This window comes from Danio aesculapii, chromosome 3 (genome assembly GCF_903798145.1).
Source record: "Danio aesculapii chromosome 3, fDanAes4.1, whole genome shotgun sequence".
Taxonomy (NCBI): Eukaryota; Metazoa; Chordata; class Actinopteri; order Cypriniformes; family Danionidae; genus Danio; species Danio aesculapii.
Window position 1 is genome coordinate 21,071,667 of NC_079437.1, and position 144,179 is coordinate 21,215,845.

The window sequence follows — 144,179 nt, forward strand, 5'->3', positions numbered from 1 at the left end:
AGATCATTTTTTTTCTTGAGTATTACATTTTTGGTTCTTGATTCAAATAGTAAAAAGTACATGCACAGACAAAAAAAGTAAAATTTTTTTGATGGTCTGAGATACAGTAAGTTTACTGCAAAAGTTTGTCACAGTCTTATGTTGCACATGCAGGTATATTTTTGGAAATAGACAAAAACCAACCTGATCTCACGAGGAAATTATTTTTCGTACTATTTACGTACGTACTATTTTACGTTTTGTTAGCTACTTCATACGCACGTTCAGTCGTGTGAAAATGTACTATTTTAAAAGGAGGCACCAAACCCCACCCCTAAATCTGTCATTGTGGGATTAGCAAATCGTTCTGAAATGTATTGATGAGATTGTACAAATTTAGGTGACGTGGTGGCACAGTGGGACCGGTTTTCCCGACAAGTCCAAAGACGTGGTATAGGTGAATTGGGTAAGATAAAATTGTCCATAGTGTATGAGTGTAAATGAGAGTGTTTGGATGTTTCACACTGATGGGTTGCAGCTGGAAGGGCATCCGCTGCGTTAAACACATTGGCGGTTCATTCCACTGTGGCGAATCCCCAATTAATAAAGGGGCTAAGACGAAAAGAAAATGAATCCATGTACAAATTTATTTGAATTAGCCACCAAATCAAAAACGTGAACTGGCATGAGATTGCGTTGACATGAACATGTAGAATGGTCAAAATTATTGTTTTTCTTTTTCTTTAATGCCAAATCCATTGGAATTTTAAGTAAAGATCATGTTCCATGAAGATATTGTATAAGATAAGATAAGAGATTGTAATGTGCATTACTAAAGAATTTAATCTGGCCAACTTTAAAGGTGATTTTCTTAATATTTTTTTTCTGAACTCTCAGATTCCAGATTTTCAAATGGTATCTCTGCCAAATATTGTCCTATGTCCTACAAACCCATAAACCAATGGAAAGCTTATTTGTTTATTTACCTTGCATTATCCAGATGTATTTTATTTCAGTAATGACATGACAAAATATTTTGTGGTCCAGTGTCACATTTGTGGTCATACGTTCCCTTACACACAAAAACACTTTAAATGTAAGTCTGTTTAACTTTTGTAAATCTTTACCTTCAATCTGGTCTGCTGTAAACTCAACCTGGGAGGAAAAACAAAAGACCTTATAGTAGACATTTCAAAAAGAAACTCTTAATGTTATGTATATTATCATGATTATCCTATTTATTATTAAATAATACTGAAGTAGATCTTTCCCCTCATATATAATATTCTAATATCATGATGATACAGTTCACATTGGACAATCACAATGGAAATACAGATGTTTGTAGTTGCCTTAAGATGATTTCCATTGTCCTTCAACAAAAGTCAGCTGCTCAGTAAGACTAAGAATAACAAATGTCTGTTTCAGACCAGAGGGAATTACTGTAAAACCCCCAACCAAATGCTTAAGTGATAAACACTGTCTTTTTGACCTGAACTGAAATGTCTGTTTATACTACTTTTGTTCTTTTTTCAGACAGTTGCATGCAAAGCTGTGTTTGACAACATGAAGGCTCTTTCATGCTCGCCAGACAAGTTTCCATCTCCAAACCCCTAACTCTGACGATCAGGTTAGTTAAAGATACAGATGTGGTATCAGATCAATACGAATAAACATTTACGTCTTCACATAGGCACTTAGCGGAGATGGGACTTTTAAACCTAAAGTTTTGTGCGAAACCTTTTAACCTTATCTTATTGATTTTGAGCCATTTTGTCCAGGGCAGCTAATGTGGCATTAAATAACAATGTTAGACTAAGACTAATCAATATCCAAATGGGCTTTTTTCACTCAACGGGGTTTCTTGAAATGGCTTAATCCTCATCAATATTGGGAAGGTTTTTTGTTACAAACCAAAACAAAGTGCAATAATAACTAAGAAGTTAAAGTTTATTCATTCATTAATTTTCTTTTCGGCTTAGTCCCTTTATTAATCTGGGGTCGCCACAGCGGAATGAATCGCCGACTTTTCCAGCATATGTTTTACGCAGCAGATGCCCTTCCAGCTGCAACCCATCACTGGGAAAAATGTAAAGTTTATTAATCTAAAGTTGATTAACAAAAAAATATGACAAGTCTCATTTAAATGTGAATTTCTGTGCTGCAACAACTTTTAAAATGCTACGATTTTGCTTAATAATATATACATTTCTCTTATGTCAAATTTGACACCCTGAGGTCTTGAAAGTCTCTTTAAAAATTCTTTCTTTCTTCCTCTTTTGGTTGGAAGTAATAAAAATTACTACATTAGTCTGGATTTGCACCCCTCATATTTCTTTGCATTTGAATGAATATGCAGGAAGGTCAGATGCAAAAATAACTGTCCAAGTTTTTAGCGCAAATTTTTTATCGTGTGACTGTAGTAAATCCTAACAGAATCTTTCTTATCTGAAAATAAACCTTCATTTAAAGAGATAGTTCACCCAAAAATGTAAGTTACTCATCATTTGTTTCAGATCTGTTGTTTCTCTTTCTTCTTTGGAGCACAAATGAAGATATTCTGAAAAATGTTGGGGGAAAAACTGCCATTGACCTCCATACTTTTTATTGTTATGTTCTTTTGGTGTCAATGGCCGTTTTCCTCAACATTCTTCAGAATATCTTGTTTTGTGTTCTACAGAAGAAAGTTATTCATAATAGTTTTAAACCATTTGAGTGTCATTAAATAGAAGGGATATTTAGAAATATCAGTTCAAAGTTATTCATAATAGTTTTAAACCATTTGAGTGTCATTAAATAGAAGGGATATTTAGAAATATCAGTTCAAGTTTTGCATGCAGATAATGCAAAAATGCTCCAGCAAATCTAACATACAGTTGTTGTTTTTAGTCCATATATCTAAAAATGATTTAACCAAGAAGCATTTTCTAGACGAGTAAAAAATAGTCTTGTTTTCAGCAATAATATGTCAAAATAAAGTAACCTTTTCCTTAAAACAAGCAAAAAAAAAAAAAAAACCTAAATCTGCCAGTGGGGTAAGCAAAAAAATAAAGTATTGTTTTTGCATTGAATTAAGGTATCTTAACTGACCCCAAGTAAAATTATTAGTTCAACTTAGATTTTATGAATTAACATTTTTACAGTGCGTTGTCTGCTCTACTTGGATAGTTCAAACTGAGCGCTTAGTAAAATAGCAATGCAGAAAACAATATAAATGTACATACTTTAATGCTTTTAGGGTCAAACTGAGGCTCCTTGGGTTTCTCTGGTTCAGGAGGGGGTGCTGGCTTTGCTGCCTCCTTCTTCAGTTCAGCTTTTTTAGGAGCCATTCTTCCACCACGATGATAAGCTGGAGAGTATCAGTAATGAGAATGAAAGGTTTTTATACCCTCCTCAATGGGTCAAAAGGCTTGGTCCTTTCCATCGTCGTTATAACCTCCTCCAAACAAGGACAGGACGCTTATATATTCATTAGCCAGAATCCTGAGACAGATGCACAATGAGAAACTGCATTCACCACTGCTTTGCATTTATACTTTATAGTTCATATCATAAACAAAGGCAAAAGGCTGTCACTGGGGCTGTAGGGTACATGTTTATACCTTACAGATCCACATTTGACCCTTAAAATTAAATATTAATATTTAAAAGTACAAAAGTGTATTGAATGTACTGTATATAAGGAGAGTTTATAGATAAATGTCTACTTTTTGAAAAGTTACAACCCCTTTGACCACTTTTGTACCTTTATTTCGGAGAGTGTAATTTCTAGTAATTTTTGTGCCAGAACACGCAACTGTTATGACTGATATTTTTTACAGATATACAGTAACTGCAAATATCAGTAAACTGACTACTGCACCACAAACAGTAGTAAATGTCATTTACTGAGGCATTTAAATTCTTTTCCCCTCGTATTTCTTTGCATTTGAATGAATATGCAGGAAGGTCAGATGCAAAAATAACTGTCCAAGTTTTTAGCGCAATTTTTATCGTGTGACTGTAGTAAATCCTAACAGAAGGTTTTTTTTTGTGATGCATTTAAGGGATGTTAAAGGGATAGCTCACCCAAAAAATGAAAATTTACTCTCTATTTACTTACCCTTGTATGGTTTCAAACCTTGATGAGTTTTTTTTTTTCTGTTAAACACACCCACACACCCAGACTTTGAAATTTGTAACCATAGACTTCCATTTTTCGGTGAACTATCCCTCTAATTGACTCAGATTGTTGTGTAAATGTGTCACAACAATCTAACGTAGCACATTATTTTGAGTAAATCAGCAAGTGTAATGAAAATAATCAAGAAAGGTTTGCTTACTGATATTTTTATATCCATTATCCTGTGTTTAGATAGATTTTTCAGACTGACTCTTCTCTGTCTTTGTGAGTGTCAGGAGATCAAGGGAATTGTTAGGGATAAACACCTTGTGTATTGTTTTCCTATGAGCAGCAACTGCTTGCCATTCTTGCTTTTTTAACCTCCGAGGTCTGTCACTGAGGCGCCTGCTGGAGACACCAGTAACAATAGGAGACAGGAGAAGTGTCCACCTGTTCATTTAACCTTCTCAAACAACTGAATGATGAAGGAATAAAGTACATTATAAAAAATGTGTTGGGCATTGCAGTTTAAAAGCACACCAAGGCAGCATTTATTTATTTCACCAAAATACAGTAAATAGTATTATTGTGCAACACTAAATACAAATCACCTAATTTATTATTTATACTTTAAGTAATTTTTTAATTCAAAAATAATTTTTTAATTTAAATATATCTTAAGTTTATTTATCCTTTAAAAAGCAAAAACATGATGATTTACATATTAGGATTTTTTTTTACATATAAAAGAATATACACTACCTGACAAAAGTCTTGTCGCCTATCCACGTTTTAGGAAAAACAAATAATAGCTTGACTTCTAGTTGAACATTTAGTATCAGAAGTGGCTTATATGAAAGGCAAAGGCCTCTAGGTTACACTTATTTTACCAAAAAAAATATATTATCATGCCTTGATTTTTTAAATTATTTAATTAGGACAGTAAGGTCTGACTTTGCTGAAGAATTTGCCCTCTCCTGTGATTTGTAATGTAATGGGCGGCACAAATGTCTTAATACCTCAAGCTGTTGATGTTGCCATCTCTGCAGATCTCTCGCACGCCCCCATAATGAATGTAACCCTAAACCATAATTTTTCCTTCACCAAACTTGACTGATTTCTGTGAGAATCTTGGGTCCATGGGGGTTCCAATAGGTCTTCTGCAGCATTTGTGATGATTGGGATGCAGTACAGCAGATGATTCATCTGAAAAAAATCTACTTTCCGCCACTTTTCCAAATGATCAACTAGAAGTCAAGTTATTTATTATTTGTTGCTTCTGCAACTGGGATTGACAACAAGACTTTTGTCAGGTAGTGATGATCTGCTATTTAAGAAAATTTAAACAAATTTAATACATAGTTTTTACATCACATTTGTCTTGTTGCTTTAAATCAATTAAGGAAATTATTGCTGAATGTGTTTTTACAAAAAAAAAAAAGTTATTAAAAAGACAATTCGATGAACATCCATGCTATTTTCTCCTATGTATGACAAAAGAGACCCCTATATATATATATATATATATATATATATATATATATATATATATATATATATATATATATATATATATATATATATATATATATATATATATATACACACACATGCATGCATACATACATACATACATACATACATACATACATACATACATACATACATACATACATACATACATACATATATATATATATATATATATATATATATATATATATATATATTATATATGTATGTATATATATTTAATATGTATGTATATATATATATATATATATATATATATATATATATATATGTGTGTGTAAATATGTGTGTATATATATATATATATATATATACACACACATGCATGCATACATACATACATACATACATACATACATACATACATACATACATACATACATACATACATATATATATATATATATATATATATATATATATATATATATATATATATATATATATATATATTATATATGTATGTATATATATTTAATATGTATGTATATATATATATATATATATATATATATATATATATATATATATATATATATATATGTGTGTGTAAATATGTGTGTATATATATATATATATATATATATATATATATATATATATATATATATATATATATATATATATATACATTCATACATGCATGCATACATAAATATATATATAAATATATATATATATATATATATATATATATATATATATATATATATATATATATATATATATTTATAAATTTCTTAAATTGGTCAATATCACTGGTAAAGTATGTCTTTTGAAGGTATGCAATATGTAAAACTCCAAATGAATATTGTTTTGGCCTTATTTTGCACTAAAGGTTCTTTGATTTAGCTATATCAAGTACATCAGTATTACATTTTACAATATGTTTTTGTTATATGGAGCAGTGTGATCAAATGAGGATTAGCAAATGATGACAGAATCTTTATTTACAGCAAAAAAAAAAAGAGAGAGAAAAACTTCTATAAGAACAATATTGGAATCTGTATAAGAGGAAATCGGCAGAAAGCTCAGCATCAGCAAGAACTTATTGAAAGGTATGAAGAAGCAAACTCAAATCAAATCCAGTAATCCACTTTCTAATCTGCAACTATTCAAGTGCTCAGTCTAGGTTTAATTCCAGTTTCATGCTCCGTCTGTCATTACAGCTGTGGTGTAAATCCCAGAAACCTTTAGTGAACTACATGAGACGGCAGAGGTGGTGTGTAAACCCCTATAACTCAGCCGGTGTCTGTTTGCATCTATAGAGAGTACTGTGAATCCTATACCATGACCATCTTCTGTTTGCTGTGATTTCAATCCGCTCTTTCTAGATCTTCCTCTGTGGGATGTCCGTCTCCAGACACTAAGATGCAGGCTCTGGTTTCATGTTGTTAAGTCACATGAACTCTCACTGACAGAGTAGGAGGAGAGGAGCATTTAGAGGATGTAAGTATGTGTGTTGAGAACTTTATTTAACTCAGTATGTACTGAATCATCAGGTCACACTTTATCTTGATGGTCCGTTTGTTGATTTTAAGTTACATTGCACCTACATGCCAACTAATTCTCATTAGATTATAAGTACTGTTAGGTTGGGGTTAGTGTAAGTCGACATGTGCTTGCAAAGTTTCCTGTAGTCAGTTAAATGTCTGTTTAGCAGCAGTATCAACAGATATTAAGCAGACAGTCTACTAATATTCAAATGGACCATCAAAATAAAGTGTTACCAATCATCATTCTGTCATACTGCAGAAAATGCTTTACTATCTTATTATTCATAAATCAAGAAGCATAAGAAATGTCTTGTTTTCAAAAATAATGTCAAATTTAATGTCAAGTTTTTCATTAAAACAAGCACAATAAACTTAATTCAATGAGAAAACTTTAGGATTAAGACTTTGTTACATTCCATGGTGTTTTGAATGTATTGTTGTGTTTGGTTTATGTTCTTCCTCTCTCTCTTTCTGTTACCTGTTTCTCAACTAAGTGTATAGCATAGATATACAGCATACACTAGATATCAAATACGGACTCTGAGCATGTGTCAATAGTGCTGCCACATTTGTACAGTGCTCCCAGGACAAATGTCATTCAACCACACTAGTTAAGACTGTGCCAATCTGTAGATGCTGGACTTTTGCGCTGTTAACTGGTGTAGGAACGAGCAAATTAAGAAAACAAAACACAGAGGCCGAACATTTCATAGGTAGGATTTTTTATTTATTTTTTTTTTTTTACATTTTTATATGTTATGAATTTTTGTGCTAAACAAGTTATGTTATTGATGCTGATAAAGTCACTTGCTGCATTGACCATAAGGCAAAGCAGCACCTGGTTGCACTAAAATCAAGGCTTATGCATGGTTTTGTTGAATAAAATGAGCAATGTAAATGAAATATGACAACAAGACGCTGTGGTGCCAGAAACTTGAATTATTGTCAGCTAAGTGAACGAGTCGTTCATAACAAGGATTCATTCATAAACAATTCGCTCCCTCCGTTAGAATGAGAAGTGACAGCAGGAGGGAAGGGGGGGGGGGGGTATCAGGACATGGATTAGACCAAATTTAACAGAGAGGGAGGATGATACATTTCCATGCACACAAACACATGCTCTTTGTCGGCAATGCCCGTGCCCTCACTGATCCATCGATGTAGAAAAGTGATGTAAAATTATCATTTTTGTAATTTAAATAAATATTTGCATACTGACCACCAGGAAAACTCCCGATCATAGATATATGTGTATATATATCTGAATGGATGGCCACAGTCCTCCACTGCACATTGGTCCCACATTCATTTTAAAGGAGCGCTACCCTGTACAAAAATGGCAGCTCTATTGACTCATTCCTTCCAATAAAATCTGTTGTAAAATCATTTGAAACCTCTTAAATTCTGCTTGCGAAACTTAATTTTGTGTTTGGGAGGTGGCTGCCATTTTATTTCTAAAACCCTTTTTCTCTTGTTTATGTTTAGTTAGGGAGTTAGTGTAAATTTCTGTTGTTAGTTTTATTTTACTTTGTCAGTTTAGACCATTTTACTTTTGCTTGTTGTTTTGGCCTTTCCCCCTCCTGAAGCCTATTTTTTACTTCCCAATTTGTTTTATCATTGTACATTTTTGTTTTGGGGGGCTTGCCTAGGATTAAAACTTTAAGATTATTTAATTCACCCCATTGGCAGATTATTTTTTGCTTGTTTAAAGGAAAAAGTAACTTTATTTTGACTTATTATTTCTGAAAACAAGACATTTTTTGCTTGTCTAGAAAATGCTTCTTGATTTAAGAATATTTCGATATTTAAACTAAAAACAAGACAAAAACTCTACATTAATATCACTTTACAGGATATACTGTAAATTCACTGTGATGTGTGGTATTCAGAATTTTATTGTGAAATTAATCAAATTAGCATGATTACAGCAAATTACTGTAAAAAGGGCTATATCTTTTGCTTTTTAGTTATAGGAATTCAAACCCTTTTTATTTCATTCTACATGGACATTAATACAAATTAATATTTATGCTAGTATTGGCACTCTTTTGATATTTAGAAATAGCAATGTTATTGCAGCCCCAAAACAGTTTGGTAACATCTTCAAGAATAACTTGAAAGAAAATCATCCTGTTTTCAAACGACATGAATGTCATTGTTCATTTTCATTTTTGGATGCACTGCACCTTTATTTAACTTTATAAGGTTAACATGGAAGTATGAGATAATATTATCTTTTTGCCTAGCCAAAAACGTAATAAACTGTTGTTAACGCAATAAACATTGTTAAACACCAAAAACGATTTCCAAGTCAGGGTAAATGTCAGAGTGAGCCGAGTAAAGCCTGCTAAACAGTAAAATACAAGATAATTCTACAAGATAAGACTCTGAGAAATCACAGTAATGGACTTTACTATCTACTGTGAAGTTACACTATACGTCTGTAATTTCACAATACTGTGAACTACATCACAGTAATTTGTTGTGAATTTACATACAGTATTTTACTGTGAAAGTAGTGCAATTATTAGCCAGTAATTTACTGTGAATTTAAGGTCGAACTTTTTAGTGTAGAAACTATTGTTGTTTGATAGATTTTACGTTTACATAAATCATTTAATGATTTTCAGTTCAGTTTTGTGTTTCTGCAGCAGCAACAGTTTCTTCAAATATAATAACATTTCCTCAAATTATAACAAAACAGGCTACTGCACTGAAATAAGCAACATAATGCATAAAAACACTAATAAAACAGAAGCATCATAATCTAAGATTATTGGAGTGTCTTTTAAAAGAAAATGCTATTTCTGTCATTCAAAGTATTACTTGCTGTTTCCTTTTGATTGCTTGTGAAATCTACAAATTCTGAATGACTCATTTTTTTCTTTTACTATATTTGTGGTCTGCATTAGGGCTGCACAATGTATCCTTTCAGCATTGATATCGCAATGTGCACATCCGCAATAGTCACATCGGAAAATATGCAAAGTTGAGTCAGAATTATAGTTGACTGGGAGCTACAGAATTGTATTTAATCACTGTATTTGCACAGAATATATTCTTGTTTCAAGTCAAAATATCTACATTTCAAAGCAAAAACAAGATTATTTTACTTGCCCCACTGACAGATAGTTGTGTTTGTTTTATGGAACAACTTAAAAACAACTTGAAATTTGCATTAACAGGCAGTTGGACAGGCGTACCTAATAAAATGGCCGGTGAGTGTATATACAGTATATGATTGACATGCTCTTTGCTGGTCATATCAAGAACAATCCTATTGTTCATAAACACTGATGAATGTAAAAACAAAAGTAACTTGACAAAGAGCAACACATTTAATATTTTACCACATTTAATATTAATGTTGAAAACAAAACAATACATTTACTTGATAGAACTTTTTTTCAAACGACATGAATGTCATAGTACATTTATATTTCATAGCCAAAAACGTAATAAACTGGAACAAAAGTAATTGATTAAAAAAAACCAAACACTGTTAAACACCAAAAACGATTTCAAAGTCAGGGTAGATGTCAGAATGACACATTTAATATTTATGTTGAAAACAAAACAATACATTTACTTATTTTATATATTTGGACTAGAAATGAGACAAGCCAAAGTAAGAAAAAAGCTTTTTTTCCGCATTGTGATAATTCAAATTCTGTATCTGAATACTGTTCATAGAAAACTGAATACTTCATAGAAAACCATCAAATAGTGCTATTCAAACTATCTTATAAAACCGCATCCCATATCGCAATATTTACCGCAGAAAATTATCTTATGACAGTGTCAGATGTTTTCCAATATCGTGCAGCCCTAGTCTGCATTTATGAATTATAGCTTTTATTTACATGAACTTATATACAAACTGTATTTTTTGCTATGCTCCACATGAGGGCAGCATTAACACATCTGTTGTTGAATTATTAAATAGAGAAAATGTATTTAGGAAGTGAAAGTGAGCATTGTCATTTTTTAATCTTCTAAATATGGCTGACGGGTATTCATTATCTATTGTTACACTTTTATCTTCACGGCACAATTGTAGTACAATTACACTTCAAGTACAATTACAGTGAGCAAAATATAAAACACACGTTTCAATATTCATTTAAGATTAAAATATTAATATGCATATATATTATATATATATTGTGTGTGTGTGTGTGTGTGTGTGTGTGTGTGTGTGTATATATATATTCATTTTCAATTATTTTCCTTCGGCTTAGTCCCTTATTTATCAGGGGTCGCCACAGCGGCATTAACCAGAAACTAGTCCAGCATATGTTTTACTCAGTGGATGTCCTTCCAGCCGCAACTCAGTAATGGGAAACACCCATACACTCTCATATTCACACACACTCTCAGACACTATGGCCAATTTAGTTAATCCAATTACTTAAAATATATTTGACAAAACTCTTGATTGTTTCATAGGTGAAACCCTTGTTACTCAGTTGGCTTAGAGCTTTTTGAAGCTGCAGTGAAACTTGGAAGATCAAACCACTGAACATGTAAGTATTTTGTGAAGGAAAAAAATGTTCTTGTAAAAATGATTATATCTTATCAGTACATTTTTTAAATTCTAAATCTAATTATTTAAGGGTTAATTCGCATGAAAATAAAATGTACTCACCATCAAGTGGTTCCAAATTTTTATGAGTTTGAGGAAAGCTAAAAACCAGTAACCATTGACTTCATTAGTAGGAAAAACAAATACTATGGAAGTCAGTGTTTACCAGTTTCCATTCTTTTCCCCCAGTTTTCTCCAAATATATTCTTTTGTGTCCAACATAAGAAAGAATGAGTGAAGGGTGAAAAAAATGACAGAATTTCAGTCTTGGGTGAACCATCTGTTTGAATATATTATTCTACTGAATTACTAAAATTGACCAGTAGGTGAAGCTGTTGTGTCACCCCATGCACCCAGCATGGGGTGAAATGACAGGTGTTCAGACAGGTGGATTTACAGTTTCTGTCTGAAATAGAAGTTCAAGCTCAAGTCTGTTAGTCATATGCCAATATACTGTACACCTTTAAAGACTGTTGTAGATGCATTATCAGTCACACCATTCAATCATATACATAAAGATTCTACTGAATTTGCCATGGGAAAATTCACAGTGCAGTAAAGCTGACTTGCGTTTAACCTCTCCAGCAGTATCAAATTAATTCTGAGCAGCAATACATCATGTCATAGACGTTTTGGTGTCTCTAGTCCATTACTGAGTTTTCATTGTGAATTATAAATCTGAATGGACTATTGTTTTGCACGAAGTAGTCCATTTTCCACAAGGCGTTTTTGTGTCGGCTAAATCCTGCACCAGATTAATCCTCTTCCAGAAATTCTCTGGAAATACACACACAAGTCAAAAGAGAAGAGGGAACAGAGGGTCTGGTCTTGTGCATGAATACTGTCTATTCTTTTTAATTTCCTGTTTTCATCTTCGGATACTCAGAAAACATGACTTAATGCAGTTCCTCATAGAACATTGTGAACCATATGAAAACGTGCTTTTGTATTTTCAGGGCAGTTGGATCAGTTGCACCAAGAGCCATTGGGCGCAAGTGAACAGAATCCATCTGTTCAGGGAAATTCTATGAAGCCTGCGTATACTGTCAATAATAGACTACACATACTCATTTCACATCTGTATATAGTCAGCATTCATGAAAGCCATTTCTCCACAAATTAACTTTATTTTGATTCATCTAAGTGAGCCACATTCCATTGACTCTTTCTGCATGTTTCATTGTGTATAGTGAAAGTGAGTGGCTTTTTGTGTTATTATTAGTGAGTCACTGAATAACCAATCATTACAAAAATGTCATTTTACTCATTTGCACCCACACAAACTCTGAGTTCATAAAGTTTATTCAAAACTTTCGCTTAACTATATGAATGAACTGAGTTGGTAAGAAGTTACATTTCCCAGAAGGCATTCATGCTAAAACTGACCATTTGAACATTTGTTTAAAACAATGATTTGTTCATCAATAAAACGCTTAAGGGTCTATGATCGGTAGCTAGCTCTCTGCAACTCTCATATGGTCACACACTGAAGCTAAGCAGGGCTGCGCCTTGTTAGTACCTGGATGGGAGACCACATGGGAAAGCTAGGTTGTTGCCGGAAGTGATGTTAGTGGGGCCAGTAGGGGGCGCTCAACCTGCGGTCCGTGTGGGTCCTAACGCCCCAGTATAGTGAAGGGGAGTCTATACTGCTCAGTGAGTGCCTTCTTTCAGATGAGACGTTAAATCGAGGTCCTGACTCTCTGTGGTTGTTGAATCCCAGAATGTTCTTTGATAAAGAGTAGGGGTTTAATTTGCCCACTTGCCTCTGTCCATCATGGCTTCCTAACCATCCTCATATCATGATTGGCTTCATTACTCTGTCTCCTCTCCACCAATCAGCTGGTGTGTGGTGTGCAGTCTGCGCAATATGGCTGCCGTCACGTCATCCAGGTTGTTGCTGCATACTGGTAGTAGATGAGGAGATTCCCCCCAGAAATGTGTAAAGCACTTAGCTATATAACTGTAAGGAATTATTATTATTATTATTATTGCACTTCAAGGAGGTCATTAAAGTCAGTGTGAAATAATAATTATCAATGTTTATTTTCCTTGTGGACATTGTTAGTCTTTAAATGAACAATTAATCTGTGCCATTAATCCACTGCATACTAAATGTTTGTTTTGATAATTTTCTATCAAAAATGTTCCTTTTGCTTCTGTTTGGAGTGGCGGTGTTCTGTCAATTTGCCCTACTTTGTCAGATTGTCCTACCTCCTATTCAAAAAGTAGGTAGCACATTTTGATGACGCAATGTGCTGCCCTTAGATTTTGCTACCAGTGTAAATTTTAATGTAGTGTGATATGAAGCTGTAATATCACCCTAACCTACCTTATCCCTAACCCCAAAATCAGAACCATTCAAGTACAGTATTGGTAGCATAATCTGATGGGTAGAGTAAAATGTCAGGACACCTGTCCTATTCTGTTGATGTCTGTTTGACGGCCCCAGTTTGGAGAAAAAAATAGAAAAAAAGAATGATGCTCAAAAAGAAAGCCCCGCCCTCTACTCAATATTCTGTTTCAGGTGGCAGTAGGTTACGTCAATATAGGCTACAGAAATAAAAGTCTCAGCAACTTTTGGTTCACGCGTGTTTTAAATTATCAAGCATTACCTTTAGATAAGGGATTAAAACCGCCATCTTCAGCGTGCACATGTGCAATTTTATTCATGCTCCTCGTAATGAAAAAAAAAAAATGCAAATATGGCCACTGCAAAGAATGTAAAATGCTTTTATTTATTGGTATATAAAAAGAAAATACGATCTGCAGAAAAATTCTATAATTACCTCACTTCAGGTCATGGTGATGTTGCAATCTTTCGACATGGCACAGATGGCCTGTGAAGTAATAAACATTCAATATAGTTGTTCAGTTTTAGTACATACATAATGTAAACGTGTGTTAATTTAAATCACATTATTAAAATGATTTACGTTGCATCCAACAGTATGAAACAACCGGAAGAACTGCCTCAATTACAAATATCTTCACAGCTGTCGGTATGAAAAGGTACAGTTAATATAAACATCCATAAACATTACCATCGTGCTTGAAATGGTCCTTTAAGTTTTCATAACCCCGCTTTTATCCCCCAGGAGTGTGAGAGTTGCGAGAAGTTGGCAGAGTGTCAGAAGTTTAAGGCGAAGTGATGATCCTACCTGAGGCGTTACTCAGGTTTCATTCAAGACACCCGTGCGTAAGCGACAGCTGCCCGGAGCCTGGACTTTCTCCCAGAGCTGCTAAACTTTCGGCTTGGATTTGAACGAACACTAACCTTCGGACCTAGGATAAAAGGAAATCTTTTTTCTGGCTGAGAAAGGTAAAAAAAAAAACTGTTTTGTGGTCGTGTAAACATCGTTTAGTATGTTTGGTTGAAATTATTGTTGAATGAATTGGTGTTGAATAAGGCGGCATATTTCACTTTAGCAAAGATAAGCTTACATAAATATTATGTTGGTCCTAATACGTGAGCAATACCTGTGGTACTTATTTGTTAGCCTTTACAACTTCTGAGTTGGGTTAAGTAAGTTATATCTTATATGATCTTGTCATTTTAAAATTTCATTATTTGTCTGTTTCTGTTATTGTAAGACATATTATATTGCTATTATTGGTTTAGATGAACGTTTACACAAAAATCCACCTGCTGAGGCCATTTATGGGTTGTGTTAAGTGCTCTTTAAGACAGTCACGTGTTAATATTTTTACACCTTCAGCGTCTGAAGTAAACAGCTGCTGAATGACATGTATTATACATACATATGAAGAGTTCAGAAGCAAAAACCTTTAAGTGCCCACTGAATTTTTCTTCTAAAATGAGCATTTCCGAGAGTCCTATATTTATGTTCACTATTTTCACATTAAAGGCAATGAAACTAACATATTAATTGACATAAAATGGAAATTACTTAACTTATACATAGTAGCCTGAGAAAAATGCTAATTTTAGGAGAAAAATTCAGATGGCACTTAGAGGTTTTTGCATATGAACTCTTGATATAATACTTACTACTGAAGAGTAATTACTACTGAACTAATAATTTTAAAAAGGGAACTAATGGCCACTTTTCTCTGAACACATGGTTTGATTTCATTCAACTCTCTACAGTATATATAATTTAATGAATTGGCTTTCTCTTTAAAGAGAAATTACACCCAAAAATGTATATTTAATCATCATTTTCTTACATTGAAGTGGTTCCAAACACAAAATCAAATATGTTTAAGAATGTTGGAAACCAGTACTTATTGATGACCACAGTCAGAAACAAATATGTAAGTAAACGACAACCTGTTTCCAACTTTTCTCAAAATGCTTTCTTTTGTGTGTAGCAGGTTTGGAACAAGTTGAGGTTGAAATGATGACAGAATTTTCATTTTTGGGTGAAATATTTGTTTTTGTTTTTGTTTTCACTCTAGGAAATTAAGCATGTGTGTTTATAGTTGATACACTTATTTTTGCATTATGCTGGATTTTGTCTCAACAAAAGTCTGAAATCAATTTTATTTTGATACTTCACCACAGCTTTCCATGTAAACAAAATGCAATCAAATTTTGGACTATTCAAGATTCCTAAATTAGAAGTATAGTATACAAAGATCTGTACAAAAAAATGCATCAATAGGCAGAAGCCACTTAATGTCATAACGTGAATGCTTTAGGTGGCTCCCTCATTACAAGCTGGTGTAAAAACAAAAATAGCGTCATTTCTGACAGTGGATCTTAGTAGTCCTATCATCACAGGAGTCTGGACAACATTCTTTGGTCCCCCCTGATGACGGTCTGGCTTGTGGTGTGCCGTGCCGCTAATTTTGCGATGGATCAGTTCTTGTTTTCTCTTGGTTGGCACGAATGATACTATGAAGTACTGAGAACCGTCAGTTGAGATGAGAGGAAATAGTGACTTTGGCAGGTGTGCCAGCTGACATTCAGACAGCTCATCATTACTGGCTGTTTGATTTATGTGAGAGCCTATAGAACAGGGGTGTCCAAACATTTTCTTATGAAGGGCCAAAAACCAAACTTGATTGAGGCTAGTGGGACGAAGGTAAATATAGTTGCCATAGGTAATTTCCTAATTTATTTAATAATGTTTAAAAATAACTAGAAAACATTATTTATAATAAATAATACAGCATTAAATTTTTTACATTTTTATAATGAACGTATTACAGTAAAAACAAAAAACAATCTCATTTATAATAGAATGGAGTTACACTAGTTTTTGCCTTTATTTGCTGACCGATGTCTTCTGAATAGTCTACTATTCTGCCAGTGACATTATTTACATTTTAAAAAATCTGATTCATTTACAACATTTAATTGATTGAAATGTTTTTTTTTTGTAGGAAACAAACAATAAAAGGCTCTGTCAGATTAGAAATGACAATCTTTTTTTAAAGGCCCATTCACCCCAACCCTCTCCATCCTTCTCACTCTCTTCTCAGATGGGATGGTGGGCCAAATCACAGGTTACAATGAGCCAACTTTGGCCTGCGGTCTCTACTTTGGGCTTCTCTGCTATTCAACTTAATCTCTGCTTACGATTGGGCACAGCCATTCGAATAATTTTGGCTCGACTTCTGGTCTCATTCACTTTTATTCATTTTTAGACGTTAAAAACAACTCGTTTGGCTGCTTGATGTTACAAACTGATATTTTCTTATTATATTATTCTTCTTTGTCTGTATAGTCATGCAAACACTTGTTTGTAGAGCAAGTAGTTTGACTGTTTTCTGCCATTTATTATTCTTAGTCATTTCTCCTGTAGGCAACTGAATTGGAAGTTCATTGAAGAATAAGGTCAATAGAAGAAGGAACATTGAAGCAAAAGTCGCATTTTTTTGTGTTTGGGTAGAGTGTAAAATGGCTGGATTAATTTTTTTTGAGAAAATAAGTGAACAGGATAAAAGGGAAATGTTTATGGATTGTAACATTTTATATATAAGGATTTTTAATGAACATAAGACGATTATTATTTGACAAGAATGCTTGATAAAAAACATTAGACTTTTCTTTTTGTAATTAGTAAAAAAACTGTTCTTTTGAACTTTCCATTTCATCAATCATGGTTTACACAGAAATATTATGCAACTCAATTATAGAAAGAAGTTTTTATTTCGTTTTTTTTTTTTTTTGTAAAAATGACTCCAAACTTATGTACAGTATTTCTTCTTCTTTTACTTCATCTTCATGTTCATGTTCTTCATCGTAGTATTAGTAGCATTTTGTTATTTTACTTTTAGCTAGTATTAATGTGATATTGATTATTTTAATCATTTTTTCCATTTCAGCATTTGTTTTCATTATGTGAAGATAGATAGATAGATAGATAGATAGATAGATAGATAGATAGATAGATAGATAGATAGATAGATAGATAGATAGATAGATAGATAGATAGATAGATAGATAGATAGATAGATAGATAGATAGATAGATAGATAGACAGACAGATAGATAGATAGACAGACAGATGTGAAATTTATGAATTCAGGTTTAATGTAATAAAAAAAGATTGAATAACTGCACCAGAAAATATATAATTAACCTCCTAAACTCTGACGTCATTTACTTCCGCATTCTGTAAATTTTAAAGGTCTGTACTGGCCAAATACCCTTCCGTTCTCTCATTAGTTGGACATTTTTCCTTTTTCCTATGATTACTGACAAGTGCAGGAACCAACAAAATGAATTACAACAACCTACACCACACAGAACCTAAAAGCTACACTTTCAAATTTGAGTTTACATAAAAACAAAAAAGCGCTTCTTTCTTTTTGGAGGGGTTTATTATAACACAGACAACATATACAATTATTTGAATCCCTTGCAACAGTGTTTTATAAAAATTCAAAGGGTTTTCTTTAAAATGATACAAATATTTTGCATTTACACCTCTGCATGTGGATTTTAGAAGCTTTTTAATTTGCAAAGGCAAAATTCAGGCAGAAACCCCAAAATAGCACTTGACTTTAAGATATTTCAATAATTTTTTCTATTTCAGCATTTGTTTTTATTTATGTGAAGATAGATAGATAGATAGATAGATAGATAGATAGATAGATAGATAGATAGATAGATAGATAGATAGATAGATAGATAGATAGATAGATAGATAGATAGATAGATAGATAGATAGATAGATAGATAGAACAAAAATGTGAAAATTATGAATGAATTCAGGTTTAATGTAATAAAAAAAGATTGAATGACTGCACCAGAAAATGTAGAATTTGTGCAGATATCTATAATTATATCTATATATTATTTACAGTGGACAGTCTTAAACCTTTCAAACTCCAAGCCGCTACACACCATATGTTACAGTGATTTGACCATGTCCAGTGTTGGTTTTGGCATGACACTAAGTGTAGACTGTTTACTGTTGCCAGGCAACTTGATGTATGAATATAGAATTCATCTTTTATGGTTAAGCTTTATTTGTGGAGATATTTTAACTCTTGGCCATAAATGTTTATACGCATGCTTTCTCTCCAAGCTCTCAGTCAGATAAGATATTGAGAATCAGGTTCACATTTAAAATGTACTTCATGACTGAGACTGTTTTATGTCACTGCAGGATTTCCATGTATAACTAGTGTAGGAAGTTCACTTTGATCTGGCCATTAGAGCCGGCATTCCCGTCTCCCCTTCCGTCTCTCAGCAAAAGATATTCACCTCCAGAGACATCCGGCACTCCCGACTATGTTTACAGACATGCTGAACTCCCGTGGTGTAATGTACAGTACATGTGTGCATGTGTGTGGAAGGCAGGTTTGAGCAACATATAAAGTTGCTGTGGCAGAGTCATTGCAGTACATGTAAATTAGTGGTCACCTTAAAGAAATGTATTCCATGGTCTGTTGAAATACCTGGTTTTGATTGCTTAGAAGATGTGCAATAAAATTGTTTAATGCACAGGTAGGTTTAGTCAGTTTTGACCATAGTTCGAAATGAACGTGCTTCCCACAAACATTAGTCATAGCCATAGTAACCTCTGTGTGATCTTGAGGACATCAAGGAGGTGTACTTTATCAAGGAGCCAGTGTTGATCAACTAGCTCAACAACATGCTCAGAAATATTTTTGAAGAGGTAGCTACCATGTGTTACTATGAGCTATTACTGTAGATATGCCTGTGTCATTTACATGCGCACATTTCGTTTTTTGGTGGATGGTTCTTTATCTCTGAGTCGTGCATTTCAAATCCTTTAACACAAGGCAGACCGCTGATTATTTCTTGTGTATATCGAGGCCTTTCAATATACAGTCATGTGGTCAACTAATAGACACTAGTGTGAGTGATAACAAGAGTTTCTGAAGTAAACGTAAAAGAGGACCCATTATGCAAATATCCCCTTCATAAGGGGTTTATAAACAGTTGTGTGGCAACAGTGTGTCTCTAATGGTAAAAATAATATTTTTTTATAAACACACTTGATAATAACAGTGTGCAGAAACTATTTGATTTACATTCTGCCTTTGTACATGTTGTCGGAGGGGAAACGCCCTGTGGTAGTCACCAAAACAGCACAATTTAGATCAAAGCCAACAGTAAAAAGTGGCAGTTTCAAAGAGTTATATTATTATTTTATTTATTATAATATTTATAAATATTATTTGGAGCTGAAACTTTGCATACACACTGTAGGGACATTATACACTTATTTTACATCTTGCTTTCCCAACATTCTTTCGAATATCTTGTTTAGTGTTCAACAAAATAAAGAAATTCATAAAAATTTAAACCACACAAGTGTGTGTAAATGAGGAAATTATAGTTAGTAGGTGAAATATCCCTTTAAGAGGCGCAAACATTACAAACTGCTCCTTCTTCTAATAGTAAAGGGCTGATGAATCCCGCATTGCAGTGTCGGTTATTGTATCAAAAATCTGAACAATGACAGGAACAAACTACAGCATACAGTTGTGTATACTGTGGTATTGTTGTGAAAATGAACTTTAACCCTTTATTCCCCACAGCCGAATCTCCATCTGTCATTGATTGTCAGCTTCGCATCATGATCAGTCCCGTGATCCCCTGTGATCTGCTAGTGTCTGAAGCGAAATCGCATAGATAGTTTTAAACACGGTGCACTTTCAGATTTAACCCTCAGCTGGATGTTTTCATACACTTACTGCTATGTTACACACTGCATGGAAGCTCATTTTCAAAAACCCATAATAGGGGCTCTTTAAAAATATACTACATAATAATTAAATTAGACAAATAAATGGTAACACTTTATTTTAAATAATTCACACAGGTAACAAACCATTAACTAACACTGACTATCAGCTCAGTAGTTTATTGAGTAAACTACTGCTTATTAATAGTTATTAAGGTAGAAGTTGGGTTTTTGGTGGGATTAGGGATGTATAATAATATCATACTTTATAAGTACTAAACAGTTTATGGACCTATTATACACCTGGCGCAAGGAGTGTTTCCACAAAGTGTTGCTATTTTCTGACCAACGCAACCTTCATTTTCCTGTTTTCCGCCACGTTGTTTAAATAGCAAATCCATTTGCTTCACTTTGTGGACTCATGGGTGTTCTGGTCTAGAAAAGAGGTGTGTTAAGGCGCATTGTTGGTGTGTTGCTATTTTGAGGAACTAAAATAGACTGTTCAATAGACCGGCTGAATAAGGTCTAAGTCCAGCGCAGAGCGTGTTAGTTGTGCGCCTCGCTTACACATTGCACACAAATATCTTACAAATGAAAAAGAATGAAAGGAATAAAATATTACAAAAATTATTATTTTCTACATAAATATAAAAACCACTGCCTCTATGCCTTCTTCATCTTGGGGGGCTTTTTTCAGTTTTGTATAATGTTATTATTATTTATTATATGCATATTTATATTTGTTTAATTAAAAACAAGCTTAGATTTGTCCACCTGTCAGGAACCATATGGGGCATAGGACGTGTGTTTGGAGATAACTAATGTGTGTGGATTTTTGACCACACTTCGTTTTTTGTTTATTTATTAGTTTGCTGGAGATTAGAAGTGAATTTAGAAATAGTTTTGAAACAAATCTTTGCGCTTAACAATCTAAATTAATTATGTAGGCTTATGGATGTCTTCAGTGGAGTGCATACAACACCGTTTCGTTATCCACGAAAGAGTAAAAGTGAAAGTAAAGACAGATTGGAGGAGGCTCATTCTTTATTCTTGCACTGCAGATGGTCTGTTTAACTGTGTTCTCACTAGTGAAGCATTCAGTTTTTACACTTACAAAGTCATGTAAATAGCAAATGCGCCATGGTGAGACGCAGCAGACTCTTAAAGGGAAAGGGAGATGAGACTCTGATTGGTTTATTCTCAAAACACACCCATAATGAGAATAAGAGAATAAGCACAACCCTGTTAGACCATGCACCGTGGTGCAGAGCATATTTTTATGTCCTTAAAATAGCAAAAGTGGATTGGGACACGCCCTTAATGCTTTTGCGCCATGTGCTTTAGACTTTGCACCTAGACCGTTAAAATAGAGCCCAATGTCTTAATAATAGACAGGTAATGAGCCAGCAGTTAATTAGTTAATATTGTGAATTGTGATCAACTAAACTGTTACCAAATAAATAAAACAAGATGCTTAATGGGACAATGCTCATTTGCAACCAAACAACATGGTAAGAAGTTGCGCGGTAGCTAGTTGATAAACAAAGTTTAACAACAACATATGGCCAAACTTTTTTAACAGCAAGCGTACTTAATGTCATTTGAGATTTCCCAATGCTACTGAAACTGGAATAAAGAATCTGTGAATTCCATTGGCATTGGCAGGCCATTGACTACTAAAAGTCTGCTATCGGAAGAACCCTATTAAACAAGCATCTGCTAAATGATCACCTGCTATCCTGCAAGTGAGATGGACGGCTGTCTTTAGGGAGCCGATGGCTTCATCCACTGCTTTTTGGAAGCGAGAGGATCAAATGCGTGCTCTTGAACATCTAGACCCTTCATTCCCAGATCAACTCTTCGCCAGGCCCCACCTAAGCTTGCGACATCTTTGCCAGCCGTATGCCATAAGTAAGAGAGCAAGACATCTCGGGGGGCCAGGTCACCCCCGTCCCGCGGGCCTTCATTAGACGCACAGATCAGGTTGGAGTCTCTGTCTCGTATTAATACCTGTCAGCAACCCAAACTCCATTTAAGTCCAGACTCTGGCTTCTAGAAGAGACGCCTGGGTTGTGCTCAAGACTGCAGGCTCATGGAGCTCAGCATTAAGTCTCAAAAAGTTCATCAGGCTTGTTTGTGCATGAGAATGGAAGGTCTGACAACAAAGTCATTGTATAGTGATGCTGTACAGAAAAAAAACAAGGCCATCGGGTTTCTGTGGCAATTTAATGATGTCCAATTTTTCAGTTTTCTCAGACTGGGAGCACTTAAACTTGGGTCATCAGGGGATGATGCTGGCTGATACAGTGGCATCTTGAATCTGAGGCACAGGGGCGATGAAGTTTCTCACCTCTGGCTTGAAATAGTTTGCTTGTTCTACTCATGCACAAGGCAGATCATCACTTCCTATGGTGTCCCTCAGCACTGGAAATGTATATCCTGATTACTTAATAAACATTCATCAATGGTATATATTTCCCACTTGTAAGACTCAGGTCTTGTGCATGCAGATTTTTGCTTGTGGTGACATTTAAGATGCATTCATTTAGTTTGGTTGACAATGCTGGAAAATGGTGTTCATGATGTTTTTATAAATGTAGAGTCGTGTTGCAAAGACTGAGGCCACATGTGACAGTGATACTCTCTTATATTTTTCCTAATTTAACAAATTTATTTCTTGTCCTATTTATTATTTTAACCTAATTCTTTTTTATTTTCAAGCTAATTAATACTCAAGTTCAGATTTTTTAGCAAGTTCAGATTAAAAAAAGAGATTTGTGATGTTGTAAATTTAGACGTAAAAAAAAAAAAAAAAAAAAAAAAAAAAAAAATATATATATATATGTAAGGAGTGTAGTGGTTCACAAAAATCATGGTTCGGTTCGATGCGACACAGTAGTGTCTCGGTTCATTATGTTTTTTTTTTTTATTTATTTAAAATAAAATCATAGAAGTATGATCTTGTTTTTTTTTTTTCTTTGAACAGTGAAAGGGCTGTACTTCACCTGTCTTCTGGGGGTTTTTCTCCTTTATACCCAAAACCAAAACGCTCCTTATAAAAAAATTAATGTAATAATGTAGTAGTTAAACAAGAAAAGAACAATTTTGTTGTAAATGAAACTTAGTTTCAATAAATTTTTATCTAATTTTCAATCAATTTATAAGTAATCAGAAAGAAATGTGTCCACATTTCCTTCAGACAGCACAGATCTGCTTGATGTGACTATGTCATCTGCCATTTTAGTGGATCAGAAAGCAGGAATTATTGTCTGACTGAAATAGGCTCGTGAAGGATTAATGTAACAGTGCTCAAATACATTTAACAATTTCTTAAAACAAGAATTTTCCACTACTGAGTAAGGTCTTATATTCACAGCTATAAATGTACCGATCGCCTCGATGATTTGTTTTGCGCTGTTCGAATTTGTATGAAGTGCCTGTCTGAATGCCGCAGGGATAGTTGTTCGAAGTGTCCGTCGTTCTAGTTTTTGTCTAGTTCTAGTTATTGACCCTGGTGTGTAAGGTTGGTCGATGTCATCCAATTAGACATCCTATGATGTCTTATGTGAAACATTGCGATGGACGATGGCATCGACGGTGGCAGTGGTGAATTAATTCTTTATGAATAATTAATGAATTCATAACAAATTAATTATTTATAGCCAACCGTTTCAACTACCTGACCCGCATGGTCTTTGTTTTATCCATAACCAAATCATAAATAAATAAATTTACACACTAATTACCACTTGTCAATCAGCATTTCCGCTGGACTCTGGCATGAATAGGCAGAGTGATCTGTGTCGTTATAATGGCGTCAACAAACTTGGTTGGTTAAAAAAAGGTGCAAAACCAACAGCCACCAACCAACTGTATCTGAAGTTTTCGCTAAAATTACTAATTACAAGCATGAAAGCGAAAGATTGAAGCAGTGTACTGACGCTGTGACACATTATCTGATAGATTCAAAAGATCGGAGAGTCATTAGATAGAGACTAGATTAATTAACTATCAAATTTAACAACTATAGTGAGACGCGATCCAGCGGTACATCCTTGATTAACTGTCCGGCATGCACTGCTCTCTGGGGTGACTGCTGGAGCTCAGAGCCAGACGCACACATAGCCTACACTGCAGCGCATGACAGAGTTTGTGTGTGTGCTCATGTGATGTGCGTTTTCAGCAGTATAGTGTGGAAGGAGGGCTTTTCAGAAATGCTAGATGAAACGTCAGTGTGGACGTGGATTGTTTTCGTTCTAAATTGCCATTTTAAAACTAAGACGTATTAGTGTAATTGGGGGCTGTGTGTATTTTTCACGAGCGGGTTGCTGCTGGGACAGGGGCAGGGAGGAGGATCACGATGCCGGCTCAGCATCGTGTTGTCTATTGGCGATGGGCGATAGCATAGTCTGTCAACCCAACCCTACTTGTGTGATGTCGATGTAAATGAGTTGAGATTGCCACATGTCTGACTGAAGTAGTGTTTGGAGGTGGCTGGGGCAGTCAGCACGTTACCTGCCACATCATTTGTAATGTCTTGTTGAGCATAGTTACACATAGTTTACACACATTATTCTCTTTTATCTTTTCAGAAATTAGTCTGAATCATTCGGTTTGTAATGCATGCCCAACTAAAAGCCTCATTCCGAATGGTTCAATACGAATACGAGTATCGTTACACCCTTTATATATATATATATATGTTATATTACATATATATACACATACACGTACAGTTGAAGTCAAAATTGTTAGCCCCAGAATTGTTTTCATTATTATTATTTATATATATATATATATATATATATATATATATATATATATATATATATATATATATATATATATATGAACAGTTCAGATGCAAAAACCTCTAACTGCCATTTAAAATTGTCTTGTAAAATGTGCTTTTTCTCAGTCTCCTATGTCTTGATTCAGAAATTTCACTTTTATGGCAAATAATAAGCTATTTCCATCACTTTTACATGAAAGAACTAACCATAAACATGAGAGGCTGAAAAAATGCTTACTGTAGAAGAAAATTGCAGTTGGCTCTTAGAGGTTTTTGCATCTGAACTCTTCATATATTCCACAAACTTATTAAGCTGCATTCATGTTATTAATGTTTTCAGAAATCATTATGAAATTAAATGTTGTTGGGTTTTTACCACTAAATCAGCAAATCAGAAGGTGTACAACACAGTTCTCAACTAAACACCTTAAACATTTCGTGTGCTTTAGCCTGCCTAATCGATTGAGGAAATCGAACTATTTTGCATATCATCCGAAAAGTGTCTTATTCATGTAAAAAATTTACAAATTTTAAAACGAGGCAGGCCCTCAAGCCTCACCCCTAAACTCGAAAATGCACAAATGAGATGCGACAAATGCAAACGAATTAAACACTAAATCAGAAACTGGTTTTAGCTGTTCATGTGCACAACTACCATGTTGCAAAGTCTTTGTCAAGCAGAGATGGTCCAAAGACATCAGTTAAGCAATACTATGGCGAAGGCAATAGTATTACTAAGGCAATTTCTATGGTCTTGCATTGTTCATCATGGTTCCAGTGTTCTGCATCGACTCTTCATTAGGAATTATTTCCATCGCTTTTCAATGACCCGTATTCCACTGAGCATTTAGAAACCACCTCACAAAATGTTTGCATTGCAGGCAAAACATGTTCTTTTTGTATTTCCACAAAGCAGATTAACTGTGAATTACTTGCCGTTAATATCCGTATAGTTATTAGTTGTTGGGATATAAACGTAACTTGATTTGTCAGCAATCATTTAACACTGACGACTGGAGTAATGATGGCTAGAAATGCAGCATAGTCATCACATTACATTTTTTAAAAGTTTAATAGAAAGCTATTTTTAATTGTAGTAATATTTCTAATATTATTGTTTTGCAATTTTGATTAATTCAGCTTAATTCAAATTAATTCAGCTTTTATGAGCACATGACAAATCTCACAAACCTCAAACATTTGGTGAAATAAAAGCACTTGTTATTCAGATGTGTGTTTCTGTGCACTATTGTCTGTGACTGTGGGATGACTGAAATGTTTTATGCATTTTGTCATTGGAAAATAAAACACTAGACAGCATCATCGGATGTAAAGTGAGCTCTGCTTGTCATAGCACTAGACTTTAGGCGTAGAGTTTAGTGTGTTCTTGGCTGCTCTGAAAAGGTCTTGATTCTCATGCTAGCTTGGCTGCTAGCACTGAAATTGGAGAAATACAGTCCCGGCAGGTCTATGAGAATGATAAGCCATTGAGACATTTGAGTGCCTAGCAAATTTCTGATAAGACGAGGAGAAATGCTGGGGAACCTTGTGTGTGTGTGTGTGGCACTGATCAAGCTGTGAGATATTTTCTTTTCTTTTCTTTTATTTCATTTCATTTCATTTCATTTTATTTGAACATTTTTTATTTTATTTCATTTTATTAATTTAAATTTATTTAATTTTGTTATTTTTAATTTTATTTCATTTTATTATTTTTATTTTATTATTTTTATTTTATTTTATTATTTTTATTTTATTTTTTATTTTTATTGTTATTTTTATTATGTTATTTTTCATTTTATTATTTTAATTAGATTTTTTAAATTTTATTATTTTTAATTTTATTTTATTTAATTTTTATTTCATTTTTTATTTTATTTCATTTTGCTATTTTTTATTTTATTTTACTATTTTATTTTATTTAGTTTTTTATTTTATTTTATTTCATTTTATTATTTATTATTTTATTTGTTTCATTTCATTATTTTTCATTTTACTTCATTTTATAATTTTTTATTTTATTTTATTTGTTTAATAAAATATTTATTTATTTAATTGTATTTAATTTCATTATTTTATTTTTATTAATTTTTTTATAATTTTATTTTCTTATTATTTTTATTTTTATTTTTTTATTATTTTATTTTATTATTTTTTGTTTTACTTTATTTCATTTTGTTATTTTTTATTTTATTTCATTTCATTATTTTTTATTATTTAATTTCATTTAATTTGATTGTTTTATTTTATTATTTTTGTTTTATTTTAATTTTATATTTATATATATTATATATATATATATATATATATATATATATATATATATATATATATATATATATATATTATAATATATATATATATTATTTTTATTTTTATTTAATTTAATTTCATGATTTATTTATTTTTATTTATTCCAAAACTTTTTGAATTTCAAATCGTTTTATTCAAACTTTATTTTTGGTTGAATGTACAGAATGTAATAAATAATAAGTATTACAGCTTTTTCAATACCTATAATTGTTGCTCACTTATTTAACTTATCATTATCATTAAAATACATCATGTTTTTTTAATAACTTTATAAATGAACTGAATGCAAAATGTGCAATAAAGTATAAATGGGATTAGATCCATTCAAATGTAATAGAACAATTTATTTTACATAATTTTTAATTATTAATAATAATTAGGAATTTATTATTATTATTATTATTATTATTATTATTATTATTATTCAAACTATATTTTACACAATTTTGTTTAGGTAAGTATTTCTATAAAAAAAAAATAATACAGTTAATAATACAATTTTGCAACTTCACACAGTTCTCTTCAGTTCACACAACTCTTTGACTTTATGTAAGAATTGTCTAATATTATTATTATTTTAAATTGTGTTCCTGACATCACTAATTTAGATTATTTTATTTTAATGATGATAAAAGGTCAACCCAGCAGTTACAATGACTGTTAAAATATTATTAAACTATTAGTTTATTATGACAGTCTAAATTAATAGGCATTAAATTGATCAAAAATAGGGCAATGTACAGTATATCAGTGGCTGATACAAAATTCTGTCATTTAGAAAATATGTGAAGCTACTGTCACAAAACACATAACTATAATGTGCACATTTTGGTCTGTGATTGATGTTTAATCAGTGTTGCATTGCCACAGAGAGTTATGGGAAATTTAGTACTGCTGCATACACGTTACATCATGAAACAGATAAATTGTCATCGACAGAAAGAGTAGAAAAGCTGTTGTTAAGGCTGGTTAGTGATATCAGAGGTGCCAGGCGAGGACAGCGGGGACGCCATGTCCATAACATTGCTGGAGTCCTTTCTTAGTATCACTGCAGTGTTCGCAGAATTGGCCTGACGCTGTTGATCTTGAAATGGTTTTGCTCTCCTCATTAAATGCTCAAGTATAGGATCAGAGGACAGCGGCTGTATAGCTCAGCATTTCGCTCCGATCACACAGGGTGAGGACGCTGGACAAGAGGCCGTCATCTGCAAGCGTCAGGGTGTTGAAGTGAGGTTCGACTCCAGAAGAGAGAAAAAACTAAAGGAGAACATGTGAAAGAGACGCAGAAGATAGAGAGAGACTTTAATAAAAGCTGTCTGTGTCCGAAGGCCTTTAAAACCATGTTATGGCGTCCCTTTATCAGAAGCCCCGAGTGGTTTTGTGACTGGCCACTGTGCACTTTATTTGATATCTAAAAGAAAGGTCGGGGCTGTGCGACCCAGCGGCGGCGGGTGCGATGGGCTTTTGTAGTGCCCACTTGTAGCTGTGACAAAGTGTTGTCATGAACACTGTTGTAATGTTTGCTCAAAAAAGATGCTGTCGTCATGACTTGTACTGTACACATTATTTATTGTTAAATAAATAGTCAAAAGTTTCAAGTGTTTTAAAATAAAAGAATTTTTAGTGTCTGCAGTGGTGTAAAGTAACAAATTACAAATACTCAAATTACTGTAATTGAGTAGTTTTTCTCAGGAATTGTAATTTACTAAGCAGTTGTGTACTTTTACTTTCCCTTGAGTACATTTTTAGTGCTGTATCGGTACGTTTACTCCACTACTTTCCTTCAACCTGCAGTCACTACTTTATTTTTCTTGTCTATGTTGATTAGAAGAATCAGTTCTGTGATTCCTGTCCAGTCAAATCGCACATAGGAGTAAGGAGGTAAATTACATCATCAAAAACTATCTCAAGTCATGGGTGATTTATAATTCCAGAAAATTGCTTGGAAGCATTAAAAGTATCTAAGAAGATGTCCAGAATCTTTACACGCATTGACCCAGAGACTGTTTAGAATAGATGCATGTCACTGATGAGAAGATGACGGATGATAACCGAAATGGCCTTTAACACCAAGACGTAAACATGACGTCAGATTGAAGTTGTACCTCAACGTCGAAATGAAAATCGAGGTGACGTCAGAATTAATGTCAGGCCGACGTCTGTGTCCCACCTAAAATCAACCAAATATCAACGTCTAATGATGTTACAGCTTGACGTTGTTTGAACGTTACCACTATGACGTCTATCAGACATTGGATTTTGGTTGCCATACCTGGCAAATAAATGTCTGTATTTGATATCAATATGACGTTGGTTTAAGATGTTGGCTCAACCTTGGATTTTGGTCACTTTCTAACCTAAAATCAACCAAATATCAACGTCATTTGATGTCGTTATTGGACATTTGTCCTTATACGCTGGCTAGACGTTGAATTTTGGTCACCTGACATCAAACTAAAACGAACCTAATATTAATCTCTTATGATGTTGTGTGCATGCTGGGCAATAATTAATGCACTACAGAATGTTACGTTTACACACATCCACAAATTACATGTAAATGCATCAGCTTTTTACAGCGTAATACTCACTACTCTTGAGTACATTTGAAAGGTCATTTTATATTAATATTTACAACAGATACTTTTTTTAAAACTTTTTTTAACAGATACTTTCACTACATTGTTAGGCAAGTTATGGTACTTTTACTTCTTTCCACTACTGAGTGTCTGTGTATGTGTGTTTGCACTTAGAGAACAGCAGTAAAGAGTGGCGAATCAATGACCTTCATAGCCAGTTACAGTTGAGCACGTGAACACAATGGCCAATCAGCAGTATTTAAGAACAAGATCAACAATGCTGAAATGTTAGCAGGGAATGGACATTTTTTGAAGTTTCTGTACAGATTGGTATCAAACTTGATGCTTTTGACAACCCTATTGTTACAGCAGATTCAGACGTTGTACCCCAACGTTGTGCAGACATTGCATTTTGTTCAGGTTGATGTCAGAACTCAACGCCAGGCCGATGTCAATGTTCAACCTAAAATAAACCAAATATCAATGTCTAATGATGTTACAGCTTGACATTGTGTGGACGTTACCACTATGGCGTCTATCAAACAATGGATTTTGGTTGCCATGTCTGATGAATAATTGTCAGAATATGACATTAGTTTAAGATGCTGGCTCGATGTTGGATTTTGGTCCCTTTCCAACACAACCTAAAGTCAACATCGTGCAGACATTGCATTTTGTTCGGGTTGACATCAGAACTCAATTTCAGGCCGACGTCTATGTCCAACCTAAAATCAACCAAATAGCAATGTCTAATGATGTTACAGTTTGACATTGTGTGGACGTTACCACTATGACATCTATCAGACATTGGATTTTGGTTTAGGTTGCCTTATTTAATGAATAAATGTCAGTATTTGACATTGGCCTAAATGTCAGAATATGACATTGGTTTAAGATGTTGGCTCGGTGTTGGAATTTGGTCCCTTACCAACACAACCTAAAATCAACCAAATATCAAAGTTGTCCTTAGACACTGGCTAGACATTGAATTTTCATCACCTAACATTTGGTCACGGAAAATTTTTTGGAAATGTTTCCCAAATTATGTTTAACAGCAAGAAAAATTTCACAGTATGTCTGATAATATTTGTTTCCTCAGGAGAAAGTCTTTAGTTTAGCAGTTTTTTTTTTTTTTTTTTTTTTTTTTTTTACATTTTAAGGTCAAAATTATTAGCCCCTTCAAGCTATATTCTTTTTCAGTAGTCTACAGAACAAACCATCGTTATACAATAACTTGCCTAATTACCCTAACCTGCCTAGTTAACCTAATTAACCTAGTTAAGCCTTTAAATGTCACTAAGTTGTACAGAAGTGTCTTGAAAAATATCTAGTCAAATATTATTTACTGTCATCATGGCAAAGATAAAATAAATCAGTTATTAGAAATGAGTTATTAAAACTATTATGTTTAGAAATGTGTTGAAAAAATCTTCTCTCCGTTCAACAGAAATTAGGGGAAAAAACTATTATTTGGATGTCCAATAACAACATCAAATGACGTTGATATTTGGTTAATTTTAGGTTGTGTTAGAAAGTGACCAAAATCCAAGTTTGAGCCAACATCTTAAACCAACGTCATATTGATATCAAATACAGACATTTATTCGCCAGGTATGGAAACCAAAATCCAATGTCTGATAGACGTCATATTGGTAACGTTCAAACAACGTCAAGCTGTAACATCATTAGACGTTGATATTCTGTTGATTTTAGGTTGGACGTTGGACATTGACGTCGGCCTGATATTGAGTTCTGACTTCAACTGTATATAATGTCAAAACAAACTTTTAATTTGGATGCGATTAATCACAATTAATCTTTTCTCAGCACTAATATTTTTTTAAATATTTTTTTGTAACGTTATAAGTATCTTTACTCTCATTTTGACCAATCTAATTAACCTAATTTCATGTTTTAAAATGCTATAAATGTCAGCATGAAAGAGAAAACTCTGCTCGCCTGTTTCTCTTTAAACATTTGACTGTGCTTACAGAGCTCTGTAATACTGTTAGTAGCCTGCTGCGTCCCTTTGTTGAAGTTTTATCTCTTATTTATGTGAAATCGCATGAGAGGCAGGAACATAAGCAGCCACAAACATCCTGTTTCTAAATCTCTCCCTTTGCCCCCACCTCCACCTCCATTTGAAATGGTACATGCCTGTGGCTTCAGTGTGTCTCAAATGATATTTGCACTGATGCCAAAGGCCTGAAGCCATGCAACTTTGTTTCCGGAACAGAATAGCCTGATGCTTGAGTGACACATGTTTCCGTGAGATAGTCTTTTAATGCTAGTGTATTCAGAAGTGTCCCATGGACTAGTACAAACTGTAAACAAGCCCTTGACAAAATGTAAAAGTCAAACAATAAAAATTTAGAAGAGGGAAAAAAATTTAAGCAAAGCTAAAAAGATGAGAATAAGACTAAGCATGTTGTTTATCTGGATGGAAAGATATTCACATGTTCATTAGTTCAGTTATGCTGCTAGCCACAAAATGTAATGTCTTTCAATTGGGCAGAGGTTAATTCATTGATTATAGTTTGCTTAATTAAGCTTGGGGTGGCACAGTAGCTCCGTGGTTAGCACTGTCACCTCACAGCTAGAAGGTTGCTGGTTTTAGTCCCAGGTGGGCCAGTTGGTATTTCTGTGTGGAAGTTTGCATGTTCTCCCCAGGTGTTCTGGTTTCCCCCACAGTCCAAAGACATGCCCTGTAAGTAAATTGTATGAACTAAATTGGCCGCAGTGTAAGAGTGTGTATGAATGAGACTGTATGGGGGTTTCCCAGTACTAGGTTGCAGCTGGAAGGGCATCCACTGCGTAAAACATATTCCGGAATAGTTGGCAGTTCACTGTGCCGACTCCTGATAAATAAGGGACTAAGCTGAAGGAAAATGTATGAATGAACATCAAGCTTGCACAGATCAATCTTAACAGTTACAGTGGTTCTCAGTTCCACTCCTCTCACCACAGAGCTTTAAATATTTAGCTTATTTCTTTAATTGCAATGCAGCTCATTAGATGAGAGCTTCACTCATGAACTGTGTTCCGATTGTCAGGTTCCGATTGTCAGATTTAGGTTTGTTGCTCTCTTAAAATTGCTCTATGCAACAGATCACAGCTTTTTCAGACAAAACTCAATAGAGATTGGTGAAATTATATAAATCTAGAGTACAAATAATTGCAATTTAAATTCATTCATTCATTCATTCATTTTCTTTTCGGCTTAGTCTCTTTATTAATCTGGGGTTGCCACAGAGGAATGAACCGCCAACTTATCCAGCATATGTTTTATACAGTGGATGCCCTTCCAGCTGTAACCCATCACTGGGAAACATTCATACACACTCATTCACACACGAAACACTACGAACAATTTAGCTTACCCAATTCAACTATACTGCATGTCTTTGGACTTTATGGGAGAAACCGGAGCACCAGGGGGAAACCCACACGCGCCACTGTGACGCCCTAAATCCACATTTTGCACTCTAAAAATGCAGTTTGATTGAAATGTACGCTCCCTCCCGAGTCCACTTCACAAGACGTTTCATTTCGAATTAGGCATTGAACCAGCATCCTTCTTGCTGTGAGGCAACAGTGCCAACCACTGAGCCACCGTGTCGCCCCTTGTTTTTGTTTACTAAAACAAACTTAATCGTAGCAATAAAATCTATAATTGTTTCGTCTAGTTTTTCATGTAGTGTGAATTTTTTAATTTTAACGAATGTTTTTTGATCAAGTTTGTCTTTGTTTTAGTTTTCGTTTACTAAAACAAATTTGATCTCTATTTTATGTTCTTTCCCAGCCATGAAACCATAATATTTTCTCGATCTGTGATCGAAGCAACAAAATCTGTAATTTTTTTTGTTTCATTTTAGTTTTTCATTTAATGTGAATTTTTATTTTTAACAAATGTTTTTTTACCATAAGTTTGTCTTAAATTTAGTTTTTATTTTCTAAAATAAACTTTATCTTTACCCTACGTTCTTTTCCAGCCATGAAACCATGATATTTCTCGAACTGTAATCATAGCAACAAAATCTAGAATTGCTACATCTCTATAGTCTCAGCATCCTGACATGCATTTAATTATTTTATTTTTATTTTATTATTAATTTTAATTATTTTATAAAAAAAGCATCTTCCTAAGATTGATTAGTTGTGGTCTAAAATATTTTATACTTTTGAAAAAAAACTTTAACATATCAGCCACTCCAAACCCTTTAACAGCACTGTTTGGAACTCCATTTAAGCCAAATTTGCGTTCAACAACACATGATGTTGTTGCTTTCACCACATTATTGGCTAGGAGGCTTAGTTTCTTTAAGTGGAAACAATCTCCACCTTCATATGACAGATAAAATAATTATTTTGTGGGTTTAAAGCTGGAAAAATGTAGGTTTTCATTAAGAGGGTCTTTAAAATCTTTTTTACAAAACACAGAAACCTTTGACATAAGGCTGGGCAATATTGCAAAAAAATTATCATAATATCATGTTTCAAATAATTCGATATCAATAATTATTTAATATTTTTAACAATACATTTAGGAATATTAGGATTTGTTTTATTTAACCACCTTATTTTAATTGACCAACGTTACTAAGGCATTACTAACAATACTAAGGTTTTATTAGTCAAAAACTAAAATATTTAAACAAAACATCTCATCTCTTTATGATAAAATAAACATAAGTGTTAAAGAGACTTTTAAACGTGATTAATAAAAAGCTACAAAGTGTGTGCAATGGTAAAAGTAGACCAACTTCTGTAAGGTTTCAATAATAATGATACAGTAAACCTCAAACTTTTTAAACAAAACAAATTATGATGATCAAATCTGAACTTTAAGTAAAAGCACCAGCCATCAATATTAAATACATATTGCCTCATTTCAAATTGTGAAGTTGAATGACTACATTACCCCATGCTAAACAAAACTTTCAGATGGGGAGCTAGTGGCAGGGATGCACAAGAAAAGAAACCAAAAAGCCACTCTGGTGACATCCTTTTTTATTTACAATTTCCTCACCGCTGCTATACGACACTCGTTGTTATTCTGACCTGAAAGTGACGAGCGCAAGCGCCTGCTTTGTGTTTGTCTGAGGTAATTAGTATGCTGTCATTACTGAATGTGCTCAGGGCATTTAGAAAAGTTCAGATGTTTTTCAACTAGGTATACCTGGAAAATGCGTGATCGTTATGTGCGTGCGACTTGCACACCATGTGCACGTCGCTCCCATGTGTGCGTCGTGCACATGCCTCTATTGGAAATAACAAACTGACACCCTAAGCTTATTGGCATTGCTTCCAAGGCTTCCATTTATAGGCGCTTCATACCGAAATTACATACCAAATCTTTTTTTATTATCGATATTGACAATGGTGTTCGATCAATAAATACTGATATCGATTTTATCGTCCAGCCCTACTTTGTTAAACTATATTGACACTTTATTATTATGATTTTTACATTTACTGTGTTATTTAGTAACTACACTGTTGTTATGGTCATTAGTTCTTGGTTGTAAAAAAGTGTGTTACTTATTTTGTATGCACAGTTGAAGTCAGAATTATTAGCCTCCCTTTGAATTTTTTTTTCTTTTTTTAAATATTTCCCAAAATATGTTAAACAGAGCAAGAAAATTTTCACAGTATGTCTGATAATATTTTTTCTTCTGGGTAAAGTCTATTCTATTCTAGAATAAAAGCAGTTATTCATTTTTTAAACACAATTTTACGGTCAAAATTATTAGCCCCTTTAAGCTACATTTTTTTCAACAGTCTACACAACAAACCATCATTATAACAATAATTTTCCTAATTACCCTAACCTGCCTAGTTAACCTACTTAGCCTAGTTAAGCCTTAAATGTCACTGTAAGCTGTATAGAAGTGTCCTGAAAAATATCTAGTCAAATATTATTTACTGTCATCATGACAAAGATCAAATAAATCTGTTATTAGAAATGAGTTATTAAAACTATTATGTTTAGAAATGTGTTGAAAAAATCTCTCTGTTAAACAGAAACTACATGGGGGAAAAATAAACAGGGGGGCTAATAATTTAGGGGGGCAATAGTTCTGTATTCAACTGTATATGATATTGTATCTGCACAAAATAATAATAAATATATTTGGCAAAAAAAAGCATCTCCAAAATGACAAAATATAAACGCAATCCTGAACTGCATCTCATTTATTTTTTTTCACTATGCTCATTCTCAGTCCTCCATCTAAACAGAGACGATTTTTCTTCTGAAAATTTTACTGGCATATTGAATCTTTAATTGAAATCAAATGTGGTATTTTTGAAATTGCAAGATTGTTATACTGTATGGCACATCTGCATCCAGTTAAGACCGTATGCCCCTGCGACTGCTGGTATTGTCAACACACGACTAGTGTAAATCCTCCTTGACCCTACATAACCGATGCCTTGTTCTGCCTGGTGAAAACACTTGCTGAACATGTTGCCATCTGGAAGTTCGTTCTCCTGTGTGTTTATTGTCAGGCTGGATGTATCAGATTTTCTGACTTTAATGGCCTGTTTGGATTGCGTCTGTGTCAGGGAGACGCTGGTTCTCAGGTCTCAGCTCGGGCCTCTGGCTTCGCACTATATGGTGCATAGCGATTCTGCACAAGCAGAAACCGTGGCTCTGATCTGCTGACCGTGGGCTCTTATGGCCCCGCTGGCTGTCAGCAAGTCAAGCACAATCCATTAAAAACCATTGATGGGGCTTTCTGTTTATGCTCTTCCTTAAGGAGAGAGAAGAGAAGACATTGCTGGTATTATTAATGCCGGCAGAAACATAGAGTATAATGTGACATAAGAGTCAGAATATTTTAATGTAATATGTATTAAACTTTTTATTTAAAAGTCCCAATTCTTAAAAAAAAAAAAGCTGTTCTTGTGAACTTTTTAAATTTTAAAACAGTAAATAAAAATAAATGGATTATAAATATTTTGTAGCCTTTTGTGTTATATATTTAATATATTTATTAATACAGTATTTATAAAAAAATAAAAAAAATTATATATATATATATATATATATATATATATATATATATATATATATATATATATATAAATTATATAAATTTATATATTTATTAAAGTTTAAGATATTATTATTAGTTTAAATGTATTTTGCTTTTATATTTACATTTTTTAATACAGTTCTTTATGCTCAAGTCAAAGTCAGAAAATTCTTGTGAATATTTTAATATATTATTTATTTTTAGATAAAAGTCTAAATTCTTAAAAAAAAAAAACCTGTTCTTGTGATCTTTTTATTCTTTACAATAGAACAAAAGATATATTCCTGGATTATAAATATTTTTTGTAGCCTTCAGTTCTTTATGCTCAAAAGTCAAAGTCAGAAAGTTCTTGTGAATTTTTATTCTTCAGATTAGTAAATAAAAATATACATAAATTATTAAATCATTAAAGATTATAAATATTTATTGTAACCTTTTGTGCGTTGTGTAATATTTATTTAATTAATATATTTATTAATACAGTGATTATTTAAAATATATAAATAATGTTCATTAAACATGTTTATTAAAATTTAAGATATTAATATTTTATTATTGTTAGTTTTAAATGTATTTAGTTTTTATGTTTACATTTTAATACAGTACTTAATGCTCAAAGTCAGAATATTTTAATGTGATATTTATTCTACTTTTTATATAAAAGTCCAAATTCTTAAAAAAAGCTGTTCTTGTGAACTTTTTATTCCTTAAAATAGTAAATAAAAATATATTCCTGGATTATAAATATTTTTGTAGCCTTTTGTGTTATGTTATATTTCTTTAATAAATATATTTTAATACAGTATTATTTAAAATTATATATAAATTATATTAATTAAATATATGTATTTATGTTTAAGATATTAATATTGTATTATTATTATTAGTTTGAAATGTAATTTGTTTATTAAATCATTATTAAATCATTAAAGATTATAAATATTTTTGTAGCCTTTTGAGTTTTATGTAATACTCGTTTAATAAATATATGTATTAATACAGTATGTATTTAAAAAAATATATAAATTATATAAAGTTTAAGATATTAATATTTTATTATTATTCAATTAAAATATATTTTGTGGTTAAATTGACCTTTTAATACATTTCCTTGTGCTTGTATTGCATTTTAATAAATTCGATTGTAGAATAAGAATCAATTTAAAGAAAATACAAATGGGATTTTTAATTAGGAAAATTTGATGAATATACCGCGAAAATTTATACACAAACATAATTTGTTCAAGATGTTGTTTTAAGCTTTATATTCTTAATACTTAGTAATAATTTAATAATTAAGCTTAATATTATTTTTATTAGTTTTAACAAATAATGAATCTAATGATTAATTGTAGCCTGTTGTGTTGCTAGTAATAAAATAAAAAATAAGTCAAATAAATAAATAAATAAATAAACAAAACAAAAAACATATGTCTTGGCGGTTCATTTCGCTGTGGCGACCCCTGATTAATAAATTGACTAAGCCGAAACAAACATGAATGAATGAATAAACAAATACAGGCAATAAATATGCAAATACATAAAGTATAATGATAAAATATATAAAATATTTTTCTTAGAATATAACATTATCCATTGAAAGAATATTAATACATAATATGTAATATATATATATATATATATATATATATATATATATATATATATATATATATATTTATTTATTTATTTATTTATTTATTTATTTATTATTATTATTATTATTATTATTATTATTATTATTATTATTATTATTATTATTATTATTATTATTATTATTATTATTATTAAATAGATTAAATATATAGCTAACATATGCTTCTAGTGAATTTAATATGTATACATGTTATGCATAATACTTTAGATTTTATTCAAATTAAATGTATATTTATTTAAGTCACAATATTGTAAGATAATAACACCTAAAAGATTTAATAAAATAAAATTATAATTTTATTAGTGTGACAATAATTAGAAAAACATCAAACTGTGGCAGACAGACATTGAATGACAAATAAATATGAGGGTATTTATATTTGTAGAAATTAATGTGTAGTATTTAAAGAAATAGTAGTATTTATTGAAACGTATAGAAATAAATATAATAAAAAACATAAACAAATAATTTATGGCATAAATATGCTACGACATACTCGGAAGTGGCTAAATTTTCTCTTACGATCCGAACCACAGCAGATTAGTGTAGTGAAGCTCAATAGTTGTGGGAAAACATCAGTCATCATCCATCTCTGGCAGGCGAGATGAAAAATAGCCTGACAGGAGCGTGTTTGGAGAAGGGAACAGTTGAGGTGGCTGGAAGTCCAGTACATGTAACCCAATCTAACGGGTTTACAGACTCCTCAAGGCCCTGTCTCAAATGGAGCACTTGATGTGCATTTGCAGTCTGAGAAGTCCACTCTAGACTGCAAAGTGTCCCACTTGACATTTCAGCTTTCAGAAGGGCATTGTGTGTCCTTGATGTGGCTTTTACCAAACCCACACTGATGCTGTGTGCGTGCGTGCGTGCGTGCGTGCGTGCGTGCTTGTGTGTGTGTATGCATGTGTGCAGAAGGGGTCAGGGTGGCCAAAAATCTTTCAGCTTGTTTAGTCAGTCTGTTGTTTACAGTGTGAGGTCAGATATACATTGTCAGATGCAGTTTTGGAAGTCTTTAGAATTAAAGGACTAAATGTCTTTAGTTTATAGTATTTGAATTTTATTATTGTATTTGTATTTTTATTTGTTACACTAAATTGATCAAATTTAAACCAAACATTTATACTGTTATGATGACTAAAGTTAAAGTTTTAGCAGTTTTGTGTTTGTCATTTTAGTAAATTTCTTTAAATTTGACTGTTTAGTCGTAATATTGAATATTTATTCATTTTATTTTAGTTTTTTCAATATTTCATGGAATATTTTGTGCCTTGAAAACTAACCTTTTTATTAGTTAACATTTATTTCAGTAAATGAGTATTACAAATATTTTATGCTTGTATAGCTATAATAATAATAGTAATAATAATAATAATAATAATAACAATAATAATAATTGTAATTATTATTATTATTGTTATTTAATAAATGAATAAAGGCTTAAATCAATAAAAATCACTGTAGTGGTAATAAACTAAATGTTTATTATTATTATTATTATTATTATTATTTATTTTGCAATATTATTATTATTATTATTATTATTATTATTATTATTATTATTATTACCATTATTATTATTATTTATTTTTTAATTATTATTATTGTTGTTGTTGTTGTTTATTTTTATTATCATTATTATTATTGTTTTATTTTTATATGATTATTTTTATTATTATTATTATTTTTTTTTATTATTAATGATAATTTTATTGTTGTTGTTTATTTTTTAAATATTATTATTATTATTTTTATAATTATTATTAAAATAGTATTATTATTAATATTATTATTATTATTTATTTCTTTAAATTATTGTTATTAATATTACTATTATTTATTTTGTTATTATTATTATTATTATTATTTTATAATTTTTTAAATTATTATTGATATTATTATTATTATTGTTGTTATTATTATTATTATTATTATTATTATTATTATTATTATTATTAATATTATTATTAATACGATTATTATTATTATTATTATTATTATTATTATTATTATTATTATTATTATTATTATTATTTATTATTATTATTATTATTATTATTATTATTATTATTATTATTATTGCTGGGCAGTGAATACATTTTTTAAAATATTTTTTTTAAATATACATTTTTTTATTTCTAAAAAAAATTAAGGGAACAAAGGCATATTATTATTATTATTATTTATTCTTTTTTTAATTATTATTATTATTATTCATTTATTTTTATATTATTATTATTATTGTTGTTGTTGTTGTTATTGCTTGGTAGCTATTAAATAAAAATAAGTTTAAAATAGGTTTTTACTTTTTTTTTTTTTTTTTTTTTTTTTTACAATTCCCTTAATTTTTTAATAAATTAATTAGGCTTAATTAAAAATCCAATAGTGTTATTTAATTACATATTATTATTCATTTTTTTATATGATTATTATTAATTATAATTATTTTATTTTATTATTGCTGGGCACTGAGGACATTTTTTATTTTGTTTTCTTTATTTTTTAAATGAATAAAGGCTTAAATCTCATATTAAAAAGGCTGCAGTATAAACAAAAGTGCTAAAATAATACAAAGCGCATCATATGATCAGTAATTGAAAGGGAAAAAAGAAAATGTTATGTATATATATATATATATATATATATATATATATATATATATATATATATATATATATATATATATATTTATACATATTTATACATATATTTATACATATATACATAAACATTTATTATTGGACCAGGGGTAGGACCAAGTCGGAGCACTCACTCTGGTCCCCCGGGCTCTGCGCTGGTTGGGGAAATTCCAAATTAAACCAAAACAATCCATTACAATTGGCTTAAGATTGGCAACCAAAATTCTAGACATTGCAACCTGTAGAACCTGGGTAGTTAAATAAATAAATAAATAAATAAATAAATAAATAAATAAATAAATAAATAAACAAACATATATTATTAATTTATATTTATGTTAGACCCACATCTGATGCTTGCAGCTTGTATTTGCACCAACTGCCCGTCCACAAGTTTACGCATTGGGTTAAATTAAGCTTTGCAGTCCACTTGTTCAGTCCTTTACTTTCACTGTATCTGTTCAGCTGAGGGAACTGAACCAACCCGGTGACATCAGACACAGCAATATTCCAAGATGGTGGCGCCCTAGGTCTAAAATCTATAGTAAAACATGTCGTTTTCTGCTAAATGGTTACAATAATTGAGCTTGTTATATATTTATTTCCATTAAAGTGGAAACCAAATTACAAAATAATGTAAACTTGACTGGGAGCTTCATTTCCTCTTTAAGTGGAATGTTTATATGTTCCTTATGTGCCCTTTGTTACAAAATTACTGGATTAATTATTTTACAAGTATGTCTAAGGTGTTGCAGGTAATAGACCCATCCCCTGATGTTGCCATTTTTGGGGTTCCAAAGATTTGGCCCCTGTTTAATTCTAAACAACTTCATATTTTGGCCTTTACCTTATTATTAGCGAGGCGACGTATTATACTTCATTGGAAATCAAATAAGCCTCCAACTACATCCAAATGGCTTGTGGATACCATGCATTTTGTTAGATGCAGGTTAGAAAAAGTAAGATGCTCTGGGAAAACTAATTTCTTTTAAAAATGGCAATGTTTTATAACTCTCTGAACATCTTGCCCTCCATTTAATAGATGCACTCTTCTTCCTTTTTAATTCATTTATTTCATAGTAATTTAATTTTTGCTTGATTATTTCATACTGTTTATTTGTAAACATTTACTTTCAACATTGACAATATATCTGAACATTGGATAGTGATTGAATGTCTGTTCAGTTGGTTGTATTTTTCTATACACTTTTATTACGCTTATTTCCATTTTCCCCTTTATTATTATTATTAATCATCATCATCATTATTTTTTTAAATAATTTTTTTCTTCTTTTTTGGCAAAAAAACAACAACAATAGTGTTTTTTAATTACACACTAATTTTAACAACAACAGAGATAATGATATGTAACTATTTGTTCTGAAATAGTGTTTGTTTTTTCAGTTTTTTTTTTTTTTTTGAACAGAAATTGGGGGAAAAAGCATACAGGATGGCTTATAATTCTGACTTCAACTATCGAAAAGAGAGAAAACGATACAGACAATTTGTTTTGGGTTGTTTGTGTTTGGAGGAAGTTTTTTAAAATTTCTTTTATGGAGGCTAAACGCACGCCACAGAAAGCTAGTGCAGGGGGCGTGGAGGAATTCGGCTGGAGGCGGGGCTTGTTTATCACCACAAAGTAAGAGAGCAGGAATGAGTGGAGTCACCAGTAACCCGACACTGTATGGCTGATGGCCTGCAGCAGCTGCTGAGGAGCCACATGAGTCTACCCGACTTCAGCCACCACCGCTCTGAATCACGGCAAAATTCATTAAATTCACTTAGCGCAATCCCAAGAACCCAGACACCTGTTTGTTGGAGGGTGACAGTTATATGAATCACCATCCGGCATTCCCTACATAATAGGTCTCATTAGAGCCCTGTAGGTTTGTAGTGCATGCCTGTCAGAACAGGTGAGTCTGTGTTATGTAAGTGGTGACTGACCCAAGCTCGCCTTTGGCTCCTGATCAGCGATTTAAGGAGTGACATAAACACAGGACTCAACACCCGGCACATGGATCAGTGAGCAGAAAGCAAAGTGTGTCAGAAGAGATCCATTTAGTTTCATTTATAGTTTCATATTAAATGGGATAGCGGCAATGCAGTGGCGCAGTAGGTAGTGCCAAACATTTAGAAAAGAAGAAGGTCGCTGGTTTGAGTCTCGGCTGGGCCAGTTGGCGTTTCTGTGTGGAGTTTGCATGTTCTCCCTGCGTTCGCATGGGTTTTCTCCGGGTGTTTCCGGTTTCCCCCACAGTCCAAAGACATGCGGTACAGGTGAATTTTGTAGGCTAAATTGTCCGTAGTGTATGAGTGTGAATGAGTGTGTGTGTGGATGTTTCCCAGAGATGGGCTGCGGCTGGAAGGGTATCCGCTGCATAAAAACGTGCTGGATAAGTTGGCAGTTCATTCCACTGTGGCGACCCCGAATTAATAAAGGGACTAAGCCGAAAAGAAAATAAATAAATGGTAAAGCAGGCGGTGCGGTGACATACTGGGTAGTGCTATCGCCTCACAGCAAGGAGGTCGCTGGTTCGAGCCTCGGCTGGGTCAATTGGCATTTCTGTGTGGAGTTTGTATGTTTTCCCTGTGTTTCCTCCACAAGTCCAAAGATATGCGCTATAGGTGAATTGGGTAAGCTAAAATTGTCCATAGTGTATGAGCGTGAAGGAGAGTGTGTGGGCCTTGGCGATGTTAAATTGCGAAGATCTAGAGTTTTCGTCGAAGGGCGTGTCCGTGGTGGTCTCACAAACTTTGATGTTTCGCCACGAAACAGGAAGTTGTTATAACTCAGACATGCATTGTCTGATCTGCATCAAAATCCACACGTTTGATAAAAGTCCTGACCTGAACACATTCTTGGTGTTTACTTGCCAATATCTAGATAGTTATAGCGCCACCTGCTGGAAACAGGAAATGTCATGTTTTGCAGTGTAACAAACTCCTACAAATTTTATCAGATTGAATCCAACTTTTGTCAGTTTAATCCAAAGGGCTTTGTGAGGTTAAATTGCGAAGATCTAGAGTTTTCGTTAAAGGCCATGTCCGTGAAGGACTGACAAAGTTCAGTGTTTCAACATGGAAGAGGAAGTACTAATAACTCAGCAAAACAATGTACGACCTGCCTGAAAACTCACATGGTCGATGAGATTCCTCTCCTGAAAACATCTACATGCGGATATTGAGTGACAGTTATAACGCCACCTGCTGACAGAAGGACGTTTAGCATGAATCTGTGATTTTTCTCAGGTCTTTTATAGTATATCAGCTTAAATTATTCTCTGTCATCCTAAGGCCACTGGGAGACAGCGAGCCTGGGTGCAAGGTCCCTTTCATAGCTGTTTACAGCTTTAATATTTATTTGCTTTTTTAACTATTGGTCTGAAACTGACTTTTTGTAACCTGACATTAACAAAGCCAACCAGTCAGATTGTGCCTTGTTGTTTTCAGAATTACTTGGAGGCATTTAATTTAATTGTTTAATAGACGTCTAAATGTAGACAGCTTGGCTAAAACAAGGCTTAACTTGGGCTGTCAGTAAAAATCTAATAGACATCTAAGATTATCCCAAAACTAGACTAGTCATCAAATAGACAGATTAGACAGACTGTATATGTGTAGTCATTCATTTCTGTTTATTTGATGACTAGTCTAGTTTTGGCCTGTTCTTAGACGTCTATTAGATTTTTACAGATTTAGCCTTTGTTTTAGTCAAGACAACTATGTTTAGACATCTATTAGACATCTTTTAAAAACAAAAAATGCTTGCTATGGCATGTCAGTATCAGTGTGTCAGATGGTCAATAAGCAATAATTTGCAGTAATCTTCAGAATGTAAATGGGAATGTGTTATCTATGGTAGCAAGCGCCTCCCTGATAATGCAGCTTCTGGGAAGTTAACAGTGTTTTTCTCCTGACCTACGTTCATGTGCAGTGAGTCACTGAGGATTTACCCAGTGCGTGGAGTTTACAAGAAACACTTGAATGGTGCTACTTGACCAGCGCTCACGCAATAACAAGAACAAATTAAAACAGGAGCGTACTACTGTGCATCTCTTAGAAATAAGTGCTTGATGCCGATTATATGCTCAGGCTCATCAGAAACTGCTTTCAGGAATCAAACTTGACCAGATATTCTTATTTAGTTTTATCAATTTCCGTGACTTCTATTTATATATTTATACTGTTGAAGGAACCTGAAGTTGTAAATGTATGTTGCTATAATCACACTCTCAACTACAGTTTTTAATCAGTCGAATGGTTGGAATGTACCAGTTACAAGAATATTATGCTGTTTTAGATTTGTGCCAGTATGTTTTATGTAGCATAATTTAACAAAGTCAGATTTTTCCCCCCCTTCATATTTAGAAATTATACAATCTGCTTTAAATCACCAACTCTCACCAATATAATGTGTGGTGCTCCTTTGTGTGGATCGTGGTTAAAGAGCAGGTGTTGCCTCTAATATGAAGTCACTGCAGCCTGTAATAAACCATAACAACAATCTCAGCCATTTATATATCAAACCTGAAATTATTATAAAATTATTATTGTTCAATTATTATTATTATTTATTTATTTTTAATTTTTTTATAAATATTTTTATTATTCATCTTTGTTTTTTTAAATCAGAAATCTGTATCAAAACAGCCAATTTACTAGTAAATAAATCGAAATCGGCCATGGAAAATCCTAATCGGTGCATCATATAGCCTCATCTTTAGTCTTTAGTTTAATAAAATATTATCTCAGTATTCATATTTGGGCATTCAGGCCTAAAACAACTAATAACATGTAACTATCCAAAAGAGTTTTGTAGGGCAGGTAAGTTAGCGTCAAAGAATATATTAAATCAAGATATTAGATATAACAATATACAGCTAGGTCCATAAATATTTGGACGTTGACAAAACTCTATACACCAATATTTTTTGCTCTATACACCAACACAATCGATTTGAAAATGAAATAAACAAGATGCGTTTTAACTGCAGAATGTTAGCTTTAATTTGAACTGTTTTACAACAGTTTGCATATGTGCTTCCCACTTGTTAAGGGTCCAAAAGTAATTGGACAGAATAATAATCATAAATCAAACTTTCACTTTTTAATACTTAGTTGCAAATCCTTTGCAGATAATTACAGCCTGACACCTGAAACCTGGAAAACATAGACATCACCAGACGCTGAGTTTCATTCCTGGCAGTGCTCTGCCTGGCCTCTACTGCAACTGTCTTCAGTTCCTGCTTGTTCTTGGGGCATTTTCCCTTCAGTTTTGTCTTTAGCAAGTGAAATGCAAGTTCAGTTGGATTCAGGTCAGGTGATTCTTTCCCCTCAAAAACTCTTTGGTTGCGTTTGCAGTATGCTTTGGGTCATTCTCCGTCTGCACTGTAAAGCGCTGTCTAATGATTTTTGAAGCATTTGGCTTAATATGAGGAGAAAATTTTGCCTGAAACACTTCGGAATTCCTCCTGGTGCTTTTGTCAGCAGTCACATCATCAATAAATACAAGAGAACCAGTTCCATTGACAGCCATGCATGCTTACGCCATGTCAGTACTACCACCATGTTTCCCCGCTTAGGATCATGAGCAGTTCCTTACCTTCTCCATACTCATCTCTTCCCATCACTGTGGTACAAGTTGACCTTGATCTCATCTGTCCATAGGATGTTGTTCAAGCACTGTGAAGGTCTGGCCTTCCTGTTTTTGAGGCTCACCTTAGATCTTACATCTTGTGGTGAACCCTCTGTGTTGATTCTGGTGTAGTTTTCTCTTGATTCTTAACTTTTCACACATACAGCTACCTCCTGGAGAATGTTCTTGATCTGGCCAACTGTTGTGAAGGGTGTTTTCTTCACCAGAGAAAGAATTCTTTGGTCATCCACCACAGTTGTTTCAGTGGTCTTCCAGGTCTTTTGGTGTTGCTGAGCTCAATGGTGCATTCTTTCTTTTTAAGAATGTTTGTGTATAGAGCCAAACGTGTTAGAATTGTGCATTGTACATTTCTGGAAAGTACAGGTGTTAGATGCTATCTTAAGCATTTCCTCCCTGCAGCCAGTAGCATGATGACGTACTGAATCAGGTCCAATATGTAGTGGACGTGTATGGTGTAGACAACCCAGTGAACATGCCCTCAATAGATATGTAGTGGACGTGTATGCGCTGGCGGTTGCTTCTAGAAGCAAGAATGATTTTTATTAATTAGTAAATTACCCATTATATTGTGTGTTATTAATGTCTACACCTACCCCAACCCTCATAGTAGCATGGGTGTTACCATAGCAGGTGTTACACTACGTATTGCACCTGATCCAGTACATTTTGGTTATCTTGAGCAATTTCAGTATTGAGTTTTGGATGGCACTTTAAAAATACCTGTTAATTTGCAGTTACCCATAGTTTGTGAGTCATAGGTGTGATTCAAAATCAGTTAAAATGTCAAAGTTAAAATAAATCTTCGTTAAAAAAATCACTTTGTTAACCTCTAGAATAAAATTTCAAGAGTTCACACTTAGCTGATGATTGATTATAAAGCATGTTTGTCATGCTGTTCCGTGAAAGAGCCCTGGGATCCTCAAGCCTGGGGCTCCCTCCCGTTTGCAGGGTGAGAGGGGAGTTTGAGCTCAGGTAGGTCTGGAGAACTCCCCTGCTATTTATGGCTAATGACAAATTAGGGATTGCTACAGAGAGATATACTGCTTATTAAGAGCTCATCTATTGTGCTAATTTGGTTTGGTTCCACCTATGTTGCAAGTTTTTGGAATGTGGGAGGAAACCGGAGAAAACAGGGGAAACCCACATGAGCACGGGGAGAAGGTGTAAACTCCGCACAGAAACATTGACTGGCCTGTTAGGGACTTGGACTAGTGACGTTATTGCTGTGAGGCAACAGTGCTAATCCCTGGGCTGCCGTGCTATCCTATCAAGGAAAAGAAAAGAGGAGTAGGGGTGGAAGGGAGATTCTTCAAGCCAAAGATGACTGATGTAAGGAATTCTGGCTATTTATAATGCATTAGGAGTCATCCGATTGGTGAATCATGCGTTAGCTAATGCAGGACCAGCAGTGGCTAATCATGAGCTTGTGATCCTTGCAAAGTTAGTATATAGATAAACTTCACTTATTATCAGGGCAGAGATCAAGCTCCTGTAATGGAATTTGAAAGTGAAAATAAAGAGAAGTGAACTGTCTCTTAGTGGAAAACTGTGTTTTTGTGGAACTGTTTGATGTATTGAACATATTTTACATTGATAAATTTATACTCGACTACTTTTTCACGGTTGTTTTGACACAGCCTGCATTGTATAAAGCTCTTTGAAAAATTAAGGGTACATATTCAATTGCTACATATTCAAATATTATCTGGGTGGCACCGTGGCTCAGTTAGCACTGTCTCATCACAGCAAGATGGTGGTCGCTGGTTCGAGTCCTGGCTTGGCCAGGTGGCATTTCTGTGTGGAATTCTTGTCGTGTTGGTGTGGGTTTCCTCCGGGTGCTCCGGTTTCCCCCACAATCCAAAGACATGCGCTATATACTGTGAATTGGGTGAAAAATAAATTGGCCTTAGTGTATGAGCGTGTGTGTAAATGTGAGTGTATGGTTGCTATGTACTGCGTTTTGGCTGAAAGGGCATCTGCTGTGGAAGACATATGGCGGAATAGTTGGCGGTTCATTCTGCTGTGGTTACCCCTGATAAATAAGAGACTAAGCTGAAGGAAAATGAATGAGTTAATGAGCAGATATTTATTTCTGCTTCACAACCCTGTTTTTGCTGAAACTGTAGTGATCACATTAGATAGTCTGGGCTAAAGTCTGCAGTGGAAACTTGCTCAATTGTAGACAACCCAATGAACATGCCCTCAATAGATTCTTTGTCTCCCGAATTGTGTTGTTACTCTGAAGGGGCAGGGTCTTTAAAAAGTATCCCACAAACTTCTGAGCATGCAGAAACATTCTTCAGTTTGTGGAAAGCTTTTACAGTAACTGTCTGGAGAAACCGAGGAGCGCAGCCATGAAGCCAAAAATGAACCTGATGGATGTTTGGAGAAAGAACCGTTCTGCTCACCCAAGCAGAGCTAAGAAAACCAAACAAAAACTATCGCCTCATCAACTGTAAGTTTGAAAACTAATAAAGGTTGCTGGATCTATAATTGTGATCATATTTTATTTGTGCTACTACTGGACTAGACTTTGGTTTGTTGCTGATGATGCTGCGATAGTTGTACTGTATGCTCAGGATGTTTTATGGTTTTTATTGCTTTCTGTGACTTTTAGAAAAAGATCCTATACAAGTGTGTCAGAACTTATTACTCATAACGTGTAATTTGTATCTCACAATTGCATGAAACAGTCACATCACATTTAAAATATATGATAATGAAATGTCTCTTTAGCAAACATTATTTATCTCTTAACCCTTGTGCGATAGAACAAATCATAGAATGTAAAGGCTCTTTAAATAGTTGTTGGTGTGATTTTTATATATATATATATATACATACACACACACTACATATAGTTGTACTTAAAAGTTTGCATACCCCTTGCAGAATCTGTTAAAATGTAAAGTATTTAAACTAGATAAGAGACATCATACAAAATGCATGCCATTTATTTTATTTAGTACTGTCTTGAGTAAGATATTCTAGATAAAATTGACGTGCATATAGTTGACATGACAAAAACATATTTGAATATATTCAAATAACCCCCTGCAGAAGTTTGCATACCCTTGGTTTTTAATGCTGTGTGTGGTGAACTGATGGTCTATAAATGTTTTTCTGCTTTCTGGTGGTTAACTTGTTTGTTCTGAACAGTTAATTGGAGAAATAAAATCTCCATGTCCTGCAGATTTTTCATTTTTTTCAGCATCTTCTGCAGATTTGAAGCCTTTTCAGGAGTGAATATATGATTGTGAGATCTGTATTTTTACTCTGAAGATGACTGAGGGAACATACTGATGCTCCAGAAGGAAACGCGAGGCATTAAGAGCTGAGGGGGTGAAAACATTAAAACAGGTTGAAGATGTCAAAAAAAAAAAAATTAAATCATTGTTTTACATTTAGTACTTCCTTTTTCAGAAAAAAATACTTGCATGTTTTCCTGTAGACAAATTAAGTGCAATTTACCTTTGTCTTCAGATTCACCCATCAGCTCTTGATGCCTCGTGTTTTCTTCTGGAGCATCAGTGAGGGTTAGAAACTTTTTTATACAGTGGTTGTGTTTGAGTTACTTATTACATGCTCACCATGAAAATATGGATCTCACAATCATGCAGTCATTGATGTATTTTATTAAAGGGTGTGCAAACGTTTGCAAGCAGAAATTTTGATCATTTCAGCTAGGTTTTTGTCTTGTGAACTATATGTAAACCTCTTTTAAACTTATTTTATCTAAATATTTTACTGAGCACAGTACTAAATACATTTTTAATTAACATTTCAATTACATTTTAACAGATTCTGCATGAGTTATCCAAACTTTCAAGAACAACTGTATATATAAATTATTATGATTTAATGTATTAAGCATTTTTGATATTTATTAATTGTATTTATATATTAAATTACGGCAGTGCGGTAGCGCAGTGAATAGCGCTGTTCCCTCACAGCAAAAAAGTCACTGGTTCGAGCCTCGACTGGGTCAGTTGGCAATTCTTTGTGGAGTTTGCATGTTCTCCCTGTGTTGGAGTGGGTTTCCTCCGGGTGCTTCGGTTTCCTCCACAGTCCATAGACATGCGCTATAGGTGAATTGGGTAGGCTAAATTGTCCGTATGTGTGTGAATGAGAGTGTCCCATACACTTTCATTCACACACATACACTACGGACAATTTGGCTTACCCAATTTTGTTTCCCAGTGATGGGTTGTTGCTGGAAGGGCATCCGCTGCATAAAACATATGCTTGATAAGTTGGCGGTTCATTCCGCTGTGGCGACCCCTGATTAATAAAGGGACTAAGCCGAAAAGAATATGAATGAATGAATAAATATTATATTACTTTAATGTACTGTATTAATCATGTGCATTTATTTAATCATCTGTACATATGAATTATTTTATTTAATTCTTTCCTACTAATGTGATTATTTATTTATGTTTATTTGTTTGTTAAATTAGTTTCGCTCAACTCCCCTCCCCAGCACTCTTTTTTGGCATCCTCGGGGTCCCTAGATCCCAGTTTAAAAAGCATGGGTATTTCTGAACATAAAAAAATACTGCAAAATGTTATAAACAGTTATACATTCATAAAATTCCTCAAAATTTCATATGCTGTATATTCACTTGGTGAATATAGAACAAAATATTGGCTATTTTAATATAAATTATATACAGTTGTAGTCAGAAATATTAGCCCCTCTTAGAATTTTTTCTTTTTTAAATATTTCCCAAATGACGTTTTACAGAGCAAGGAAATTTTCACAGTATGTCTGATAATATTTTTTACTTCTGGAGAAAGTCTTATTTGTTTGATTTCGGCTAGAATAAAAGCAGCTTTTAATTTTTTATGAACCATTTTAAGGTCAAAATTGATTAGCACCTTTAATCTACATTGTTTTTTGATAGTCTACAGAACAAACCATTGTTATACAATAACTTGCCTAATTACCCTAACCTGCCTGGTTAACCTAATTAACCTAGTTAAGCCTTTAAATGTCACTGTAAGCTGTATAGAAGTGTCTTGAAAAATATCTAGTAAAATATTATGTACTGTCATCATGACAAAGATAAAATAAATCAGTTATTAGAAATGAGTTATTAAAACTATTATGTTTAGGAATGTGTTGAAAATACTGCTCTCTGTTAAACAGAAATTGGGGGAAAAATTAACAGGGGGGCTAATAATTCAGGGGGACTATTAATTCTGACGTCAACTGTATTTCTACCAATGAGGTTATTTGTTAAATATTTGCTTCATTGTAAATAATGTTTAATAAAGTGAAACATTTGATCACTATGCAGTGTTAATTTTGTCAACTAAAACGGCTTGAAAAAAAAAACAGAAGCTTGACAGCACGTGCTCTGATCTACTCATCTATTGAATGAACAGCAGAATTCAGCGGATTGAATGTATTTTTTATATATATGTGACTACATTGTAGTCATATCTTATCAATGATGTTGTGCTGTTAATTCATTAGATTGACAGATCAGAGTTCACACATCCATAGTTTTCAGTTACATTGCTAGTGCAGAGGACCTGTCAAGATTCTGTCAAGCCAAAGGCAACAAACATTTTTCACCCTTTTTTTTATTGGCGAAATGAACACTGCAACCACACTAAAGACATGATGACTCGGAAGAGTCTTTATTACCATTATTATACTCTTGTCCTCTTCTCTCTTTGTCTGCAGGGCGCAGCTGAGAGACCCCGAAGTGGTGGCAGCCCTCGTCCAGCAGAATGTCAAGATGGCGCGTCTGCTCCCTCCCACAGGCACCGATGTGTTTCGGCCCCTCACTCTGGAGTCGCTCGCTGAGATTGATCGGCGGATGGCAGAGGAAGCCGCCGAGCAGGAGCGCATGAAGGAGCAGAATGTCAAGGTGGCCGAGGAGGATCTGCCCAAACCCACCAGTGATCTGGAAGCTGGAAAAGTCCTGCCGTTCATCTATGGAGACCCTCCACCAAATCTCCTTAATGTTCCTATTGAAGAGTTGGATCCGTACTACAAAGCACAAAAAGTCAGTGGCAAAAGTAGCACACACTTATACACAGTCTATAAATATGTACAAATATAAGTTATCAGAATAATGGTTACCCCCTCACGAGGTATATTTTGTCCCTTTTTCCTGTTTTGCAGACGTTCATCGTGATAGACAAAAAGAACACGATATACAGATTCAACACTGAACCTGCCTGTTACTGTCTGAGTCCCTTCAACCCTGTTCGACGAGCCGCCATAAGAATACTCATACATTCATATCCTATTCAGTGTAACCCTATGTGTGTGTGTGAATAGATGTAGCAATGCATCTTTTCTTTAATTTCCACTTAGCAGTTCAGGTTTTTTTTTTGTAATGCTCTTGCTTTTTGCTTTTATTAAGAGCCATGAAACATTCTTTGTTTTCCTTTACTTCAAAACAAATTGTTTAGCTTAGTCATCATGCTAACCATCCTGACAAACTGTGTGTTCATGGCAATGAGCGACCCTCCAGGCTGGAGCAAAATACTAGAGTAAGAGCTGCACCATCTCACCTAAATATACCATCCATACATTCATCCATCTATCCATACACAAATGCATACATACAGACATTCATACATACATATATACATACATACAGTGCTCAGCATATATAAGTACACCCCTCACAAATCTATCTTTTAAAATCGTATTTTTAATAGGAAGCTGTACAATATTGTATTTGTGCATATACATTAGATTAGTCAGTACTGTTACTGAAGCCAAATCTGGAGCTTATCTTGCAAAATAACTTACGATAACAGTACAAAAACTAGTTTACCCAAATTTATCTGTAAGAGAAAAATATTAAATACAAATTTTAAAAAGAGGAAAAATCAAGAGTAGCAAACATTTTTTTAAAATGTAGTTGAAATTTTGTAGTTTGTAATATATATATATTTTTTCTGTATATATATATATTTTTTTATATATATATATTTTATATTTTACTTGAATTTAATTGTATTATCTTTCAATTTCTAAATATGTTTGGTGACTAAAATATTATTTTAATAAATGTATCTGTTTAATAAATCTGTTTTGCTTAAATGCACCAAAATACATCGCCTATATTCACTGAGAAATGGAGAAAACTTTTATTTTTCTAAATGGGGTGTACTCAATTATGCTGAGCACTGTAACTACATACATAACTACTTGTCCTTACTCTTTTCTGATTCAGAAATATAATTAAACTTCCATGTGCTTTTATTATAGAATTGTTATTAAAAATGTATAAGGGAACATTAAAGGTGGGGATCACGATGAAGTATTATCATTATACTTGCATAAGGATACAATATTATTGTGATTTTAAATAAATTTGATATTTCATGATATATTGCTATTTATTACTGCTTTTCCAACAGGCAACATCTGTTCTAACTAAACAGAAATATGTTTCAGTTTGTTTAAATCACTTCAATTTTATTGCTGCAGTGTAAAATGGTAGACAACTGTGGATAAACTGACCAACACTTTAATGAAAAATTGCCATAAATGTTTTATGCACCTTTCTGCGTTATTTATTTTGCTAATTTTCTGCATGCTGAAGGTGACCAAGTTCAACACCACCATCTAGACTGTAAAGAAATTGATTTGAATATTCAACCAAATAGTATAATGAAACATTGGTAATATGCATTGTTGTATCAATATAGTATTGTAGTATAAAATATTGCAATACTATGCTGTATTTCCTTCCACCAAAAATTGGTTGTATGTTCATAAAGTGGAGTTTTAAAAGCGATTGTGTTTGAATTAAAAACAAAGTCATGTCATTCGAAAGATAGAGTTGTTTAAATTGGTTCTTTGGTTGGAGGGGTGGGGGGCGGGTATATATGATATTTTGTAAAGTTTTTGAAATAACTGCTAATTAACATTCTGAAGTTAATGAGACATGTTTACAGACTTTTATCATGTTTTTTGAATCCCTATAGGTACGTTTTCACTGCCATCTACACCTTTGAGGCACTGGTAAAGGTTCTGTCCAGAGGTTTCTGCATTGGCGATTTCACATTCCTACGAGACCCGTGGAACTGGCTGGATTTCATGGTCATCAGCATGGCGTAAGTGTGACACTGAATAAATATCACTAGAAAGATCAACCGATTCTAAAGATGCGTGTTAAATACGGAGTGTTGCATTATTAAAGGGTTACTTCAACCAAAAAATGAACATTTGCTATTAATTACTCACTTGCATGTCATTTAAATCCTCTGAGATATTTGTTCATCTTCAGAGCACAAATTAAGATATTTTAGATGAAATATGATGCAATATGACGCACTTCCAATCATAAGATGGTATGAGTATGATGGTATTACTATTATTATAATGCTACCATAGTAAACGTGCACCCTAATGACCTGACAAGGAAGAGAACACATTGGCAAACAAAGTCAGTTTTATTTATTTATATATATATATATATATATATATATATATATATATATATATATATATATATATATATATATATATATATATATATATATATTTATTTATTTATTTATTTATTTATTTATTTATTTATTTTTTTTTTTTTTTTTTTGTATGAACAGAAGTGTTTTTGGAGCTTAATATGATTACAGTTGAAGTTTTTAAGAAAGTTTTTGGTTCTTTTTCTGGACTTTGAAGGTCTCATTACCACTGCTGTCTATGAAGGGTCAGAAAGCTCTCAGATTTCATCTAAAATACTTTAAATACTTGTGTTTTGAAGATGAGCAGAAGTGTATTAGAGCGACATGCGGGTGAATAATTCAAAACAGAATTTTAATTTTTTAATGAGCATAACCCTTTAACTTCAATGCAATTGGGTTATTCAGAAGAGAACTGAAAGTGTTTACAGCTTTATTTTTAACTGCAGATTCCATAATCAGATGCCTTTTCCAGATAGTCAGCATAGTGTGTGTCTAATCGGTTTTTGCTCTGTCAGGGTAATGTGGCACATGAGATGGCAAACATATTAGACTCAGAAGCATTGTGAAAATACCCACTCTGATGTGAGAGGTCAAGGGTCAGTGTGTTTACACCATCGCCACTGAACAATGAGGCTGGCCTTAGCTCCTGGTCCACCTCAGCTTCTCCATATGCCCCCTCAAAAGTCCACCCTCACCTCCCTTTACTATTAGAGCCTGGCTGAATGAAAATGTTTATCCACTTGTAAAGCAGGATCACTTATCATGCCTATTTTTAGCAGCAAATCTCAGCTTCGCACTTTAGTGTGATTGTAGTATTGAAGGACTTTAAAGGTCCTGGTTGACCTTTACTGCTGCATTCTCTCTGCTGTTTTCCTCTATACCAATACTTTAATGTGTTGTATATGCATATGGGTAAGTACACATCAGAGGTGCCCAAACCTGCACCTTGAGGGCCACTGTCCTGCAAAGATCAGCTCCAACCTTAAGAAAACACATTATCCAGCTGATCAAGGTCCTCAAGATCACTAAAAACAACCGGTTGAGGGACAATTTGCAGAACAAAATCTGCCCTCATTGAAAAGTGAATCCTAAATATACAGTTTAAAGTCTATGAACACCAATTTTCAGTAGCATCTAATTTATGCATTTGGAGGACACTTTTATGCAAAGGGATTTAGATTGCATTAGAGTTTTGTTAGTTTAAACTTTTACCAGGAATCAAAACAATGATCTTTTTTTTCCATTCTTGCTGGTGTTTTTTTTAATGAATTTTTAATAAGAAATAGTTTTGTTTTATGATAAAATCTTTAGTAAGTGGAATGATTTACATGTAGAACTTTAAAAGAAAAAAAAAAATACTGCTTGAAAAATATAATTGCTTAACATTCCTGTCGTGTTCGGGTCAATCTGACGGATTTACAACTTAACATACTTAACACTCAAAAATATTGTGTTTAACACCTGATTGCTTCAATGTCTTATGATATCCGCCACACTATGCACTTGATCATACTGTTTCATTACACCTGTGGTGTTCCCGGTCATAAGTGACCGCCATAAGAAATTAATGCATATCCATTTATTCCAATGTGCTCATTCTGCAAACGTAGCCCTATATACATTTCTGGAGATCCCAAGTTATGTAGCCAGACGTACGTATGGCTGCATTCCATTTTTAAAATGAACGCTATGGGGCAGTACTGGGCGCCTACCAGCTGACCGATTACCCACGTATGAACGACTCTCCCGCTGTGACCAGTTTGTCCAGTAAGCTCACCATGTACATTGGTGAACTGGAGATGCAGAGTGGAGTTGACTACAAAGAAAGAGTTCGGGCCCGTTGAAGAAACAGTTCCAGAAAGCCAGTAAGACACAAAACAGAATTTATAAAATAAAATAAACAAGTGAATATAACAGGGTGAGAATTTGGTAAAAATTAGGTGAGGACTTTTCTGGATTGCTTTTTAAAACTGTCAGTTGGGTTAAGGGAAGTGGGTGGGTGGGTCAATTGGTGCTTTCGAAAACACTATTGGTTGGGTTTAAGGAAGGGTGAGGGTAGGTCAGTCGATTGGTCAGTCAGTCAAACAGTTAGTCGACAGCAGCCTCTGGTGGATTTACGAGAGAACAGCAGGTGCGAATGGCACACTTCAGAGAACTTTGAGATCTCAAAAAGCGTACACAGCAGCCTCTCGTGGATTCGCGAAAACAAGTCTGCAAAAAAAAACGTAGCTCCTGAGATGTATATAGAAGTATGTTTTCAGAATGAGCCTGGTTTGCTATATTCATTCATCAGACTGAAAACATCCCCATACACATCAACTCATTTCACACACATTTCAGACTGAACAATATTTTTCGCATCTACACATCTCTTTCCCACGCTTATGTGTTGATGCTCCCATGTGATTACCTCCATGACATTACATGTTCATTTTGTAATACATTTTCAGTGCCTATTTGTATTTTGACTGTGGTTATTTTATGTCTAATTCTATAAATTCATGTTAAACACTACTTTGAGACATTATTCACAGCTAGAGAATTTTGAATAGAAATTAGGTGGTAAAAAAATTATTTTTGTGCTAATTTAAGACAGAACAGTCAATTTTGACCAGGGACACTAAAGTAAGCGGTTGGAGGTAAACACGACAGGAGGGTTAAAGAGCATTCATTCAAAGCAACACTCATTAAATTTTTGTAAGTCAAGCCCTTGACCTTGCATTGTTGATTGAACTCAAGAATCAAAATTTTGCATTTCACGATTTACATTTTTTTTCTCAATACTCAATCCCTAAATCGGCTTCTTACAGTGTCTCTGTTAGTTTTACATTTGGTTGCCTAAAGTTAACAGACAGTGAAATCACTTGTGATCCAATTGCCCAACAGGCATCTCACTTGCATTTGGTTCATAGTATAATATAATGATGCCATTTGGCTTCTGTGATCGACTGTTGCGCTCAAGCTAAATATAGTCTTCACTGAACATATCTGTTACCCCAGCAATTTCTACACGCCTCAGAAGACTTTACAAAACATGCTTTAAGAAAGTTCACATCAATAAAAGACACTCTTGGTTTTAGCCATATGCTTCCATGCTTATACACATCTTTTGAAATATTTACAACCTGATCTCAGGAAAATGTGGCTTTTTACTGTATACTTTGTATTACTTTGGAGTAATATCTAATTTGTACAATAACACTTGTGTGAGCAGATTCCACAAATAAGATCAAAACAATTCCCATGAAGTAACCACTAATTCATTTCTGTTTACTAATATTAGGAACTTCCATAAAATTGTGATTGGTATGAAATCAACCAACAAAAAAAAGAAAGTTATTCATGAATTATTATGTAACTTCTTTACTGCTTACACTTGTTACATATTACATGAACACTTATCATTTCTATCAGAAAGAAATCATTCCAATTAGTGAATCTATATATATATATATATTGTGTTTAGTACATGAATGCTAAAAGTGATCTGGTTGGTGCGAATTTATATGCCACATGCTTCAAATCACATTGAATCTTTTTTGTTGAACATTGTTTGTCATACAACTTGACATAAACAAACAAAAACATCACAAACTGTTTTTGTCTTTGCCCTGACAACTTGACATTACCAAAACTTACTTACTCCCAGTGCCGTTTATATCGAAGTTGATATTAAGTCGCACCATGCTGGTGTTTCGTAACATCTAATTTTTACGAGGTGGATCGTTAGCCCAACGCCCAACCTGGATAACCAGAACATACACACATACACTATGGACAATTTAGTTTACCCAATTCACCTATAGCGCATGTCTTTGGACTTGTCAAGAATAGCACCCAGAGGAAATCCCACGCAAACATGGGGAGAGTATGCAAACTCCACACAGAAATGCCAACTGACCCAGCCAAGCCTCGAACCAGCAACCTTCTTGCTATAAGGCGACAGCACTACCCACTGCGCCACCATGTCGCCCTTCACAAAGACAACAAAACTTGTCATAAATCTGTCATTAACATGACTGTCATGAAGCAATTATAAATATGTCACAAATTTTGTGTCATTAATACCTTTTTCTACCTCAACTAACAAAAAAAAAAAAAAAAGAATTGCATGGGAGGGCTAATAATTTTGCCTGCAACTTTACATGTGACTAAAAATAATCTTGAATCTTAAAATAATCGTCATCACTCTACAATACAACATGTAAACACACCTAAACACACATCAGCAGTAGAGGTTTTACAATAAGAAGAATTTGCCAGTGCTGGGTTCATCCGCTTCATAAACCATATGATAAATAACCTCTGATAAATTGTCAGTGAGTCAGTGTTTATATTGAGAAATGAGCATTTTCCCTTCATCCCATAGGTACCTCACAGAGTTTGTGGACTTGGGGAATATATCCGCTTTGAGGACTTTCCGTGTTCTCCGTGCCCTGAAAACAATCACTGTAATTCCAGGTAAACAAAGCATGGCTACTATATACTGTATATTGTATAATTCTGACAATGTGTCAGCTGAGATTTTGTTTAATTGTGAATTCCAGGTCTAAAAACCATTGTTGGAGCCCTGATTCAGTCGGTGAAGAAACTGGCGGATGTGATGATCCTTACCGTCTTCTGTCTCAGTGTGTTTGCTCTCATTGGCCTGCAACTGTTCATGGGAAATTTGCGGCAAAAGTGTGTCTTGTGGCCTCCGGTTGGCTGGAACACTGACAACCTGACCATGCTCTCCAATTACACAGACATCAATGGCAATAGAACTGCCAACAGCACTTTTGACTACCAGAAATATATTGAGAGTGAAGGTGACTTGTGTCTTATTAACATTAGTAAACTGATGTAAATTAATTAATGTATCAGCAAGAGCCATAAGCGTTTTAATTTGTTAGGATTTTATTAGTTAATGTAATTTCTGACATGATCTAATAATGACCAATACTCATACAGCATTTATTAATCCTAGTTCAACATCCACTAATGCATTATGATAATCTAAATGCATGCTTGTTAACATTAGTTAATGCACTTTGAGTTAACAAAAACTAACAATTAAATTTATTTCAATTAACTACCGTTAAGAAAGATGAATAAATACAGTAACTATTCATTGTTTGTTCATATTAAATAATACATTAGCTAATACAACCTTATTGTAAAGTGTGACCAAAGTTTCTTTAATGTTCATCCAAAGAATACAGTTAAAAAAAAAACTCTAAATGAAAGAGAACTTGTTGTTTACTGCATTCGCATTCATTTAAGTCTTCTCGATTCCCTTTCCGTAGAAAATTACTACTATGTGCCAGGCCACGTGGATCCTTTAGTTTGTGGGAACAGTTCTGACGCAGGGTATGTTCTGCTGATATTTATTTTAATTTGCTTCATGCTTTTAAATAATGATGGACAATGCTAATTGTCTGAATATGTATATTTAAATGAGTTGTTGCTTTTTGCAGGTTGTGTCCTGAGGGTTACATATGCCTGAAAGCTGGCCGAAATCCTAATTATGGCTACACTAGTTATGACAACTTTGGATGGGCTTTCTTAGCTCTTTTCCGGCTCATGACTCAAGATTTCTGGGAGAACTTGTTCCAATTGGTGGGTATATGCATCCTGTTCAATTCATCTTATTCCTTGCCACATATGGGCTGCATCTTAAAGCTTAGGGTAACAAGTTTTTCTAACATCCATCAAAACATGTTAAATTGTGCCCCAGAACTAAATACAAGATTGAAATCGGTCTTTAAAAACAACACAAAAAGCAGAACTTTTCTAATGTTTCAGACTCTCCGTGCAGCAGGGAAGACGTACATGATCTTCTTTGTGGTCATCATCTTCTTGGGTTCGTTTTACCTCATCAATCTGATTCTTGCTGTGGTGGCCATGGCCTATGCTGAACAAAATGAAGCTACCGCTGCAGAAGCTAAAGAGAAGGAGGAAGAGTATGCAAAAATCATGGAGCAGCTCAGGAAACAAGCTGAGGTTTGTTATAGTCATCAATTGAAACCTTTTCGATGTTCAGCCTGAAAAACACCAATTGATCATTCTGATTCTGCCTGTTTTCTTGTCGAGCAGCAGAAGAATGGAATGGTAAATGGCAGCAAGACATCCCTATCCAGCAAAAAGAAAGGCGATGATGACCAAATGCAAAGCGACTATGATGGAATTGCATTGAAACCTCTCTCAAAATCGAATGGATCCAAAGGCAACATGAATTACTTGGAAGTTCCTGACTCGCAGATAAGAAAACCAAGTGCGGTGAGCGCTGTGGAGAGTACTTTAGATGGTATGTTCATATTTCGGTTTAATTAGAATAAAGTGTTTTGGGTGGGGTGAACATTTGACAAAAACTTTTTATCATTTCATCATACTGCATTTCATTTCATCAAATGATGATTTAGATAGTTTTTTTTTACATGTAAACATAATCTAACATTAACTAATACAACCTTATTGTAAAGTGTTACCAAAAATAGAATAATAATATTAAAGAAGTTCAGACCTATTTTGAATGAGCTACAGAACCATTAAAGAAGTCAAATCCTACATTAAAACACTTTCATCTACAGCACTGGAGGATGCTGAAAGGCCGTGTCCTCCCGGCTGGTACAAGTTTGCTAATATATTCCTGAAATGGGATTGCTGTGTACCATGGGTGAAGTTCAAAAGGATCGTCTACTTATTTGTAATGGACCCTTTTGTTGATCTGGGCATCACCATCTGCATTGTACTCAACACTGTGTTCATGGCTATGGAGCACTATCCTATGTCTGTACAGTTTGAAGAAATGTTGGCAATAGGAAACCTGGTAAGTGAATCTACCTATTGATGTTTACTTACTATGAAACTATCTAAAAAAAATTGTAGTTTGGTCAGTGTGCGGAATCATTGTGTTTTTTTTCCTGAAGGTTTTCACGGGTATCTTCGCAGCAGAGATGGTGCTAAAACTCATTGCGCTGGACCCGTATTATTACTTCCAGGTTGGCTGGAACATTTTTGACAGTATAATTGTGACCATGAGTCTGGTGGAGTTGGTGTTAGCTGATGTTGAGGGCTTGTCTGTGCTGAGGTCCTTCCGTCTGGTAGGTCAAACTTCATTCGCTTTAAAAAAACAAAACAAATCATGCTTCGAAATTTATTATATATTAAAATAAATTCCTTCCATTATATAAAAACACTTTTGTGAAATGGAAATATCTGGTATTCCTTTTAAAAGTTAAGTCAGATCTGCTTACAATGAATGGAGACTTTTGAGTTCATTTAAAGAAACAAACTAGTTTTTAACACTAGAACTACCAAGACAGTTTTTCTGTCATATGTTAATTAAAACCTATGTAACGATAGTACCCTGACTTTTTCTAAAAGTGTGTATATTTCATTCTAACAATGGTATTTTATTACAAAACACAAAAGAGTTCTGCATATTTCTACCTTGAATCAGAAAGCTCAGAATTTCTTTCTATTTAAATTCCTACTGTTGGTTTGTAGATGCGTGTGTTCAAGCTGGCAAAGTCCTGGCCAACCCTAAGCATGCTGATAAAGATTATCGGCAATTCTGTGGGCGCCCTTGGGAATCTGACCCTCGTCCTGGCCATTATCGTCTTCATCTTTGCCGTGGTGGGGATGCAGCTTTTCGGAAAAAGCTACACGGATGCTGTGTGTAAGATCTCGGAGAGTTGCGAGCTCCCTCGCTGGCACATGGCAGATTTCTTTCATGCCTTCCTCATCATCTTTCGTGTTTTGTGCGGCGAGTGGATCGAAACTATGTGGGACTGCATGGAGGTGGCTGGTCAAGGAATGTGCATCATCGTCTTCATGATGGTCATGGTTATAGGAAACCTAGTGGTGAGTGCATTGACTTGTGAATCTTTGACATACAGACCGATGCATAGATGAAGATTATACAGTGGAAGTCAAATTAAGAGGAATAACTAGCAATGGCTTTTTTGTCTGTTTAGAATTTTAATAAATCTGCATTGCAGTAGTTTTTAATTACAGGACTATTAAAATGAGCCTGGCCTAGATGGTGTTGATTTTGGCATTTAAATTATCTTTAAATCATCCATTCAAATATGTTTTTTTGTCTCATGGGCCTATATTTTTTTTAATAAGCAACATACTGTAAATGCAATAATATAAGACATTTTAGAAGCCAGAGACAGACTACAAAGTTGTGTAAATTGATACAAAATGCTTATAAATTAGCTTTGAAATCAACTGAAAAAATATCATGTATAAATTCTCTTCGAATTCTCTTTTTTTGTTTGTTTCTTTGAAATAGAAATTTCTAACTAATTACAATCTAACTTTTACCAGAAAATAATCCTAGACTTCCATAATATTTCATCATGATATATATATATATATATATATATATATATATATATATATATATATATATATAATATTTCATCATGTTATATATAAATAAATATATATATATATATATATATATATATATATATATATATATATATATATATATATATAATACGATAACGTGAAATATATTAATAATCATTAATCTAATGAAAATATATTGTAAGTGGTAAATATACTGTATAGTTTTAATAAACTAACATATAAACATTATTATAAATAATATAAATATAAATATTTCATCGTTGTTATTTGCATTTCAATCAGGTATGAGGTTATATACGGTTGAAGTCAAAATTTATTAAATTATTTCAAAATATATATTATTATTTACATTTGAAATTGTACCAGAGAAGACCATTCATGAAATGAAAAATGAATTCCATAATATTTCCATCTTTTTATTTTAGAGTGGAATTTAATCATATTATTAATAATACATAATATAAAATATTGTATATACACTGTAAAAAAATATCTGTGAATTGACAGTTTTTGCATATTTTGTGATTCATGTTTTTTCCCACTTATTTAGGCTTTTGAGTTGCATTATGAGACCTTGATCTTCCAACAACTTTTAACTTTTAAAAGTGACTTTTATGAACATTTTTAATAGTTTGAGGTGATCAGTTGTTGTATATTATGGTTAAGCTGCCAGTACATTTTCTGTTATTTTACAAACTTAGTTCTGTATATATTATTTCTTAAACAATATCTTGACTCAGACAACTAAAATGTCAATAAAAGTCACTTTGTTAAACTGCAGAGTTGAATTTTCAACATCAAAAGTTGGCAGAACAGAGATCAGCATCCCATAATGCAATTCACAACTGTAAATAAACAGAAAACACACAATTATTTAATATAATATAAAGGCTTAAGTAGGTTAATAAGGTTAACTAAGCAGGTTAGGGTAATTAGGCAAAAATAAAATTTGCTTAAAGGGGCTAATAATATTGACCTTAAAATGGGTCATAAAAAAATTCAACTGCTTGTATTCTAGCTGAAATAAAACAAATAAGAGTTTCACCAGAAGAAAAAATATTATCAGGAAAATAGAAAAAGTATTTACTTGCTCTGTTAAACATAATTTGGGAAATATTTAAAAAAGAAAACAAAATTCAAAGGGGGCTATTAATTCTGACTTCAACTGTGTGTGTATATATATATATATATATATATATTTGTATCTAATAATAATAGAATGCATTTAGTCATTTAGCAGACACTTTACCATAAAGATGTAAACAAAAGTTACCTATGCGAGACATTTAAGACGTAAATTGTTATATTTGTATTTTTCAGAAAATGAATATAATGAAAACAAACTTTATAGTATAAATGTATTTAATCTTTTCTAATTCTCGTCCAATAGGTGTTGAATCTGTTCCTGGCTTTGCTGCTCAGCTCCTTCAGTGGGGACAACCTGTCAGCATCTGATGATGACGGGGAGAACAACCTGCAGATTGCCATTTCCAGAATCACCAGAGGCATCGACTGGATAAAAGCCTTCACTATGAGACACGTGAGACGATGTCTGAATCTGAAGCCAAAGGAAGAGGGTGCAAAAGTAAATGGAGAGGGCGAAGCTAAAATGAATGCCATCATGAATTCCAGTTCCTCCATGATCAAAGTGCCTATAGCCAATGGGGAATCAGATGATGATGATGGAAACGGCTCTTCTGAGGAAGAAGACAATGAGGGCGGTGATGTAAATACGAAAGTGAGTTTTATTCAGTGAAAAATGTGGTAACACTTTAGTTTAAGCACTTTAGTTTCCAGTTTTAACGACTGACTTATTACCTGCCTATTATTAAGATATTGTCTGTTTTTTAGTACTTATAAAGTTTGATCTCATTCTGCATCCCAAATCCTACCCAATACCTAACTATCTTACTATTAATAAGCAGGAAATTAGTAGTTTATTGAGCTGAATATCTTAATTAATAGCATGGATCGTACATTAAAATAAAGTGTGATAAAATATTCGAATGTGAAAGATCACACAAAAGCAGAACAAGCTAGTGCCAAACGTATTGATATTTTGAATTGCATAAATAGTTTCTAAAACTATGCAATATCACTTTTAGACAATATTGATATCTGCTTATCTCTTTCCAAAAGTGAGTGTATATGCATTGCAGTAACAAGTCACTCCTGTAATTCAGGCCATGTAAAGCATTTATAACGGTGTTAGAACACTGCAGTCTAGTGTGTCCCACAGTTTCACTTGGTCCATTTATCCAGAGTGTTCAGTAGCTTATTTTTGATGCTACTGTACAACCTTCATGGACATTTGGGTTTATCAGTTGAACCATCAAACGCAAGAAGCAGTAGCTATCTGATCAGAAAAAATGCATGAAGTGACCCGGTTTAAATAGCACCATTTTGTCATTTCTGTAATCAACAGTAAATCTCAGATGGAGCAGCATTTACTACACAGAGCTGTAGTTCACTGACAAGCTGCACAAAATCATGTAATCAATGCAGTCGATTAGATCCTAAAAAATGTTATCGATGATAATCGTTCTGTGATAAAGACTGCTGTTTGCGTAGCTTCCCAGTGAACATTAGTGCTGTGTTGCTACTACATCTGAAAAAACGTAAAAATACCACATTTAATAGCATGTTTTTACTTCAAACTCACTGTCTAGTGTTAAAAATAAATCTTTCTGTAGTCGTGTGATTAATGAATCACTCTGAATCAATAAAAGCAGTTAAATCTTCTGTTTATTCAACAACTGCTATTTGGAATTCCTGAGTTTCTTCTTCATAGGGGTTTCCGCATGAAGCCGCAGTCACACTGCACCTTTCATCCCATAGGCTTTCATTCATACACATGCATATGCAACAGACCGGAAACACAAGTTCGTGCGACAAGTTCGCTACTTCGCAAATTTCAAGCTTACTGAATTCCGACCTGTGAAATTGCATCACATGAGACCAGTCAAGGATCTAAACATGACCTTTCTGGACAGAAATTTCAAATATGGGCCAATCGCTCATTTTTTTAAAATTTCTAACCATCTAGTTTATTCCCGGCGGTTATTTTCACAGCGCCGTACGACAGAATTTCGCATGCTCAAACTCTAGTGTGACCATGGCATAAGAGCGCCCTCTAGGCTTCCGAGGAGATTTACTACTGATGACAGAACTGTACTACCCTGACAATATGTGCATAAAAATTGCAGCATTTAATTGTGATTTCCAATTTCATTTTGATTTATCGTGCATCTCTAATGTTTGAAAACAAACAAAAGCAACAAATGTTTGTATGTTACTCCACTAAAGGCCCGTATCCAGCCTCATGAAAGAGGTGGTTCTTTTTTATTCTCAAAAAGTGGACCTTTTTGCCTCAATTAGGCTACTATTTAATCATGAGATTTAAATGCTGCATTTTAGTGACATTTTAAGCACTATTTTAGCTAAAATAGTTTGTTGGATGGTCATCATAACCAAAAAAAAGTTCATTTAAAAATTCATGGATAACAACAATAGCAAAAACAGTATTCAAATTCATTTTAATATTGTTCGCTTTTGGTGCTTCACACCTTTTTATTGGTCATTTTTTTGTTTCAAGAATAAGGTCCAAGATTTAGAATAAAATCTTCTCTATTTAAAAACAATACAGCAGTGAAAGATGACTTCACTTACATCAGATTGTATGTTTTCTTGCACATCTGGATGTTAAACCTATGAAAAAGTAATTGTGTGCACTGGCCAAAACTGAATAGCTGAAGTCATACCGAAGCAACAGACAACAGAGGATTCCTCTTGGTCTTAAAAACCTTTTTCGATTGGGTTACTTTTAGCTCATGTATGGGACAAATTCTGGACCTTTGTCAGTGAGGGGTGAGTCTTTCCAACCACCCTAAGCTACGGGCCTGCACTATGTATTATTTTTCCTCTGAGTTAACTCTTTTAACTTTAATGAAGACGTGCATTAAATTGTAATTTATAAGTATGTATTATTTTGTATTATTATTATTAGAAGTAGTAACAATTTAATATTTCCCCATGGTGTAAAAAATGATATAAAATGTCAACACTTTAAATGTAGCATATCTTATCAAAGTTAAAAATTCCAGTATTGTGACAGCACAACATCAGAGTATCACTGACATGCGTCCATCAACACCTCTTGACACGTATACATGTGTCCCAAATACTGTGACACCTGCAAAGTCCATCTGGAGCCCCGCGGGTCGTCTTGTTTAGCGAGTATGTCTAAGGAATGGCAGAGACCGTGTGACCTGGTGACAGGGCGTGAGAAAGAGCACCGGCACAGCATGATTAGTTACTTTGCTGACCAGCGTCGTGACCCTACCAGTGCCCACTTCAGAAAAAACCTGTATAAATCACATCCAAGCCTAAAAAAACAACACTTTAAATAATCCTGCACAACATCCAAATGCAGTTTTCTTTCTTTTTACAGTTTAGCTCGTACGTTTCATTTCATGTTCACTTCATTGAAGCACGTTGGCTTTAACTCATTAGGCAACTGCTGGCATGCCTTTGGATCAGGTGACAGTTCACATGTCATGCCCGCATGTGTTGCACAGCCCTGCGTTTCACATCCAGCTGTGTGAGGGAAAGCTGTACTTATATCTTGTGTAGACAATCAGATTGGATTGAAGTGGAGTTAGAGGTTTCTGAGAGATCATTTAAAGCATGAGTCTACTAATACTCAAATGAGAAGTAATTGGCATGAAGTTGCAATGCAACTTTTAGTCAACCAAATGTGCAACATATTTTAAAAACCATTTAAAAAAACTGCTACAGTCACATTATTAGCCGTCTAAATAATTTTTTCTCAATTGGCTACAGATCAAACCACTGTTGTCAAATGACTGTTGTCCTAATTCAACAAACGTACCTACTTAACCTAATTAATCCAGTTGAGCCTTTAAATGACACTTCAATTGCAATTGCAAAACAGCTAGTAAAATATTGTACGAAACACGAAAGATACAAGTTATTAGAATTAGCAATTTTTAAAATAGTCTCTCCGGTAAGCAGCACATGAGAAAACTTAGATGAATAATTTCAATTTCACAGGAGAACTAATAATTTTGTTTTTAACTAGTCTCTGACCTTTGAATTTGTCTTATATGAAGATGTGTGACCAACAGAAGGTTGACGCATCATCACATCATGGCCTTCCAGTGGCAATAAACTGGAGTAGATTATACATTTTGCATGTGCAATAAACTGGAGTAGATTATACATTTTGCATGTGTTATGTTTTTAAAACATTCCTGTAACTTAATACATTAGCAGATGATGCTAAATATGTACACATTCATTTCAATCAAGCAGCTGCCAAACACATTAACAAAAAACACACTGTTGAGTGTAACACATCATATTACAACCATTCCATTCCAGCACACTCAAATTCTAGGTTAAAGGTAGCCTTACATGCCATATTTTATAATCTATTTTCCCAAATAAGCAATTCAATTTAACTGATGGTTATTTCTATAGCACTTTTACAATGTAGATTGTGTCAAAGCAGCTTAAGATAGAAGATTAAAGTAAATTGAAACTGTGTCAGTCCAGTTTTCAGAGTAGAAATTCAGTTTAGTTCAGTTCAGTGTGGTTTAATTTTCCAAACACCAAATTGAAGCAGAGGATATTGATTTATTAGATTCATTTTGAAAACAGCATCAACACAGAGACAGAGCCTAATTTGCAGCGTTTTGATCCATACAGAAGAAAAATGGAGATGAATCGTCCACCTGCAGTACAGTGGACAAACCTCCTGAGGTAGAGGAGGTGGTGGAAGAGGAAGAGGAGGATCTCACTAGCCCTGAGGACTGCTACACTGAGAGTCAGACATCCACCATGACTTGACACTGTTAATGTTCTTAAATTATCTTCTGGTTATCAGCATGTTTATTTGTCTTCATTCTCCAGACTGCATCAGGCGATGTCCTTGCTTGGATCTTGACGTTAGCCAAGGTAAAGGGAAAGCATGGTGGAACTTCCGAAAAACCTGCTTCGCCATTGTGGAGCACAGCTATTTCGAGACCTTCATCATCTTCATGATTCTCCTTAGCAGCGGAGCTTTGGTAAGTCGTTTGTAAAACCAGGTCAACCTACTGAATCCTCCTTTTTTTAAATAAGTATATGTTTTTTTTTTTTTTTATTTAGGCTTTTGAGGACATTTACATTGAACAGCGGAGAATGATTAAAATCATCCTTGAATATGCAGACCAGGTCTTCACCTATGTGTTTGTGGTTGAGATGCTTCTGAAGTGGGTGGCCTATGGTTTCAAGGTCTACTTCACAAACGCTTGGTGTTGGCTTGACTTTCTCATCGTTGACGTAAGTACAATTTCAGCTGTCGTGAAAAAGTCCTGGAGACTATAGCTATGTTTCCATCCACCTGTTTTTATGCGCATTTTGGATTATCGCTTAAAAAATGCTTGATGGAAACACCAAGCTGTGCATAAATTTGGAAAATTTGCATTAAAAACTGTTAAGCGACTGTAAAGCGATTCGGACTGTAGTTTTGCTAAACGACTAAAAAGTTATCGGTATGATGGTGAAAAGCTATGCATTTCTAGTCAAACCAGCCTTCTGCAATCTTATACCAAAACGGAAATAAGGGCAGTTATGATAGCTACAAATGTGGGAGAGCGTTGCTATTATATGATTGGATTGTATTGCATGATGGAGCAATTAAGTGTTGATGTTAAATCAAAAGTAATTCACGAATACTTGAAAATGAAATTATTTAATGACAAAAAATCTCTATGGTTACAATGGAATTAGTTATAAAACGATAATACATGAACTGATAAAACATATGATACTAATTGTACCCAGCTTTAATGTAAAATAAAGGTACCTGAGAGAGTGAGGGTGGGAGAGAGAGCCTGATACACTGAAAAAAGTGTTGCATGCAAAACTGTTGCAAACAATTTATTTGTGTTGAATTTAAACAAACAAATTAAATTGAGCAATGTTCAACTTAATTTCTTTGTTTAAATTCAGCCCAAATAAATTGTTTACAACCACTTAACGTAAAAAAAATTTTGTAAATCCAAGGAATCATCTTTGAATAATTTTTTTCAGTGCAGTAGAGTCAGAGAAGATTCCAGAGGAGGAAAAGAGGCCAAGCAAAGCTTACCAACTATTTTGTCTCTTTCTTGACCATGTGACCAAAACTCAAGTACTGAGACATACAAACTGACCAGTCAATATGTGACCACATCGTAAAACCCCCAAAGTCGATACAGTATATTAACCAGGCCCTGATCTAATCAAAATCTGCCTTTGGAATCTGTATGGACCTCCTTGATGAAAAAGCCATGTTTGCCATATAAACAAATACATATGATAATTTTCATTCCTACAGTGTGCACAACTAAGTAGGATAAACTTTTATTTGATTAGAAAACATGTGCATAAATTACAATGGAAACCCTTTTGCCAAATAAATTCCAGTATGTATGTTAAAAAATATGATGTAATTTCATTGTATAAGATCATGCGATGCAAAATAATCAGTGCAATAGACAGCATTAATGGGCAAACTAGCGGGCAGACACTCTATTATTATTATTATTATTATTATTGTATTAATGATACCTCCAGAGCTGTCTTGAGCAAATGTGATCCCTAAGAGCATCTCACACCTCCAAAATTCTCTGCATGCTCAATGTGTTTTGTCTTCTGAGGTGCAAGTAACTTATTATATAAGATAAAGGCTCACACAGCTTCTCTCCGCAGCGAAATCCATTTTTATTTTTGATATTTGCCGTCAGTTTATCAGTAAGTGACAATTTTGTTCTCTTTGACTCGTTGAATGGTAAAGCAGCATTATTCGGAAAACTTTGATGCGATATTCCAGGTTTGCACATAAATTAAAGTGACAAATGCCATATTTCTCGTTTTACCATTATAAAAAATGACAAGCATATGTCTCAAACATAATAACTCAACTTTAGAATTATGAATAATTATATTCTGATCATCATCACTTTACTGTGAATTAACAAACAGGACATATTTAAAGTCTGTTCAAGTCCACCATTGCAAGTCTATACAAAATTTAGCATTTTAACCAACACAGGCCTAATATTATTATTATTATTGTTGTTTTACCAAATGTTCAAGAAATAAAAATAATAATAGCCTACACATATTAACCTTTATTTTACATCTACAGAATTGTGAGAAAATGGTGATCTTGATTTTAAGCAAACAAAATCGGGATTCTCATTTTAGCCAGAATCGTGCAGCCCTAGTGGGAAGTGGTGTGCGTACTTTTTTGCCTGTTTTGTTCATATGGCACATTTATAAATGAGACCCCTAAGTCATTTTAAACCCATTTTTGGTCATTTTCACACTTTCTGGACAGTTTTGCTCCAACCTTAATCAAGATTTGAGACCTATGCACTTGCACTAGTTAATCCTGGGTTATTCTTAACTAACTTTTCTAACCCTAAAATTCAAAGTGTAAAACATTCCTTTTGCCCAGGGTTCAAATCGAGAATGACAATAACGTGTTTAAGCACAGTATGAAAAGCCCTAATATGTATTTACAGTAAATGCAATGGTTTGAATCAGTTGTGCAATGACTGCAATATGTATAGTTGATAAAAAAGAACAAACAAACAGTAAAATGATATACAAGCATTTTATTCATTATTTCTACAGGTATCCTTGATTAGTCTGACTGCGAACATCTTGGGCTACTCTGAATTGGGGGCCATAAAGTCTCTGAGGACTTTGAGGGCACTGAGGCCTCTTCGAGCTCTTTCCAGGTTTGAAGGAATGAGGGTGAGTTTTACTGCTTGCAACACCTACCTTTGCATTATTCATTAATTATCAACCTGTAATTTAAGTAATTCTCCTTATCCACACATTTCATTGTCATTCTATTTCTTTTATGCCAAAACTCATTAGAAGTTTAAGTAAAGATCATGTTCCATGAAGATATTTTGTAAAAAAAAATTTACTGAAAATTTGTCCAAACTATAATTTTATTAGTAATGGTCATTGCTAAGAACTTAATTTTGGCAACTTTAAAGGCGATTTTGATTTTGAACCCTCAGCTCCAGATATTTAACATGGCAAATATCTAACGAGTGTCGGCCAGTCATCTGCGATTGTCTCAGACTTTGATAGTTCACAGGTGATTTCAGGCATTTGGTGACGATTTCCCAAAACCTGTCGGCGAGTCAATACCGTGGCTATGATCATGCAGTCTGAACTCAGCATAAATTGACACTCATGAGTGGTTTTGTGGTCCAGTATCACATATGTATAGCATAATTTTATTAATGCAGAATTGTTTTTTTTTTTTTAATTAGCTTGATTTTTTTTTTCAAGTGACTGAAATATCCAATCTTTCCATATTGTCCATTTGATTATATCCTTATATAATTAAATTTTTGATTAATTTATTTGAGAATATTTTTATTTTACTGTAAAACTTTTGTTTTATTAAATTATATTTCAATACATGTATTTTATTTATTTAAACAAAACCGGCAATTTATTTAAAACTACTATAATAATAATAATAATAATAATAATAATAATAATAATAATAATAATAATAATAATAATAATAATAATATACTATAATAATATAAACCAATAAAAACAAGCAATTTTAAGTTATTAATTTCTTTTCCCTTAATCATACTAAAGTTTGAGCAACTATGACTTAAAATATGACATACTCAACCAAACCATGAATTTTGTGTACCATTAGACCTCTTATTCCAGGCTCTTACTGTCGATATGCACAGGTGGTGGTGAACGCCCTGGTGGGTGCAATTCCTTCCATCTTTAACGTTCTCCTGGTGTGCCTGATCTTTTGGCTCATCTTCAGCATCATGGGAGTCAACCTTTTTGCTGGAAAGTTCTACTACTGCTTCAATGAAACATCTGAAGAGTACTTCGATTACAATGTGGTCAACAACAAGACTCAATGCTTGGAGCTTGCAGAGGTTTATCCCGATGTGCGATGGAAGAACGCAATGATCAATTTTGATAATGTGGGCATGGGCTACCTCTCCTTACTGCAAGTGGTGAGCACTGATATTAATCATCAGCATGTGTACACTGCAAAATCAAATATACAAAACTGGATGTATTAAAAATGTGGTTTTGTTTGGTTTCTAGGCAACATTTAAAGGATGGATGGACATCATGTATAGTGCCGTGGATTCCCGTTCTGTACGTTGATTTTAACCATAAAACAAATGTGCGGTCACATTTACCATTCCAGTACCAATTTGTTTGGATCAGGAGTTCACCATGCAGTTTTCTCTCCTGTTAAAGTTGGGCATGTAAATTTTCAGCGCTTACCAACACAAAAGCTGCTTAGTTTGATAGTAGGGCTGGGCGAAATCGCAAAAATGAAATCTCGATAATTATTTTCCATATTGAACGATAACGATATTTATTTCGATATAAGTTGATAATGCTTCCAGATTCAAAAGAGTACCCCAACAATGACTGAAGCCACAAAAAAATTAAAGGGTCCATTAAATGGCATAACATTTTCGGCCGATACATTTTCGGTGGCCAAAAATTCGGTACATCTCTAATATAAACACAATGTTATATTCCCATTGTTGCACATTTCTTCTGTGTGATTGGCTCTTAGATCAATATAGAGTAAAAAAAGAGCTGAGCTTATCATTGTTATTGACATAATTTTTATCAAAATTCGATATAATATCGTTTATCGGCCCTGCCATATTTGATAGTGACTTCTGTATGATTTGGTTAGGCTGTTAACAACAAACAGGCTAAATTTAGGTTATGGGACTGCACCTAAAGAGATTCAGTGGCACAATCATGACTGGTTGTGTGTTTTCTGGGAATGCACCCAAATATTGGTAATAGGGATGCACAATATATTGGCAGCCATATTGATATCGGCCGATAAATGCTATTTTTAATGTTATCATTATCGGTCCGATATCTAAATTAGGCAGATATCTTTAAACAACCAGATTATGTAATTGTACAGAACTTATCGATATTTTTTTCCACAATTGACAGCAATAATAAACATAGAAGCATTGTCTGATTGATAGGCACACCTACATGTGTTCAAATGAATCTAAGACGCCAGATGGGACAAATTAATGCTGCATTTTCAGCCTGATCTCACGAGAAAACGTAAGTATTTTACGTTTTGACAGTTTAGTGGCTAATTCGTACGAATTCGTACAAGTTCAGTCGTACGAAATTGTACGATTTTAAAAAGGAGGCGTGGCACCTAACCCCACCCCTAAACCCAACGGTCATTGGCGGATGAGCAAATCGTACTAAATTGTACGAATTAGATCATACGAATTTGCATTTTCTAAAGTAAAACACACTATCTGTATTTAGCTTTTCACTTGTACGGTGGCTCTAAACTGTCAAAACACCTCTGCTTTTTCGGACATTACATATTTGTTGTCTTAAAAGGCTTTTAAACTGCTTTTATTCTAGCCAGAAAAAAATAAGACTTTCTCCAGAAGAAAAAATATTATCAGACATACTGTGAAAATTTCCCTGCTCTGTTAAACATCATTTGGGAATTATTTTTTAAAAAAAATTCAAAGGGGTACTAATAATTCTGACTTCAACTGTATGTAGTTATTAAATTAAAAAGTATGCTGAAGGAAATGCAGAGACTTACTGGAATGTACAGTATGTCTAATGTAATCAGCCAACGTTTCAAACATGAAAAGATATCAGTAAAAGTTGTAAACCGTAACATTAAAGTTCCATAATGCATCATCAAAGAATTATCAAACAACAAAGATCCTTTAACACATGGCAAGCTGATTATCCCGCTTATTCTTGGTCATTTGTCAAGTTATAGACAAGTTACAACTAATATTGCTCTATGCAACACAGTTTGATCCATTTTTTGTCAGTTAAGACACTAATTGTTTTAGTCAGTCACATACTGACTAAAGAGAGAAAGAGAGAGAATGTATGCTAGAGAGATTGTGTATGTACAGTATATGACAATGGCATATCTAATTGCTCATAGTAACATACATTAGCTTCCTCTTTACAAATATTTATGAGCATATTGGCGTGTCGGTTATCAACATCAGCTCCCTGGTAAAGCACACATTGGTGTCCTTGAGAATAAACAGATGAATGAAGGCTCAGCTGTCATGAGTTACCATGGTTACCACTAATGATTCAGGGAAGAGCATTTATTTCTAACTGTGATCAAAACAGACTGGAACTCCCTGTGCATTAAATTATATTATTGCACACCTTCCAGGCAATCGGGATTTTGACAGACCATGTAATAATAATACAATGTTTATTTGCATATATCATATAAACAAATATAATGTACCTGTTTATTTATTTATTGCATTTTGACCTAGTGCATCTAATATTTTAATTTTCAGTTCGGTGCATTCCTATGTGTCACCTCACATTTAATAGACAGAAGGATAAATCTTGCAATGCTGTTTTTCTGCTGACACCTTGTTTTTGTTGTGTGTAGATTGAAATGCAGCCAGCCTATGAGACAAACCTCTACATGTACCTTTACTTTGTCATCTTCATCATTTTTGGCTCTTTCTTCACCCTCAATCTGTTCATCGGCGTAATCATTGACAATTTCAACCAACAAAAGGCAAAGATAAGTGTCAGCATTTGGTCTTCTGGATCTAGAGAAACACTAAAATGTTTTCGATTTTGGAATAATTGTTTCTGTGTCTATACTTAGGAGGAACTGATATCTTCATGACAGAAGAGCAGAAGAAATACTACAATGCCATGAAGAAACTTGGATCTAAAAAACCCCAAAAACCAATTCCAAGGCCCACGGTAATGTATACTATCTATTTTTTTTTTTTAAAGATTATTCCAAAAATGAATATTCTTGAAGTTGATATGCTACTTTTTTCATATACTAACTGCTCTTTTCCTCCATGGGATATATTTGATGTTTGAAGAACTGCTGCCAAGGTTTGGTATTCGACTTTGTCACGCAGCAGTTCTTCGATATTTTCATTATGGTGATGATCTGCCTGAACATGGTGACCATGATGGTGGAAACTGATGACCAAAGTCCTGAGATGGAGGAGATACTGTTCTTTATCAACTTCGCCTTCATCGTACTCTTCACCGGGGAGTGTGTTCTCAAGATCACCGCACTGCGCTATCACTACTTCTCCATTGGGTGGAACATTTTTGATTTTGTGGTGGTCATTCTTTCGATATTAGGTAAATCTGTTTGATCAATAGTACTTATGAAGTTGAACATTATATATGTTACTATTTAACTATTTTGTTGCTTATTAATATTTGATCTATTAATTAATTTAAAATAACAAATTAATATTGTGGCATCACGGTGACTCAGTGGGTAGCACTGTCGCCTCACAGCAAGAAGGTCGCTGGTTCGAGCCCCGGCTGGGTCAGTTGGCATTTCTGTGCAGAGTTTACATGTTCTTCCCATGTTGGCGTGGGTTTCCTCTGGTGCGCCGATTTGCCCTCACAGTCCAAAGACATGCAGTTTAGGTGAATTGAATAAACTAAATTGGCCGTAGTGTATGTGTGTGAATCGCAGAGTGTATTGGTGTTTCTCAGTGCTGGGTTGCGGCTGGAAGGACATCCGCTGTGTAAAACATATGCTGGATAAGTTGGCGGTTCATTCCGCTATGGGGAACCCTGATTAATGAAGGGACTAAGCTGAAAAGAAATTGAATGAATGAATGAATAATTATTATTGTTCTGCCAAGCCTTATAATTGAAATCAACAAAAAACTAAAAAATTACTTTATATAACATCATCATGACAGTCCTGGTTAAAAAGGTTTGAAAATAACTGATAATTTGATAATTTTTAGAGCTGTGGTGAAAAATCGATTCTAGAAAGAATAGTGATGCATTTTTAAAATCACAGAATTCACTTCTTGTATGATCTTTCACCATAGCTCCCATATTTTTTATGGAAATGTTCATTTTATAGAAATGTAACAGTATCAGTAAGTTTAGGGAAATACACTCAATTGCTGTTATTTAAAATGTATGTAAGCAATAAGTAACAACAAAAAAATGATGCAGTTTAAGGCAACATAGGCTTATTCTGAAATTGTAGCCCTATATACATTTCTGGAGGTCAATCAGTGCTTTTGAAAACCCTATTAGTTGAGTTTAGGGAAGGAGGAAGGTTGGTCAGTCGATCGGTCAGTCAGTCAGTTGACAGCGGCCTCTGGTGGATTTGCGCAAGAACAGCAGGTGCGAATTACACTCGAGAGAAATTTGAGATGTCAAAAAGCGTACACATCGGCTTCTGGTGGATTCGCGAAAACAAAAACGGCAAAAAAACATACCTCCTGGGTCGTATTTGGCGCTCTCCAGAAATGTATATAGCGGTACGTTTTGAGAATGAGTCTGGGTTGGTTTAAGGGGATCGCACACCAGACGTGCAGTGCTGCTCTGTGACACTCATCATTTTTACATTATTTTCTATACATTGCTAAGCAATGAGAACAGATGCCAAATGCTGGATCGGGTGTGTTGTACCCTTATAGAAATCAATGTTAAGAATTCTAAACGTTATGTCACTTTGTGACTGGTGTGCGATGAGATTTATACTACTACATGTAATGGTATAGAACTGTTATCCAGTCAATGTTCTGTCTGTAACTACTTTATCTGTGCGGTTTCCTGAATAATTACACACCTTAGAATGATCAAAAGCCCCGCAGGATAATAAAAAGTCATTATATATTAATCTTTCACTTTCCGTATATGACATTTAATGTAGACTTTATTTACATGTTTTTTAAAATCATATTAAACTAACATTAATTATATTATTTTAGATTATGAATATTTCCATAGCCATTTTTAAATTACATTTTCTGTTAATTTGACAGAGTAATAATATTTCCTTGTAAACTGTTTGCTGTCTCACAGGTATTGTGCTGGCAGACCTCATCGAGAAGTACTTTGTGTCCCCTACCCTGTTTCGTGTTATCCGATTGGCCAGAATCGGCCGCGTCCTGAGGCTTATTCGGGGTGCGAAGGGAATCAGAACCTTATTGTTTGCGCTGATGATGTCACTTCCTGCCCTCTTCAACATCGGCCTCCTTCTGTTCCTAATCATGTTCATTTTCTCCATATTCGGCATGTCCAACTTTGCGTACGTGAAAAAAGAAGCCGGCATTGACGACATGATGAATTTCGAGACCTTCGGGAACAGTATCATATGCATGTTCATGATCACTACATCCGCCGGCTGGGATGGACTGCTGTTGCCTATTCTCAACTCCCCACCAGACTGCGATCCGGATGCGGATAACCCAGGATCGACTACCCGAGGAAACTGTGGGAACGCAGCGGTGGGCATCGTGTTCTTCTGCAGCTACATCGTCATGTCCTTTCTTGTCGTGGTCAACATGTACATAGCCATTATCCTGGAAAACTTCAACGTAGCGACGGAAGAAAGCAGCGACCCCTTGTGCGAGGATGACTTTGAGATGTTTTATGAAACTTGGGAGAAATTCGACCCCACCGCCTCTCAGTTCATTGATTACAATAGACTGTCAGAATTCTGCGATACCCTAAAAGACCCTTTGAGAATTCCCAAACCGAACACCCTCAAGCTGATTACAATGGATCTTCCCATGGTTACGGGTGATAAGATCCACTGTCTTGACCTCCTGCTGGCACTCACAGCAGAAGTGCTGGGCGGTTCTGACCAGATGGATGGCATGAAAGCAACTATGGAGGAAAAGTTCATGGCGAACAACCCTTCCAAGGCCTCCTACGAGCCCATTACCAGCACTCTCAAACGAAAACAAGAAGAAGTGGCTGCTACTACCATTCAAAGAGCCTATCGCTCGCACATCCTCAAACGCTGCGTCAAACAGGCCTCATATATGTACAGAGACAAGACGGGCTCAAAGAAACCAGCAGGAGACGCTCCAGAGAAAGTGGGCATGATTGCTGAGAACATGAGGAATCTTTATGGAGATCAGGCCATTGAGGACGACCAATCTGTGGGTTTCTCATTCTCTCAACATGGGAAAACACAGTTTGGAGCTAAACGTCCTCCAGTGAAGGTTCAGAGCGATGTGGTCTTGCATTCTGCCCCTTTTCCTGTTCCCGAATCCTCAGCCGCTGCAGACAACTTGAGGGAGTCCATTGTGTAGTAGGTTCAAGATGTTACGTAACTCAATCTAGAGGAAGCCCAATTATCATGAGAGTTCATTGGCACAGAACAGTCAGTAATGAACGAAATTCACAGCGGTGATCGTTTGAATTTTATTCTAAAATATTGGTACAATCGATGGCTCCTCTCAGTGTTGCTCTTGAGAAGACAATCTGATTGTTTGTGGAATGGCAATGCAAATGATTGGGCTCCTGGTGCATCAAGATGCACAGAACCTGACATGACAAAAGATTAATTGGTAGTACAGTTTGTACAATTGTTAGTTACTATTAGTACACAGTAATGATTACTAATCATTCACAACTAACTAAGAGGTATAACATGAGGTAAAAGCGTATGACTTGTCATGACACCTGGCATAGGCTTAGCCTAAAATAAGCCCTGTTTTCAGAGTATATTTCATGTTTTGTAGGAGCTTACTTTATTGAATTTAATATGACTTTAAAAATTCAGTATAGTGTTCATAATAATAGTATTGCTCAGATTTTGCACTAACCTTTTTTTTAACACTGGCTAAATCAGCTACTGATGAAAATGGAATTATTAGTCTTAAGAGTGCACTGTAAAACATGTAATATTATCTATGTTTCTATACATACTTTACTAAAAGGCTTTCAGATTCACTCTGATAATATTTTAAATTTCATTTACAAAAAATTCTAGTAGGCCCAAAGACAAAACCATTGAAATGATAGATTTTTATCTATTCTAAAATAAAGGAATAGTCAAGTTTAACCCATAATATAAAATATGAAATGTTAGCTTGCTTAAAATGCTGTAAATGTGGATTCTGTCATTTCTTAATAGTCTAATGAGCCATTTATGTGTAAAGAAGGGAGTGTACTTGTCAGTTATTAATTGCAAGTATATGTAGTCTGTGAAATCCTTGCGTTATTAGATTTATTTTCTTTACTTTTAGTTGTCATTTATTATGAGCCAGATGTGCAACTGGGTCCTGAATGTCAGTTTCTTCAGCCTAGTTATGTAGTGATAATGGATAAGGTCTATAGATGGTCATCTATGCAAAGGAGTCTATATGAATGGCTGTATTAGGGACAGAAGTAAAAAAGAAAACAAATAAATGAGCTGTCTTGGGATACTGTATTCAACTTTTATAAGCATACTGTGTATGATATTGACATAAATGTGCCTAGACCGCAAGCATCCCTGACATGTTTTTACAGTATTTGTACTCATCCAGCATTTACAGTCACTCATACATTTAATAAACTTTTAACAGCCTTTATACAGCATTTTATTTATTTACTTTGTTTCTTGGTATTTTTTATTAGCTTGTCTTTTCATATTATTTTTTAATTAACTTGGTGAGACATTTTGTATGTTTGAGGATAACTTTTAATTAAACAAGCACTACTAGTATTGTAGCCAGTCTAATTAAGCCCAGTTTGATAAAGTAAATCGGTTGCTTTCAGAATTCTTTCACTATTTTATATTTCTTTGTGAAATGCAAACCAACTCAAACCAAGGGTGATGAGCAGGGAGAAGGACAATTAGAAGCACTGAGGACAAATGCAACAGCCCGTAATTCAGTTATTGTAATAATAATGTGACAGCAATTAAAATAAACATGCATGTCAAATAACTTTCATAGTTTTTTGCAGAATAGCTGAATGCAAGGTATTTAGGAAAGTCAAATGTTTTTCATTTATCACTTCTTTACTAAACAAAGATAGTAAGATAAGATGATGATGATAATGATGATAGCATATTAATGCGGTTCTTGGGATTTGCAATGATAAAAATCTTGCTAATTACATTTTTTTTAATTCTAATAAATAAAACTAAGTTATTATCATTTTTAGATGGTACTACCATCACTAACACTATTTAGTTTTGAATGTATGAACACGTCATTATCTGTCACTTGGTAAATGCATGTTATGGACAACAACATTTTTCAAATACTGAAGCATTTGTACATTTTATTGTGTAACTTTTCTCTGTTTACATGACTGAATAAACTTGTTTTTTGAAAAACTTAGTTTTTATTGTATATATCGAAGGGGATTACCATGGTTAAGTGAAGTTTTTCAAACTAATTTCGAGATGATCATGTGATATAATTAATCATGGCTGGCCTCTAATCCATAATAAGCAATAATCCAGATTGATTCAAGCTTACAATAAAAAGACCGATTTCACCCTACTACCTTATCTTCATTTTGGAAGAATCCCCCCTTCCACCCCATCTCCTCCTTTTCCTCCCTTTACTAGGGGGAGCTCTCAAGACCTTCCTGATCTCAGACCCCTTTATATGCTTATTGACCAGGCGATAGCCCTGGGCTCAATTATCTACGAGCTCAGGGTTTTCTCCAGAGTCTACTCTTGAAACTATGGTTAGTGTTGTAAAACCATGGTTGATGTGTGGTAGTTCAGTTGTCTTTGATTGTGAAAAAACAGTGCTTGATTTGTGTATTACGAGGTCCCGGAACAGATTGGGGTAGGGAGGGTGGCGGAAAAAGGATGAAAGTGAAGAGCGGGGGGTTGTCGCAGAAAAAAGTGAAGAGGGTTGGGAAGTCACGGAAGAAAGTGAACAGCGGACAGGGGAAGAAAGGCGTTTGAGGAGGGGGATCTGTAAAATCAGGATTCAGATCCGGCATGTTCTGGCACAAATTAAGCCATGTGCAAAACATTTTATATGTAGGACTTCACAGATGAAGGCCTTTACCCTCTATACTGGGACGAGCGAACACAGAAACATATTTTCTGCAATGAAAATGTAAGTTGTGTTTTGTTACATTTTTATTTATTTAGATTTCTTGTAACTTGTGTGCTTTTCATCATTTACATGCCTTCATTTAGACCCAGATAGCAAATTGTATGTGGCTCAAATCTTTCCCACTCCAAACACTTACATCCGGCCCACATACTGCATGGAATAATGGAACTTAGGCGGTACGCTCCTGCTTGCCAGATCTGGGTCGCAATTAAGCCAAAGGAATACTACAAATCAGCCAGAATTCAACCAAATGAACCGAAATTTACCATATTCTGGGCCACAGTGTGCTTTTTTTTTTTTGGCACAGATACGGCCCCCACCAGAAACTTACATGCGACCCACATAGCCAGAGTTTACTGTGCCAAATATTTGCTAAAATGGCCCACATATGTTTTAAGATAACTGAGCCACATTTGCCATATTTTCTCAGGGCCACTTTAGGCTTACAGCCACATTAGCCGGAGCTTACTGTGACGAATATTTGCCAAAAGTGGGCAACATATGTCTTAAGATAACTGGGCCACATTTGTCATATCACATCTGGGCCACTTTAGGCTCACAGCCACATTAGCCAGAGCTTACTGGGCCGAATATTTGCTAAAAGTGCAAATGTTATTATATCACATTTGTTTTATGATAACTGGGCCACATTTGCATCTACACATTACCACAGATTACCCAGATTACCCTTAAATGACTACGCCACATTTTTGCCAACCGTGGCCTACATTTGTCCTCTATCATTTGGTCCAAATTTACCATTTTTCACATGGGTCACATTAGGTTCACTTTTCAAATTACATTTTGCCTTAAATGGCCCATATATGAATTGCTTTGATATTAAATCTTTGGCCCCCTTTTGTCATTGTACAGGTAGGCCACTTCAGGTTCACATTCATTTTGTCAGGGCCGAAAGAAGACCACCAGATTCACATAATTGCCTAAAGTGGCCCACATTTGTATGCTATGTGGAGTGCTGCAAATGAAGTAACAAATTAAAAACATCATCAGTTTCAAATTCTCACAACACATGCAAATACAGAAATGCATTGCAAATAGTGCAGAAACCAGACATCCCAAGTTCTCCCGGAAGTTCTTGGAGTCTTCTGCATATCCATAGTGGCTCCTGCAGATGGGACATGGAAAATGGAGTCGTTTTCCCCAATTGGTTGTGTTTTTCTTTGTTTTTTCTTGCAGTGCATTTGCATGCTCTCAGCCACCGTATATAAGTTATTCTTTTTGGACCACTAAAGAGAATTATAGATAAATCCAGATAATGGCAGACTCTTTTAAAAATACTCAAAAGTATAATAGGATTGTCCCATACATGTACAGAGCATTTCCACTGTGATTTATATGTTATAAAATAATGTTTAGTGATAAATAAACCAAGACTTGATTTATTATTGAACAAAGTCTGGCTTCGACTGTTCATGAGACTTTTAGCCTAGCATTATCACTTTTAAGTGAATAGTCTCATTAAAATGTAAGCTATTTTAGACTACCTCCAAGTATAGATTTGTTAATACTTGCGGCTATTTGATTTACACAGTAATTCTAAACTTAAATTTAGTTAAGTAAATTTACACAGTCTTTCTAAACTGCTGTTGGTCACTTTTATATCCTGTCCATATGGCAAACACACGCCCCCCTGTGGTCAAAATAGATTATATTTAAAGCGACGTTATGGCTCTAGACAGCACTGCTTTACTGTAACATTATACACACAGTAATACGCTGTTGGAGACTAGGGAGAAGCCTTATAGCTCAATTTGTATACTTGCATTGACTACTTCTATTTATAAATATTTATTATCTGTTTTTGTCCTGTATATGTAATTCTGTTGCACAGCAGAAGCTCTGTCACGAAAATAAATTTCTCGTATGTGTGGACATGCTGTACGTGGCAATAAAGATCTTTCTGATTCTGATTTCTGAAAATATTTTAAGGTAAAACATGGCTTCTGTACGTCATAGTGACTCTTTCTCAGGTTCTCTCTCTCTCTTTCTCTCAGGCATACACACACAAGGACACATTGCCGTCACAGGACGTAGCCTAGAAGTGCTCCGGCATCCTCTGGATCACAGCCGCCCAAGTTCCATGCATACAAATGAGGTCAGGGGTCAGCAGCGAAGCGTGACCTGCAGGACAGACAGACGGTCAGTGTGTTCAGCGCTTCTCCTTTACCCTGATGAGTGCAAGCCGACTGGTGTTAATGTGCTCATTCATTCTCACTGCCTGACCCGGTTAGGACTGCTATAAATAAATAAACTCATTATTTGTAGAATCGAGTATTCGGGCACTCATTTTTACAATTTGGAAACAAATTTCAGCAGGTATTAGTTTGTAAGCATTAGTTTAACATTTGTTGAATACTTTAAAAGCATTTATTGATGTTGCTTAGTGTCAATGTAAACTTTTACTCTGAAATCAGAGGTCATACAGCTGTTCAAATTATTTAATGGACATATTTTTTGTCAATAAAAATGCTTGGTAGTACATAAAATGTAATTTAAATGAGGCCTACCTTACGGTCTTCTTTGTAATCATATTAGCTATTGACAAAATCTTAATGTTTATTTTTAGTTAGTTAGTAGACCAGAATAAGTAGGGCCAATACAATAAGTTGACATGTATTTGCTAATAATTAATGTATGCTGAGGGAAGATGATATTAAACAATCTACTAATACTCTAAAGACTGAGTTACTTGGCATCAAATTAAATTATACCCATGTTTAATATTTCTGATTTTGGCTTTGTCTTTAGAACTGTTCGTCTATACATGATTTTAAAGAAATGACTGCCACACAACATCAATATATCAGGTATATGCACCCGTCACAGATTCGGCGTCCATTAGGTAACTTCTCCGAACAAATGTGTAGGAGGTGTTTCATTAACTGTAATGACCAGTACTGTACACTATGCTTAGCACTGTCAGGATGGCACACTTGACCGGCACAACATTTTGTTTGCTTCCTTTGCAGGCTGGAAGGGAATGTGAACGGCCTCTCTGGGGATTCGGCCTTCATGCAAGCTAAGGAAGTAAAGGAGAAGCTCGTCCCATCAACGACTGGAGCCTCCAAAGCAAAGAAGCCGCAGCTGCCCAGAGAGATGCAACATGAGACCAGTGGAGGCCTGTGATGAGCAGCCTGTGGAATTGGAGAGCGGGTGCGATGGAGTCAGTGCGTTCCAGGGAAGATGTGTAACATTGCCCGCTTTGAAACTGGAGTTGACGAGAAGTGGGAACAAGGTGGAGTTTGCATTAAAGGAAGAGGGTTCCTTGTGCAGCTCATAAAGATCCCGGAACCATTTAAGGGCAACTTTATGGCTGAGAGTGCAATCAATGGGCCTGTTTCCACTTTGTGTTTATATTTGTGTTTTCAGACTTCATTAAGACCCTTCAAAGAATTAATCTCCATGGATCACCTCAAAATATAAATTATATCATCATTTATTCACCCTTTACTTGTTTCAGATCTTTAATTGTGAGTATTTTTCTTGTGTAAGATATGAAATAAGATATTTTGAAGAAATCTGGAAACCTGTAATCACTGACTTGCAAAATATTATCCCAGGTAGCTAAGAATTTTGGCCCAGATTTGGCATTAAGCTGGCCCAGCAGGCATTCATCTGGCACTGGCATACAGCATGAGCATGTGGGCAGAGATGGCACCATCTTTAAAGTATCAGACAAGATTTGGGCCAGATGTAAGATGTCTTGGCCCATATTTAAAATACTTGAAAATAATTTTTTAGGAAAGAAAATAATGCTACCAATTAGGTCGCTTTGAGAAAAAGCATGCACATAGTGTGCTTAAAGTGCAATGCTTCATGGGTTTATCAATTTCATTGCAATCGTGACGCACCAACCTATCTGGCCCAGTTCAGGCCCAGTTATGAGTTAATAACTTGGCTGTGACTTGACCCATATATGGTGCATGTTTGGCCCATGTCTGGAAGTCATGTACAGTAATTCATTGCGGCATGTGGGCAAAGCAAAACCTGATTGTGTGGGCCAGAGATATTTTGTTATGTGGGATGAAAGTCAATGGTTACACGTTTTCAGCTTTCAAAATATTCTTTTGTGTTCAACCGAAGAAAGAAACCAATAAAGGTTTGGAACCACTTGAGGGTGAGTAGTGAGTAAATTTTAATCTTTGGGTGCATTTGGGATTTTTCCGTTTAATGCAGTTTAAAAATGAGCAAAAAAAAAGTATGTAGATTATACATTTTATTATTATTTTTTAAAAGAAGCAAAGAATGAATAGCTACCAATTTTTGGTGTTTTCCCACAAAACGTTTCTCAACAATCATGCGTTTGTGTCCCACATCATGCAATGTTTAAATTGTATTCCACTAAAGTTACCTGGTTGTTTTGCTATTTCCTTTGAATTCACTTTGTCTTCCCCGGAAAAAGTACATACATCTAGGGCATAGTATAAGTAGGCGAACTTCTTTCTAGCACATCAGCATGTCCACTTCTGATTGTATTGATATTTAATGTTAAAAGTTTAAGAACTGTTTACCAGTAGTGTAAAGTAACAAATTACAAATACTCACATTACTGTAATTGAGTAGTTTTTTTCTCAGAAATTGTAATTTACTAAGTCGTTTTAAAAATGTGTACTTTAACTTTCCCTTAGATGCATTTTAGTGCTGTATCAGTACTTTTACTTCACTACTTTCCTTCAACCTGCAGTGACTACTTTATTTTTTCTTGTCTATGGGGATTAGAAAAATTTGTCCTGTGATTCCAGTCCAATCAGATCGCACATAGAAGCTAAATCACATCATACTGAACTACTTCAAGACATGATGTCCAAAGATGTCCAAAATCAGAGACTGTTTAGATGCATGTCACTGATGAGAAGATGACAGATGTTTACTGTATGATGATCAAAATGGCCTTAAACACCCCGCAGGCACAAGACGTCAACATGACGTCAGATTTACGTTGTACCCCAATGTTGTGGGGACATTGCATTTTGTTTGGAAATGAAAATCGGGTTGATGTCAGAACTCAACGTCAGGCCGACGTCAATGTCCAACCTAAAAATCAACCAAATATTATCGTCTAAGGATGTTACAGCTTGACATTGTGTGGATGTTGCCACTATGACGTTGATGTTGTATTTTGGTTGTCAGTATTTGACGCCAATATGATGTTAGTTTAAGATGTTGGCTCGACGTTGGACTTTGGTCACTTTTTAACACAACCTAAAATCAACCAAATATCAACATCTTTTAACATTATTATCAAATTAACGTTGTCTTTAGATGCTGGCTAGACAATTAATTTTGGTCACCTGACATCACAACCTAAATCTAACCTAATATTAACGTCTTATGACGTTGTGTGCCTGCTGGGCAATAACTAAATCCACTACAGAATGTTACGTTTACACACACACACCCACAAATTACATGTAAATGCATCAGCTTTTTACCGTGTAAAAAGTGTACTCATACTTTAAGTAATATTTACAACAGATACTTTTACTCTACTTGAACTACATTTTTAGGCAATTTATGGTACTTGTACTTAAGTATGATTTTTTTAGTACTCTTTCCACCACTGCTGTTTACAGCATAAGGGTCATTGTAAATTGTGTACATAAAACAGGTGGAATCAGGTGCGGCTTCTTTAAGAATGCTTTGTATTCTTAATTTATTTTAAGCTTGTAAGATACTGACTTACTAACGAAGCCAAGTGTAAAAATAAAATGAGAACCAGGCGGAAGCGGTAGACGGTGTTCTGTATATAGAACGAATCTGAATGTTTCCGGTATGTAAAGCCGCCTGAACAGATATGGGATCAGAGCAGATTTGCACCAAACCACCTTGACATTGGATGAAAACATCTCCAGTAGAGTCAATGGTGTGATCAAGCTAGGTGTAAGCATAGACTACAAAACTTCACAACTTATATTAACATTTCAAGAGACAAATCCCGTAGTTTTAAATACAACATGAGCTACTTTCAGTAAATGTGCGAGACAATATATTTTAGTCGCAAACTGAATGTTTTTGCACTGCTAAAATAACCAAAAGCGGCTTTAAAATGTGAAACTCTGCTTAAGGTTAGATGATATAGTGACTGAACTGAAGACATTTTAGAGATGATCTTGAATTTATTGGTGCCCTCTAGTGTTTAGAAATATAATGGCAGATAAAATCATTATACTAGGAGCTTGTTCTCATAAAAAAACACCATATTTGTGAATTATAAATAACACATAGTCTTTCTGTTCGTATCTGACGAAAGAGTCCATCTGACAGGGCTTCTTCGGGGAGTTTTGACTGACGGTACAGTCATCAAAAATGACCGGGATGAGCAGCTGAGGCATCTTGATGGCTTTTCTCTTGTACCTGCTTCATTATGACTGTATCCACAGGGTGGAAGTATAACTCACGATTTCTCAACTCTCTCTCTCTCTGATCTGAGACCAGATTCCACAAAAAAAGAGGCTGTTTGATTTTTGGTAAGATTAGCTGTGGCTAAAAGAATAATGCAGTACAGATTTTTACATGAGATTTTTTACAACCGATCTGCGGTTTGTTGGGATTGGGCAATTATTTTGGTGAGACTACTGTTTGAAAATCTATATGAGTGTTCAAAAAATTCTGAATGTTATATCAAGTGCTAAGCAATGCAGTTCTGATATATTAACAGTAGGGTTTTTACAAAATATTGTAGGGATAGTTTACCGTTTTAACCCAAAGAATGACCAGTCTGTCAGATAAAGAGCAGTTTCATCAGCAGAAACCAGCTTCAACTCTCAATAAGTTAGGCCGCTCTGCTTACAATCACAAATCAACAGTGGCGGAAAGAGTACTGAAATATCATACTCAAGTTAAAGTCCATACTTTCCTAAAAATGTAGTGCAAGTAGAGTAAAAAGTATCGGTTGTAAATATAACTCAAAGTATGAGTAAAAAGTAGCCCTTTCAAAAGTACTCCTGAGTAGTGAGTATTCCACTGCAAAAAGCTGATGCATTTATTTGTAATTTGTGGATGTGTGTAAACGTAACATTTTGTATACGCGTTAGTCTTTGCTATACGCACGCATACTCAGTATGCCTACTTTTTTCCACGAACTGTTTGGGTATTACGACTTCTGAGGATACCCAGATAGCATACAGTTCTGGGCCACATCTGGGCCAACTAAGGCACATATGGCTCACTTCTGGCAATGGCAGGAGACATATGGGCCAGATCTGGCCCACACACAGCATGCCAATATTATTGTGAGTTGTGGCTCGTGGTATGTGGGCCAGATGTGGCCCGTGTGTGTCACACCGGGTGTAGTGTGAGTTGTGGCCTGCTGTATGTGGGCCAGATGTGGCCCGTGTGTGTCACACCGGGTGTAGTGTGAGTTGTGGCCTGCTGTATGTGGGCCAGATGTGGCCCGTGTGTGTCACACCGGGTGTAGTGTGAGTTGTGGCCTGCTGTATGTGGGCCAGATGTGGCCCGTGTGTGTCACACCGGCTGTAGTGTGAGTTGTGGCCTGCTGTATGTGGGCCAGATGTGGCCCGTGTGTGTCACACCGGGTGTAGTGTGAGTTGTGGCCTGCTGTATGTGGGCCAGATGTGGCCCGTGTGTGTCACACCGAGTGTAGTGTGAGTTGAGTGTGAGAACTGAGCAGTAGAATGTGAATAACAGAATAACATGAATGTGTTCATGAATCAGCTGTTCACTGTAAACAACAACAGTTTTATTTATTACTTATTCTTCAGAACACAAAAAAATATTAAAAATAAATCTGACAAATTTTTATGCGCACACCTAACCCCGCTCCTAACTCTACCCCTCACATTAATGTCACTGGCTTTATTTGAGTGCATTGTGTCTGAGATTGCATGTCTGAGACAGCTTCCATATGCAAGTCTGCAGTCAGATACTAATGCTTCCTTCTGCAACACAGCCCTGAGGGTACAATCCTCAATGCTGGGAAACACCACACATTATCTTATTTACACACTACAGCCAATTTAGTTTATCCAAAATTCACCTATACTGCATATTTTTGGACTATGGAAGAAACTGGAGGAAACCAACACAAACAACATACAAACTCCACATAGAAAGGCCTAAAAGTCTCTCCAGGTTCTGTGTGTGTGTGCACCTGTAACAGGGTCATCAAAAAATGTATAGACAATATGCTATTAATAAGCATGTTAATTAGCAATTAGTTAATTGTTAAAATATCTTAATTTAAAGTGTTATAATATTTATATAATACTGAATATTAAAAATGGCAGTAAATATTGTAGAATTACAGCATGTTACATTGACCTCAGTATCACATAAAAAATAATATATATATATATATATATATATATATATATATATATATATATATATATATATATATATATATATATATATATATATATATATATATACTGAGGTCAATGTAACATTACAGTTTTATTTCATGTTTTTTCATGTTATTCTGAAATCTTAACATAACTGGAAAATACTATAAATTTACATATTCAGTGTAAAATCACACGAAAAACATGTCAAAGATTTTTTTTACACAACACCAATATACTACCAGTACACACAGGGTGTTTTTGTGAATTATGGGGACTTTCATATGTTTTCCATAGGTTGCCATTGTTTTTATATTTTATATATTGCACATAAAATAATTTTTTTTGACAAGTTGTGAATAAATAAACTAACCAGTTTTCTTCAGAATGTTCAAAAACATATTCTTAAACTGCCCCCTGGTGGCGAATATGTGTTTCGCTTCATCCTTGCATTCCTATTGGTGGACTGGGCGGAGCCTCGTGAGTGACGGTTATTTTTTTCAAACGATGAAGTGAAGTCAAGTCCGCCATTTCAGCTTCTTCTTTACATCAGGTAAGTTATTATTTTTGAAAGCATATTTCTGAGATATTTGTCGTCAGGTGATGTTTTTTCTTTATTAGAAAAGTCCCTGTTTTAAATAGCGATAAAACTTTAACTTATATTTGGATAATATGGATAAAACGGCTGAGTATGATGGCCTTGTCAGCCGTTAGTTCAGTAACCTCTGTTAAGTTGATTGAGCTCGGGGTTAATATGAATTCATTTACAATTGCCCTTTTATTCGCTTGTCAGTCTTAATTAAATGATCAATAACAATAAGACAGCTGTGTTATATAAAGAACATGGTTGAAACGGGAGCGTGAATGAATGAATCATACGCTGTCCGTTTTATAGATGTGATAGGTGCCGATTTCCGCTTTTGTGCTGTTTTTAGATCAAACATTGAATGAATTCGGTCTCTTTTCGGTAACGTTACTCCTAATAATCTTGATTTGCTTATTAATGTGTGTTTTAGTTTCAGCTAAAGTTTGCAGAGTAACATTAGTGGTTATTGCTGGCCACTGTTGAGACTGGTCTGCATTAAAACTGCAAAATGTTTTAAAGCCAAAACGTTTGAAAAAATCCACAGTTGAAACATGATGTGACTTATGAAGGACATTAATTAGCTAAAAAATGTAGTCTAAATGTGTTATGAAATATTAAACCTTGTTAAAAAATGTAAACAATTGTTTTAAATAAGCTTAAAATCCATATCTTATGTTTTATAATTCTTATATCTTGTACTCTGTATGTATCAAGTCCAAACAAATGATATTGTGGCAAGTAAAAATAATATCTTTATAAATTGATTGTATTGTATTCATTTGTTACAGAAAATAAAGGAATCATGCAAGGATGCAAGCTGAAGGAAAGGACAACTCTCACATTAGTGCATTACTAATTGTTTGACTTCATCATTAAGCACACCAGGTACTATATTGTACATATTTTGTAACTTGCATATGTCAGACTGGTTGTTGGTTACTGAAATAATATATTTTGTTTTATTTATTTTTAAAAGTACTACAAGATTTATTGCTGCTATTTTATCACTGTGTGAAGTCATAGCTTATTTAAAATATCTTTTATATAAAAAAAAATCTATTTTGAAAGAAAGTCTAAACTTTCAGTTTAGACAGGGTACCTTATTGGATTGTCTGGAGTCTGATGGACTTAACTTAAGGCAAGTTTGGTTCAATATATGTTATTTTATGTCAAAAGTAGATTAAATTAGTTTTTTTTTACCTTGGATCGCATGTTTAAGTTTTAATTTTAGAGTGAAAAATGTAAAAGAGAACCATTGAATACAATGGCATAATGATTCTGCTTGTTCACAAGAGGTACTGGATTTAGTTTTTCTCTAGTGATACATAAGTTTTTAAGACTAATGCTTGACACTTGAATTTTAAAGAGATAGTTCACTCCAAAATAATGGCATCTTTTATCCTCCACTTGTTTCAAAATATTTTTTTGTTTGGTTGAACATAAACTAGCGCTATTGCCTCCCAGCAAAAAGATTTCTGGTTCGAGCCTCGGCTGGGTCAGTTGGCATTTCTGTGTGAAGTTTGCATGTTCTCCTCGTGTTGGCTTGGGTTTCCTCCGGGTGCTCCGGTTTCCCCCACAAGACATGCGGTACAGGTGAAATGGGTAAGCTAAATTGTCCGTAGTGTATGTGTGTAAATGAGAGTGTATGTGTTTTTTTCCCAGTGATGGGTTGCAGCTGTAAGGGTATCTGCTGCGTAAAACATATGCTGGATAAGTTGGCGGTTCATTCCACTGTGGTGACCCCAGATTAATAAAGGGACAAAGTTGAAAAGAAAATGAATGAACACAAACCCAGATTTTCCTACTATGTATATCAATAGTTAAAGGTTTCTAACATTCTTTAAAATATCTGATTTAGTGTTTAACAGATTCAAACTGCTTTGAAACAAGTAGAGGATGAGTAAATGGTGGCAGAATAGTAAACTATATCTTTAAATGTTTTATTCTGAGATGTGTATTCATATTTGTCTTGTCTTTTGTCATATTGTCTTTCTACCTCAGATTGTGATGGACCTGGAATGTTACACCAGTTACTCTTAAGTCAAGAACCAAATGAAGCACACTTTTCCAGAGTACAGATTATGGAAGTATCTGCAGCTAACTGGAAGCAGGGAACCATACTAATAAAGTTCATTTAGGTAAAAGCCCCTGCTTTATTTAGATAGGAAGTATTTTATTTGATATAGAGTTCTATTGTTTTATTCTTATTCTAATTTTATTTTATGCATATACTGAATGCAGAACATTCAAATTTCACAACAAATGATTTGCATATTAAATATAAAATTTAATCACATTTTAATACATTATTTATTTTGGTTATTCTTTACTTCGATATATGGGCAAGTATTTAATCAATGAAAATTATTTTAAACAACTTGACTAAACCAAATGACTCTGTTAGGCCCTAATATTTAAAATAGCAAAAAACTGTTTTTATTTAGCTTGTTCTTAAACACTTCTCTACTTCAGTGAAATATTGGACCAGATGTTCCATAAAGCGGATGGGAAAACCTTGTCCTCTGAAGTGGACGTCAAAGTAGACCCTGCATCATTTGTGTGGTACGTTTGCATCATACATGCATCCTCACATACACACACACATATACACATACACGCGTCCTCACATTCTCAAATACCATCACAAACAAATCTTCACACACACACATGTTTGTTTTTGTGAAAAGTGGGTACATTACATAGGTTTCCAGTCATTTTATACAGCACAAACCGTATATTGTATTGCCCTCACCCTACCCTACTCCTAAACCCAACCATCACAGGAGACAGTGTGCAGCTTTACTCTCTGATTAAACCCATCCTGTGGGATTTATAAGCTTTTTGAGAAATGAGGACGTCACCAATGTCCTCATATTTCACCTCGTTTTTGTAATACCTTTGTGATACCTATGTCATTATACAGATTTGTGTCCTGATATGTCACAAAAACATGTACACACACACACACACACACACCCTGACAAATTTACTCAGACATACACTCTCACACACACCATAACAAGAAAATGTTCACACACTCACATTCAAACACATGCATCCTCACACTTGCATACACACACACTTATACACGCTTCCTCACATTCTCACACGCCCTCACACACAAATCCTTACAGTCACAAAAACACACTCTCTCCCAGCCCCACAAACAAATCCTCACACTCACATCCACACACTCTCACAGGCATTTCCACGTATACACATTGCACAAAAAAATCCTCAAACTAACACACTCTTGTGAATGCATTCTCATATACATACACTCACAAACACACATTCATACAACAATCTGTCTCAGTTTGTCTCACACACAACATCCTCTCACAGGTTTTTTTAGCAAACCTCCACCACAAGCTTGTCCTGTTACTCTGCTTTTATTTCAAACATTTTAGAGCATGATATAGTCCATGTTTTATCACCAAGGATTTTTTCCATTCAGCAGGTTCCTTGTAAAGATGAACCCAGAGAAGGATCGAAAGTGAAGACCAGATCAAGAAAGACCACATCAAGATCTGCGGTCAGTTCAAAGGTACTTTCACTAGTTACGAAGATTTCAGACTATGAATGGATGGAGAAAACTTTGAGTGTCAGATCTTCCTACATTGCCTAGCAGAAATTCTTGCCAGTGTCTTAAAGTGGAAGTGATGCAGTTAATCAAGTTTACATTATTTCGTAAATTGCTTTACGCATAAATGAAAATATATTAAACAAACTTGATTAATGTAACAATTTTGATGAAAAGGGCATGTTTTACAAGATCTTTTAGCACAAGAGCGCCGCCATCTTGGAATATTGCTGTGTCTGACGTCACAGGGTTTGTTCCCCTTTATACCCCTTGGGTTGGTTTTTGTACCCCTACCCCTTCCCCTTGTCCCTTAAAAACGAGTGTTAAGAGGAAGGGCTTCAAAATTTAACCCTAAGAATTGGGACAGCACCTGCACACCATCATATGTCATCGCGATCTCATGTTTCATATGAGATTAGACAATTGCGACTGCTGTAGTTATTCCAGTTGCATTATTTTTTTAGTATTTATCTTCAGGAAATCACTTATGGCATATATTATGTTATCATAATGATCTAATGTGGCAATTCGATCGTAACTGTACTGCACATTTAACACCGTGGCCATATTCATCAATGTAAACACACCAAAAACAACACTAACATTATAGCAGACACTGTGAACAGCTCATTCCTAGCCACTAGACTTTTCTGGCAGTGTATTCGAGTGTCATCGAGTATAGTAAAGTGAAACTTAGCCTAGCAGAGTTTTTTTTTTTTGCCTAGCAGAACTTTTAGCAAAGGTGGAACTTTAATTTCTTTACGGCAAAAAATATGCTGGAAATGTTTCTGAATGAGGTATATGTATGATTTATACAGGCATTACAGGTCAAAGCAATCTGTTGTTACATTTATCAAAATAAACAATAAGGCTCTTAAAACACTATTTTGAAAATGTAGTCATTTGTTTTATTATTTTTAAAATATATATTTTTGTAAAGTCATTTGTTTAACATCATGTAAAATAAAATGTCCATGTGCTGTAAAGTTATTTAAGCAACAAATATGCCAGATTGTAAAGGCAGACACAGAATGAGGAAATAAGAACAACAGTGTAAAATGTGTAAATAAAAGGCAAAATTTTTTAATTTCTTTTCATCATATACTTGAAACCTTTCCAAGTTTAAAAATATAGTTCCTTAAAATAAACTTGCTTTGTTAATGCAAATTCCTATAAATGTAGTCTTGTAATTAAACAATTAAACCATTTAAACAAGTTTACACTTAAAAAAGGTCCGTAATGAAAATCTGATTTTTTTTAAATGTAACTAAATAAAAGAATACCATGTACTTTTACTCCCTATTAGTATTATTTACTGAAATTTGTTTTATTTTAGCAATGAAATAGTATTTTTAGTTCTTTAATTTAATGTAATTTAATTTTCAGTCCTCTTTCCCAAAACATCAACAAATTAAAAACAAAAACATTTTTCACAAGCACATTTAAAATAGGTTTAATACTATGAATTATTATATTATTATCAATGTTTTTTTTTTATAAATTGATAGGTAGTTCCTATGGAATGTTTTTATGTATTGCTGAGAATACATTTCAGGTGTTCAATACCTTGCGTGTCAGTCTTGAAAATAAAAATAGGTGCTTGAAAAAGTGCTTAAAAGTCCTTGATTTTAATCGAGTTGTGCCTGTATGAACTCTGCATACAGCACCTTATAATTGTTGTCTTCTCCTATTTTCAGGATGTTTTGCATTGGACTGTTTTTTATGGCTTTGACCCTTGCTCGCCCCTGACCTCACTCTTGGATTGTCCTGTTGGATTTTCAGTTTTTTTTTTATTGATTCTGGTAGATACTTATAAATATTTAATTGTAATTATTTAAATAATATGTTTTTTTTGTTAAATATGTGATTTCTGTGTTTGTTCTGTCTACTCATACTTGTTTATCTTGTTTCTATAATTATAATTTGATTATTTGACCCTTCCCTTGCCTCTGACCTTGTTTTTGGATTGCCCTCTACATATCTTTTTAATTATTGGTTCTGGTTAAATGGTTATAAAATATTAGTTAATTTAATTAATATGCATTTTATAAAAAAAATGTTCTGTGTTTATTCTGTATTTATTTATCTAATTTCTATATACATTTGTGTTTGTATTTTCTTCTTATTCTGTATATATCCACTTAATCTAATTTTAACTTTTTAATATGTTTATTTGCATTTAATTTGTCATAATTCTGTATGCATCTATTTATCTAATTTATATATTTATTTGTATTGCATTGATCAATCTGTTTTTTTTGTATGTATCTATTTATATAAATTATATATTTGTATGTATCAATTTATATGCTTCCTTTAAAGCCTTTTTTAAAAATAAATCAATTTAAATTAAGCATTCCTTTTAATGTGATTTATATAGCTACCAATTGTAGATGTGAGCCACATCTAATCCAAAAGTCAGCCACAACTGAACCAGATCTGGGCCAGACCTATGAAATTGCATGGCCCGCATCTGGGCCAGATCTGAGAAAGTCCATGGGTTGCATCTGGGCCAGATTTGAGAAAGTGCATGGGTTGCATCTGGGCCAGATTTGAGAAAGTGCATGGGTTGCATCTGGGCCAGATTTGAGAAAGTGCATGGGCCGCATCTGGGCCAGATTGGAGAAAGTGCATGGGCCGCATCTGGGCCAGATTGGAGAAAATGTATGGGCCGCATCTGGCCCAGATATGGACCATGCTTTTTCTGAGATGTGGCCCAGATCTGGTTCAGGTGTGGCTGACTTTGGATTCTTATGTCAGCCACAATCAGGTTGAGTCATCGCCGTCATTCCGCGCGGTATGTGGGCCAGAAGAAAGTGGGGGATGTGGGCCATATCTGGGCCAGATGTAATTTGCTATCTGGGTATACTCACTTGTTTTGGTGATTAGACTGATTAGACCCTAATTTTTGTGTATTGAGTTTGAGTTTTTTAAAGATCACAACAAATCAGCTGAATGATGTCTCGCTGAAACGTTCAAGTAAATTTATAAAACAGCATGGACGTCGCTTTAACCCTCCTATATTTCCATTCAGCCCACCTAAAACGCCTCAGTCCCCTTTAAATTTGATATAAAAACGGCGGCAAAATCTCGCTCCTGAACTTATTTTTCAGTTAGTCAGCAAACCACAGCTGTGCAGACTGTGATCACAAGGTGTGTTTATCAATAGATTGTTAGAATATCTGCATATTTGCAGTTCTTTGCTATAGAAACACTTGTTTCCTTGGCGGTCGCCTCATCAGCACAGCTGTTTTCTCCAGTGAAAATGTAACGCTTAACAGACATGTTATTTTACAATTACCAATGAAAATGAAACACAGTGCATGTGGCATTATCTATATCATACATTTATGAACAGGATTAAACACATTGACAGAACCACCTAATGAATAGTCATTTTAACTGCATATCTGAGTGACGTCAGAGTCAAACATCATGTGTTGTATCGTATTAAAAATGATTTCCCATTATGACTTATAGTACGATAGTAAAATATGTAAATTAGCCTGTAAGTTTTTAATATGTTTATATCTATGACATTATGAATTTAAAAGTGGCAGTTTTATTTAATTCATGGAAAATGTTGAAGAAGTGTGTTTTGCTTTTGTTTGATAGATTTCTAGGAAAAAAGATATACATTATATAAACAGGCTCATATACACTTAAAGAGCCCATATTATGGGTTTTTGAAAATGCCCTTCCATGTAGTGTGTAACACAGCTCTAAGTGAAGTGAAATATCCAGCTAAGGCTTAAATCTGTAAGTGTACAGTGTTTAAAAGTATTGATTCATCTATAAAAGAGTCGACTCATAGTGCTTCAAACGAGTCGTCTTGATAATGAGTCATTAGGTGTTTCGCGATGACGCAGCCACGAAACACAAGCCTCGCCAGTAGCAGCCACGAAACACAAGCCTCGCCAGTAGTTATGCGCGCAAACCAGGGAGATTTGAAACCTGCGGCCCCGCCCACTAACACAGAAAAAACACTAGACACACACACACAGACGCCGCCGGTCGAATGAAGTCACGCTGTGCTCAGATGGATAATATTGACAGTCTCTACCCAAAGATGAGTTGTTAACCTGGTACAGTACACGCGGTTACTCTTTATATTCTCTTATCACATGTAAGCCACGTTAAAAACGCGACGCGTGCCGCTTTGTTTACGGATTTAACGTTAAAGGCTTTTGTGAGCTCGCGTTCCACTGCCGTTTGTCGTTGCTATGGCGATCGATCGTAAGCTAGGAGACAGGAGACTCGTGTCACTTTCCCTAGTTCTTCTGAGGAGCGTTGTGTGTGTGTGTGTGTGTGTGTGTGTGTGTGTGTGAGTGAGAGAGAGAGAGAGAGAGAGAGAGAGAGACTTGCGTCGCTTTCCCTAGTTTTTCTGAGGAGCGTTGTGTGTGTGTGTGTGTGTGAGAGAGAGAGAGAGAGAGAGAGACTCGCGTCGCTTTCCCTAGTTTTTCTGAGGAGCGTTGTGTGTGTGAGAGAGAGAGAGAGAGAGAGAGAGAGAGAGACTCGCGTCGCTTTCCCTAGTTTTTCTGAGGAGCGTTGTGTGTGTGTGTGTGAGAGAGAGAGAGAGAGAGACTCGCGTCGCTTTCCCTAGTTTTTCTGAGGAGCGTTGTGTGTGTGTGTGTGAGAGAGAGAGAGAGAGAGAGAGACTCGCGTCGCTTTCCCTAGTTCTTCTGAGGAGAGTTGTGTGTGTGTGTGTGAGAGAGAGAGGGAGAGGGAGAGAGAGAGACTCGCGTCGATCTCCCCAGTTCTTCTGAGGAGGGTTGTGTGTGTGTGTGAAAAAAGCCTTACACTATGAAGCGCGTGTGCACTGTGACTACTTTTATATAGTTGATTACCAGCTGGGCATTTCACTCTGTCTCGTGCTGAAGCCTGTGTCACTGTCGACCAATCGCAGCAGGCTGTCATCGGTCCAATCAGCGCAGATTAGCTTCGCGCTGAGGAGGGGGTTGGGAACAAATGAATCGCTGAACGATTCATATGGGAGTCGCTGGGATAATTAGGTAAAAATAAATGCAGATTATAAGACCATCAAAGTGTTTTATGACCTTGCATGCATATTAGACTGTTGTTGGAGACCCTTACAACCTAAATATGACCCTATTTCATGTATAATATGGGCTCTTTAAATACAGCTCAGTATACTCAGCCAATCTCCGGGTCTGCTGGGCTTACTATTGGCTAAGCATAAATCATTGAATTGGGGTTAAAATGAAAAAATATATATATTTTTAATATTATTCTTTTTTAAATGGATAGTTCACTCAAAAAAAAAATTTTTATTTGTCATTATTTACTTAACCTTTACTTGTTCCCAACCGGTTTGTCTTTTTTTATTCTGTTGAACACAAAAAATATATATTTTTTGAAGAAAGCTGGACACCTGTAACCACTGAGTTCCATAGTATTTGTTTTTTCTTCTGTGGAAGTCAATAGCTACAGGTAACTGATGATTAGTGTATGTATATGTATATATATATATATATATATATATATATATATATATATATATATATATATATATATATATATATATATATATATATAAAATGAATCAAAGAAACATTGACTTTCGTCGTATCTTTGCTTTTAAAATTTAGATTTGGTGGGTAATAGTACACCACCTTTTTTTAGGACTACACCACTGATTCTATAGTGCATTAATTATTGCCCAGCAGGCACACAACATCATAAGACGTTAATATTAGGTTGGATTTAGGTTGTGACGTCAGGTGACCAAAATTGAACATCTAGCCAGCGTCTAAGGACAATGTTATTTTGATGTCCAATAATGACGTCAAGTGACGTTGATATTTGGTCGAATTTAGGTTGTTAGAAAGTAACCAAAATCCAACTTCGACCCAACATTTAAAACCAACATCATATTGATGTCAAATACTGACATTTATTCATCAGGAATGGCAACCAAAATCCAACGTCTGATAAATGTCAAAAGTGTTAACGTCCACACAATGTCAAGCTGTTACATCATTAGACGTTGATATTTGGTTGGTTTTAGGTTGGACATTGACACTGAGTTCTGACGTCAACTCGATTTTCATTTCCAAACAAAATGCAATGTCCCTATGATGTTGGGGTATAACGTCAATCTGACGTTATGTTGACATTTTGTGCCTGCTGGGTGTTCATCATAGGGTAAACATCATCTTGTCATCAGTGTAAAGACTTTTCGTGCATGTAAAGACTTTGGACATCTTCTTGGACACTTTGAATACTTCCAAACAGTTTGCTGCAATTATAAATTGCCCGTGTCTTCAGGTAGTTCATTTTGATGCGATTTACCTTCTATGTGTGATTTGATTGGACTCGCAGGACTGATTTTTCAAATCCCTATAGACAAGAAAAAATAAAGTAGTGACTGCAGGTTGAAGGAAAGTAGTGGAGTAAAAGTACAGATGCTGCCCTAAAAAATGCACTCAAGTGAAAGTAAAAGTACACATTTTTAAACCTACTTAGTAAATTACAATTCCTGAGAAAAACTACTCAACTACAGTAATCTGAGTATTTGTAATTAGTTACTTTACACCACTGCAGATCAACATCAGTTATACTCTCACAAAACGTTATTAACTGCGTCATACATATAGGTGTTTTACATTTAACTTGATTGGTTAAAACACAGATAGACTAGGAAAATTTCCACGTGAGTGCGTGCGTACAATTCTGAACAATATCTCAAGCATATAAACGTCAGACATCCACTAGACCATTTAGAGCTGACTCCAGACCTGTGAAACGGATCCATAATCAAATAGAGCACACACACTTAAAATTCAATCTGTTTCTTACCCAATGCTGAGTGTACTCTCAGCCATCTTTATCAAAACCAGTATAATCTACATTCAGGCAGTTTCATCCTTACTACACAAAGTCTATCTTGAATACAAAGTAGAATCACTTTAAACAGAATAAACACATAATAATAATAATATCAAAATCACTTTAGACAGTATTAATACATAGCAATGCAAATAGGAAAACAGTTGAACAGTTGTTTTCAATCATCCAGCCCTTCAGTTCCACTCGAGGTCTCCATAACCTCTGACCTAATGTGGTTTCTCCTGAAAACAGAGTTGCAAAGAGACAGGAAAAGCACTGAACATTATTATATTAAGCAATGAGTTAACTTTATTCAAATAATCATATTAATAAAGTAATGAGAAAAAGGATAACATTGATCCATGCTGGGTCGGATTAAAAGGCAGAACTCCGAATCCATCAATACCTTCACAAAACATCAATCCAGTGATTTTTAACAATAAATATTTGAATAAAAAAATGATCCACACTATGTATTTTGGTTATAGCAAAAAACATCTAATATTTCATCCCAAAGGAAACTTATACATAAATGTGACACTTATTATGACTTCTTAAAAAAACTAATGTAGTGAATATGGTACCATTCACCACGTTCTGTACAGGTAGTATTGGTGTAATGTTTTATCTAATTCATTATTTAGCTTTAACTGTTGCAGAACACAGCGCTACTCTTATAATGCCACAACCTGAGGTGACAGCAGCTCTGAGTGTCAGGTAAACAGACTGTGCTCTGTTTTTCCGTGAAAGGGATTAAACTATTCATGTCACACTGACATTTTACAACCCCAAGACTGCTGAATATTAGAATAGGAATAGGAAAATCCTGAATAGGAAAATCCTCCCACATCCCACAGTGACAACAGACACGTATGACCTGATGTCCTCTCATAATTATTGAAAATGTGTCCTTTCGGGAGAAGATGACACCAGTTACATTACACACATCCTCTCATTACACAGACATTACTTGAAACATTTGTGCCAGCACTAACTTGTTTACCGTAATAATTTCTGTTGATTAACTTGATTCGTAATGTCACTGATAGATAATTACAACAACAAAAAATCTAAAATGAGTGGTTAAACATTTTCAGAATAGAGAGATCTCAACATAATTTAACGTGTAATATTATTTATTTATAGCAAAATGAGCAGTTACTCTAAAATAAATAAATATTAGACATGAAATAAGATTTTTGCTGCTTGTTGAATCTACTTAAACCCTATGGTGATAGGACAGTGCCAACCACTGAGCCACTGTGTAACTATACAGTAAATTTAATCCATTATTAATGTGAAATAATGCAAAATGCTTAAATGCAAAATAAACCATTTGATTCTGTTACTAATTGTTGTTTAAATGGTTTTTGAACTTTTTAAACCACAAGAAAAGTTGACAATAACAGAGTTGACACTGCCCACCATTTTATGCTTTAGCCCGAGATGCTAACCTCTAACCAGATACCGCATGGCAAGTCTGAAGCAGATATTTAATGCATTTTCCTCATATTGTTTTTAAAACCACATGTGAAAATTGCTCAAATTTCACAATAACAGAGTAGACATATAATTAATATATTATTGTTTTATTCTAAACATTCTTACAAATTAATGATAGAAGAACAAATGAAATGTCTCAGTGCCTTCCAAAGTTTCTCGTCTCATCTATCAGTGTTTTGATTCTGCTGAAAATAATATGTTGAATAAATTGAATGCAAAAAAAATTATTTGTTATTTAGAAAATTTGGATGAAAGGGATCTGATCATGATGCTTCAACACTGTTAAAAAATAAATCGATTTGTGTTGAATCAGGGAACTGGAGAGGAAGATCCAGCCGATGGTTAACCCTAGGATCCAGGAGGAACAATGCGGTTTTTGTCCAGGCCGTAATACACTGGTCCAGCTCTATTACCCTCACCAGGGTGTTTGAGGTTTCAAGGGAGTATGCCCAACCAGTTCACATATGTTTTGTGGACTTGAAGAAGACATTCGACCATGTCCCTCGTGGTATTCTGTGGAGATTGGTATTCTATTAAGGGCTGTCTCATCCTTGTATGAACAGAGTAGGAGTTTGGTTCGCATTGCTGGCAATAAGTCAGACTTGTTTTCAGTGCATGTTGGACTCCAGCAGGGCTGCCCTTTGTCACTAATTCTGTTCATAATTTTTATGGACAGAATTTCAAAGTGCAGCATTGGGACTGGAGGGGGTCTGGTTCGGGGACCACAATATTTCATCTCTGTTATTCGCAGATGATGTTGTTCTGTCTGCTTCATTGAACATGGACCTTCAGCATGTGCTGGGGCGATTTGCTGCTGAGTGTGACGCAGCTGGGATGAGAATCAGCACCTCCAAGTCCTGGTGTTGCACTGGAAAAAAGGTTGTTTGCCACCTCTATGTTGGAGGAAAGTCCTTACCCCAGGTGGAGGATTTCAAGTATCTTGGGGTTAGGTTCATTAGTGAGGGAGGAATGGAGGAATGTGAGATTGACAGGCAGATCAGTGCAGTGTCGGCAGTAATGCAGTCGATGTACCGGTCTGTTGTGGTAAAGTAGCTGAGCTGAAGGGCAAAGCTCTCAATTTACTGGTCAATCTACATTCCTACTCTCACCTATGGTCATGAGCTTTGGGCTTGAGCTTGACCGAAACGACAAGATCTCGGATACAAGAGGCCGAAATGAGCTTCCTTCGCAGGGTGGCAGGGGGCACTTTTATAGACATATAGATAGAATGAGGAGCTGTGTCACCCTGGAGGAGCTCGGAGTAGAGCCGCTGCTCCTCCACATCGAGAGAAGTCAGCCGAGGTCCCTCCAGGAGGAGGCCTCGGGGAAGACCCAGGACACACTGGAGGGACTATGTCTCTCGGTTGGCCTGATATCGCCTCGGGTTCCCTCCAGAGGAGCTGAAGTAAGTGTCTAGGGAAAGGGAAGTCTGGGGTTCTCTCCTAAGACTGCTGCCCCCACAACCCGGCCCAGGAAAACCACGAGAAAATGAATGAATGAATGAATGAATAAACATAAAACAATTATGCTGTCCCAACTAAATCTCAGGAATTGTGTTGTTTCAGCTCATTTTAAATAAGGAGCTTGAACAAGCAACAAAATATATTTTGAGTGAAAATGAATGGTGCTCTTATGTTCCATATGACTTAAAGTTGATATAACATAATTTAGAAATAAATGTGTGTCATAATACAGTATATAAAGTTTCACCAATGACTTATTTTTTTAGAGGGTTTCATATTTAAAAATGTATATAATAAGGATTTTAGAAAAAGAAAGGAATCTTGCCTGCACTGAAAAAAAGAAATTTTGCTGCTTGTTTAAATGGTTAATTACCACAAAAAATAATTTTTGTTTTAATCAGCAAGTTGAAGACAAGTGAGATGCTGTGATCCACTGCCTGCTTTCCTGGGAGAATAATCTCAGGAGTTCATTGAAGACTACCAGGTACATTAAATATATCTAAATTAGTTTAATTTGAATACGGTTCTTTAAGTGTTAAAGACATATATATTTATCCCCCAAAATGTTCATATTTGGCTAACATTTAAAACCTTGAATCACTTTATGCAACAGAGCACACATGTCTTAACATCAATACAGTCATAGCTTAAAGCAAGAGATAACATTGATAATGTTGCAACTAACTGTACAGTATTTTAATCACTTTGCACTTATGTGTATTTGACAGAATGTTGAAAGACCTGCTTAAAGCTTCACCAATCATTATGAAGATCATTGTACTGGGCAGTACAGGGGAGGAAGATGCCAACAGAGATGACCCCATCATTCTGTCTGAGGAGACTTTTTAAACTTGTTTAATGTAAAGTTTAACTCAAATTGAAATGGAATGGCAGTGTTTTTAATTCAGAAACAATTGCAATGCATCACAATTATATGAAATAATATTTTATTTAACATTTTGAATTTGAGTTTACTCAGAATAACTACATAAAATGACTAGGATTTATTAAGGATTAGGATTATTGAATAAAAATAAATTTATAAATTGTAATATATTTAAAGGTACGACTTAAATTTTACAAACAAGAAGTCAATAAAATTTACTTGGAATTCCCAAGTAAACTTAACATTTCTAATTAAATGTACTAATAATTATGGCTAATCTTTTACTTGTCAACACTTTGAAGATTTACTAGCCTTTTTTGAGTAAAAAAGTTTCCAGGCTTTGTTCAAGTAAACCCTACTTATTTTGTTACAGTCTACCTGTTTAAAATGAGTTGAAACAACACAATTCTTATTTTTTTTTGGGTGGACAACTTAATCGTTTTATGTTCAGTCCACTTAAATTTGTAAAAACCATTAAATTAACCTAATTATTAATCATTGCTGAATCTTTTTCAAATGATACAAACATTTTCAATCATATTCAGTGAATAAAACAATGCTCTTTCTACTTTTCTGTAAAAAATATACGACTAAAGGTCATGACAACAAATATTTTTATGTTTTTATAACTTGTTTTAATCAGGTTAATCAGGTTTCAACTATTTATTTTAAGTTATATAAAGTTTAACTTAATATTTTTAGTCAGTTTGACTGATGTTCACTGGGATGACATGAAAGTTAGTTTGATCCAACTTAAAATTCATGCAAAAAAAATAATAATAATTGTAAGGCAGCAAATGTAGTGCCAACATCATCCTGGAGTCATGGAAATAGCCATACACATAAATGACCGGAACTACAACACTATCCTATGGTGTCTAAATACACAATGCATATTAATGTAAAGCTCACATGAAAAAATCTCATGTTTCTGGATACGATGAATCTAAAACACGTTCATGTCACATATAAATATCGGTACACCTGAGCCAGAAAAACAAACATTTACCAACCAAGAACAAGTTTGTCTAACCTGAACGAAATGGCTGGAGGTATGTCTGTAATGTTGCAACTTATTTGTAATATACCATTGACAATTATATGTGATTTCATGCTTTTTATTTTACAGTTAAACTAATTTACTGTAAATTGTGAAATAATTTATTGAATCGTGTTTTGATGAATGAATTTATTATGGTTTGATCTTGATTGCATTGTTTAATCTCTGTGTTGTCCTCTAGCATTGGTGCTGTTACAGTTAGTGGCGGTTAGTTTGCTGGTGAATCAAGGGAAAGCCTCCGAAAACCAGCGGCTCTTCAACAACGCCGTCATCCGTGTGCAACACCTGCACCAGCTGGCAGCAAAAATGATAAACGACTTTGTAAGGGTTTCATTCGCATCTCTTCACAATAGTTGATACACCCTGTCACATTAAACAAATATGAGCAGTCACTTTAAATACGAGTCTATGATTTCTAGCATATTTGAAATTTGTTAAACATACTATTATGTACAATTTGCCATTTGTTATACAGGAGGAAGGTCTTATGCCCGAGGAGCGCAGACAGTTGAGTAAAATCTTCCCTCTGTCGTTCTGCAACTCTGACTCCATTGAGACGCCGACTGGAAAAGATGAAACGCAGAAGAGCTCTGTGAGTTGACAATATGCTTTATCAAACAAAATATATAGTAGATATTTAATATGTAAGAAAAATGGTAACACTTTGATTTAAGTATCAATTCTAACTATGGCTTATTACCTGCATTATTATTATGTTGCTGTTTATTAGCACTTTTAAAGTACATATTCTGCATGATCTTATTCTACAAATCCAACCCAATACCTCAACCCAAGTGCTACAATAATAAATATTAATAATCAGCTAATTATTTACTTAGTTAAATTAACAATTTTTGTAAATTACACAGTATTTACCTGAAATATAAACTGTATTTTACTGTAGGTAAGTTATGCAGTATGTTACTGTATTTTAAAGTTGCATTGTGAGAATGACTATATGTTTTACAATAAAGATATACATACAAATTTGTAAATACATATAAAGCAACAATGTTATCTAAATACAGTATTTTTACTTTAATTGATTTACAGTAAGTTACTGGCGAACTGCTGCCAGTAAGTTACTTTAGATTCTACTGGAAATTATTAACAGTGTAATTAGCTAGTTACTTTACTATATTTATCCTTTATTATTTAGATATTTAATTTGCAGTATACACCAACAGGGAGGTTTATATAAATAAATGAGTTTTAAAACCAAGGTACCGCTAATCTAAATAAATATCCAGTCTACTGAGCATCAACTACCATCTAAGAGAGGAGGAATTTAAAAACTTAATTGGTTAAGGGATAAATTATTGCTTTGACCTATTCCTTACACATTCAGGGACACAATATCATCCTGATGGTACCAAAATTAGAAGTTGTTGAGTCAGTCACAATTTGTTGATTGTACCTTAAAATAATGTGACCAAACAAACAAACATGCAAACAAAATGCTTGCCTATAATTAATGTTTTTGCCATTTTTACACAATTAAATTTAAATTTTGCACTTAAATTGCTCATAAATCATATACATTTTTCCCCATTTTATTTTACTAATAACATGATCAAAATGCAAAATGTCTAAAAATATATATATGTCAAAACAATCAATTCATAATTAATCATGTAATGGATTTATAAAGTATTTTTAAATGGATTTCCTTTCATTTGTAAATACACGATCAACACTCTCACATATTGCCCTAGTTTGGGAAGACCAGTTATGGGCAGCATCATAAAAAACTGTATCATATTATATAATAATAAAATTATAAATAAATAAATAAATATCATAAAATACCCAATAACATGAAAGCCTTGAACGTTATCTTCTCTTTCTTCAGATGTTGAAGCTGCTTCGTATCTCTTTCCGCCTCATTGAATCCTGGGAGTTTCCCAGCCAGACCTTGAGCTCCACCATCTCAAACAGCCTGACCATCGGAAACCCCAACCAGATCACTGAAAAACTGGCGGACCTGAAAATGGGCATCAGCGTGCTCATCAAGGTGAGGCATACAAGCTCGCTTCTTGCTCAAAAGCTGATTTGTTTTGATTCGTTCAAACTGTCATGTCACCAATAGGAGATGGATGATTTCTAATAACCCATGCACATTTGCTAATGCTTTGTACATTGCAAAACAATTCATCATTTTGGGAATGATTTATTTGAAAAACTCAAAAAAATAATAATTCTCTCCAAATGCTAGCATTAAAGTTGCTTTGAAGGAGAGTCTAGTCTGTCATATCTGCATCACCTCAGGACAGCTGTTTTGGGCTCACAAGAGCAAGTCCTTTCTGTTTCAGTGGGGAATCCAAACTAAGAACTCACAATTAAATAATGTATGGAATAATGTAAATCTGACTTAAATTACCTAAATGTGTGTTAAAAATCATGTATTTCAGGCCAATGCACATATGTAATCCTCAATGCAGTTTTTTTTAATGGGTACTGAATTGACTTTACCAATTGGTGATTGGCTCTTTTCAGTGTTGAAACTGCTGAAACTGTAGGTTGATAAGCTAAAACTTGTCACGAAAAGTAGTTAAGCTACTATTCAACTACACTTCTAAATAAATAAATAAAAAGTAGCTACATTACAAGGTACTTCCTAAAAGTAGCTAGTTACACCAAATCTTTTTATTTCACACAATTACAAAAGCATACATAATCGTTTGTTTTAGGTTAAATATTTGGTACTTAAAACTGAAACACAATTATAATGTCAAAGCTTAAGGGAACGCAAGGCACAACACGAGGTAAAATGTAACACAGAGTTTTAAGGTATTTGCTCAGTGTTAACCATGGTATGCTTTCGAGGTTTTCACCACAGTGTCAGCAGTCGTCTTCCTGCCAGTTATTGAAAAAGTTCTGCAAAATTTGGCTGAGAAACACAGGAGAAACCATATTTGAAGCATAATAGTATTTTTTAAGTATTTTAAAAAATATGTAAAAGTATGTTAGTGAAATTATATTGTGATTACCGTCTTCTAGGCTACAAGATGGAACCATTTTGAAAAATGTAAAAAAAACACAGTGACTGCTAGCCAGTTTTGAGGAAAACTCGACACAGCGGGATTAAGTGTAACAGGGTGTTACAAATAAGCCACACACTGTTGGACACCAATTAAACTAACAAAATAATTGTTGAATTTGAGTGTAATTTTGAGAACTTTTTATATTACAAATGTTTTTTAATAGAAAATATTTTTAAATAGAAAAAAATTATTGTATTGCTAATAATGCAAATAAATGCATTGTATAATAATAATGCAAATAAATACAAAATAATGCTTATCCGAAAGATAAATAAATAAACATGCTGTGCTATGTAGAATAAAAAAAAATGAGTTAAGTACTGAGGAAATATACTACTTAAAGTAAACTGAATTTAAATTAATTGTGTGAAATCTGACTTTTTAAGCATGTGTTACAACCCTCTGTCTGTTACAACTTGCCCCACGGGTGGGGTAAATAGTACATTTTTACTCCTGGCACTTTTGGCAATACTGCACAGAAACCATAGGTCTGGCGATCATACTTTCAGTGCTCATTTGTAAGAAAGGCTTGTGTGGGTTTGTTAAATTCAATTCAATTCAATTTACCTTTATTTGTATAGCGCTTATACAATGTAGATTGTGTCAAAGCAGCTTCACATAAATAGGAACAGTGTAGTTCAGTTTGTAGTGTTTAAGTTCAGTTCAGTTGAGCTCAGTTCAGTGTGGTTTAAAAAGATATGGTTTGTCTAAACCCATTACGTTGTTCATTATTTGGCCAAAACCAAAAAGTGTCACTTTGTTCCCTGCTCTCCCCTATCGTTCTATTACACAGCTTTTAAGATTCACAGTTTGTCAAAAGGCAAAGTGCAACAAATGTAGCAATAAAAAAGTGGCTAGCTACTGGAACAGCTACATTGTATCATAAGTAGCTGAGCTACTGTCAAGCTACTGAAAAAAATGTAGCTAATAGTTGAGCTCTATTTATATAAGGCTTTTCTCCATCCACATTCTTTTTCTACATAGGGGAAATATATTTTTAACAATACCTTGATTGTTAAACCTTTCTGTTTGCATCAATTCAACTCGTTATGAATGTGTTTATAACAAATTCCATGAGGAAAAACTTAATTAATTATAATGTTGTGTAGATAACTATAGTTAAAGAGCTACCATAAGCTCCCAACCGCATAACTTTTTGCTTTGGTTCTTAACTTATAAAGCATTAACACAAATTTTTATTTAAACCCCTAATGCAAATAAATAAATAAATAAATAAATAAATAAATATATATATATATATATAATTTTTTTTACACTTCTGAGTATTTCCAATAAGATTACATCCTGTTATATCTCTCTGACATCGGCATTTGATTTGCACAGGGATGTCTTGATGGACAGCCAAATATGGATGACAACGACTCCCTGCCGCTGCCTTTTGAAGATTTCTACCTGACCATAGGGGAGAGCACTCTCAGAGAGAGCTTTCGCCTGCTGGCTTGCTTCAAGAAGGACATGCACAAGGTGGAAACTTACCTGAGGGTTGCAAATTGCAGGAGATCCCTGGATTCCAACTGTACCCTGTAGAGGGCGTCAATGTATTGCTAAAGCCTGTAAAACGTTTTTTTTTTTCTCTTCTGCTAATCTAAGACCAGTTTACATTCCTAAAACCTAAAGTAACTATGATCTGGTCCTTTATATGCAGGAACGCCAAGCAGGCATGGCTGGATCTGTGCTTTATTTCCCTCCCATATTTAAATCTTATATCTACCACTATTGTATTTATTCTTCTTATTGGAGAGTATACTTATCGTTTAAAGATGTTCCTAAAACACAAATATTGATTCTTATTTAATGTTTGAATCTTATTCACAGTGGTGCTAAGCAATTCCTGGCAATATTTACTTAAATGTGCCAAAATTGACTTTAGTCAAAGTGCTAATATTGTGCTTTGGTATATATTATATCTAAAATGGTTAAAGATCAGTGTTCAAAGGGTTCACTCCCAAATGTGTGAATGAAAACATTTGTCTGATTATTCCCTCATTATTAGCTCATCCTGTTCTTTTCAAACTGTATCTATTAAAGTTTTCAAATGCATCTAATGTGTCTTCTGTTCTGTATAACCTGTTTGGTGTCATTTGTAGGCATAAGTCTTAAAATCCATATCCTGGGTATGTGGAAATTAATACTTAAAAAAAAAAAAATAAAAATAATATATATATATATTATATATATATATATATATATATATATATATATATATATATATATATATATATATATATATATATATATATATATATATATATATATATATATATATATATATATATATATATATATATATATATTGTTTAAACAAAACAACAGTGGCATAATGTAAACAAACGGTAAATTTCCACCAAATCAATAAAACATTGGTAGTTTTCATCAGGATCGTTGGTGGAAAGGTACCAAAAAAAAAAAAAAAAAAAAAAAAACTAATAGCAAACAAAACTGAAACATTGCCATATAAAAACACGACTGTGGTGTAGTGTTAAATGTATTGACGATGTAACTGCATAAAAAGCACTATAACGATCTAGATTAAATCACTTAAATTTATAATTGATGATAAATTTTATAAAAAATTTAATGATTACATTACTATAATATAATGTATCTTTCATAGCACCTACCTGACCCTTCAAGCATTATTGTTTTACAACGTAAAGTTGCAAGTCATTATATTCCAAAATGAACAAGATTACATTTCTAAAAGCGTATTATTGTACCTATTTTAGAAATAAGAACGTTCGCATGTTCTAAACAATTTCGAAAATTCTAATTTATAGTACTCTTGTTTTTTGACCTACTGATCCAATCACAGCGTGATACGTGGCATGACGTTTAAAGTGCGCGAAATGCGATTCTGTTTACGGAAGTTGTAAGGTGAGCCGTGAAGACGAGTAGACTGGTGGTTAGCATACGTTAAACAGCTTTTAAAATCCTACCAAACGTTTAAATAGTTAACCACACAGTGGTCAGGCGGTAGTTTCATTTAAAGTCCATATCTCGATGGATATTGAGGTCGATATAATTGAGTTCAAAGTCCCACTCGAAAACAACAAAACAATTTTTATCTGGGACATCCAGCCTACATTTACAGAGGCCTATATTTATGTAAGTTATATATTATATTATATTATATTATATTATATTATATTATATTATATTATATTATTATTACCTGTTGAATGACTATTGTTCAGTCACCTGCTCTGCTCATCATAACTGGTTCTAATCATTTTATTGCAAACAATAACAATGGTCCTAACGTATTTCCTGTTTCACATTTTTAATTTCCATAGCTCCCGAGAATCCAAAAAGGTACACATATTGATAAAAAACGTCATATCAGCTGTTTTAATGTTGAGATATGATTGAATTGCCTCTTGTTACAGCTATTAAAATAGTTTAGCAAAAAGCAAAAAATGTTCATGGGCCAATGGCCTCACCACATTAAAATGCTCAATAATTGTTGCAAAAAGTTTACAATCATCATTGCAATCATTTACAAATTATTTTTAAAAAGTAACAATTCCCCAAAATATCTCAGCTTTGAATATTAAGGTATTTAATTGTCCAGTTATGGCATAAAAGTGTCCAATTGTTTCCCTGTACCACTTTCAGGAGTCCCTGTGGAGCGTGTATTCGGCATTTGGAGATCTTTACCTGCTGAAAGTGTGTCCCAATGCCACGGTGGCTGAACCTGGGTTTTACGCCTTGGTGAAGTTTTACTCATCAGCTCAGGCATCTAAAGCACAGCGGGCCACTGATAAACAGTGTCTCTTCCAGAGCTCTCCTTTAAAGGTAGCTAAACCCTTATGTTCTGTTGGGGATGTTTTCATCCACTGTGGGGTGATTTTGGGACTTCATTTGGCCATAGCTTTTTCTGTGTTTCAGCTAGTAGAATGATTTTTGGTGACAAATCTTATTTTGAAGCATATTTTGAGAAAATACTTTGAATTTTTTTGAATTTTTGAAATTTACTACGCTTTTGTTATGTTAAAACATCCACTAAATTAAACCACTGTAAAATGCAGATAAATATTTTTTTCCAAATTTTCTGTTAATCAACCTCAGTCCTGATCAAAACTACTAAATTCTTTAGAAAATTACAGGATTGTAACTCTTTAATTGCCAAATTCATAAATGATGTCATTAATTTGGTGAAAAAACACTCACAAAAAATTACGTATTTTCAATGTAAAAAGTAATTGTGGACTGGATTTTTTTACTTTTATCAAAGTCTTGGACATGTAAAACAATATTGCCTTTGGTGCATTGTTTTTGATTGATTTTCATTTTTTTTCTCCCTAATTTACTGTTGGTGGCTGTTTTTGCCCCATTGACTTCCATTATAACCACATATTTTATTGCAAAACCATGACACCATATAATCATGCATTTTTGATTGTTGGTGGTTTTGCCTGTTGGAAAGAGGTCAAATTTGTAATTTTTTACTGTTGATCATCTGTTGGCACCATTAACCATTAGGTAGGCCTGTGCAAAAAAAAAAAGTTAGTTTCTGGATTTTATATGGAGTATAACAGCAAATTAAAGTATGTGTATGTGTGTGAGAGTGCGAAAGTGACCTTTGCACATTTACATTGATGTGTCTGAGAAAATCAAAATATGCATCTCAGCTCTCAGAACTACATGGAGTAAACAAAAACAAAGACTGTGTACAGTATTTATGCACCATCAAATGTGGTTTTAATGGAAGTCAATGGGGCAAAAATTAGGGAGAAAAAATGACCTAACAATGCATCAAAGCCAATGTTGTTAGTAATTGTTAACATGTCCAAGACTGTGATAAAAGGTTAAAAAAAATCCAGTCCACAATTACTTTTTATATTAAAAATACGTCATTTTGTGTGTGTTTTTTCACCAAATCAGTGACATTATTTGTAAATTTGGCAATTGGAGTTAAAATCCTGTAATTTTTTTAACAATTTAGTAGTTTTGATCAGGACTGAGGTTAATTAACAGATTTATGCAAAAAAAATTGAAAACAATATTTATCTGATGCATTATTACAGCAGTTTTATTTAGTGGATGTTTTTATCCAGAACATAACAAAAGGTAGTAAATTTGAACAGTTCCCAAGGGTTAACTCATTACAGCGACTAATATTATCTTTTTTGTAATTACCTTTCAACCAACTCCTCAGGTCCGACTGAGCACAAAGCAGAATCTGTCCTTCTATAACAGTAAACCTCTCAGCTTATCCAAATGTCACAACCTTGCCAATCACTATCTGGGCTTCGGCGGCTGGACTACTCGCATTGTCACTGTAAGCGTTGAATAGACTCTTTGCTTTAGGCTAAGTGTGCATATATTCAGGACAGTTCACAAACCTAATTTTTTTTTAAAATATTTCAACAGTTGAAGGATCTCTCAAACTGCACAGACGCTGGATGCCAAGAAGAAACAGGCCACCAGGATGTGCTTTTGAAATATGGCTGCATAATGGAGTTGAGCTTCCCACATCATGGTGTGAACTGTCAGGGGGTCGGTGTGGCAGAGGAGGTTCTTGACAGTGATCAGGGTGAGTTCGATTATTTGCCTATTTCTTATTTTAAGGGGAGTGTTTAAAAAGGTGTCTTCTGAAGGAATTAGAATATTTAACCCTAATTTAAGTAAAATATTGTATATGACTCATTTCAGTGTTTTGTATTGTTATGCCTCGTCTAGGGGTAAGGATGCATCATGAAAGGGAAGACTGCACACACAATGTCACTTTATTAAAAATGTAGAGATTTTATTTTTACAATGATTTTTTCAAACAATTTTTTTTTTCAACTTCAGGAGCTGACCTGGGCCAAAATAATAAACAAAATTTTTTTAATTCATATTCCCTCTAACTTTCCTATTTTTTTAGCTAAAGAAAAGAAAATACACTTTATTACCTAACTCCCTTGTCCACAAAAAAATCAATAAAAAGAAGGTACAAAAGAAAGTGTGTCAAGCTCCCTACTTACTATGTACAAATATTTACACTCAGCAAACAAATCCAAAAAGGGCTAAACCGCAGAGTAGCCAGTTAACAGGCAAGCACTAAGGCACTAAATAGTGTGACAGATTTTCCTCGGAAACATACACAAACTTCAATTCAATAAATCTCACTAACACACATGCACAATTTCTTTCTATGAAAGTCAACACACCACATTTTTGTATAATGAATGATTATTAAGAAACCAATATGATTGCATTTTACATATTGTATATTTAGTATAGGTTTTGCGATGAATATAGCCAATGCTGCTGATATGGCATTAAAACATAGATAGAATCCTTTATTAATCTCTTATTGTTCCATTTAGGAGAGTAATATTTAACACATTCATTATATAATTGATAAATGATTTGTCTTGAATTTTTTTTTAGCTATTAATAGTTACAGCTCACTTTAGCCATTTTTGTAACTGAATCCACTTTTTACAGTAAACCAGAGGTTATTCCCACACTTCATGCAAAGCATCATGAGGTGTCGAACAAAGGTGGATATATGTAGCTTGAGGCTCAAAATGTTCTTTATTAATTATTTCTAGAAGTTTATTGTTATATGTATAATACATGTCTTATATTTCATATCTTTTGGTTTTGTTTTATATATATATATATATATATATATATATATATATATATATATATATATATATATATATATATATATATATATATATAATATATATATATATATAAATATAAATAATTTATTTTTTAAAAATTCAATTTCAAATATATGACTGATGACAATGGAATGCTATTTCTTCCTTATTTTGATGGTTTATTTTCCTATACATATATTTATAAATGCCTGCTATATTTATCCATAAAATAAGCGCTTGAATTTGATATGCTTTCTACATATAAACTCACCGGCCACTTTATTAGGTACAACTTACTAGTACCGGGTTGGCCTGTCTTTTGCCTTCAGAACTGCCTTAATCCTTTATGGCATAGATTCAACAAGGTACTGGAAATATTCCTCAGATATTTTGGTCCATATTGACATGATAGCTTCATGCAGTTGCTGCCGATTTGTCGGCTGCACATCCATAATGCGAATCTCCCATTCCACCACATCACAAAGGTGGATTAAGTTCTGGCGACTGTGGATGCCATTTAAGTACAGAGAACTCATTGTAATGTTCAAGAAACCAGTCTGAGATGATTCACAATTTATGACATGGCACGTTATCATACTGGAAGTATCCATCAGAAGATGGGTACACTATGGTCATAAAGGGATGGACATGGTCAGAAACAATACTCAGGTAGGGCTTACTAATGGGCTTAAAGTGTGCCAAGAAAATATCCCCCACACCATTACACCACCACCACAAGCCTGAACCGTTGATACAACATTCTTCCCCATATGATGCTTGGTTTGAACTGCAGCAGATCGTCTAGACCATGTCTACATGCCTAAATGTGTTGAGTTGCTACTATGTGATTGTTAAATTTGCATTAACAAGCAGTTGGACAGCTGTACCTAATAAAGTGGCCGGTGAGTGTATAAAAACATGTATTTATTTCAATGGGAAGCATGTTGGGAATTTTCTTTAAAATGTTTAATTTATGAATTTTATGGCAAATTACAGTAAAAAAAAAAAAGCAAAAACAATTATGTTTTTCAAAAGTGTAGGTAGTATCAACTGAAGCACATACAATGAATAATAATAATAAAAAAACACCAACAAATAAAAAGGTAAATAATAATGTGGCTTAACAAAAACTACAGCATATGACGTAATAACATCTGCTAAAATCTTGTAGATCCAGAGGAAAAGCTGAGAAAAAGGGGGGCACTAATGAAACGAGCCAAAGATAAAGCTGTGGGGGTTGCGTTTGAAAAAGTGCTGCTCATAATCCTGGGTAGGTATCACCATAATTCTTTACAAGTGTTGAACAACACAACTCTGATAACATTCATGTCATGTAATTATTGTCCCTGTAGGAAATGGGAAAGTAGCAATTGAAATCAAGTGTGATCCAGATGAGATCCTTCCCGAAGAAAACTCAGGAGTCATAAAAGTATGTGTGTTCCTTGAAGCTCTTTAAACATTCAAGTCAAGGATCTGTTATATTTATTATACAGAGCCCTTTAACAATACTGCCACTAAATATGAGTAAACAAAGGCTGCAAAATCTTTATTGTTTACCTTTCAATCTTTGGCTCAAAAAAGATGCTTAAGTTTGTTTTTGTAGGAAAGTTTCAAACTATTTGTGATGATGTCAGATTGGACTTTCTGACCTCAAGACTCAACTAACTTCTGCAATTTTCCATATGTGATTTTTCTTTTGGCCATTCGAACCATCAATTCGCTCTTCCAGGCTGATTCATAACACTTTTTTTCTAGAATAAAATTTTGAACAAAAGATCAAAAAGTGAAGCAAAGACATTTGTTTCACAGCCTTCTTTGCTTATATTAACCAACAGTGGGGATAAACAGAGGAGTAAACTATACAGTTCAATCGTCATTTACCCTATTATTGGAAAGGCTCATAAACCCATACCCAGCTAATTATAATCTAATTTAGTTATTTTCCAGGGTCAAGATTAGTATTAACCATGGTTATAAGGTACTGATGACAGACCAAAGCTTCAAAACGAAACATCCAATAGCTTCGCAAAATGATTAAACAGACAAAACGCAGACAAAACATGGATTAAAATAATCTTTTTCAAACACACTACAAATGTAAATTGAATCAGATGCACTTAGGTGATCATCTAATGTAATTAAATATTAAGCATTTTAATATGCGTTCTTTATTCAAGGGATAATCAACGGTTTGCTTGGCGTCAAAGAATTTTAAATGCACGACATGTAGGCAAACAGTAGTGTGCATAATGGCTTTAACATTAAAATCAAAGTTGTGCATCACAAAAACGCTCCGCAACCCACTCAAAACTGTGTTGACACCCACTTTCGCATAGAGAATTACCAGTTGAGAAATGCTGCTCTTCAAATTCAATTCCTCGAGAGCCGCAGCTCTGCACAGTTTAGTTCCAACCCTAATTAAACACAGCTGATCAAACTAATTAAGTCTTTCAGTCTTGTTTGAAACCTACAGGTAAGTGTGTTAGGGCTGGAACTAAACTGTGCAGGGCTGCGGCCCTCCAGGAATTGAGTTTGACATCCCTGTCCTACCGGAAGGCGCTGGTCGATATGGTGCCCTCCATGCAGCAACACAGAAAAAGGTCCATATTGTTAGTTTCTTTGTGTGCTTTGGTAAAAAGGACAAGAGACCATTAACTAATAACATTCCGTGGGGTAAAAAATGTCTCCATAAATGTCTAAAAACTAGTTAAACTGTTTCGAGATCAGGTAAAAACTATGAAATTTGTTCAGTGATTCACCAGTATGGGGAGTTCTTAGTACACCTGCATGATAAAAGTGATCATCGTGCAGCATCATGAAGCAGTCACGACTTGGTCAGTGGTTTAGCAACAGCCAATCTGCACTTTATCAACTGCTTTATTTGGCAGGTAAATGACATCTCCTGGACTGAGATTGAAGGTGCTGACAGTAATGCAGAGGAGGATTTCCTATGGGACTTCACAGAGGACCTTCCTCATTGACACCCACTCAACACACCAATGTTTTCCAGATAAGTGACCACTGAAAACGGGACATGGATTCTTTTTAATGTTTAGTATTGACCACAATGCCATGGGTGTGCAGGATTATGGTCAGATTTTATGATAATCCTCTCAATTTTAGTTCATCTGACCTCAGGTTCCTCTTCTCTGTTTCTAAAGTGATTCTCTGTTTTTTATGTGGCTGATACACCAAGGCCACAGGCTGGGGTTTTAAAGGTCAGCTCACATTTCAAGTCATTTCAGAAGGATTTTAGGGAAGTTCAAACTTAATTATTGTTGTCCATCTCTATGTGTTTGGTGTAATTTGGAAATACGCACTACATTAGAATACCTAAAGTATGTTTTAGTATGTACTAAATAAATACTCTTTGTGTGTTGTGATATTTGATTTTGAATATTATTTGGCTGAATATATATTTTTAATCAATGTCAATATAGTATTACATCCTCATCATATACGTCTCTCTTTTTTCGCTTTTATTGCTTTTGTTTGCTGCTGTTATCTAAATAGTTTAAATTACAATTTATTTTTTATAATTTTAGTTTTTTGTGTTTTTTCTAGTTTAATTAGTTTTATTATTGTTTAATTTATTTGAAAAATACACATCAGTTTAAACTAAATGAAAGTGAGAAATATTTCCTTAAAATCTAGACTGAAATAAAATAATTTTAAGATTTTTCTTCAATTGTGTGACTTAATTCTTATTTTAATAAAATAAAATTAATACAATTTATTAAAATCTGTAAATTTGTACTAATTGTTGACTATTTGCTTTTTTTATACATGCATAGTTTTTTTGGTTTATTTTTGGAGTTCTTAATACATCAAGTTGAACTGGATAGAAGCAAATACTTTCCTTAAAACTAACTGAAATAAAACGTCCCTAAGATTTAATACATTTTATATTATTTCACTTAATGTTGGAATTAGTTTTGTTAATACTCATTCATCTGTTGTCTTTATTTTGTCATTATGATCATTGATGGCATCGTTGTGAAGTTTTATGTAAACGTAACCTTTTTAGTTTTGATAGTTTTATTAAATTTTATTATCCTAAATTGATTTTAAATGTTTAAATAATCATGTTCCAATCCTGTTTTCTGATCTAATCAGTAGGCATCAAACCTCTCACAGAGTCACATGGGCAGCTGCTAATGGTGACTGTCTAGTGCCAAAGTGTAAGACCTCATTTGGTCAATCTGTCTTATCTGTAAAGGGAGCCAAACTGTGGAATGATTTACCTGTTAGCTTAAAATCAGAAAGTAATCTAAATATTTTTAGTAGTGTTCTTAAAAAGTGGTTTAAAGCAAAACAGCAGTGTTTGCACAAATACTCTACTGTTAATTTGTTGGATCATGTCGCCTTTGCTTTTGCTCCAGTAATTTTAGGTAAAGACTTATAATGCTGTGTATATGTTTGTTTTTTTATTATAGTTCCATTTTGTCAATTTTGTCAAGCCTCCTGGACAGGTGTTGAAAATTAGCAAGTTTGCTAAAACACTTAAACAAATGCATTTGGTTGTCCAGTGTAATTGTGATGTCCATGTCAAATAAATAAATAAATTATTTTGATGTCAATAAAGTTTTATTGTGAATATTAAAATAGTTAATTACACCAGAAAGTGCACCAGATTATTATTATAATTTTTTTTGAAACTTGCAGAAATCAGCAAATTTCAGTTAACTATAATAACCCTACTTAGAAATTGTATAATGCTCTTTCAATTTGCTGGAGTGATTTTTTTTTTTTTATTATTATTAATATGATATTATTTAATAATGTTTTTTTATTAATTATTATTTTTCATTTTTAGATTGGAACAAAACTTATATGCTGGCTTCTTAACTTAATTGCCCCTAGGTGGCAGTACTTACAAAAGTCATCTCATTAAGCCATAGGCAACAGAGGCAAGAAAAAAAAATATTTAGTATGGAGAACCAAATCTCAAGTAGAAACAAACTATAAAAGCACTACAGATAAAAAGATGCTCTCATTCAATTTATTCTGCATTTTAGATGCTTAATTTAACATAAACCAAACATCATTTAAAAATCATTAATCTGAACTTATCTGAGTTTATGCACCCGTTACCTGTGGAGGACCTCAGGTTTGTTATTTTACCTAATCTGTTTTATCTGTCTTGTCTTTGTCATATCTCACCATTGGGTGACAAATTTACCTCCCTCTGAGTTTATAGAGAATTGTGGTTTTAAGTCACTTTTGGCACATCAAGGTTAAAAGCTGGATGCTTTACAGCCTGATTCAATTAAACAAGGATGAAGCTGAGATAATGATCAGAAAATGTGCAAATACTGCTGCTTATTTAGGTCCATTTTCAGCCTATGAGCTGAGTTTGATGGAATTGTGATTCAATTACCAGTTTATTTATTTATTTATTTATTTTTAAATCTTGGTTTGATCTCTCCTCATATCACTCCCACCTTTTTTGAGATGCAAATTTGTGATGTGGTTAAATCTAGTTTTTCATTTGCGGATCCTAGCAAAAAACAGCCATTCCTCTCTGATTTTGAACAAATTATTCCCAATCAGTCTATCATGCATCGACACTTACAGTTCATTATGCTATAAAATATGTATTTTTCAATGTGATTCCAGATGGTTTGTCCAAATGTGGTGGTGGTATAGGTAAAATCACCTATCCTGTTCTTGCTTTATTGACTGCCAATAGAATGTTTTTCAAAATGTTTTATTTATTTATTAAAAAAATCTCTACATAATCAAGCACCCTCGTATTATTCAGAAATGATCTTCATCCAAATCCCAGAATTTGGCTCATATGGCAGGGGTGGTCAATACTGGACCAATAGCCTAATCTTTCAATCTCTGTGAGATACTCACTAGTTATTTTTAAACATCTACATAGACTATTTTTATTTTCAGCCGCTTTCCAGTATTTTTCACATGATGTTTCACCTAAATTTTACTATCTTTTAGTTTGTGTGTAATTTAACTTTGTACTACACTTTGGGTCAACCTTGAGTTGTGTTAAAGGTGCTAAAGAAAGAAAACTTCAGTTTTGATGATTTACAATGAGGTCGTTCTCATGTCACACTCGATGTGTTCCAATATGTAGTGAGCCAAAGTCATTACTGTCCCTACAAGTGCCCAAATTCATGCACACGACCTGCTGATGAACAACCTCAGGAGCTAGGGTGCTGATTTTGAGACGCAGCCCTACAGAATGTCATTAATGCTTTTAATTTTTCTCTTTTGGGCTATTGTAATGTTCTTTGATGTATGGTCTTCTCAGACTGTTTCTTCAGGCTTGCAGTCAGTTCAGAATTTAAAGGTTATATTTTTTAAAACATTTTTAAATCTGAATGATCCCACCCATTAAGTTATCAAATGAAAGCAGTAATTTGCTCTGAAAATAAGATGTTTATATTAAAAGTATACCTGTTGAAATTTGTTTGACTTTTAAACCTAATAACCTATTAATTGGTCTGAGTCATCAACACATGTGGATGAGTGTGTTGAGAAGGTTACTCAGATGTCGGAATGTCTGATTGTGTCTTCATCTCCTGCTGTTTATCTCCCTAAGGCGCTTGGCAGACACCAGTTCAGTGCTTGATTTCTCTTCCCTCCTCCCTTCAGTTCTATTTTTAATTCTTTAGGAATGACGATCACTGAGCTTGCATGGCTCACACACTTTCACTTCCCTGTGCTCATTTTCACTTTCCAGGGCATCTCCATATACCCACGAGGTTGAAATAACAGTATTTCACTAGAAACATGCATTTTCTTACACATTAAACCACAACCACAAGTGCCATACGCACAAAGATTTAAACACACACACAGACAATCTTGGGCAAATCCCAGTTGTGGGCACTCATTTCTCTTTCTATCATTGTTTTTTTTTTTTTCTAAAGAAAATATTGAATACAAAGAGATATTATTAAGACTTGTTGTTTGAAACTTTATTAGCATTTAAACTATGAATTCTTACTAAAACATCAAGTAATTGTTTTATATTTTAATACAAATATTCATTTAAAATACTTATGCTAATACTTCTGACAATAAACATTGGTCTAAAAGGATGCCTAAGATCAACACAGATGTTATTTTGTTAAAAAAAAAAGTTAAATATTGAACTGAATAAGCTTGAGATAAGTATCTGTGAATGCGGTCTGGTTAAAAACCACAGACCAGGACCAAAATCAGAGGCATGAATCTTAAGCCCAGCAATGCCAGAAAAAGTATGTGGTCGTTATGCATTCTGACCATTTATAATGGCCATATATTATGTCAGTTATGTAGTGTTGTGAACATACTCTGTGCTTAAGCTTCCAGATTCAATGTAACTTATTTCAAATCTCACCCCCTTTTTGTTTACTGTAATTAAAATAAATGTGTGATTCATATTATCCTAAGGCACTGCAAAATATGCCACAATTAGGCTAATTGCAGTGTCAGGACTTTTAAAGTTTAGTGAATTAATTGTAAAGTTGGATTTGTCTGAATTGTGTTTGAACAGCTCATCTGTGAATAAGCCTACCACTTAATAAAGCAAAAATAATAACTATAAAAGTACAACTAGTTCACCCACAAAAGCATGCATCGGCATGCCACGACGTTAGTCATGCACGGTGTTTTTTGCTCAAAATACTACTCATCTGCCATCGTTTATTCATATTCAGTGGAATGTATTTATTTTATTGGGATTTGTTTGCACCCTGGGCACTTAGATACCACACATTAATTAAAACACGAAACTTGTTACTCTAGCAAAACGTATTCTGTTAGCTTGCGTTCAGGGGAAATCGGTTTGTATCTGAGATTCTCTTGAATGAAAAATAAACGAATTCGAAAACTCCGCGCAAGACGTTCAAGACCTCGAGAATAAAAATCCCCTCTTTCTTTTTAAGATGAAAGAATAATCACGCCTTTTCGATTTGTTCACAAAATGTAGTATATAAACTTCAGATACATTGAATCCGTCACATAACGACAATCAGGTTTTGGACAATACTCAACATTTCAAAGAGGTGAGCAGTCAGATTATTGGCTTATTATAATTAAACTGGTTATGTATAGTTTGCATATTACTAATGTCTGATTCTGTATAGGTATCTGTCAGAATGGACCTTCATTGTGTGGCCTGGCTGTGCACCTTTTTCTGCTTTGTGCAGGTTTGGTCATTGCCAACAAACTGCAATCTTCAGAAAAACTTAATGAAGAAGACTTATACACTTCTGGAGACTGCGGTGAGAATTATTGCAGATAATTATCAGTTTTATTATTTTATGTAACGAATATTTATTTGCATATTCAGTATATGTTAGGTCGTATAACGAATATAATCTTGTTTTAGGGAGGGCTTTTCCCTATGCAATGCCTGGACGACCGCGTTTCCATACCATTCCCGCAAAATGTGTTCGAGTATAACGAGGATCAGGTAAAATCTTTTACACAGCTGTTGATCTGTATACGTCAAAAATTACCAGAGCACCCTTTTAACACACACACACACACACACACACACACACACACACACACACACACACACACACACACATATATATATATATATATATATATATATATATATATATATATATATATATATATATATATATATTAGTGCTCAGCATATATGAGTATATATATATATATATATATATATATATGAGTAAATGATTTTTTTTTTCTATAGGATGCTTTACAAAATTATATTTGTGCATTAGTTTAGACAGTACTGGAGCTAAATCTGGAGCTAATTAAACAAAAGAACTTATATGATAATGTAAAAAAAAAAATGAGTAGCCCAAATTTATATGTTATTTATATGTTATATGTTTTTTTTTCAATATTTGGCATAAATTTAATTGCATTAACTTTCCATTTCTAAAGCTGTTCTGTGACTAGCATATTATTTAATAAATAAATAAAATTATTTATATATAATTTGTATGTATGTATGTATGTATGTATGTATATATGTATATATATATAAAATAGGCATGCAAAAGAATAAACCTAATGTGGTAATACATGGATTCTGTGATGATAGATAATTTGCAGAGAGGGCAATGAGTCCTGGTGATCATTTAGACACAGATCTTACAGTATATATACAGAGAGAGAGAGAGCAGTCAACATTTGAAGTGGATTGAAATTTTTTTCAAAGTTGTCCTAAAGCTACTGAACAATAACCATTCTTTCTTTTTTGGCAATTTAGATTTTTTTTATTTACTTCAAATGAAGACTATAATTTATATTTGCTTTAAGTTTGATGACTTTTTTTTAATGACCCCAAAATTAGAGAAAAACTTCATATTATGAAGGTGGGTCATTTTTACTCCTTAGGACAAACTGAATAGCCTTTACAGAATTATAAGACCACACAATTAAGTTTACATTTGCCTCACTTTTGTTGTTTTGTTAACACATTTACTCTTTAATTAAATTATATTTGAAGGTTATTGGTGTCGAAAAGGCTGTTTATCAGACGCTCCAGAACATTGATGCAGTGTTTGAGAACTTCGGTGATCCGGACCAGTGGAATGCAGAGAAACTGGATGACTTCAGAGGCATCATATATAGGCAGATTAAATACAGCGCATGTGTAAGAATCTTACATTTTACCTACATTCTCCTTCAGGTCAAATAACACTTTTAAAAAATTGACACACACTGCTACAGTATGCTAAAATGGGATGGACAGGCCTACAAGTAGGCTACCTTGCTCTGCTTTCTCGAGCTATATTTCATTTGCCCGTTTATAGTCAAACAGTATAGAATACTATAGTACATTCTAGAACTCCTGTGTGATGTTTTATTCTACCTGAGATTACTAATCTTGTAATGCATTATGTCCCTGTTCCAAAAATCAATCATTATTTACTCCTTAGAATCCAGTATTCACAGTTTATGTATAGATACGTTTATGACTTTTAATTCCCTACTGCATTAATTTATATTTTCTATTTCTTTACAAATACAGATCATGAACAAGACTGAAGTGGCTCAGGATTTTCCCAGCAGAGAGGCTTCGCTCAAGATTTACTTTGAGACCATATCCTCGACTCTGAAAGAAAAGGTATGTTTTGTGTCCAGTGACACAGTGTCCATTTCACATGTGTTACATTTTAAATTCATGTAATAAACATTCTAATGCTAAATCAAATTTTTTCCATGCAGAATTCCAGTTACTGTGCTTGGGAAATCGTGAGAAGTGAGATTCTCCGCACCCTTGAGTTCATATTAAAAAACAACTCTGACATCATGCTATGAGTTAAATGTTATTTATTTATTTATTTATTTATTTATTTATTTATTGGATGACTGACTGATCGATTCAGTGACTGATTGTTGAGAAGTGTATTCACTTTTTAAACCTGAGTTAGAAACAACTGTGTTAGAAACAATTTTACTTTTGACTTTTGACATTTCCATTCAGCACTGGACAGTTCACAGCTTAAAAAAAAAAGTCTGCACCACCACAGTATTCATTCATTTGGATGTTTTGTAAGTTTTGTTACATTTCACAATGTTTTTGTATCTATTGATTCAATAAAAATGTTTTTCATACAGTCAGTTGTCAAAGTCTTGTGTTATCATGAAATATGCTACAGTGAATTAGATTAAAGAATTTTTAATTCTTAAAAACCGGGAAAATATGAATGTAAATCTGAAAATATTCAGTAAACGATGAGCTGTTTTTGTAATCACAGACGTTCTCTTTCTGTCTCTGAACCTTGGTCTTACACATTGATGTGACCTTTTCTACTTTTGTGCATCTATGCAACTTTTTTGTTCCAGCAAAGGCTATTTCTAATTTTAGCAGACATAATGCTACATGAGATGTGAATATTAGCGATCATTCTTTAACCACATATCCTGTGTTTGAACCTTGCAAAATAACATCCTGTTGTTGTGTAGAGCAAATGCAAATTTGTTGTACTGTATAGTTACCACATGGCATGCACTGTGGTCACGTTTATAAGACTTTTTAATCCCTAATGTTTCATACATGCAAGTTTTTTTATTTGCCATTTTTCTTCTTTGCTAATATCTCAATATAACTGTAGCCTCTTATTATTTTTTTTAATTGTTGTTACCAGTTGCCATTGTTTACCTGTAACTTGTTTTAGAGAGAAAAATTGACAATTGTGAACTGGTAGCAAAGGAAGAGCTTAAGATGAAATGTACACACACACACATAAATTTAAACTCATTAATAAAATATTTTATTAATATTTAATTAATAAAAATTTAATTGGAAATTTAATAAATAATATAAATAGTTATCATGGTTAATCAGCTATACTAATAGAGAAGACTCCAGATTCAGATCTGTTTTTACATTACTGTGACAGTTGGGTTTAGGGTTGGGGAAGGGGTAGACGTTAGTAAAATGCAATTAATGGGACATTTTATAAATAATATAAATAATTATTGTGGTTAATCAGCTATACTAATAGAGAAGACTCCAGGTTCAGATCTGTTTTACATTACTGTGACGGTTGGGGTAGTGGTAGACATTTATAAAAATACAATTAATGAGAAATTTAATAAATATAAATAATTATCATGGTTAATCAGCTATACTAATAGAGAAGACTCCAGATCTGTTCTAACATTACTGTGACAGTTGGGTTTAGGATAGGGGTAGACGTTGATAAAATACAATTACTGGGAAATTTTATAAATATTATAAATAACTTGTCTTAACTTGTATGTATGTATGTGATCTATAGCTGATTTACCCTGTGTATATATGATAACAGCCTTCTGAGCCTACCAGTAGGTACAGGAGGCCCCGACTGACCCATATCTATCAGCTGATAACCACTGATAATACCTATTCATTCGAGTGATAACTTTTGAATCGGCTGACAAAGTTATATGTACACCACAGTTGTAGTTAAAGGTTTTACAGTCTATAAATTTAGAAAGCTACATAACATGAATTTAAAAGTCAAATCCCCAAGGGGTCTATGTGAGCTTCTCTGTTTTGTTTAAACAAAACAATGTTTAGTTTAGCTCAAAGAATCATCGATAGTGACACTAATAACATTTACAATAAAAAGAAAAATGTACATTTGTTTTCTAAACTCTTTTGCAGTCAACAAGATAATGCCATGAACTAGCCTATAGCTGGTCTCTTCAGTAGATCTGGCTGAATCTAAGCACAGAAACTATTAGGTTAGTCTATGTTCTGTGGTTTGGCTAAGTACTGTACATTTTATGATGTGAAAACCCTTAATCATGGTTTATTAAAAGAAGCGTAATACTGTGTGTTTTGGTTCATGTAGCATGGTTCATTTGTGGCTTGTGGTTGAACTTTTTTGTACGCTTTTAAGTTTACCTGTTACACTCCTTGTTACAAGTTAGGATGGCTTAAAACATTTATGGGGTAGGAGTTGCTGCCAAGTCAGTGTGCAAGGAAAAACAGACTAGCCAGGCCTACAAGACCTGAGGAATTATCATCAAAGTGACCGACATTGCACCTGTACACCTTGGTTACTGTTGGAGAATAATATATTATCGTCTAAATCATATCTTTATCATTTGATTTGTATTGTTTTGAGTGCAACTAGCTATAATTTGTAATTTGTTTGTTTATTTACTGTTGTGAATTGCATTTTGGGAGCGTGGTCTCTGCTCTGTCGAGTTTTGATGTTGAAAATTCAACTCTACAGTTTAACAAAGTGACTTTTATTGACATTTTAGTTTTTTAAATAATAATATATAGTGTAAAAAAACAGAAAATGTACTGCCAGTTTATTACAAGGTTTTCGTGTTGTATTATACAACACCAACCTTTACAATATATCACTTTAAATTATTAAAAATGTTAATAAAAGTCACTTTTTTTTACTTTTCAAGGTTGAACATTGTTGGAGGAAAGATAAAGGTTCAATAATGCAATTCAAATAAAATTGAAAAAAGAAAAATGAATCACAAAATATGTAAAACTGCTAATTTACAGATATTTTTTACAGTATACCTGTAATGTTGACAAAACCTTGCTCGACATATGTACCATGTAGATTTTTTTTTAGGCTTTTCATAAGTGCAGCACTGGCAGATTTCAAATTTTTTGGGTAAATTTTGTTACTGATCTAGTTCACTTTGGTTGGATTTTAAACCAAAAAACCATGTCATAATTCCCCCCCAATGTGAGCCGAGTATTACAAACTGAGGTATGTGATCTGTGACATGTTCACTAAATAAGTATATGTGGCACATAGGCCGAAAGCACATTTACACAACTATTCTAACATACACACTGCACAAAAAAATCAAACACAACCATAGATCCATAGTTTTGTTAATATCACATAGTGTTTTAGTGGTATTGTTAAAAATGTCAAATAGATCAGTCCTACGGTCTGTCAGTCATGAACATTTGACCCACATGTGCACTGTGATATGAAGGTTAGATGTGAGTGGTAATTTCCCATGGTTAGGGTGAGGACTTTTTGTTGTTTGTCTAAAGTGGCCTTTAGTGGTGCATTTTTTCCAGTTTCAGTTATTGACAAGTGATTCTGGGTTCTGGCTTCGTGTTCCAATTCCTCAACTTGTTGTCTTGGCCACTTAGAGAACTCATAATTTCTATTACTTTAATGTGTGTATATAGTTTTTGAACATTGTGCAGTGCCTGCTTTATTTACAACAGCTGTGAAGTGAAAATGAAAGATGGTTTTAGGCATATAGAATAAGATGCATGGGGGACAAGGGTTCATGCAGGCCTAAACTGGGCTCAGGGGGCAAAACAAAGAGGTCCGAAGGTGCCTATCCATGACCTAGAAGGTCATCGTGACCCTAAATATGAGGGTTTGAGCTTTAGAAGTATGATGTAGTAAAATGTGTTTCTGACTTTATCATTGAGTGTAGAAAAAAGCATCTGCTTGGAGGTCTAACCTTGAAGGCGAGGGAAAAAATATAGGTTTGGTGGACACATTCTCTTCTATGTCCATCCTGTAGGCTGCAACAACTCGTGTTTGACTGTCTGACCTTATGTTTTTCCAAGAATACAATTCATAAAAGTGACAATAAAAAGAGAATCTCATTGGAAATATACCTAGTGTTTACTTTAAATTACAGTATATTATGCAGCTCACATTGTTTTTCATTTACATGAAAATTCAGCCACAAAATAATATTAGTACAACTTCAAAGCGTATTTGAATTTGCATGTATGCCGCTTATAATGCATGTGTGCCGCTTATAATGCATGTATGCCACTTATAATGTTTATTAAGTCATGTTTTTTTTTTTATTGTACACTAACTGACAAAAGTCTTGTTGTCAATCTCAGTTGTAGTTTAATAAATAATATAAATAATAATTCTTATTAACTTGTCCGTATGTGATCTATAGCAGATTAACTATGTGGATGCATGATTACAGTGAGCCTACTAGTAGGTGCTAAAGGCCCCTACTGGCCCCTATCTATCAGCTGATAACCACTGATAACACCCATTCTATCGAGTGATAACATTTGAATCGGCTGACATAGTTATATTTACACCACGTCAATCTCAGTTGTAAGAGCAACAAATAATAACTTGACTTATAGTTAATCATTTGGATAAGTCACAGAAGGTAGATTTTTCTGATGAATCATCTGTAGATGAAGGAAAAATCATGGTTTGGGGTTACATTTAGTATGGGGATCTGCAAGAGATCTGCAGAGTGGATGGCAACATCAACAGCCTGAGGTATCAGGATATATATGCTGCCCATTACATTACAAACTACAGGAGAGGGCAAATTCTTCAGCAGGATAGCGCTCCTCCTTATACTTCAGCCTCCACATCAAAGTTCCTGAAAGCAAAGAAGGACAAGGTGCTCCAGCATTGGGCAGCCCAGTCACCAGACATGAACATTATTGAGCATGTCTGGGGTAAAATAAAGGAGGCATTGAAGAATAATCCAAAGAATCTTAATGATCTTTGGGAGTCCTGCAAGAACGCTTTCTTTGCCATTCCAGATGACTTTGTTAATAAGTTATTTGAGTCATTGCAGAGATGTATGGATGCAGTCATCCAAGCTAATGGGAGTCATACACAATATTATTTTTTCCACTGCACCATGACATTAAATTCTATACTGTACATTATTTCTGTGAAGTGACAAGACTTTTGTCCAAGCAAAGTCAGACCTTAATCAAGGCATGATCATATTTTATTTTGGTCTTTGCCTTTCATGTAAGACACCTCTGATATCAAATGATCAACTAGAATCAAGTTATTATTTGTTGTTCCTAAAACATGGATAGGCAACAAGAATTTGGTCAGGTATTGTAGTGTTGAACAATTTAATAATACTGCGATTAGTATGATTACAGCTAAAACATTTTGTAAAAATTTGTATTGCAATTAGAAACTTCACGAGTAAGTTTTATCATTGGAATATTGAATATAGATGTAGAAGTGTGTTTTTTAAACAAGTGTACAAAATGTGTAAATAAAGCTTTATTAAAACTTGCAAACAGAGTTTGCAATTTCAAACTGCAGGTGTTGGGAAAGGCCTTGTGCGCAATTTAATCGTTCACTTAAATAGTTCCTTTAATTCATTCAGGAACAAATTCATTCATAAGCAAGCTATTTTAATCATAAATTTCCATTTAAGAATGAAACGCCATTACTTTTGCTTGATGATACCAAAGTTTTCATCTGGTTGGAACGATTTGTATAAACAGTATGGTGTATAAAGTGTGCTTTATTCACCATCACCTGTTTAAACTGTTTTATAAGCCAATTTCACACTCGCAATATGCAGTCTGGATGTCAAGGCTTTAATTTTAGACATATATTTGATACAGCAGTATTTTTGTGATACCGTTCAATTAGTTGTTTGTAAAGTGTACTCAGAGATAAACACTTCAGTTTCTTCGTTTTTATTGAGTTCATTGTACATATTTTCTGTTTACAAAGGCAGCAAATAAATAGTCATAAATAAATAAATAAATAAATAAATAAATCTGGTAAAACTACTCTATACTTATAATTTAGGCTGGATGATGTCGCTAAGAACACTAAGGAGCTCCTTTCGGACCACTTCCCATGCGCAAAAACTGTTGTCCTGATGGAGAGAAAACAACATTTTTTATATACTTTTGAATGAACGCTTGTTGTTAGACATGTTTACATACTGATTACCTACCTTATTTCTGAGAAGAGTGCCCAGTTTATCAAAGTAGGATTTCAGTGCGTCGTCTCTTGCTGGAAAATCATCCACGGGTCCTTGAACTCTCATCCTCATAATCTACCCACGAATGAGAAATATGACATAATTACACGCATGCTCACAAATATTATTATAAAATAAATAAAAATATATAATTCTCTTACACATTTGTTCTCTTTTGTTAAACGGTAAACGATGTTTTGGAAATTATCCACTTTCCTCTGATTCCAGGACTCCGGATAACTGTCGTTGACAAAGAGGAGGTCAATGTGATCCATAATTTTATACATTGCTTTTGCTACACCGGTTTTCTGGAAAATTAAACATATAAAAGTTAATTTATTATTACACGTGCACAGTCTTTATCAATCCAGGTTCTGTCAAGTAGATTTCAGAAATGTGTGATGGAGGTAATATGCCTGATAAAGTCTAATATTGATACACTGTAAAAAATGATCAATTAGTCCTGACAGCATATGTTCATTGTATCTTATTGTATCTTAAGTCAATAATGTTCCAACATAATTTTATAAGTTACGCGTGCTGTTTTAAGTCAGCTTAACATAATACAAGTTCGATGGACTCTTAAGGTTAACTTGATTCAGATTATAAAATTAAGGCAACCAGGATTTTTACAGTGTAGTAATAATGTGTTGCTAGTTCACCTGATTAGAGTTATTTGATTGCAGTGCATATTTCGGAAACGTTATTTTGACGTTTTCTTCCAAGCATTCGCGAGGGAAAAGACCACCCTAAAATGAAAGAGAGAACATTATAAGAACAGCCAGTACAAGGCAGGTAAAGAAAAGAAAGGGAAGAGACAATAAAGCTCAACTTACCATATTCTCAAGTAGACTGTAAGCTGTTTTCACGTGTTTCCTTCGCATGATGCAGTTTGTTGGCTTTGAACAAATTTGTGCAAAAAAGAAAGCTGAACATAAGAACGCAACGAAATGCCAAAATCCCATTTTGTAGAGCTGTCTAAAATGAAGAGAGCTGTAAAAATAGCAGTTGATCCCAAGCGGTGTTGAAACGTTTTAAAAATCTGTCGATTTTGCTGAAGACATGGATCCCCAAGATCCATTTTGTACTAACTTGGTGACGAATGGAAATAAAGAGTATGGAGTTTTTTTTTTCATACCGCAACGAGTGAACTCTTTAGCTCTCCACTTCTTTCCTCTCCTGTGGTAAAGAGGATGTGGTATTCTATCTATCTATCTATCTATCTATCTATCTATCTATCTATCTATCTATCTATCTATCTATCTATCTATCTATCTATCTATCTATCTATCTGTCTGTCTGTCTGTCTGTCTGTCTGTCTGTCTGTCTGTCTGTCTGTCTGTCTGTCTGTCTGTCTGTCTGTCTGTCTGTCTCTCTCTCTCTATACCTATCTATCTATCTATCTATCTATCTATCTATCTATCTATCTATCTATCTATCTATCTATCTATCTATCTATCTATCTATCTATCTATCTATCTATCTATCTATCTATCTATCTATCTATCCATCCATCCATCCATCCATCCATCCATCTATCTATCTATCTTTATTAAGTATTCCTTCCCTGATGCCTGCAACTAAACATCTTAAATGAAGCTGTGGTTTTCTTTTTTATAGTTTATCACATAATATTCACAGGTGTTTTGCTTCCTTTTCTCCCTTTCACTCTCTCTCTAAAAGTATTTCATTATCCTCTTGATTAATTGCCACTGTCGGTACACCCACAACCTCCTCGTGATTAGTATACTTCAAAGACATCTTAATACTGATAAGACATACCAATTAAAAATAATATATGGACACTCAAAATCTTAGTAGCATGGTGTGAGTCTGGCCCATGTTAAATAAATGGTTAATTAAACCGTTATCTAGGTGACATGGACGTTTTTTTATTTGCTCTACATATGCGTTTCATTTCATACAACGTTTCCAACAAAATATATATGCTACTTTTATCAGTATCGTTAAAGTTTCTTTAGCTAGTCTCATGGTCGTGTACTTTCGTTGATACATGACGTCTCCCTCAAGTTCACGCAGTTGGTCATGCAGTGTAAACTGACTGTGCAGCAATAAATGTTGACTTTAATTTTGAACAGTACTGCTGTCATTTCTCAATTGTATTTCATTATCATGATCTATAAAGTTCGTTTTGAGAAACGATTTCATTAAAAAATGTGCTTATGGATGTATATGGACATTGTATACGCCTATTTAAATAGCCTAATATTACCATTGCCATCTTAGATTTCCTTATATATATATATATATATATATATATATATATATATATATATATATATATATATATATATATATATATATATATATATACGCTTTAAAGACAAAACTGTAAATAGAGAAAATTAATGTGCAAAACTAAACATCAAATAAGCAAATGAACCAAGCGCATTCGTTTTATATGATAAATTAATTATCAATTAAGTTTTAATTACACTACACATTTTCATCATTGTAAATATATAGCAAAACAAACTGTTATCTTTATCAGAAAAACCAAAGGGTGGTAACGTGATAGCGTAGGCTAGTAAAAATGTCCGCATCACATTTTCACTTTTCATTGCTGGGAAAATCCTTGTATTTCTATGAATGAACGAGCGATTTCTTTTCTTTCATAAATTTAACAGGAGATTTTTTTTTCATTTAACATCAACCCACATCATTAGAGCATCACAAAACTGCCAACGACCCACCGCGCTCAAAGTTTACTTACCGCACGACCCGACCACAACAGCATCTACATGCGTTCTGTGAATTCAGTTCTGCCGACTCAGAGTGTGACAGGCGGTGTTCCACTTGAACCTAATAATGACTGTGCGCCCTAATAACCACACAGTCATCATTTAATATACGAGGAATATTCCACCTTCACCACTGTGAGACGTAAGAGGCGCACTTATGTGAAATCGGCTAGCTCTTATGTTCATTTGACCTCTGCTGTTGAGTATTTCTGGAAAAACTGAAATGAGCCTGATAGATGATTTAAAACAAAACTAAAAAACATTTGAATGCATCATCATGGAATTACAAAAAGAAGCAGGTACAATAGCCGAGCCAGTTGTTTGAGGAAATAAATAACAGAACAAAAGAATTAAGATTGTGTTGCTGAAATGCATGTTCATTGATAACATTTTCACTCACATTCTGACTGTTGGACACTAAAAATGCTGGGTTCCAATCGGTTTGTGTTGGGAAAAATGAAGGAATTAAGTTAACTTATTTGTTTTTCACATATTCAAGTGGATTGCACATAAAACAATAAAGCTGTGCCCTCAAGCTGTGTTGATTCAGCTCATTTAAAATAAATCGTTTGAACAAGCAGCAAACATATATCTTTTTTTTGAGTGAAGAAGAGGGATTGGAATTGGACTTGTCTAGACATGTCTATATGCAAAATATAGGCCAGGGCCTACTTGTTGCATTACACTAAAAACTATATAGACCAAAGAAGAACAGTTATTATGAACTTTCAGTATCATTAATTCAGTCTTAAGTATCTCATGAGCTTTTATAAAACAATTCAAGTATTCTGATTTGCTGCTCTGTTGTGTAATATTGTTGTTCAGTCTATTTATGAAGTCTTAGTATCATTAATCCAGTCTTAAGTGTTTCATGAGCTTTTATAAAACAATTCAAGATCCTGATTTGCCGCTCTGTTGTGAATTATTGTTGCTCAGTTTATTTATGAACTTTTAGTATCGTTAATCCAGTCTTAAGTGTCTCACGAGCTTTTATAAAACAATTCAAGTATTCTGATTTGCTGATCTGTTGTGTATTATTGTCGCTCAGTCTATTTGTGAACCCTTAGTATCATTAATCCAGTCTTAAGTGTTTCACGAGCTTTTATAAAACAATTCAAGCATTCTGATTTGCCGCTCTGTTGTGCATAATAGCAGCATTTCGCCCCTTTACTGTAGACCTATGGTTCCATAAAGAACCTTTAACATGCATAGACCCTTTTCATTTCACAAAAGATTTTTCTAGTGGGAAAAAATGTAACTTTAGATTAAAGTAACAAAGTAAAGTTACAAATGTAAAGTGTAAAATTTTTATTTTAAGAACTGTTCACTGTTAATAAACACTATTGTGAGGAACATCACACACAGTTACACTTCTTTCTATTTTATTTTAGGTACACAGGCCGTGTGGCTTTATGACATTACTGTTTTAGAAGATATTTCCGAATGTAATAGCGAATATGGTGTATTCAAACAGAAACGATTAATTTTATCAAATTTTATTTGCCTAAAACTCAATACATTTGCCTTATACGCGACAACAAAACAGCGGTAAATCAGTATAGGTCTCCTTGAACTGTTTTAAAAGCTCATGAGACACTTAAGACTGGCTTAATGATGCCGAATATTCATAAAGTAGTCCTAAATTTGAATAAAAAATAAAGTCAATATTTTGATTTGTAATATTGCCTGATTTCAAACTCATTAACAATGAGAAACTTTTGTGACTCTGACTAAAACACGTTTACGTTGATGTGATAGCAAAATCAAGGACGTCAAAATAGTTTTAATATATTACCATTTATGACATTTTTATCTTACATTTATCGTAACGTTAGTAATCAACTAATTAATACTTTTTTCTGATTTTAGTTCAAACAATCTTATTAAGTGATCATTAAATCTCGCATTTTGGCGCCCCCTTTCGAGAAAAGGTAAATGCTGCTACATACATGTTTTCCATAAACATTTGCACACTCTTAATGAAGCATTTATTTATATAGAGAGATAATTAAAATGTGAAATTTGCTGATTTTATTCTATATGGGTGAATGTTTTAAATACCACAACATTGTGAAGTCAATCGAAATAAAATAAGTATAAGAAACTGTCAACTATGTATAGTAGAGTTAAGTAGACAGTCAGTCCATTTTAGTCCACCTTTTTATTTGAAAATACAAAATCATGTTTTATGACAAATATAAATAAACAAATAAATAAATAAATAACAATAAATATGAAAATAATAAATATTGTACGTTATAAAATTGTGCACCAAAATCTGTCAGTCAGTTTAAGAAATACCTAAAACAATCATGTCTGTGGAATATGTACATCATAAAACACCTGACTGACGGTTAATAAATACATGATCTGAAATACACAGAATTTCTTGTTTTCACAGTTAAAATCAGAATATACTTATGATGTATAAAACAAAACAGATTAAATTTATGTAGGAAACATAATTAGCTTGCTTTATCGGATTACTTCAAGTTTTCTTAGGAAAATATAAATTAAGACACAAGGCATTAGGCAAAACTCTAGGCTACATTCATTGTATTAATACTAACACATAAAGGCACAAATACATTCAAGTTTTTTTTTCTCTCATAAGGCATTTTTTGTAATAAGTTTTCTTTGAATGCTTTAAAAAAGTTTTTTTTTTTTGGTCATTAAATCAGATCATCTGTTACACTCGATGACTGGCTCTTGCGTTGCTTGCGATGATGTCCATCCTCTGTAGGTGGCTTTTCACAACTCTCCGAATCTGCTCCCATGCTTCAGCACTGTATTGCTTAAAACACAAAAAGAACAACTTTAGCTATGTGCATTTTATGTGGAAGAACATATGACAAATATTACAAAGTTCTATCTGATTTGCAAAATCATCATTGAAATTTGCTTCTTATGCTACCCAAGCACGTTACAGGATCTCTACCAACATTTTTGCAAATCTTTAAAAGCTTGATGTACAGTGGGAGAAATAAGTATTCAGCAAATCATGTTTTTTCCTGGGAATAATAGTTCTAAACCTGTTGACATGGAATTGAAGCAGATTTTGGTAAAAACCCAAACAATACAAACATAAAAATATAACAAAACAGAAAAAATCTGAAAAATTTGTGATGTGTTTAACAATGGAATGACACAAGGATAAAGAGCTACTGAAATGTCTTTGCTTACTTTATATAAAAGGCTATTTTGTGATGTGAGCTTAATAAAGTCATGCATTGCTCAGGTGTGATTTTTTACGGACTTCGACAGAGTGTAAAAATCTTAATGGTTCTCTGGGTCTTGTCTGTAAAATCTGATCTTCAATTTGTATTGTCTATTGAATTCAAGTCAGGTGATTGGCTGGGTCATTCCACAGCTTGATTTTCTTTCTATGAAAGCATTCGAGAGTATCCTTGGCTGTGTTTTTTCATTATTGTCTTGCTGAAATGTCCACTCTGATTTCATCTTCATCATCCTGCTAATGTAGATGTTGGACTGAAGCAGCAGATAACAATTTACAATGAGGAAGGGCAGGGGGTTGCTAAATAATACTGAGAGATGTCAGCTGCTGTCTGGGCTTTCACTGCTTTTCTACACCTTCCTTTCTTCATGTGTTCAATACTTTTTCCTGTGTGCATTTATGGATTTCTTTGGTTTGTTATCAACATCTGGTGAAAATGTCAAGTCAACAGCCCCATAAACATATAGAAATATGTTTTCTGATAAAAAATGGTGACATGTCGAATACTTATTTCTGCTTTCAACTGAAATGAACACTAAAGTCCTTCTCACACAAATTAACATTATGGGGCAAATGATCAATTAAATCAGTTTATTCGCTAATTGCACAGTACTATGTAATCATGTCAGTACTTTTTTCCATAACACATGATTTGTAAATAGATGTTATGGTTTGCATCTATGTATGGTATGTGATATATTTATTGCTTAAGAAGAAATACCTGTAATTGTTGCTTTATTGATGCTGTAAGTCACTTTGACTTTAACAACAACAAAAAAATCAAGTGCATTATATTTCAAGTTCAAAAAATATGCCTGTGTGGGGTTTAAACAAATGTGTCATGTGACATAGCCGTGCAACTAGGAGTGCTATTTTCTAGAGCATATTCACAAATCTGATATTGATTTCATAAAACAGTTCAACATAAACAGTTAATATTATATGAGATATATTTTAGACACAATAATGCCAATATGTTGCAAACAAAGCCTGAGAAGAGCGTTTTTGCATCTCTATTTTTGATGAATAATCTGTTTTGAGTGAATCACTTGAATGATTCAGAAAATTACCCAAAGCAACCAATAGTGTTTTGTTTTCTCACAGCTCTGCCAGTGTAAGTTGATGAGATCAAGCTCAACAAATGAAAAGCAAATGAGAAGCGTCTTGAAGTGAGCAGGATTTGTCGGATACTAGAGAGCATTTGATTGGTCAAGATTTGATGAGAAACTGAAGTATGAGGTGATATGAAAAAAAAATCAATAATCCATTTAAGTGGAAGTGACAAACTACAAGCTTTACATGTTTATATCAGTTTTATATCTTCTAGACGCAAATTTTGTCATTGTTTAGAATCACACTAGTTTATATATCCTTGAACAGTAACATACTGATACTAACACCTAAAAATGTTATTGTAATGCAATTTGGTGTCATACTTATTTTTTTATTTATGACAGACCCAAACCAATCAAGATAGCAGCACAAAACTCCTATTTCAGTCACTAATCTATCTTCCTATAAGGCTGATTTTCAAAATGATGCAATATATGTGCATGGAGCAACATAATAAAACCTCACCATAGCCAATTGGCATATTTGAAATAAAACTGAACACACTGTTTTAGAACCACTCACTTTTAAATTGCTGCTAAACATGTAATATATGATTTAGAAAAAACTAATGTTACCACTGGCACTAAGAAAACACAAGCTGATGACAGAAGTCAAGTGTAAACACATGCACTTTTAATATGTAGTCAAACTCACTTTTTTCTTTAGAATCTTCTTTAAAGTCCTGAAGTGCCTTTTTATTCTTATCTCGTAGGACTCCTTGTGTGCTGGCTTTGTGTATCTTGCCACCTGATAGAAAAAAACGGGAATACATAACCAGATAGTACTGTAGCAACAAAAATGTGTCTTTTTTTACGTGTAGTTCAACAATTTACCCAAGCTCCCCATAGGTGTCACTAAAACTCCTTTAAACACATCTATTCAATGACTAAACTCTAATTAGTTTAGCCTTTTATTCAGAATCTCAACATTTGTAGGATTAATACTACATGATTTACCCTTTCTTGGGCGAGGAACTATATACTCTAGGGTAATTTCAATTACACTGATTGCGATATAATAATAAAGTTGTTGTTGTTGTTATTATTGTTATTATCATTTTATTAATAATAATAATAATAATAATAATAATAATAAAAAATATAATAACAAACCAAAAATGTTGTTATGATCCAGAGTGACACTCCAGGGTTTTTACTATGAGTAAAGGGGTAAGCTTAAATGATCAAGCAGAATTTTAACTGAGTTTATGCTGTATTGCTTTTATGATGATTTCTTCATCAAGGATTACATGCAATCCATAAATGTGTAGTATGATATCAGTCCCCCCCCCCCCCCCCCCCCATGCAAAAATACTTTGACACAGAACTTACACATTCTTTGAGGTCAGAAGATTTTCTGTGCAGTATGTTAAGAAAGTCTTCAACGTTGTTTTGGTCCCAGTTCATTGAGTTCATGTGCTCCCTGGCATCCATAAGGTGGATGATGTGATCCAAGGTCAGGACTAAAAACTTCACCTGGTCCTCCACCTGCAATGCAATGCAATGTTATTATTTAAAGGTTTACCAGTCTCTTCAGGTCAAAAACTTTTTATAACCTTATTTATTTCTTTGATAACATAGTCTTTTTTAAGCATCCTACAAACCTTTGACTTGTCTATCAAGTTGTACAAGCGGCTTGGAAACGGTGCCTCCAGATCTGCATATTTTCCACCCTATAAAACAGATTAAAAATAAGTTATTCTCGTTCATTCTAAAATGTGACTCTTTATTAAATTAGGAAGACACACAGATGCAAAACATAATGTCCGTTTACATCTGCACACATCTGACAATGTTCCCTAATACCTTTATGCAAATCAAAACTGCTGAATTATTATAAAACACTAATGAGATTGTTGTGACACGAAAATAGTGATAGAAGCAATGATGGCATAGCATAAAGATTTACTCTAACCGAATGAGTCGAATCATCCATTAGTAGCAAAGCATCTTTTGCACTCCAAGTATTAGTAAACCATTCACATAGGTAAACAAACAACCGTAAGCCAAAACTATAAATCTGTTCCACAAATATGCTTAATTAACTGTGTTTCAAGCGCACCAATGCAATGATACATAATGGCATTGTCGTTAACTCTCTAAACAACGTTCACAAATAAAGCAAGAAGATTGCATTTACCATATTCTTGAGCAGGTTCAGAGATTCCGTGGTTATTATCCTGTATCGTCCAAGCCATTCGCAAGTAGACGCAGAGCTTTGACTCTGCAGAGTAACAAATATCACAAAAATATAGGTCCACATTTGAGTTCTCATCTTTGTGTGTATTAAGTAGTTTTCTACGCTGTCGCTCAAGAGAAAGTTTCAGAGACATGATGGAGAGTGCTAGATTTATTCGGGAGCATTGGGAAAGGGAAAACGGTATTGGTATTTCCCGCTTTCACTTTCTACTTCCTGAGAACGCGTATAGAGGACTGTTCAAAATAACCCAAAAGTAGGCTCTATGCTCAAATTTATTAAGTTTTATTTTGAAAGTACTTCATTTTGCAATGTTAGAAGAAAAGTAGCCTAACAATATGATAATATTGTAACATGTAGGCTGATGTAGTTACGTTTCAACCGTCATATAGGCATCAGCTCAAACCGCACACAACAATAGCCACTTGCAACACACAGATAATGCTGTTAATAACTTCATATAAGCAAAATAAATCACACGGGTCAAAATAATTACCTGATTCCAACGTATTTCAAGCTGCCGTTTCCAAACGCAGCCACTGGTTCGCGTGAACCAAACACTTTCTGTTTAGACGTCATGTGTGCTGATGCAATCTCGTGTTAAAACCTCCAACTCTCGTTGGATTTTACCGCACTTTCTTCTGCGTTATATTGCTCTTTCACTTCACTTCACATAAATGCTTTTGTCACTACGCAAGAAAAACTGGCCATTGTACTACCAAAATAATAATTTCATCATGATCATCTTCACTTTTGTTATAATTATTAGGCTATTTTATAATGATAATAATAATAATTATTATTATTAGTGGTAGTTGTAGTAGTATTAGTATTGTTATTAATCATATTATTATATTGTCGTTAAAAATATTTTAACTTAAAAAACACTTTATTATTATTATTATTATTATTATTATTATTAGGGTATTATTATTACTCCTACTATTATTACTTTATACATGCAGTGGTTGTAAATTCGCTACATTTTTAGCATTTTGTTGTAAAACACTATTAAGTTTTAGATGTTGTTATTGATTTAATATTAAGTATGCTAATAATGAAAATTGATAGGCATGTTTTATCAAACAAATGAAAAAAGTGATGAAAAAAGTGACTAAGCCGAAGGAAAATAAATAAACGATTGATTGAATTAGTGGACTTTTTCAGTTTTTGATAATTTTGCAATACTTTGTAAAAACGTGGCAAGATGTGGGCTAGATATATATCCATAACCAATCACGTAATGGCACTTTTTAAATTAAATGTCAATTTAACTTTTACTTAAAGTGCCGATGAACAACGTTATTATGTTTTGACTGTAGAAATGGAACCAAACTTAGGAAGTTCTTATAACACACATTTGTTTTAGAGTATTTTAATAAAAGTGAAGGAAAGCAAGAATGTTGCGGGGAGAAAACATATGTGTGAGAGTGGGTTACGGGTTTCATAGATCACTCATCGATACCTAATTGAGGTCTTTCGACCACAGTTGTCTCCTTGACTTTTTCTGTCGAATATTGCTTGAGATCAAACTTTTAA

General features: G+C 34.0%; 7 protein-coding genes and 2 long non-coding RNA genes across 11 annotated transcripts in view; 6 read left to right on the forward strand and 3 right to left on the reverse strand.

Moving 5' to 3' along the window:
• myl4 (myosin, light chain 4, alkali; atrial, embryonic) overlaps positions 1-3,321 on the reverse strand; it is a 6,631-nt gene extending 3,310 nt beyond the window's left edge. For both annotated transcript variants that reach the window (XM_056450647.1, XM_056450641.1), the window contains exons 1-2: positions 3,204-3,321; positions 1,107-1,134 (exon numbers count right to left, since the gene is read on the reverse strand). In XM_056450647.1, coding sequence (XP_056306622.1) covers positions 1,107-1,134; positions 3,204-3,308 — 133 coding nt within the window. In that variant the 5' untranslated portion in view covers positions 3,309-3,321. The remainder of the gene's footprint in view (positions 1-1,106; positions 1,135-3,203) is intronic.
• Positions 3,322-14,883: 11,562 nt separating this feature from the next.
• Positions 14,884-82,498, forward strand: scn4ab (sodium channel, voltage-gated, type IV, alpha, b). Of its 2 annotated transcripts, none has more exons than XM_056453360.1 (25): positions 14,884-15,014; positions 53,192-53,516; positions 53,636-53,754; positions 53,920-54,009; positions 55,459-55,587; positions 60,311-60,402; positions 60,489-60,749; positions 61,227-61,290; positions 61,398-61,539; positions 61,726-61,923; positions 62,017-62,227; positions 62,511-62,749; positions 62,850-63,023; positions 63,430-63,786; positions 65,696-66,043; positions 70,036-70,153; positions 70,240-70,394; positions 70,477-70,650; positions 72,991-73,113; positions 74,091-74,372; positions 74,467-74,520; positions 76,817-76,958; positions 77,042-77,142; positions 77,271-77,541; positions 79,243-82,498. In XM_056453360.1, exons 2-25 carry the CDS (start codon positions 53,247-53,249, stop codon positions 80,478-80,480), a joined length of 5,352 nt encoding a protein of 1,783 aa, XP_056309335.1. In that variant the 5' UTR covers positions 14,884-15,014; positions 53,192-53,246; the 3' UTR covers positions 80,481-82,498. The 2 variants fall into 2 exon arrangements, with proteins under 2 accessions (XP_056309335.1, XP_056309334.1); XM_056453359.1 differs by lacking the exon at positions 14,884-15,014 and adding an exon at positions 49,796-49,951.
• Positions 82,499-84,963: 2,465 nt separating this feature from the next.
• Positions 84,964-87,371, forward strand: LOC130218459 (uncharacterized). The gene is made up of 3 exons (XR_008835950.1): positions 84,964-85,139; positions 85,256-85,400; positions 86,231-87,371. It is a non-coding gene; the product is annotated as an uncharacterized LOC130218459 (long non-coding RNA).
• Positions 87,372-93,658: 6,287 nt separating this feature from the next.
• Positions 93,659-94,707, forward strand: LOC130220187 (uncharacterized). Its single transcript, XR_008836148.1, has 3 exons — positions 93,659-93,752; positions 94,152-94,288; positions 94,623-94,707. It is a non-coding gene; the product is annotated as an uncharacterized LOC130220187 (long non-coding RNA).
• Positions 94,708-107,161: 12,454 nt separating this feature from the next.
• gh1 (growth hormone 1) lies at positions 107,162-112,599 on the forward strand. The gene is made up of 4 exons (XM_056453361.1): positions 107,162-107,815; positions 107,970-108,086; positions 109,347-109,508; positions 111,883-112,599. The coding sequence occupies exons 1-4, from the start codon at positions 107,801-107,803 to the stop codon at positions 112,084-112,086; spliced, it is 498 nt and encodes a 165-aa protein (XP_056309336.1). The 5' UTR covers positions 107,162-107,800; the 3' UTR covers positions 112,087-112,599.
• An 837-nt stretch (positions 112,600-113,436) lies between these two features.
• Positions 113,437-120,544, forward strand: rdm1 (RAD52 motif containing 1). Its single transcript, XM_056450665.1, has 7 exons — positions 113,437-113,664; positions 114,175-114,354; positions 115,718-115,840; positions 115,933-116,095; positions 118,333-118,431; positions 118,514-118,590; positions 120,050-120,544. Exons 1-7 carry the CDS (start codon positions 113,560-113,562, stop codon positions 120,140-120,142), a joined length of 840 nt encoding a protein of 279 aa, XP_056306640.1. The 5' UTR covers positions 113,437-113,559; the 3' UTR covers positions 120,143-120,544.
• Positions 120,545-125,269: 4,725 nt separating this feature from the next.
• On the forward strand, positions 125,270-127,460 carry ifnphi3 (interferon phi 3). The gene is made up of 5 exons (XM_056450676.1): positions 125,270-125,395; positions 125,503-125,586; positions 126,610-126,756; positions 127,135-127,230; positions 127,332-127,460. The coding sequence occupies exons 1-5, from the start codon at positions 125,270-125,272 to the stop codon at positions 127,422-127,424; spliced, it is 546 nt and encodes a 181-aa protein (XP_056306651.1). The 3' UTR covers positions 127,425-127,460.
• Positions 127,461-133,145: 5,685 nt separating this feature from the next.
• ifnphi2 (interferon phi 2) lies at positions 133,146-134,299 on the reverse strand. Its single transcript, XM_056450688.1, has 5 exons — positions 134,171-134,299; positions 133,997-134,083; positions 133,496-133,642; positions 133,308-133,409; positions 133,146-133,226 (listed from the first exon to the last, which is right to left on the reverse strand). Exons 1-5 carry the CDS (start codon positions 134,297-134,299, stop codon positions 133,146-133,148), a joined length of 546 nt encoding a protein of 181 aa, XP_056306663.1.
• A 4,071-nt stretch (positions 134,300-138,370) lies between these two features.
• ifnphi1 (interferon phi 1) lies at positions 138,371-143,219 on the reverse strand. The gene is given in 7 exon segments (XM_056450700.1): positions 138,371-138,890; positions 141,099-141,191; positions 141,776-141,931; positions 142,048-142,116; positions 142,584-142,667; positions 143,137-143,186; positions 143,189-143,219. Coding segments are annotated over 7 exon segments (588 nt in total). The 3' UTR covers positions 138,371-138,785.
• Between the last annotated feature and the right edge of the window lie 960 nt (positions 143,220-144,179).

What these genes read in the sequence shown, in the direction of transcription:
- scn4ab (XM_056453359.1), top strand. Translation starts at nt 49,851, where the DNA reads ATGAAGCCAAAAATGAACCTGATGGATGTTTGGAGAAAGAACCGTTCT. An exon ending in AAACTATCGCCTCATCAACT is followed by an intron (nt 49,952 to 53,191) that starts GTAAGTTTGAAA and finishes CTTTGTCTGCAG; the next exon opens with GGCGCAGCTGAGAGACCCCG. An exon ending in CCAACAAAAGGCAAAGATAA is followed by an intron (nt 76,959 to 77,041) that starts GTGTCAGCATTT and finishes GTCTATACTTAG; the next exon opens with GAGGAACTGATATCTTCATG.
- gh1 (XM_056453361.1), top strand. An exon ending in ATGAAACGCAGAAGAGCTCT is followed by an intron (nt 108,087 to 109,346) that starts GTGAGTTGACAA and finishes CTCTTTCTTCAG; the next exon opens with ATGTTGAAGCTGCTTCGTAT. An exon ending in GCATCAGCGTGCTCATCAAG is followed by an intron (nt 109,509 to 111,882) that starts GTGAGGCATACA and finishes TGATTTGCACAG; the next exon opens with GGATGTCTTGATGGACAGCC.
- rdm1 (XM_056450665.1), top strand. Translation starts at nt 113,560, where the DNA reads ATGGATATTGAGGTCGATATAATTGAGTTCAAAGTCCCACTCGAAAAC. An exon ending in GGTTCTTGACAGTGATCAGG is followed by an intron (nt 116,096 to 118,332) that starts GTGAGTTCGATT and finishes AAAATCTTGTAG; the next exon opens with ATCCAGAGGAAAAGCTGAGA. An exon ending in AAAACTCAGGAGTCATAAAA is followed by an intron (nt 118,591 to 120,049) that starts GTATGTGTGTTC and finishes TTTATTTGGCAG; the next exon opens with GTAAATGACATCTCCTGGAC.
- ifnphi3 (XM_056450676.1), top strand. Translation starts at nt 125,270, where the DNA reads ATGGACCTTCATTGTGTGGCCTGGCTGTGCACCTTTTTCTGCTTTGTG. An exon ending in TCGAGTATAACGAGGATCAG is followed by an intron (nt 125,587 to 126,609) that starts GTAAAATCTTTT and finishes TTATATTTGAAG; the next exon opens with GTTATTGGTGTCGAAAAGGC. An exon ending in CCTCGACTCTGAAAGAAAAG is followed by an intron (nt 127,231 to 127,331) that starts GTATGTTTTGTG and finishes TTTTCCATGCAG; the next exon opens with AATTCCAGTTACTGTGCTTG.
- ifnphi2 (XM_056450688.1), bottom strand. Translation starts at nt 134,299, where the DNA reads ATGGGATTTTGGCATTTCGTTGCGTTCTTATGTTCAGCTTTCTTTTTT. An exon ending in AATCAAATAACTCTAATCAG is followed by an intron (nt 133,643 to 133,996) that starts GTGAACTAGCAA and finishes TTAATTTTCCAG; the next exon opens with AAAACCGGTGTAGCAAAAGC. An exon ending in TAACAAAAGAGAACAAATGT is followed by an intron (nt 133,410 to 133,495) that starts GTAAGAGAATTA and finishes ATTCGTGGGTAG; the next exon opens with ATTATGAGGATGAGAGTTCA.